Source organism: Elephas maximus, chromosome 11 (assembly GCF_024166365.1).
Source record: "Elephas maximus indicus isolate mEleMax1 chromosome 11, mEleMax1 primary haplotype, whole genome shotgun sequence".
Classification (NCBI taxonomy): domain Eukaryota; kingdom Metazoa; phylum Chordata; class Mammalia; order Proboscidea; family Elephantidae; genus Elephas; species Elephas maximus.
The window spans coordinates 63,340,274-63,463,034 of NC_064829.1; the positions used below are offsets into that span (position 1 = coordinate 63,340,274).

General features: G+C 38.2%; 1 long non-coding RNA gene across 1 annotated transcript; it reads left to right on the top strand.

The window, feature by feature from the left end:
• Nucleotides 1–22,846: 22,846 nt before the first annotated feature.
• Nucleotides 22,847–100,387, top strand: LOC126085166 (uncharacterized). The gene is made up of 3 exons (XR_007519187.1): nucleotides 22,847–22,856; nucleotides 91,325–91,369; nucleotides 100,342–100,387. It is a non-coding gene; the product is annotated as an uncharacterized LOC126085166 (long non-coding RNA).
• Nucleotides 100,388–122,761: the final 22,374 nt, after the last annotated feature.

The window sequence follows — 122,761 nt, forward strand, 5'->3', positions numbered from 1 at the left end:
CTGTCAGAGCAGTCAGTGGTGGTAGCCAGGGACCATCTAGTTGTACTGGACTCAGGCTGGTGGAGGCCGTGGTAGATGTGGTCCATTAGTCCTTTGGGTTAATCTTTCCCTTGTATCTTTTGTTTTCTTCATTATTCCTTGCTCCCGAAGGGGTGAGTATCCTAGATGGCTGCCATCATTATTCTTTATTGTTGCATAGTATACTATTGTGTGTATATACCACAGTTTGTTAATCTGTTCATCTGTTGATGGGCACTTAGTTTGTTTCTATCTTTTTTGCTACTGTGAATAATGCTGCAACAAACACGGACGTGCATGTACCTATTTATGACACAGCTATTGTTTCCTTAGTGTATATACCTAGGAGTAGGATTACTGGGTCATATGGTATTTCTATTTCTAGTTTTTTAAGGAAGCATCATATCATTTTCCATAGTGGTTGTACCATTTTACATTCCAACCAGCAATGTATAAGAGTTTCAATTTCCCCACAACCTCTCCAACATTTGTTGTTTTCTTTTTTTGATTAGTACCAGTAATGTCAGGGTGAGAAGGTATCTGATTGTAGTTTAGATTTGCACCTCTCTCATGGCTAATGATGGGAGAAAGATGTGGCAATCTGCTCCTGTAAAGATTACAGTCTTGGAAGCCCTATGGGCAGTTCTACTGTGTCCTATAAGGTCACTATGAGTCTGAATGGACTCGACAGCAATGGATTTTTTTCTAATGACTAACGATTGAGAACATTTCTTCATGTGTTTGTTAGCCACCTAAATGTCTTCTTTGGTTAATTATCTGTTCATATCCTTTACCTATTTTTAAATTGGATTGTTTGCCTTTTTGTTGTTGAGGTGTTGAAGTTTTCTATAAATTTTAGAAATCAGGCCCTTGCTGGATATGTTGTAGCCAAAAATTTTTTCCCAGTCTGTAGGTTCTCTTTTTACTCATTTGGAGAAGTCTTTTGATAAGTATAAGTATTTAATTTTTAGGGGGCCCTATTTATTTATCTAGTTCATCGTCTGCTGTTTGAGCAATTTAATTATGTTCAGTAATCTATTTATGCCATATATTAGGGTTGCTAGCATTGTCCCTATTTTTTCTTCCATGATCTTTATAGTTTTAGGTTTTATATTTAAGCCTTTGATACATTTTTTGTTAGTTTTTGTGTATGATGTGAGATATAAGTCCTATTTCTTTTCTTTTTTTTTTTTTTTTTGCAAATGGACGTCTGGTTTTGCCAGCACCGTTTGTTAAAGAAGCTGTCTTTTCCCTGTTTAATGGAGTTTAGCTCTTTGCCAAAGACCAACTGTCTATAGGTAGATGGATTTATGTCTGTGTTCTCATTATGTCCCATTGTTCTATGTGCCTGTCATTATACCAGTATCAGGCATTTTGACTACCTCGGCTGTGTAGTAGCTTCTGAGATAAGGTAGTGTGAGGTCTCCTATGTTCTTCTTCAATAATGCTTTGCTTATCCTGGGGCTTTTCCTTTCTGTATAAATTTGGGGATTAGTTTTTCTATCTCAGTAAAGAATGCTGTTGCTTTTTGGATTTTGGATTAGGATTGCATTATATCTGTAGATCGCCTTGGGTAGGACTGACATATTCACAATGTTGAGTCTTCCTATACGTGAGCATGGTATGTGTTTCCATTTACGTAAATCTGGTTCTCATTCTTAGGGGGAATGCTTTCAGTCTTACTCCATTAAGAATAATGTTGACTGTTGGTTTTATAAAAATGCCTGTCATGGATTGAACTGTGTGCCCCAAAAATATGTGTCAGCTTGGCTAGTCTATGATTCCCAATATTATATGATTGTTCACCATTTTGTGATCTGATGTGATTATTCTATGTGTTGTAAATCCTAACTTGTATGATGTTAATGAGGCAGGATTAGAGGCAGTTATGAGACAGGATTCAAACTACAGGATCAGGTTGTATCTTGAATCAATCTCTTCTGAGATATAAAGGAGAGAATCAAGTAGAGAGGAGGGGGACCTCATTACCACCAAGCAGAAGAGCCAGGAGTACTGCATGTCCTTTGGACTCTCAGGAGACCAGGGGAGAATTATGACAAGGGGTTTCCCTCAGAGCTGACAGAGACAGAAAGCCTTCCCCTAGACTGTGAGAGAATAAACCTCTGCTGAAGTCATTCACTTGCGGTATTTCTGTTATAGCAGCACTAGATAACTAAGACAATGCCCTTTATTATGTTGAGAAATTTCCCTCATTTTCTATTTTACTGAGAGCTTTTATCAGGAATGGGTGTTAGACCTTATCAAATGCCTTTTCAGCATTGATTGCAATGATCATGTGATTCATTTCTTTTGTTTTATTTATATGGTTGATTACATTGATTCATTTTCTAATGTTGAACCATCCTTGTATACTCGGTATGAATCCCACTTGGTCGTGATGTATTATTTTTTTGATATACTGTTGAATTCTATTGGCTATAATTTTTTTTGAGAATTTTTGCCTCTGTGTTCATGAGGGATATTGGTCTGTAGTTTTCTTTCTTTTTATTTTGTGGTTTCTTTGCCTGGCTTTGGTTTCAGGGTTAACGCTGGCTTCATAGAATGAATTCAGGAGTATTCCTCTCTTTTCTATACTCTGAAATAATTTGAGTAGTATTAGTGTGAGCTCTTCTTTGAATGTTTGGTAGAATTCTCCAGTGAAGCCATCTAGGCCAGAGCTTTTTTGTTGTTGTTGTTGCTTTTTTGTCAATTACGAAAGGACAAATATTGTATGAGACTGCTATTATAAAAACTCAAGAAAACATTTATACACAGAAAAAACAATCTTTGATGGTTATGAGGTAGGGAGGCGTGGAAAGGGGAAATCACTAACTAGATAGTAGACAAGTGTTAACTTTGATGAAAGGAAAGACAACACACAATAAAGGGAAAGTCAGCATAACTTGACCAAGGCAAAGCCATAAAAGTTTCCTAGACACGTGCAAACACCTTGAGGGACTGAGTTACTGGGGTTGAAGTCTGGGGACCATACTCTTGAGATATATCTAGATCAATTATCACAGTTCATAAAGAGTGTTCCCGGACAGCACAGGAGAAAAATGTAGAATAAAATTCAAATTCACAAAAAAAGGTCTGACAGAGACTGGAGGGACCCCTGAAGTTACGGTCCCCAGACACCCTGCAAACTGAGAACTGAAGTCACTCCCAGAGTCCACCTGTCAGCCAAAGGTTAGACAGTTCTATAAAACAAACAATAACACACATGAGGAATGTGCTTCTCAGTTCAATCAAGTATAGGAGATGTAATGGGCAATACTTGCCCGAAAGCAAAGACGAGAAGGCAAGCAGGGACAGGAAAACTGAATGAACAGACGCAGGGAACCTGGCATGTAAAGGGAAAGGGGATGAGTGCTGACACATTGTGGGAAATGCAACCAATGTCACAAAACAATTTGTGTATAAATTTTTGAATGAGAAACTATGCTTTAAACTTTTACCTAAAACATGATAAAAAAGGAAAATAGAGTTGAAGGGACATGAGTTCATATGGATGAGAGTTTTGTGAGAAGAGAAATCGACCAAAAGGGGAAGTATAGATCACTGTACAAGGAGGATGACTTAGTAGCTAAGCAACATGCTGCAGGATATGAGGCTGTAAATTGTAACTACAATATATTACATCAATTAGCACTTTCCCAGATGAGAGCTCAGAGTATACCCAGGTTAACAACTTGGTCCCAAACCAAGTCGTTCACCTTCAGTTTAGTCATCCGAAAAAGGAAGATGAGGTAAAGACATACTAACAATTATACAGAGAGCATCAACATAGAGCAGATGAAAAATTAATTCAGGATGTGAGCAAGCCTGGTGACTCAATATCAAAATGAAAGAAACAAGAAATGTAGCAGATACAAAAAAAAAAAAATTGCCTCTAATCATCCTCTGGCTTCTAAAAATTCTCTCAAATTGCTTCAGAATTTCACTTCAATGACTTGTAATGATGTGCTTTTTCATTCAGAGAGGGTTACTTTCAAACATCTTTGTCCAATAAAAAGTAATCTCAAGATTTATGAAGTATCATGCAGAGATTTGCTTTAGAAGGTTAAATTATTTTAGATTTGTTTGAAATATAAACCTGCTAAGAGAGAAACATTTATCCTGGAAAAATGAAAGACTCATTTTAAATATAATAACAAATCTTTCCCATTTTAATGCATTTGTGCTATAGCCAAATGAAAAGTACAGAATTTCAGACAAACACAAACTAAGTTAAAATCCTGGCATTGATTGGCTCCATACCTTAGTTCCCTTGCTTATTTCCTTAATTATGAATTGGGTTGAACATCTTTGCATATACTAACTCCATTCCAATAATTAATCATTTGAGGGTGATAGAATACCTCATTCATACATTCAACATTTATTTAACTTATTGCAATTTTAGTATCTGCCCAAATTAGGGATCCTTCCACCCTCTGGATCAGAGAGTACCTTGATGCATCTCATCACAATTGAGAAGGAAATGGAGACAACGAAGATAAATGATCACCGAGGGTATCAGCTACCCCTTAATCTATTTTAAGACTAATGCCCAAACACATTCAAGTATTTCCCTCATTGTTACCTGTCCTTTTTCTGAAGGTGAGAAACTTCTTTCATTTGGATCATCCAGGGCTCCAGAACTGGCATTGATTACTCATAAATGAGGGTGAGAGGGAGAACAAAAGTTGACCCATTTGCCCAAACTAAATCCCTATAGATTCAGATTCCCAGGAGGCCTTGTGATTCATTGTATTAACTTACCCCAGGACCACTACCTACACATGAGTGAAATTCCATTAGACCTGTCTTCTACTTTATTTAGAGAAAAGGAACGAGTCTACAGAAATCTGGTAGAAACATATTTTAAGGGAGTAATTCTGTAGGATTCCTAGTCAATAGCATATCCTGCTAGGGATTTGCATATGATAATCATTCTCCCTCCGTGGAGATATGCAGATGCCTTTCAGGACGAGTCAAAGCTACTTTGTACAGCATACATTCATTTCTCAAAGTTTGCCTGAATGGAGATATCTTCCCTGATTAGCATTTATAAAATTGTACCAATACCTTTTTCTGCTTATGCCCTTACTCTGCTTTATTTTATTTTTTCATACTGTTTGTTATCATCTGATGATATAAATACACATTCATATATATGTATTTATATATATATACATATATATATATATATACACACATAATATATATATACACACACATACATTTTTTTTTTTATATGTATGTGTGTGTATATATATATTATGTGTGTATATATATATATATATAGAAAGAGAGAGAGAGCCCTGGTGACACAGTAGTTAAGAGCTTGGCTGCTAACCAAGAGGTTGGCAGTTCAAATCCACCACCTGCTTCTTGGAAACCCTATGCAGCAGTTTACTCTGTCCTATGGGGTTGCTATGAGTTGGAATTGACTCGACAGCAATGGGTTTTCTATATGATGTATATTAGGTAATATATATTTATTTTCTGGCTCTTCAGAATAGCAAGTGAACTCCATGAGACCACCAAAGCAGGGGCACTTTATTTATTACACAAATTAATGCTTAGTAATATAGTTTCTTCATACTTATTCATTAAGTAATTATATGAAAGGATGAAGGATGAACAGATGGTAAGCAGTATTTGGTAGATCTTGAATACATGGCAAAGCCAATGCATTCAATACATTCATTGGACTTGAGGTTAGCTTTTAAGGATATAGACGGTCAAGAATAATGGATAGCAGAGCATTTGAGAAAGGAAGGAAATTATTTGAATATAGGTGCGAGGTGGGGACACATGTGGACGTGATGCTTGAAGACAAACCTTACAAAGGTCTGTGTGAGGGAATGGTATTAGTATTGGTTAGGAAGGTGGGTTCAAGCCAGTTTTTAAAAGACCTTAGGTGCTAGATGGAGAGATTTTGAATACTGGAGAACTACTGAATATTCATGAACAAAGGGAAATAGTATGGAAAATTGTTTAATTAAGAAGATGAAGTTGAAAATGTATAGGATGGATTAGACTTAGAATAAAGAGGTAGAGCGCAATTAGATGCTACTTCATTAATAAATACTCAAGTGGTAAGTTTCTGATTTAAATGCTGACAATTATGATAAGTATAATAAGGAGAAAAAAATACAAGAAATATATTGTCATTTTTGTTTTTGTTGTGGGCCACCGAGTCAAGTCCAACTCATAGGGACCCTATAGGGCAGCGTAGAACTGCTCCATAGGACTTCCTAGGATGAAATCTTTATGGGAACAGATTGCCAGGTCTTTCTTACCATGAGGCAACCACTGGGTTCAAACCGCCAACCTTTTGGTTAGCAGCCAGGTGCTTAACCATTGCACCATGAGGGCTCCCTGCAAGAAATAGAATACACAGAAAATCAAGTAAATTATCATCATTTCTATCCAAGCCATAAGGAGAATAATGGAAACTATCTTCTTCATTAACACTAAACATATTTATTCTGGTAACATTTTACAATCATCATAATAACTTGAAGTAGCAAAAAGAATTATAAAAAAAGAAACTGACAAGGTCAGAAAGAAATGATTTTGCTAGTTGGCTTCAGTGATTTTTAAGTACTGTTTATATTATTCATATTTTATTCAGCCAAACTAAAAACAGAACCAGATGGTTTTGTCCTCTATAGCTTTATAGGCTTTGAAACTTGTTATATAATCAGAATTTGTTCTTACATTACTTGAATGTTTTCAGAGGATAAATAGGATAAAGCTTTAAAATCCTTTTGAGCCCTAAAAATCTGTGAACCGCTAAACAAAACTATTACTAAGGATTGGAAAGGAAAGACAGCTCAAGAAAAAAACTTTTCTTTCAGTAAAGTTCATCTTTAATCAGATTCTTTTTTGCTAAACTGAGAAAATAAGAAAGAGAAAATTTATACGAAGAGAATACAAAGACAGAGTATTTAAAATAAGATGGAGGATGAGCTTTCCAGTTGGAGCTACCTAATCCAGTAGCCATTTTCAGTTTAATGCTGAAGCCAGTTTGTATCCTTAAAGTCCTTCTCTATTACACAGTCATCAGTGATAAGAATCTCCCTTTAGTTGTCAGGACACTGAATGTTAATCCAAAGATACCCAAAAGTACTATTTTTTCAATTAATTCACTTATTTTCTACATATGCCTGTTTGCTGTAGCCATCAGTTTTATAGTCAAGTGACAATGTATTTCACTTACAAATACTGCAGTAGAATCAGACTTTATGATGTGAATAAAAAAAACCAACCCCCCCCCAAAAAAAATGTGAATAGGACTGATATATCCCCTCCTCGCAAGATCATGTCATAAGAAAATAAGAAAGCATGGACTGTCACTGTGAAATTCTTTTGATGGTTAGTGCTCTACCTTTTGGCATTTTTATATCTTACTAAACTTCGCTAATCTTTTATATTTTGATTGCTTTTCAAAAATTAGGTGATTAAGATAAAAACACCACAGAACATCTTTTTTGACCTTGAGTAAGCAAAGATTTTCTTAATTAGAATGCAAAAGCATTAGCCATTAAAGAAAAAGATAAATAAATTGGATTACATTAAAATAAAATAATTTTTTCATCAAAAGATATCATCAGAAAGTGAAAAAACAAACCTTACAGCGAGAGAAGATACTACACACCTACACACAAATACACACAGAGGCAGTTCCTGGGTTACAAATGAGATCCATTCCTAAGTCTGTCTTTAAGTCAAAACTGTAGGTTAATCAGAATAGGTACATGCGGTTCTTATTTAGCATAATTTAGTCAAATGTTTGCCTTGGTATATAGTATTTATTTTACCTTTCTATGCATATAAACTAGCCCTGGTGGAGCAGTGGTTAAGCATTTGGCTGCTAACCATAAGGTCAGCAGTTTAAATTCAGCAGCTTCTCCTTGGAAACCCTATGGGGCTGTTCTACTCTGTCTTATAGGGTTGCACCTAAGAAACACTTCCAAAATGTGCAACGTTTTCATGAGTATCACCAAGTAGTTCATGTATTTCTTATTACGAGCCATTGTATTTAACTCAAATTTTTAATATAATAGGCTTTATGGTAGTATGTTCTTAAATACAAGTTGTCAGTCAGACGTTTGTAACCCAGGGACTGCTCTTATATATGAATTAAAAAGACAAATAAATGAACAAAACATACAAATAGCCCAACAGAAAAATGGGCAGAAGACTTGAACAGACACTTCACAAAAAAAGAGGATATCTATCTAAATGGCCATTAAACCTATGAAAAAGTGATCAAGTTTATTGTTGTTTTTGTTGTTAGATACCACTGAGTTGATTTTGACTCATAGTGACCCCATGTGACAGAATAGAACTGTCCCATAGGGTTTTCTCGACTATAATCTTCAGGGGAGCACATCACCAGGTCTTTCTCCCACAAAGCCTCTGAGTGCAAGTTTATTAGTCATTAGAAAAAAAGCAAATTTAACCATAATGAGATGCCACTAAATACCTACCAGAATGCTCAAACGAAAAAAGACCAATAATACCAAGTGCTGGCAAACAAAGGTGTGCAATAAACTGAATTTCATAGGTCTATTTAGTTCTGAACTCTCCAAGGTTAGGCTGACTTCCTGCTTTTGCTTAGCCATCCCATATGTCTCTGATTTCAGGGACTTCCCACACTTGCCTGAATGCAGTCATTGGCCAATCCAAGATCCCCCTCAGCCCTGCTTCTCCCATACATCCTTCTTAGACCATTTGAGTCTACTGTCCTCTCCCACTTCTGAATTTCTAGCAGAGACATTTATTTTACATTTAACATATTAGTAAGTTGCATGGTTATAGAAATATAAACAAGAAGAAGTTGTTGTTAGGTTCCACGGAGTTGGTTCCAACTCATAACTACCCTATGTACCACAGAATGAAACATTGCCCAGTTCTGCACCATGTGCACAATCGTTGTTGTGCTTGAGCCCATTGTTGCAGCCACTGTGTCAATCTATCTCATTGAGGGTCTTCCTCTTCTTCGCTGACCCTGTACTTTACCAAGCATGATGTCATTCTGCAGGGACTGTTCCCTCCTGAAAACATGTCCAAAGTATGTAAGACACACTCTCACCACCCTTGCTTCTAAGGAGCATTCTGGCTGTACTTCGTCCAAGAAAGATTTGTTCATTCTTTTGGCAGTCCACGGTATACTCAATATCCTTCACCAACACCACAGTTCAAAGGTGACAATTCTTCTTAAGTCTTCCTTATTCATTGTCCAGCTTTTGCATGCATATGACGCAATTGCAAATGCCTTGGCTTGGGTCAGGTGCACCTTAGCCTTCAAGGTGACATCCTTGCTTTTCAACACTTTAAAGAGATCCTTTGCAGTAGATTTGCCCAATGCAACACGTCTTTTGATTTCTTGATTGCTGCTTCTATGGATATTGCTTGTGGATCCAAGTAAAATGAAATCCTTGACAACTTCAGTCTTTTCTCTGTTTATCATGATGTTGCTCATTGGTCCAGTTGTGAGGATTTTTGTTTTCTTTATGTTAAAGTGTGATCCATACCGAAGGCTGTAGTCTTTGACCTTCACCAGTAAGTGCTTCAAGTCTTCTTAGTTTTCAGCAAGCAAGGTTGTGTCATCTGCGTATCTCAAGTTGTTAATGAGTATTCTTCCAATCCTGGTGCCATGTTTTTCTTCATATAGTCCAGCTTCTCAGATTATTTGCTCAGCATACAGATTGAATAAAAACCCACTGCTGTCAAGTCGATTCCAACTCATAGCAACCCTATAGGACAGAGTAGAACTACCCCATTGAGTTTCCAAGGAGTGCCTGGTGGATTCAAACTGCTGACCTCTTGGTTAGCAGCTGTAGCGCTTAACCACTACACCACAAGAGTTCCCTACAGATTGAATAAGTATGGTGAAAGAATACAACCCCGATGCTCCAGGAATTGACAGAATATCAATTGAGATGTTTCAACAAATAGATGCAGGGTTGGAAGTGCTCACTCATCTATGCCAAGAAATTTGGAAGACAGCTACCTGGCTAAGCAACTGGAAGAGATCCATATTTGTGCCTATTCCCAAGAAAGGTGATCCAACCGAATGCAGAAATTATCAAAAAATATCATTAATATTACACGGAAGCAAAATTTTGCTGAAGATCATTCAAAAGTGGCTGCAGCAGTGTCTTGACAGGGAAATCCCAGAAATTCAGGCTGCATTCAGAAGAGGATGTGGAACTAGGGATATCATTGCTGATGTCGGGTGGATCCTGGCTGAAATCAGAAAATACCAGAAGAATGTTCACCTGTGTTTTATTGACTATGCAAAGCATTCAAGTATGTGGATCATAACAAATTATGGGTAACATTTCGAAGAATGGGAATTCCAGAACACTTAATTGTGCTCATGAGGAACCTGTACAAGAAGAAGTAGCTTTAATAAATCTGTTGTTGTTACAAAGTATTCTGAAATTTTCTCAGAATATCAGGAAATGGGACCTGAAAAGGGGCGCTCCAACTAACAAGGAACCACACAGCCTCCCAGTGCACTTGGCATACCTGCTCCCTAATGCACCCACCATTACTCCATCTTAGTTGATGTTGTTAGGTGCCATTGAGTAGGTTCTGACTGACAGCAACTCTCTGTACAATAGAATGAAACATTACCTGGTCTTGTGTCATCCTCATAATCGTTGTTATACTTGAGTCCACTGTTGCAGCAACTGCGTCAATCCATCTTGTTGAGGGTTTTCCTCTTTTTCCCTGACTCTCTGCTTTACCATGCATGATGTCCTTCTCCAGGGACTGGTCCCTCCTAATAACAAGTCCAAAGTACGTATTAGTTGTAACCTCAGTTAGCAATTTTAAAACCTCTTCTTTAAGGCTATTTTGCTGTCATACCAATACATGTGCCTTTTAGTGGCCAGAGAAGAAGCATTGCTAAAGAAGAGTTTCTTAACATTGTGGCCTAGAAAATTCTTTATGAGGTATGGCTGAATATCAGTCAGAGAAGACGCTTCCACCAGTTCTGAGATTGTCACATCACGTATCTCGGAATATCTGCACTAAATTAACCTGCAGATGTTGTTGTGTGCCATTGAGTTGATTCTGACTCATAGTGACCCTATATGACAGAGTAGAACTGCCCCATAGGGTTTCCTAGGCTATAATCTTTACAGAAGCCGATATGATGGGATAATTCAGACCCTGAAGCTTTTATTAAAGTGACTGGCACTCACTTCAGTCTACTTTTGGGAAAAAAAAAAAAAATCACACATTGTTTTACCAACAGAGATGAATCTAGTGTGAAGGAATGAGTTTATACAACAATGTGGGGAATATGCACAATGAAATTGGGTGATATTTATATATTCTAATTAGATTTGTTATTTTTATTTACATTCATTGTGTGAGTTTGAACTTTACAATTGAACAGATAATTGATCTTATTCTTTCTGACTGGGAGGTGGCATCTTATTGGGGTTCAAATAATGGTTACCTTAATCATGTGATTCAATTGGACATTTGTACCTGAATTACAATCAAGCTTACTAAGTGATGATTTCCTGGTGGATTTTTTGGGCAATAGAGTCAATCAAGTATGCCTTAGGAAGTGCTCTGGGTAACTTTAATCAGCACACTCACTTTGATAAGCACTCAGTGAAACATCTCAGGGAAACATGAAGGCCTCTCACTTGGTAAATCTGAGCTAAAACCCGTTGCCATCGAGTCAATTCTGACCCTATAGAACAGAGCAGAACTGCCTCGCAGGGTTTTCAAGTAGCGCCTGGTGGATTTGAACTGCTGACCTTTGGTTAGCAGCCATAGCACTTAACCACTATGCCACCAGGGTTTAGTGTCATGCTAAAGGTTACTTGTTACTCAGTACTTTCTGAATTAAAAGCATGTAAACTACTCTGTGGGAAAACTGCTAATATCCAGACAGGTCTCTTGTCAGAAGTGGTGAGGTCCAGCAAATGAGTGGTAAAGATCTGTGATTGTAGCTGCACACGTTTGAAAAAGAACTAGTAGCATTTGAGACATTTGGGAAGACATCTTCCATGCTCAAGGAGGCATTTACGTGGTGTAACATTGAAAAATAAATTATTACTTGACTCAGTTTCTTTGGACAATTTTCACTCAGTTCAATCCAGTTCAAGTTCAATTTACATCAATGAGCATGTAAATACTCACAATTTGCCGAGTATTGAATCTAGCAGAGAGTGGCTATTAAGTGTGTGCACCGTATCAATTCTACTCTTCTTTCTACTAACAGAACCCACAATGTACTGGGGGCAGCAGTGATCTGAGCTAGAAGAACTATATTTTCAATCCTTACTTCCAGATCAAAATGACCCAATGTCTATGTTCTCGTCAAAGAGATTTGAGAAGAGGTTGCTGAGTTGGACTTATGGGAAAATACTTTAAAAAGGATGCCTGCATTGACCCACATCCTTTGTGAACATTGGCATTATTCTGAAATGCAGGAGCTCCGGTGGTCATTAAGAACTAAGGATAAAGCTTACACCCTAAGTAGGGGCTGTGACAGTTAGAAAGGGACTTGGTTCCTGATGATATCACAAAGCTTTTGTAACAACTTTCGACTGTCTACCTCCATATTCCTTTTATGTTTGGAAATAGGGTTTTTCTTTTGTTATGTTAATGAGATCATAGCAGTGTAGGGTGGCTCCTGAACCTAATCACAACTGAGTTATAGAAAGACTAGAATGGACACAGAGACGCACACATGGGGAAGAGGGAGGGACAGACGACATGTGAGGACCTGTCTACAAGCAAATAAACACCAAGGATCACCTGTGGACACAGAAACTACGAGAGTGGCTCATAGAAGAAATTGACATGGTCAAGACCCTGATTTGGATTTTTAGCCTCTAGAACTGTGAGGAAATCAATTTCTGTTCTTTAGCCACCCACTTGTGATATTTCTGTTACAGCAGCACTAGGAAACTAAGATGGGAGGGAAAGAAGAGGGCACAGAGAGGGCAGAGAAAAAGCAGAAAGCTGAAGGACCTTGCTGTTGAAGGAAATAGAGGGTCAGAAGAAAAGATCAATTATGTCAAAGGCCCGAGAAAGGTCAAAGCCAAAAACAAGTCATTGAATATTGTGACCAATAGAGTATCAATAACCACTGAGAGAAAATGATCAAAAGTAGTTAGTGAGAATGTATGTGGAGAGAGGCATAGTTATTATTTCCAGAAGTTTGGTTATTAATAGTGGTGGTTATCTACAATCTTTCCAAATTTCTGGAAAATTAAACCACATGCTTCAAAGGCCTAAAACAAGACATACACTTTGATCTAACAATTTCTTTTTTAGAATGGACACAAAGATTTGTGAGCTATGACGCTCATAACAGCAAAAAATTAGAAACAGTCAAAATGTCTAGTAATTAGAAAGTAACCCTTGCCTGTCAGTGGAGGCCTGCATGCTGCTGTGATGCTGAATAGATTTCAGCAGAGCTTCCACACTAAAACAGACTATGAAGAAAGGCCTGGAGATCTACTTCCAAATATCAGCCAATGAAAACCCTGTGGATCACAATGGTCTGATTTGCAACTGACTGATCATAAGGACGGTGCTGCATTCTCAGACTTTTGCTGCTGTATACTTTGTTCCACTGTGCAGGCGGTTGCCATGAGTCAGGGGCCGACTTGACAGCAGCTAACAGCAACAAAAAGTTAATCTCTAATACGTTCTTAAAGTGAAATATTATGCAGCCGTAAAAGTACGTCTCTTCAGAAAGGGCCACATGAACCAGAGACCTACATCATTCTGAGACCAAAAGAACTAGTTGGTGCCCGGCCACAGCCGATGACTGCCCTGAAAGGGAGCACAATAGAGAACCCCTGAGGGAGCAGGAGATCAGTGGGATGCCAACCCCAAATTCTCACAAAAAGACCATACTTAATGGTCTGACTGAGACTAGAGGAATCCCGGCGGTCATGGTCCCCAAACCTTCTGTTGGCCCAGGACGGGAACCATTCCCAAAGACAACTCATCAGACATGAAAGGGACTGGACAATGGGTAGGAGAGAGATGCTGATGAAGAGTGAGCTAATGATATCAGGTGGACACTCGAGACTGTGTTGGCCTTTCCTGTCTGGAGGGGGGATGGGAGGATAGAGAGAGTTGGAAGCTGGCAAGATTATCACGAAAGGAGAGACTGGAAGGGCTGACTCATTAGGGGGAGAGCAAGTGGGAGTGCGGAGTAAGGTGTATATAAACTTATATGTGACAGTTTGACTTGATTTGTAAACTTTCACTTGAAGCTCAATAAAAGTTATTAAAAAAAAAAAAGTACATCTCTTGGCTGACGTGAGCAAACGTTTGCTGCAAAGGGTCAGTAACAAATATTTTAGGCCTTGTGGTCAAGACAGTCTCTTTTACAACTACCTAACTCTGCTGTTGTAGTGAGAAAGCAGCCATAACAATACTTAACCAGTCAGCGTGACTGTTCTGGTAACAATTGTTACCAAAATGGGTGGCAGGATAGATCTGGCTCACAGGCCGTAGTTTGCCAGTTCCCATCTTTGAGGAATATATAATGAATTAGCGATAAGTTCACTACATGAAAAATGACTGGTTTTAAAATTTTCCATACAATACTTCCAATTTTGTGAAATAAATCTTGACATGTATGTGTGCGTACACCAATCTGTAAATAAAATTTGTCTTTGAGTGTTGGTATCATAGTTTTGTTTTCTCCATGTTAGCTGTGTGTATTTTCACATATGCTGTAATAACCATATCTGACTTCTTTTCGTAATCAGGAATAAAAGTGCTATGTTTTATAAAAATAATTTTGTAGTGAGAGAAGTGAAATGAAATTATAAATAGAAATGGTACACTAAATTATAATTTCAAACTAAAAACTTAGCATGTCTTCGTGAAGAATTGGAAAATTCCATTGATACATGAATTCTGAATTAATGGTGCATAACTTGAAATTTTTTAACCTGAAAGGCCTTTCTGCGAGCTATGCCTTTTCGAAATCTGTAGTCACAGCATGACTAATCAGCTCTTGCTAAGAGAAGCAAGGTCAAGTTTGCAAAGATCGTCTTCCTAATAAGGTGAGAATATGTTGACTACTATAGGACTGGTATTGGCACTTCTTACATGCCTAGGTGCTGTGGTCCTCCTCACCCACTACCAACCCCACATACAGGTTCCTCTGTAGCTTCTCTTCTGTTTCCCGTTTGCTCCATGTTATTGCTCAGGCTTGCTGTTGTAATACCCTTGCTATGTTGATTCCTCTTTGTAGAATAGGGTTTTCTTTCTTTTATTTATTTTTTAAGAATATATTATTTGCTACTTATAAAGGATTACAATGAGATACATATGACATAAAAACCATAATAACTTACTGAATGCCCATAAATCCAAAAATTAGATCATTATTAGTAGATTACGTCTTTCTTCACCACCCAACCTCAGTAGTTACTAACCTAACTATGAATCCCTTGTTTTTTTTCTAGTACATAATTTTATCACAATCACATGTATGCTTAAATAACATATTGCTTAATTTTGCTAATTTTGGGTTTCTATAAAACAGTGCCATGTTTATTCTGGGACTTTTTCAGCCCACATTATGTTTCCAAATTGTGGTTGTGTATAGTTTGATTATCCTTTTTATTGCTGAGGTGTATTATTTTTGTGTGCAAATTGAGCACAATTTGTTTATATAGTCTTCTTTTAATGGCTACTAGAATGTTTCAAGGGAGCCCTAGTTGCACAGTGATTAAGTGCTCAGCTGCTAACCAAAAGGTTGGTGGTTTCCATAAAGAGTACAACCTTGGAAATCCTATGGGGGCAGTTCTACTCTGTCCTATAGAGTCGCTATTGACTCAACAGCAATGGGTTTAATGATTCAAGACTTTATTGCTCAAACATGGCTGCCATGAGCATTCTCGCACGTGTGTCTTTGGCATCACCCTATAAGAAAGATATTTGTTTCAATTTCTTTCTTAATTTTAGGGTTTTCTGTTTATTTTGAATCAGTATTGGGAAATCATATTTTTCTGGGAATTTCTCCATTTCCAAATTCTCTAATTGTTTCACTAGGTGTCCAAGCTTTTCTGTGTTCTAACTCTTTAAAGCAAAATGTACCTTCCTAGTTTCAAGAGACCTGGAGCAATGTTTGAATATAGACAGAATAAAAACGCTGCACCCTTTGAAGCTCTCAGCAGCCCAAAGTGAAATTTAAGAATTCTTTTCATAATCGTCTGTAGTTTAGCTTTTCTAATAATGTGAATGCCATGTACACTAGATAGTAGAAATGTGAACTGAGGTCTACCCCCAAATTTTTCAATCCCACTTCTTGTGAGGGCAAGGGAAGACTTCTCTGTAAAGAAGCCATAAGGCATAATCCCTACCCAGCTTCTGGAAAAACCTCTGTCATCATTCCGAAGAAGATAAAACGACCTCAGCAACTTTAGAGTCTAGTGAGGATGAGGAAGTGATTTAGAAAGTAGCTTAGCTAATTATTGCTACGCTATAACCACATTCATTTTTCATCCTGTATTTATAGCAACTAATAATTATTGCTATATATATGCAATGAAATTCCTTACCCTGAACCTTCTGAATCTGATATAATTTGGGGACTTTGTTATCATGTGACTAATAAAACAGCCACTGATGGTAGTTGATCCAATTTTCAGTGGCCATTTATTATCTTCATTTTCATACATTTTGAGCAACATGTTTTCAAGGTATTCTCAAAATGGCCCTCCCTTTGTGGAGTCTGCGTTGCTCACCTTTAGGTATGCAAACAAACTGGGGATAACCCTTCTCAGTCTGATTAGGACTCTGTGTGGTGCTATCCTGTGGGGGTTTATTTCCTGGTTTCTGCTTAGCCTGTTGGCAAGGGATCTCTAAGATATGTGAAGAAGAACGTTTCTATTGGATACCACTGCTTTACTTTCTGTTCTTATATATTGAAATAAAATTACTGATAAGGGCTTTGCTTGTGTCATTATAAATGCTTAATTAGTTTCAGGCAAGGAATGGCACTAAAGTGGTATCCAAACAAAAATATATTATGTTACAAAGGAAGTCTGATGTGGTCAGGACACAGCTTTGGTAATTTAATTTAAAAAAATGCTAGTTAAAACTGCTTCCTTTGCCAGGGGACCAGAAGAACTGGATTCTATAAAAGAATCCTGAGCAAAATGAGTAAATGCAGAACGGAATTTAAATTTCTCAATGGAATACGGGCTCTTTGGAGCTGTTGAGGCTGGATGAGCCCCTGAAACTATTAATAATCTTTAAACTTTAAACCAAAACTATCCCCAAATTATCTTTGAACCAAAAAATAGCTTACCTTAATCAGTAAAGTATGTCTGCTTTGAGCACTGTGCTCTTTTAAAGATTATCTATGTGAGATCTAGTTGACAAGGGTAACTTGAAAGGTTAGATAGGAAGCTTAGGGAGCAGTGAGTTTAAGATGATGATGGTGGGATAATTTGGATAGGGCAGGGAGAATGGTAAGCACAACTTGAACAATGTAATCAATGTCACTAAGTTGTTCATGTAGAAATTGTTGAAACGATGTATCTTTGGCTGTGTATACTTTGACCAAAATTTAAAAAATAATAATTTTTTTTCAAAGAAAAAAAGTAGTTAAATCAGGGGATTCTAAGATATCTTAAATTTTTATCTCAACTTAAAATATTTAAATGTTAATTTATTTGCCAACTTTTTAAAATGATGCCAAGTCTTTCCTTTGAGTATGTATGAGTATCAGTGATTCAGTTCTTTAAAGTGGAGCAAGAAAACAAAGCCCTTGCAAAATTATCTTCTGTATTTTTTATGAAATTTATTTTTAGCCCTCTAGAATTTTCTTGCCCATACCTGATTTGGCAATTTCTTTCAGCAACTCACCTTTATCTAATCTTTACAAAGCATTCAATATATTTTTCTTAAAAATAATGACTCTTTTTTTTGACTCAGATTTCATTGGCATAAATACCATTCAACTGGATTACACAATCACGTTAAGAGTACAACTGGCATAAACAGGTTTGGGAATGTATCCATCTAAATCTTGGTCTGCACATGATTCAAGTAGTGTGAGCAGAGGAACATGTCTGTGCTGAGAATAAATTCTAGCTGTCAACGTGCATGGCTATCACTACGCTTTGCAGAAGGAATGAAGCAAGTTGGTTCAAGTGAAGTGGTGTCAGGATTAAGGAACAATGGAGAGGCAGTCCGTGCTGATTAATTGGAATTTCTTGAAGAGAGCTTTTACTTTATCTAAAAAAAATGATTTCCGGTGTTGACGTGGATAATGGAGTTCTACAATATTAGCAGCTATGTTCTAATTAAGGTGTGTATTATACCGTGCACTTCAAATCTCTACAGAGACCGGTGGAGTGGTAAAAAGTGAAATTTCAATACAGTATTAATTCATGTCATATCTTATTCTTCTAAGTGTCATGGTGATTGATTTTATTGTGCTAACAATTTGATCACCCCAGCCTGTGAAGAGTATGACACACTTGATTATTTCTTTTAAGATAGAAATTTCTCTTACTATATGAATCCCATATGAATCCAGAACACATGTAATCAACATTTATGTGCCTTAAGGAGCATGCTGTTGTTGTGTGCCATCAAGTCGATTCCAACTCATAGCAACCATATAGGACAAAATAGAACTGTCCCATAGGGTTTCCTAGGCTGAAATCTTTATGGGAGCAGATCACTAGGTCTTTTCTGCCATGGAGCCACTTGTAGGTTCCATCTGCCAACCCTTCAGTTAGCAGCTGAGTGCTTACCCAATGTGCCACCAGGGCTCCTTTAAAGAGAGTAGATTTTGCTTTGTTTTAGTAACCACCACAATCTTTTGAACTATTCCTTGAGCCTTGAATACTCATGCTGAACACTCTGCATGAGTTATCTCATCTAATACTTAAAAGCTATACAAACTCTGTTACTGGCGTGTTATGTATGAGGAATCTGAGATTCAGGTTGCAATAGTCTCACAGTGAAGTTCGAAAGGTATTGCTGCGGGTTTCCAGAGTGGCTACCTTTGGCTTTAGTGCTACTAAATATATTAGCTTCCTTTTTTAATTTGAGTTCTTTTTTCATGCGTAGAGTTCCTTGGTAGGCCTTTAATATAGCTCTCCTTGGATCATCACAAGAAGACTGTAAAGTGGTTAGTATTTACTCAATTGTATTGTTGTAAACTACCGTGAAGTCAGCCCCCAACCCATGGTGATCCCATGCACAATGGGATGAAGTCCTGCCAGTCCTGCACCATCTCCATGATCGGACAGGGATTGGACCATTGTGATCCACAGGGTTTTCACTGGATGATTTTTGGAAGGAGATTGCCAGGCCATTTTTCCTAGTCTGTTTTTTTTTTTTATCTTAGTCTGTCCCAGTCTGGAAGCCTCAAGGAAATCTGTTTAGCATCATAACAACACGCAAGTCTCTGCTGACAGATGGCAGGTGGCTGTGCATAAGCTGCATTTGCTGGGAATCAAAAGCAGGTCTTCAGCACGGAAGGTGAGAATTCTATGTAAAGAAGTCAGATTTAGGTCCAGGCCTCTAATCCTAAAAAAAAAAAAAATTTTTTTTTTTTTTTTTTTTAAAGCCAGTGATTATTCCTGACCGCACCAGGGTTCACTAGCATGTGAGTACAAATAAGCCCACATAACATTGATATCCAGCCTCACAGGATCCGAGCCCCTGCCAGCTCATCCAGGAATTCTAGTCCCTTACAATGTTCTTGGAAACCCTGGTGGCGTAGCAGTTAAGTTCTACGGCTGCTAACAAAAAGGTCGGCAGTTCAAATCCACCAGGCACTCCTTGGAAACTCTAGGACGCAGTTCTACTCTGTCCTTTAGGGCCACTATGAGTCGGAATCGACTTGACGGCAACGGGGTTGGGTTTGGGTTTGTGCGTGTGACAATGTTCTTTACCTCAGTCATCCTAAAAAGTAAAAAAATCAGTTCAGGTCACACTTCCCTCATTGTCATCATTAGCTTCTGACAAACTGAGCCCAAGATCCATAATGCCACCACCCACCTTCACCAAATGGCACCATGACATGGCTGCCCCTACATCCCTGGAGCTCTACAGAGCCAGCAGTCCATGGCCAGGTGGAGGTCCTCTGTGTTTTCCCCAGGCACAAAATCTCACGCAGCTGTGGGAGCTAAGTGGCCTGCAAGGCGGGAGGGGAATAGTACCTACCCATTTCAAATTTTCTTGGGCTCAATAGTACTATAGAGTTTACAGAGCACATCAATCTCAGCCACAAAGCTTTCTCTACAACACTACTCCCCTCCAGCCCTCAAGTCCTATTGCAAGTTTCCTCCTGATGTCATGGTGGAGCGTCCCTCAGAAACTCTACTTTTCCTCCCTGTAACTGCCATCATCATCATAAATGACATGTCAGTGTATTTCTGAGGTCAACTGTGAACATTGTACATTATTCCCAGGAAGTTCCCCAACATTCAAAAAAATCAGTGCTTACAAACAGATGTGTGGTGGGGGGCCGCTGTCTCCCTCACATGCCAGCCACAGCAAGCTTTCTGCTACAGCCCAGCCCATGCCTCCAGATGTACTTCAGTGACTCTTGAGGGTGGATTAGCACCTTTTGATGCTGGCCAACTTTTTGTTTTTAACAGAATCTCATTTCAGAAAACATGCTGGATTGGGAATAAGTACAGAGAAACGCAGTGGACAGGCAAATCACAATCTGTGGAATGAACAAAACATTCTTTCTTTGAGGCAAAATTCCTCTGGGCTAACTTGACTCTCCAGCGACCACCCAGGGTCACTGTTCTTGCAGCTCTTCTACAGGCATAGACAAGCTGTTTGGCCTGCCCTTCCCTCTAAGGTCAACCCAGCTGATTAATCTCCAGATTCTTCGATCACAAAATAGCATCGGTCCCCCTTATTGTTGGGTTCAGTCTGACCCTGTGCCTCTTCGTTCTGTACTCTTCCTATGAGCAGGGCCAGATTACCCAATAAGTAAGGTAGGCATGGGCCCAACTGTGCCGTCTCACCAATCTGCAGGGCACAATTTCACCTGTCCCTCACCACATCTGCATATGAAATTGCTCACCACAGAAGCCCTTGCATACCTTGCTCAATGCAAGCCGGTGCATAACATGCTTACTGGTTAATCCGCCCCGCATGGGAAAGCCCTGCCTTCAGTTCTCCATTGTGGGTGTCATGCCTTGATTTTTCCCCACTCTAGGACTCTGAACCCTTGAACCTCTCAGCCCTACAGATGTCACGTATTACAGTTGTGTCGATTTTGACTCATAGCAACCCAATGTGTCAGAGTAAAATTGCCCTATAGGGTTTTCTAGGCTGTAATCTTTATGGGGAGCAGATTGCCAGGTCTTTCTCTCAGGGAGTCACTGGGTGGGTTCAAACTGCTGACCTTTCAGTTAGCAGCCAAATATTTAACCATTGTACCATCACTGCTCCTTTTTGTTCCTTGTTGTTGGCTGCCATACCTCATCAATGCCATCTGATTGCCTCGATTACTAGGTGCTAGCTGCTCCTTCATACTCCCAAAGACAATCACCTTTGGGGAACTTTAGATACTCTACTGCTGACAATATGCCAATACAAGGTTTTGATCCAGTGCCTGCAACTTCTACCTGCCGACACTTCACCTGTGTTAATGTTGCTGCTGTTTAGTTCTGACTCATAGTGACCCTATGTACAGCAGAATGAAACACTGTCTGGTCCTGGACCATCTCAGTCATTGTTATGCTGGAGCTCATTGTTGCACCACTGTGTCAATCCTTCCCGTTGAGGGTCTTCTTGTCTTTCGCTGACCCTTTACCTTACCAAGCTTGATGTCCTTCTCCAGGGACTGGTCTCTCCTGAAAACATGTCCAAAATACGTGAGACGAAGTCTCACCATCCTCACTTCTAAGGAGCATTCTGGCTGTACTTCTTCCAAGATAGATTTGTTTGTTCTTCTGGCAGTCCACGGTATATTCAATATTCTTCAATAACACCACAATTCAAAGGCATCAGTTCTTCTTCAGTCTTCCTTATTCACTGTCCAGCTTTCACATGTATATGATGCTACTGAAAATACCATGGCTTGGGTCATGCTCACCTTAGTCTTCTAAGTGACATCTTTGCTTTTTAACACTTCAAAGTGGCCTTTTGCAGCAGATTTGCCCAATGCAATACATCATTTGATTACTTGACTGCTGTTTCCTGGGCATTGATTGTTTGGATCGAAGTGAAACAAAATTATTCATAAGTTTTATATTTTCTCCCTTTATCATGATGTTGCTTTTTGGTCCAGTTGTGAGGACTTGTGTTTTCTTTATGTTGAGGTGGAGGATATTTGCAGACCTCATTTCTTTGTGATATTTCCCCAGCCCAAACCCCACTGCTCTGGTGCTTGACAAGCTCACAGCTGAAAGTCCTTAGTGGCAATTACTAGAAGAATCACAAGAAATACGAAGGCTCTTAGGAGCTGTCTTTTTGCTAACCTGGAGCAGGCACTAGGACCTCCCAGACGCCAATAGGCAGCCAAGCTTCAGAGCCTGTCAGTGGATTAAGCCGACTTTGCTGTTACACAAGACAGAGCTGGTAAGCAGCAGCAGCAGCAGCTCAGCATCCTTCCTTCCCACTGCTTGCCGATTGGAAGGTATTTTCTTGCTCTTTATCATTCAGGTGTTTTACTCCATCCATGTGCCTTTAGTGTTCACTTAATCTGATGCTCAGAACACTGCCCAGCACTTATTGGGTTACTACCTTATTTGTGTTGATTTCCACAGCTGATGGAAGCAACAGTGCCATAAAGAAATGGGCTAGACATTTCCAGAGGCTGATATCTGGAGGCATTTGGAGGTGTGAGTATACTGGTCACCCATCTCTAATGTGCTGGCTGAAATAGTTGTGTCTCTTGACCTTCTTCCTCCCCACTGACAGAGACAATGTAACATACCATCTGCATTATTTCATTCATAAAGGAAAAGCAACTAGACTGTGACCGAGACCGCTAATGATGGGCCTGAAACTCCACTTTGGAGTGCCTGTGGTTCCCTCTTCCAGCCTGTGGGCTTGCAAGAGGAGAGGCTGGATTTGCAAAAGACTTTTGATGGGAAAGAGATTTTGCTCAGGGCTGCAGACTGCTTGCTTGGTTTCTGCTTTTTATTTTCAGAGCTCAAAGACTGTTCTCTCTAGTCATTGCTGTGGTGCAGTGTAGGAGTATTTTTATGCTTTCTTTATTTCTACAGTCCAAATACTCTTATCATAAATGTGATTAGTTGACTGCCAGAAGGCTGTTAAACCATTCTAAATTTCCCAGTGCAAAAGCAGTGAAGAGAAATCTGGTTTGCCTTCTCTTGAGCCATACTATACTCAATACCACTATTACTAGATTGTACACAGCAACATAAAAATTAATAGCCTAAGATTCTATTTTGCTTTTCAACAGTACATTTGGTTACGTGTATTAAGGAAGTAATTTGCTCTGAGAAAACCCAAATGAATATGGTCTTACAGAGAATATTGGAAATTCTCTTTAAATTTTTGCATATACAAATTAATTGAAGATGCCTTTTCAGGGCCTTGGTGCTAATTTCATGCATGAAAAGCTCCTTGAAAACTTGAAAGTCTTGTTAAATTGTTTTGTATGATTATTACTTTTTTTTTTTACCTTAATAGCAAACAGTTTAAAATTATGTAGCTTATACAAAAATGTAATCAGTTAATGCATTTATAAATGGATAGAATGTTGAATGATATTAATAATCAATTTATGGGAAAATTTGGGGGGATTTTGGTATGATTTGGGTTGGAAAGATAAACAGTGCCATTAAAATGTATTTCAGGAAAGAAAATACCAAACACAGACACAAAGCATGGCATCAATATAGATAACATGACTTTAATGAAAACCATTTGTTAGAGAAGGTCCTAAAAGTCCTTTAACAATTCAAAAATTTAAATATGTATATATATACACACACACATATATTTTGTTATATTTGTTGTTATATTTGATATATTGAAACACTCTAAAGGAGATTTCAAAATGCTTACATATCAAACTTTCGGAAATGTTCTTATATCTCTCCTAAAGCTCTTTAGTTGGTTTAAGAGAAAGGGGGACAGAGGGCACGAAGAAGGAATAGACTAAGTTTTGTTTTATTATTCTGCATTTATATTTTGAACATTCTGAACTGATATTTGCTATATAAATGTACTATATTTGCAAAATGTAACTAAAGTTACAAGTGGCTGTAACCATTCATCTGGAGTATCTTTAAGATGCAAGTGAATGCAAAAAATAACTGGTTATTATTGCTGCCGTTTTACTGTTTCTTATGCACGTAAAACCTTTTTTCAAAGATAATTTTACCTCTAGAGGGTGTTAGGGAGATTTGATTGAGGGCAGTAGAGGAAGTTCAGTGTTTCCTGAAAGCAAAAGTAATTTTTAAATTTTATTTTTGAGTCGCTATAACAAAATACTACAAAACTCTATAAACTTTGTGTTACTAAAGCTTTTCCCTCTCTCTTTTCATAAAACTTCACATTCCACTTTTGGAGAGATGACTCAGTTCTTTAACTGAAACTTAGTTTTGAAAACTCGAACCCAACATATAATTATTTGCAGCCATAAGCTTCAGTTTTATGTCATACTTGTTGTACACGTATTATCACAAATAATTTTAAAATAACCTCACAGCACATTGAGTCAAAAGACTCAATGAATTCAATGATGATAGGAAAAAATTCCTGAGAAGAGAAATATCATTCAGAATTTGATGTTATTTTTAGAACATGAACTTTCTTCCTAAAATTAAGTCTTATTCAAACACTGACTAGACCTACTTGAATGAGGACAATGGAACGATGTTTACTAGAATGCTGGGATTACTGGCAAACAGGTGGAGTTTATGTCAAAGAATAAAATGCAAGGGCTAAGACCAGCCTGTTAATGTGTAAAAGTAGCAGTAATTGTCTGGTGATTTTGAGCCCTGAGGATAATCCACTGAGGCCTTGAAAATTCTCCCCGCCCAAGAGATCCAGGAGAATACCAATATTATCTAGATTCACTGGATAATGGTAAATAGATATTTCTAAGTGATTAATTTTAACAAGCATATTTTTATTTAAAAGAGGTTTAACAAATAGCAAATCTGGTTATGCCATTTTCATTCTCAACAGAGGTTTTTTTGTTGTTGTTAGTTTGTTTTTGTTTTTTCCTACAAGACATATTCTATAATAGGGATTCTCATGTGAACAGGGTACATACTAAGGTATTTAAAAAAGAAAAAAAAAAGCTATTACATTATTACTGATGTTATCAAACAAAATGAGGTTGAAGCAAGCGTAGATTTCCAAACCATCAAGGAGGTCATGTAGGAGGAAAAAAAAAAAAAAAAAGTTTGCAACCAAACTTGTTCCAGTATTGCTTTTTACTTTTATCTTTGTTTTCTGAGCACCTATGCTTTGTGTCAGTAAGAAAAGATGTCTCTTAATGGAAACAATTTTTTTTTTAATGGAAGCAATAAATCAGCTGGGGACTGTTTCTTAACAGCAAGCCTGTTGGAGGTACTCAGTGTTGGTTGAATGGGTAAAGAAAGAAATGTAAAGAAGTGACAAATGGTCCTTTCTGGTTTGTCCTGAAAGGTAGTTACAATTCTAACATGAGTTTTAAAGAACCTGTAGGCCGTGTATATGAGTCACAATAAATAGGTATTGTATGTATCTTGAGATTTTCTTTTCAAATCCAATTATGGTTCTCCCTTTTGTAACAGATATGCTTATATATATATATATATACACACACACATATATATGCATGCATATAAGTGTGTGTGTATATACGTATGTAGTTCTAATATAGTTGTGTGCACCACAGGTTCCCAGGGAACCTGGGACTTGTTACGTATTTTGTTGGAGTTTGGTAAAAGGGAAGGGATTTTTCATATACTTTGGGAAGAAAGTTTTCTTTTATACTATTTAGAATGTGTATTACTTGAAAAGAAATGTTTGTAGCTACAGCAGATAGCTTTTTAATGTATGAGATTCCATCATTGAATATAAAATACAAAATAACGATAGGAAATATATGTTGTGCATTTGTTGATAAGCATGTTTATCCTAAACAGTGTTCTAACTTACCCCTTCTAGTTCACACTACGATAACCGATGTAGACATGGAATGCCTTTAATGTTCTCATTCCCTTCCCTCCACATCTTTTATTTAAGAAAGAAGCAATAAAATCTTGAAGGAAATTTGACAATAAATATTAGTTATGATTCCATAGATGTATAAGTTGTCAACAAGCTTTGCTCTTCCCCAAAAGCTAGCATAATCATTGTAGTTTGCACTTTAGATCAGAGTAAAATTTTATGGACATAGCATTTCCTATATTTGATTCAAAAGGATCTTTGATCCCTCACTGCATGTCAGGTATGAGAGTTAGAGCTCCTGGCTTTCATTGTCTCCATGATTTTGTGGAGAGAAATAGGCAATAAACAAATATTATAAACCAAACACATTATAATTAAAATTATTTTATTATTATAAGTTAAACCAAAATATATCTGATAACCCCTAACTTGAAAATTAAAAGAAAATGCTATGATAAAGATTGACCTTGTGGCACTTTTAGATTGGGTTGTCTGGAAAATTCTCTGAAAAAGTGACATCTTTAGGGATTCATGTTAGAGCAAGCCAGATAATGAGAAGCAGTGTGTTACAATATGAAGAGTGTTGCCTTAGAAGCCAAATCTGCTGCAATTAAACCCATTCTATGTCATTTATAAGCCTTGAAATCTTGCTCAACTTACCCATTGAGTCCCCTTGTTTTGAGAAGAGAAAAGTGAATTGTTGAGTGTCCATGACAATATCATGGGCAACAATATCATGCCACCTACTGAGTTCATGCCTTTGAATGCCTACTCAAGTAAACAAGTGTTTGACTATTTTATCACTCCTGTGGCTCTTTAAATTCCTCCGGTGATTCTGTATCACACAGCTGAGAAAGGAAAGACAAGCATTCTCATAGACAGCAGAAAGAGAAAGTACTGTTTCTAAATTTTCTAAAGATCAAGTCTCAGGAGCTTTGTTAGATGCAGACATGATTGGGTTTGCTCGTCTTCTCAGAAACCACCATCACAGCAGTTGACGGGGATTAATTATGGCGCCCTTCCTCCCGAGGAATGCTGGATTGAGATGAGTACATCCAACATGGTTGGACACATATTCCCTAACAAGGCTATGTTGACTGGGCATTAAATACAAGTTCTTAAGAAGTTTAGCAAGACGAACATGCAGTGCACGGTGCACATCACATGGTTTGGGCTCAGGCTGAAATGATCTAGGAAGCCAGGTCGTAGAAACTTGTAGCAATTCACATCTGAACACCCTTGGGGTTTTGTAATCACATTGGCATGCAGTCGTAAAATACACAGCTGCACACAACCACATGTATTCGCACAATCATTTGGTATATTTTATGCCAAAAAATTCCTATGATTTGACTTTTCAATATACCTCTCCCCTCCCCGTTGTTCTTGACAATAGAGCAAGGTGTAGTGGTAAAATTGCCCAACAATGTTTTTCCTCAGTTGCTTCAAAGGAAAACTTTAATCCTGGGTGCTATTGGTCTGGTGAAGTTGAAGCTACTTTATCAGACAGTATCTAAAGCAGGAAACTAAAATAAAAGCATGAAAGACACTGGCATGATTGAAGGAAGAAGTTTCTGATGGCTACTGGGCTTGATTTAGCCAAGTTCTCTATCTTACAGAACAGGGAATCTTCTGAGCACCAGTCACAGATAAACTGGCAAAATCAGACTAAACTCTTGTGCAATATCAGGAAAGGAGCGATGACTTTTGCCGAGCATGGAGACAGCAGTGGGAAATGGCAGCATCAGGAAGTAAAATTCAAGCTTGTGAGACCTGTCATTGCCACCATTTCAAATCTGCTTGCATCTCTGTGTGTCCTCGGAAATATAACTTGATTTACTTGGGGCCTTAGTTTCTTTATTCCTAAGTATTTGGATGCATTGTTGTTGATAAGTGCCACTGAGTCCGCTCCCACTCGTAGTGACGCTGTGTACAACAGAATGAAATGCTGCCTGGTCCTGCATGATCCTCACAGTCACTGGATGCTAATGTCAGGAAATTAATCATTTTCTTAAGAATATGGTCTATTATGTAATTATTATGTTTGGGATAACTCTGGCATTTATACTTAATTTGAATAACTAGAAAAAAAAAGAAAAACCAGTTGCCATCTAGTTGATTACAACTCATGGTGACCCCATGTGTGTTAGAGTAGAACTGTGCTCCGTAGAGTTTTCAATGACTGGTTTTTTGGAAGTAGATCACCAGGACCATCTTCTGAGGCCCCTCTGGGTACACTTGAACCTTCAACCTTTCACTTGGCAGCCAAACACAATAATCTTTTGACTCCTTACTTTGAACACAGCCCTAGAAATCTAGGAGGAATAATGAGTTCAAGAAGTCTACTACTTTCACACGTAGTGTTTTTGTTGTTGAGTGCAATCCCATCAATTCTGACTCATAGCAAACGTACAGAGCAAAGCTGAACTGCCCCATAGGGTTTTCTTTGCTGTAATCTTTATGGAACCAGATCAGCAGGCTTTTCTCCTGCAGAGTTGCTGGATGGGTTCGAATTGTCAACCTTTTGGTTAGCAGCCGAGCAGTTGACCACTGCACCACCAGTACAATCAGAAAATAGGTTCTAATGTTGATGTAAATAAGCTGAATGATAAAAATCTTAATACTAAGAGGGTACATTTTCCAGAGAACTAAAAAAAATTACATAATCCTTAACTACGTATTAACTTTTAAAGACAAGCTTCCGTAGCATGTATACCCAACAGTTTACATAATTTTGTTTTCTTTTACAATTTAACTCATAGTCAACTGGATGTCCATTTGAAATCCTAAATGATTTGCAATTTTGTTTCAATTATATTAAGTTTCTGGCAATTCTTCTTCTTAGTGTCATGAGCAATTCTGTTTTTTCATTTAGTATTAAATGTCATAAAACTAGAGGCAAAATATAAATATTCATGTAATTGTTCATACAAACATGTCTGTACGAAGATGGTGATGCAGTTACAATCAACTGTTGGCTAGCGTCAGAATCACAACGCAGTGACTAAAATGTTTCATCTTTTCAGATGCATTTATAAAACCCAAACTTTGCTATCAAAATGTGGTTTTAGTGCTGAGAATATGTGAAAATGGGAGAGATCTGGTTAAAGCCAAGAGTTGCATGTCAAAATCAGAATCATATAGGTATAATTGGCTAAGTCTCACAAAATAATACTAATCAAGGAGAGAATTTAAAAACCTTTTTATAGGCTTCGAAAAATTTATCCAGGCTGAGAAAGATATGACTTAGCAACAGCATCTGTGGAAAACACTAAGTAGTTTGAATACACGGAAAACTCATTTGACTGGACAAGGTGATATGGCTTCTGGAAAAGCTAATACAGATTTAGGTTACATTAAAGGGAAGGTCTCTAGAACATAGTAGGTGATAATGCTGTACTGCTCTGTGCGAGTTGCTCTATGACGTACTCAATTTGGAGCACTGTACATTATGAAGGCTATAGAGTCATTAAAAGGAGGCTTGATGGCACAATGGTTAAAGCGCTTGGCTGCCAAACCAAAAGTCAGCAGCTGGAAACCCACCAGCCACTCAGCTGGAGAAAGATGTGGCAGTCTGCTTCTGTAAAGATTTACAGTCTTGGAAACCTGATGGGGTCGCTGAGTGCCACACAATGTGGCCTTCTCTTCCCAGCCAAACCCCTGTGGCTCCTCCCTGCAGCCCCTCTCCTCTCCCATTGGCCAAGGTGGGGACGCTTCTCTCTGTCCATTGGCAGATGCCCTGGCCTGCCCTCCGGCATCCTGACTGGCTGGTGATCTGTGTGTGTGTGGTGAGTTACTGCACTGGGTGACAGGTGACGCCAATCCTAATAATGCCACTGCCTTTGCTGCCCCTCCCCCTATAGTGCTGACCTGCTCACCACTGCCACTACCACCACCACCATTGACCCTGGAATCATTTTGGTGTCACCCTCTCTGATGGTACTGGGGCCTGTACCCCCATACCCACTCAGTGATACCACTGCAGAATATTAGTGGATTTCCCTTACTGGCAAGTACACAGCAGGATAATATCTAAAACTTCATGCTGATTCCTGTTGGCTTCATTGTCACATCAAGAAGTATTTTACCCTGGAGGTCATGGTCCTCAGACCTTCTGTTAGCCCCAGACTGGAACCATTCCCAAAGCCAACTCTTCAGACGGGGATTGGACTGGACTATAAGATAGAAAACGGTACTGGTGAGGAGTGAGCTTCTTGGCTCAATGGCTACAAGAGACTATGTGGGCAGCTTCTGTCTGTAAGGGAGATGAGAAAGCAGAGGGAGACAGAAGCTGGCTGAATGGACACGGGGAATACAGGGTGGAGAGAAGGAGTGTGCTGTCTCATTAGGGGGAGAGCAACTAGGATACATAGCAAGGTGTATATAAATTTTTATATGAGAGACTGACTTGATTTGTAAGCTTTCACTTAAAGCACAATAAAAATAAAAAAGTATTTTATTAAAAAAAACAGATTCTACTAAAAATAACTACATTAGTTAAATAACAATTTTTTGGTTGTATGCCGCCAAGTCAGTTCTGACTCATAGCAACACTACAGTGCAGAGTAGAGCTGTCCCATAGGGTTTCCAAGGCTGGAATCTTTACCAAATAGATCACCATGTTTTTCTTCTGTGGAGCGGGCTGGTGGGTTTCAACTGCAAACCTTTTGATTAGTAGCCAAACACTTAACTACTGTACCACCAGGTCTCCTTAGATTACCAAACCAAAGCATACCCAGTGCCATCGAGTCGATTCTGACTCATAGTGACCATATAGGACAGAGTAGAACTGCCCCACAGAGTTTCCAAGGAGTGCCTGGTGGATTTGAAATGCTGGCCCTTTGGTTAGCAGCCGTAGCACTTAACCACTATGCCACCAGGGTTTGCCTCTGTAGATTAATTATTAGTTAAATAGGATTTATTTACATTTTTATTTATTATTTTTTAAAAAATGGACATGGAACACTGAAGGAGGAGGTGGGAAAGTAAAATTTAAAGTCTCTTAAGAAAGAGACAATGATGGAAAGCTAATTTTGTTTTCAAATTCAATTTCAAAAGTATTTATTTAGGATTTCATTAGTACACGATGAAGGAGAGGTCAGTAAGGCCATTTTCTAACTTTCCAAAGCTTTGGATCTGGTAGAGGGATGGCTGGGAGGCAGATAGTGAATGTAGTCTGCATTAAAACAGATTTTGTGTGACGGATTCATGGGACTTAAGACTATAAATTTTGGTGTGCAAGTGCATAACACCAGATAAAGATATTTGTGTACTGTTGAAAACTAATTCAGATTTGTCCTTTAGATGCAACCAAATTTATTATTGTAAATAATTTTTCCTCTGAATATAATAAGGAAGGAACAACTCAATTAGCAACAGCATGAACTGTATGACCTTTGGATAAAATCAAGTGATTTTATGTTATACGTCCTGTTTTGGCTTCAGTGAGAAAATATGCATTATTTAAAATGCTGGTGCTCCTGTAGTTGGTATAATAATTTATTATTTTATATGTGAGATATTAATATCAGGAAACCCTGGTGGCATAGTGGTTTAGCACTTCAGCTGCTAACCAGAAGGTTGGCAGTTCGAATCCACCAGGCGCTCCGTGGAAACCATATAGGGCAGTTCTACTCTGTCCTATAGGGTCACTATGAGTCAGAATTGACTCAACAGCAACAGGTTTAATGAGTTTAATAGCTAGTTAAGATGGAGTAATCACATTTCACTTTATAGCTTTCTTACTAAAAAAAAAAAAAAAAGCCCTGGACAAAATACATTAGGAAACTATCAAAGGGTTCTGAAAGATAGATCAGAATAAGGACACCAAGTAGAAAACCCATAAATAGAAGAATGACTGAGCAGTGAATTTCCAGGGGGTTTTATTGTCTCTTATATATCTCTAAATGGGCTCTGCAACAGTCTGAACCAAGAGTTGCTGTGAACAGGAACATATAGGCAAAGTTCCAGAGAAGTCCAGTTTCTTTGACCAGAAGACTGGAGATATGGGGGAAGCCCTACAGGATATAGGTTCTTTGACTTTCCTTGACCTCTACAGGCTAGTACAAGCAAAGAAATGGCAACCTCTCACTCGCTATCAATGGGGGCAGCAGTGGTGGTGGTAGCCCCTGTGGCATGGAGCCCTACTTACTCTCCATCCTTTACCCTTCCAACTAGCATGGCAATTGCACACCCTGAGGAATGGAACCCAAGGTATTCTTCCTGCTCTACACCAGGTAAATGTGAAAGACATCAGGGCATCCTCAATTGCTCTATGACCCCTGTGGGATAGAGCCCTTGTGATACTCCTCACTCTGTAAGAGGTGAATACCAACAACGAAGGGGTATCCATTCCCCTTCCCACTTTTGTGAAGCTCTTGCCCTCTCTCTGTCTTTACCAGAGCCCACAAAATGAGGGTAAGGATTTACAGTCTAAACCTAACAGTCTAAACTGCCTGCTGACATAAATAAGAACAACCAAAACCAAAATTATCCAGAAGATATTAACAGTATCCAGATAATGAAAAGGTAATAATCGAAATGTTGATATTAAATCTAAAATTACTAAAAGAACAGAGAGACAGGAGAACTTAAATAAATAGAAAGGTAAGATACAGCAGATGTTGGTATTATCAGACAAAGATGCTAATGCAGGTAGTTTAATTATGCTCCAACAAGTAAGGGCTACATTTCTTAAAAAGAATAGGAAACATAGAAGTTCTCAGCAAAGAAACAGAATCTCTAAAAATGACAAAATGGAAAAATTTGAACTGCAAAATACAGTAGAAATTTTTAAAAATCACTGGAGGGGCTCAAGAGCAGAATGAGAAGGACAGACGAAAGAGTCATTGAACATTAAAAATCAATAAAAATAATTTAATCTGAGCAACAAGAGGAAAAAGATTGAAAAGGGAGTGAACAGAAGCTTACAGACCTTTGGGACAACATCGAAAGGCTAACATCCCTGCCATAGAAGTAAAAAAAAGGCATTGGTATAAGAAAAAATATTAATAAAAAAAAAAAAAGACAAAAACTTCCCAAATATGGCACACATAATTTGGTATATATAATTCAGTATATATATATATATACACATATATATATGTTGATGTTGATAGATGCCATCAAGTCGATTTTGACTCACAGCAACCCTACGTACAACAGAATGAAACACTGCCTGGTCCTGTGCCATCCTCACAATAATTGGTACTTTTGAGCTCATTGTTGCAGCCACTGTGTCAATCCATCTCATTGAGGGTCTTCCTCTTTTTTGCTGACTGTGCTTTACCAAGTATGATGTCCTTCTCCAGGGACTGGTCCTTCCCAATAACATGTCCAAAGTATGTGAGAAGAAGTCTCACCATCCTAGCTTCTAAGAAGCATTCTGGCTGCACTTCTTCCAAGATAGATTTGTTCACTCTTCTGGCAATCCATGGTATATTCAATACTCTTCACCAACACCAAAATTCAAATCCATCAATTCTTCATTAGTCTTCCTTATTCATTGTCCAGCTTTCTCATGCATATGAGGCAATTGAAAACACAATGGCTTAGGTCAGGCACACCTTAGTCTTCCAAGTGACATCTTTGCTTTTTAAAAATTTAAAGAGGTATTTTGCAGCAAATTTGCCCAATGCAATAAGTTATCTGATTTTTTGACTACTGCTTCCATAGACTTTGACTATGGATCCAAGTAAAATGAAATCCTTGACAACTTCAGTCTTTTCTTTGTTTATCACAATGTTGCTTGTGAGGATTTTTGTTTTCTTTATATTAAGAGGTAATCCATACTGAAGGCTGTAGTCTTTGATATTCATCAGTAAGTGCTCAAGTCCTCTTCACTTTCACTGAGCAAGGCTATGGCATCTGCATATCACAGGTTGTTAATGAGTCTTCCTCCAATCCTAATGTTGTATTCTTCTTCTTATAGTCCAGCTTCTTGGATTATCTTTGCTCAGCATACAGATTGAATAAGTATGGTGAAGGGATACAACCCTGACGCACACCTTTCCTGACTTTAAACCATGCAGTATCCTCTTGTCCTTTTTGAACAACTGCCTCTTGATCCATGTACAGATTCCTCATGAGCACAATTAAGTGTTCCGGAATTCCCATTCTCCACAATGTTATCCATAATTTGTTATGATCCACACAGTCAAATGCCTAGCATTGTCAATAAAACACAGGTAAACATCTTTCAGGTATTCTCCACTTTCAACCAAGATCTATCTGATATTAGCAATGATTTCCCTTATTGCATGTCCTCTTCTGAATCCAGCTTGAATTTCTGGCAGTTCCCTGTCCTTGTACTGTTGCAACTGTTTTTAAATGATCTTCAGCAAAATTTTACTTGTGTGTGATATTAATGATACCGTTAAATAATTTCATCATTCTTTTGCATCACCTTTCTTTGGAATGGGCACAAATGTGGATCTCTTCCAGTCAGTTAGCCAAATTTCTTGGTATAGATCAGTGGGCACTTCTAGCATTGCATCCGTTTGTTGAAACATCTCAGTTGGTATTCTGTCAATTCCTAGAACCTTGTTTTTTGCCAATGCCTTTAGTGTAGCTTGGACTTCTTCCTTCAGTACCATCAATTCTTGATCATGTGCAACCTCTCGAAATGGTTGAACATCAATCAAATCTTTTTGGTAGGGTGACTCTATATATTCCTTCCATCTTCTTTTGATGCTTCCTGTGTCGTTCGGTATTTTGCCCATAGAATTCTTCAATATTTCAACTGGAGGCTTGAATTGTTTCTTCTTTTCATTCAGCTTGAGAAATGCTGTATGTGTTCTTCCCTTTTGGTTTCTAACTCCAGGTCTTTGCTTTGTCTTCTCGAGTCACCCTTTGAAATCTTCTGTTCAGCTCTTTGACTTCATCATTTCTTCCAATCACCTTAGTTGCCTCACATTCAAGAGCAAGTTTCAAAGTCTCTTCTGTCATCTATTTTGGTCTTTTCTTTCTTTCCTGTCTTTTTAATGACTTTTGCTTTCTTTATGTATGATGTTCTTGATGCCATCCCACAACTCATCTGATCTTCATTCATTAGTGTTCAATGCATCAAATCTATTCCCAAGATGGTCTCTAAATTCAGGTGGGATAGACTCAAGGTTGTACTTTGGCTCTTGTGGACTTCTTTTCTTTTTCTTCAGCTTCAGCTTGAACTTGCGAATGAGCAATTGATGGTCTGTTCCACAGCTGGGCTTTGGCCTTGTCCTGACTGATGATATTGAAATTCTCCATCATCTCTTTCTACAGATGTAGTCAGCTTGATTCGTGTGTATTCCATCTGGCAATATGCATGTGTGCAGTCATCATTAATGTTATTGAAAAAAAATATTTCCAATTAATAGGTTGTTGATCTTGCAAAATTCTACCATGTGATCCTCAGCATTATTTCTATCACCAGTGCCATACCACTCATCTGTCAGTTTGTTGTACTCTAATGGCTTTTGTGTTGCAATGATACTGGAAGCCATGCCGCTGGGATTTCAAATACCAGCAGGGTCAACCGTTGTGGACCGGATTCAGCAGAGCTTCCAGTCTAAGACAGACTAGAAAGAAGGATCTGGCAATCTACTTCTAAAAAAAAGTGGCAAGTGAAAATAGTATGAATAGCAGTGGAGCATTGTCCGATATAGTGCTGCAAGATGAGCCCCTCAGTTTGGAAGACACTCAAAATACGTCTTGGGAAGAACTGCTTCCTTAAAGTAGAATTGACCTTAATGATGTGGATGGGGCAAAGCTTTCGGGACTTTGCTGATGTGGCATGACTCAAAATGAGAAGAAACAGCTGTAAACATCCATTAATAAGCAGAATGTAGAATGTATGAAGTATGAATCTAGGAAAAGTATGAAAGTTTTCAAAAATGGAATGCTTGAAGATAGATATCTTAGGCATTAGCGAGCTAAAATGGACTGGTATTGGCCATTTGGAATCAGACAGTCATATGGTCTACTATGCTGGGAATGACAGAGGAAGAGGAACGGCTTTACATTCATTGTCAAAAAGAACATTTCAAGATTTGTCCTGAAGTACAATGTTATCAGTAATAGAATAATATCCATACACCTATTTTTTTTTATAAGAAAGACCAGTTCTTATGTGACTATAACTCATGTTTGTACACCAACCACTAATGTCAGAGATGAAGAAGTTGAAGATTTTTACCAACTTCTGCAGTCTGAAGTTGATCAAACATACAATCAAGATGCATTGATAATTACTGGTGATTGAAAATTACTCAGTATATATAGGCATGAACATAATTTTTTTTAACTGACTTAGGAAGCTCAGCAGCCCCCTGAAAGGATAAACCTTTTAAAAAATTTTACACCTGGAAACATTATGAACAAATTGTTGAAAACCAAAGATAAAGAAAAAAGCTCCAAAGCAGTCAGAGAAAAGTGACACATTACATTACAAAGGGGAGCAAGTATTTGAAGGATGGCAGATTTCCCACCATAAACTGTAGAGGCTAAAAGTGGAACAACACTTCTAAAATCCTGAAAGAAAAGAGCTGTCAACCCAGAATCCTCTAAAAAAAAAAATCTCAGAAATGAAAGCAAATTAAAGACATTCACAAACGGAAGCTAAACAAACTTATCAACAGAAAGACCTAACTTTAAAAGAAATGCTAAGGGAACTTCTTCAGGTGGAAGGGGATAAATAAAAAAGGCAAACCTGGTGAGTCAGGAATGAAGGAAAAATCAGTAGAAATTATAAATATCTGAGCAAATAACATAGAATATTTTTTACATGTTAAGTTCATTATAATATATATGAATGCCGAAAGCAAAAATTTTCCCAGTCAACTATATCTGCAGGATAACAGAGCAAGTAACTTACTTACAGAAGTTGTTTCACAAATTGTCTGGGTTATAATAACTCCATGACTCTGATTCCAAATTTACACTGGGCCTATTCTGATAGTATCATGCCAGTGACTTGAGTAAATCCTTATTTTCAAGGTTAGTATTAATGCATAGGAGCCCTGGTGGTGCAGAGGCTAAATACTCAGCTGCTAACCAAAAAGCCTGTGGTTAGAACCCACTAGATGTTCCACAGGAAAAAGATGTGGCAGTCAGCTTCCATAAAAATTACAGCCTTGGGAACCCTATGGGGCATTTCTACTCTGTCCTTTAGGATTGCTATGAGTTGTAGTTGGCTCGATGACAACAGGTTTGTTTTTTGGTATTAACCCGTAATTGGATTTAAGATGGGCTATATTGTGATACCCTGTGTTTTCTAAAAGCAACTAATCTTTCAAAAAAAAAAAATTCAGTCACCTTATAAAATACATACCAACCAAATCCATTAGTGATAGAACCCCTGAATGATTAATCTGACACCATGAATATTTTAAGTTATACTTTTAACTATGTGCTTTTTATTACTGTTTTGCCATTCACTTCTTTTTAAACTATTTTAAGATAATCTTAGAATATAGGACTTTTTATGACCCTTAATGGGCCACTGCAATGTCCTTCTTTGGAGTAGCTTTAGTTATTAGAATTTTCCATTCATCTAAAATTCAAACTAGATCAAAATTTCATTTCAGATCTATGGCACCCTTGCTGTCAGCCTAAATAATGTGGGGAGTCTTACTGTTTGAGCATTGCATATTTCTTTAACAAAGAATGGCCCTATTTTTGCCTTGACAAGAAGCCAACTCTAGGGAAGACATAAACCTGGTATCATTCTATGTGCATGTCAAAAGTTATCCATCTGAAGAACAAATGGCTCAATTAAACAGCAATTGCCCCTGGTGCAGTAATAATTTACATGGTGCATTTCCGTTTTGAATGGATCGCTTTAGTTGTTATTGCAATAAAAGGACTTAACGCATTCCAAGTTTGTTAGAGTTCTCAGAATCTTTAAGTTTCTCTCTTTCAATAATATTCTCCCTCCATTTACGGATAAAAACTTCCAGTTTTAGAATATTTAAATTGAAGTTTGGAAGGGACATTTGAAATCTTGGCCCAACAACCCTAGCTTAGAGATGACAAAACCGAGGTCCCAAGTGGTCCACACAAGGCCTGGTGTCATCACCTTCCAGATCCAGAAGGAGATGGCAGGTCTTGTGACTCTGCTCCTGGTATTACTGTTTCAGTGTAGAGTGGTTTCTAAAGTATATTAGGCTCATTCTTTGTTAGGGAGTATATGCAATGCCTGAAAAGTAAATGCCTGAGTCTCAGGCAAATACAAAATGGACATGTGTAAAAGATTTTCCTTGACTCATTAATTAGTGAAGGTTACCAACAAGATGTAATGACCAGCTCAGAGAACATTTAAGAACTTAGGTAGATATTGGCAATGTAAAAAAGAAATGTTAAGATAAGATTAACTGGTTAATCTTTAGGGTTATCTGTTCTACCAGACAAAAATCATTTGCAGTTCTATCAGACAAATGTCAACTAGTTAACAAGTCACTTCACTAAATTTGGGATTTTTAATCAATAGTAAAGACTGAGATAAACTAAATCTCTTCCCTTAGACAATCCTTGGGTAGCCTTTGTGCCTGTATGATGTTGAAAGTACTTTCTGTCCACCGTTTTGTCTTATTTCCATGGCTTATGATCAGAGGTCAGCTAAGATCTGTGTACCAAATTTAGCTCACTGCCTCTTGTAAATGAAGTCTTATTGGCACATAGGTTTGATCTGATTATTTTCATGGGTACAACCAGAGTGTTAATTAACCATATAGTTCTCCTTAAGTTTGCTCTGCAGATCAAGAGCCTTGCAATATTGAGCAATTACTAAGGCCACAAAATTAACTTCTGTCTGGAATTTTTCATTAGAAATCTTGACTTGGAACTTTTAAGAATTCCTCTCAGTGGCCTTTCTGTCCTAAGGCTAGGAAACCAACCCCAAAACTCTCCCTCCATGGGATTTCACCTGCAGTACCTATACATTTAGGTGCAATCTTCTCTTCTTGAAAAAAAAAAAAAAAAAAAAAAATTTTTTTTTTTTTTTTCTTGAGCCCCTCCAAATTTGCTAGCCTGTCAGGAAGTAATTTATGTGTCAAGCTGGGACTTTGGAAGCAGGTATCAGATTTGTTTCCTAGAAGCTCTTTGCAAGCATCGACTCCACGTATGTTCCTTAACAATGAGCTTGATACACTTGAATAGATAAGGATATTTCTCAAATGTGACACTCCAAGCATAGCCTTGAAGTAGCCCTGTTGGTGCAGTGGCTAAGTTAAAATTAAATAAAACATTTACTACCTCACTCTTACTACCCACTTTTCATGTGCTCAGTGACTACACATAGCTAGGTGCTACTGTGTTAGGCAGACCATTCGCATTATCACAGACAGTTCTTTGGGGGCAGTTCTGGTCCTACTTAGACAATCCTTGGGTGACATTGCCTCTGTATGATATTAATAGGATATACTGCCTATCTTTTTGCCTTATTTCTAAGTTGTGAATATTTTTTCTGACAGTTTCAGTTGTGATAGAATTTATAAATATCTAAGAGTAAAAATCAAATGATGCATTGCATTGGGCAAATCTTCTGCAAATGACCTCTTTAGAGTGTTAAAAAGCAAAGATGTCACCCTGAAGACTAAGGCATGCCTGACCCAAGCCACGGTGTTTTCAATTGCCTCATATGTATGCGAAAACTGGATGATGAATAAAGAGGACCAAAGAAGAATTGATGCCTTTGAATTATGGTGTTGTTGAAGAATATTGAATATACCATGGACTGCTAGAAGAATGAACAAATCTGTCTTGGAAGAAGTATGGCCAGAACGCTCCTTAGAAGCCAGAATGGCAAGACTTCGCCTCATGTACTTTGGACATATTATCAGAAGAGACCAGTCCCTGGAGAAGAGCATCATGCTTGGTAAAGTGGAGGGTCAGCAAAAAAGAGGAAGACCATCAGTGAGATATATTGACACAGTGGCTGTAACAATGGGCTGTAGCATAACAACAATCGGGAGAATGGTGCAAGACTAGGCAGTGTTTCGTTCTGTTATACGTAGGGTCACCATGAGTCAGAATTGACTTGACAGCACCGAACAACAACAAGGGTAAAATGAGACAGTAAATGCTTTTTATCTGAATAGACTTTACATGTACCTTGGTCATGCCAAACTGAATAATTTGATGAGTAAACCAAATGGTACATAGTACATTTCTGTAACTTTTTTTTTTACTTAAAAAGTGACTGCAGAGCGATACATACTTTTAAAAAGTATAATGTTATACAAATATGTATCATTTGGTTTACTCAAGGCAACTCAATCTACTCTCCTACAAAACCATAAAAACTTAATCAAACCAGTTGCTGTTGAGTTGATTCCAACTCTTGGTGACCCTAGGTGTGTTAGAGCAGAACTGGGCTCCATAGGGTTTTCAGTGACTGATTTTTTGGAAGTAGATTGCCAGGCCTTTCTTCCAAGGGACTTCTGGGTGGACTTGAACTGCCGAACATTTCAGTTAGGACTTCTATAAAACCATAGAAGTTGGCATATTTTAAATGGATCTGGCAACTGGAACAGGGTCAAAGAGAGGAGATGTGAGGCAGGGCAACTATAGCATGTAAGGAAATTCATACTGCTTTTTGCTTCACACAGAATTTTAGGTCTCAGAGCTCAATTATGTTAAAATAGAATTACTCAGACTTTTACAAAAGTAACTTCTATGTTAAAATTTTATAGTAACACTCCATAGTGCAGTGAGGAAATACAATATTATCTAGCAGGATGCTGTTTAAAAATTGAGAGAATTAATTTTATAACAGAGTGCTACTTTACCTTGGATTTCTCATTAGCAAAATGAGAGGATTATTTCCCTGAATGGCATTATTGTTTGTAAATTTCTTCATTTATTGAGCAAATATCTATTGAAAGCCTATTGTATAAGCAAGATGGAAACAGCGTCCGCCCATCCGGAAGGTACAGGCTGGTAAGGAAGACGGAAGTTAAATAACTAATTGAGGAAAAAAGCCATGCATATAGTATTTACTTGACTTTCCTCTCTAAGGACCAAAATGGAAGAGGTTGGCTTCTCACCACACCATAATTTAGTGGTTCACTGTTAACTGTTAGTCTGTCTTATGCAAACGAGGCTTCTTTCCTGTGAATAAAAGTCAAATCTTGGAGAGGCTTATTGACTTTAGGAGTAGCTGTGGGTGCCTAAGCAATCAAGCAGAGAAAAAGGATTACTCTCCTTGCCTGGGGAGGTAACCACACTTTAAAGCCCAGATGACTCAACCTTTATTTATAGTAGCAATTACAGACCATCTATGTCTTTTCCCGTACAGTTTCCAAGGAGCGGCTGGTGGATTCCAACCACCAATCTTTTGGTTAGCAGCCAAGCTCTTAACCACTGCACCACCAGGACTCCTCCAGATATATATAAATAATATTAAATGTGATTGTAAAATTTTATATTGGCTTATGAATATATCGACAAAAATTTTATTTTTGAACTTTATCTGATACATTATCTTATCATCATCTCTGTTTCCACACACCCCTTCTGACGTAGTTACCCCACTGCTGTAAATGTTTGTTACCTATTTAACCTCCTTTCTAGAATGTGGGCACCTGATAATCTCTGTACTTTCAGCATTTAAGGTAGTGTCTGGCAAAGAGTAGACATTCAATACATGTTTATTGAGACAACAAACAAGTGAATAAATGAATGGTCCTAGGTTTATGAATGTACAAAGAGAAGGAAAAAATCTTAAATTACGTGGTTGATTCTCTTAATAAGTAAATGAATGCAATTTTTTTTCGAAAGGGAGTGATTATGCCTAAATTATTTGGCTAAATAGTATAGAAGAGGCAAGAAATTTTCAAGTATGAGAATATAAGTATAATCACCAACAATATGTTCAACCTTTATCAAAATACTAGGTACAAATCAGCAATAAAAAAAAAGAGAGAGAGAGCGAGATACCAGGCATGGTCCCTGCCTTCTATGAATCTGTGCTTAAAAATGTAATGACCAATATAGGAAATGTGCTAAATGCCAAAGAGCACAATGAAAAGAGAGATAGCAGAGTGTGAGAAGCAAATAGCAATGGCATTCTAAAACCCAGGACATCTTATAAATCACCAGAGGGAAGAGCTTACATAGGACCAAACCAAAACCAAACCCATTGCCATAGAGTCTAATCCTACTCATAGTGATCCTATAGGACAGGGTAGAACTACCCCATAGTGTTTCCAAGGAGATGCTAGTGAGTTCGAACTGCTGACCTTTTGGTTAGCAGCCAAACAACCACTGTGCCACCAAGGCTCTGTATTATACATATATATGTATATCATATATGCATATATATGCATATACATATATACATACATACATATACACACACACCCCACACACCAAACTGAAGCCATTGTGGTTTGATTCCAATTCACAGGGACTCTACAGGACAGAGTAGAACTGCTTCATAGGCTGCTTCATAGGGTTTCCTAGACAGTAATCTCTAAGGAAGGAGATTGCCAGGTTGTTTTTTTTTTTTTTTTTTCAGAGCATCTGGTGGGATTGAGCCACTGACCTTTTGGTTAGTTGCCAAAAGCGCTTAACCATGGCATCACCAATACACCTTCACACACACTCACACACACACACATGCAAATATATGCCTCATGAGTGAGCGTGTCACCACTGCACAATTCTTTGTCTAATTCCGTCTTTATTTAATGTGCTGTGAAGCAAAAACCCTGCAAGCCCTTTTACTACATAAAAAGTAACCTCCCTCTCTGTCTTGATGGCTTGGTTCTACTTTTGCCTGGAGGCAGAAGGTGCCAGTAGATAAAAACTCAAAGCCCTGTAATTTTAAAAGACATGTTCTGTAGTTTACCTGCTTGTGAAAAGCAGCTCAGGGGATTCTGACATTCTTCCTTCTGGCAAAATCAGTCCTGAGGGGTTGGTTTTAGCCAGAAGGTTTGTGCTTCAAATAAAAGTATGTTTCCACATAAAAATTAACACAGCTTTTCCCTTAAGGGTTTGGTTTTCTGGGTTTTCCCTTAAGAAGTTAACATTTCTACATATAAAGCTTGAAAGGGAAAAGCAGTCATTATTTTCTGATTAAGACAAATGACCTAAAGGAAATCTTTCTAAGGCAATTGTCTGTGAAGGTTACTTAATTATAACCCTGGAAGAAGCTGAGGGGTTCTGGGAACCCTGTCTCCCAAGAAATTTACATGAGAGGCCACTCTGTGAGTCACCGTGGCGATGAGAGCCCTGCATTGAAGTCACTGTCGTAATTTATTTTGCAGCATTTTTTAACCTGGGGATGCAGTTTTGTCTTCTGCGTGTACATGCCTCCTAGCTTATTCTTTAAAAGCCTAAAAGTACATGCATACAATTATTTAAATTTATAAAAATAGAAGACAGTAAAGAGTTGGGATCAGTGATAGAAATATTAGAAAGTATAAGATCACTTAGATCATTCATCACTTATTTAGTAAGAATTAATTCACTCTTTCAGCAATTGATTTACTGCCATTTCTGTTTTGCTTCTGCTAATGATCAAGTTTTTTTGCATTTTCTGAGTGCAAAGCAAGTAATTATAAGAACAGGTGCTCTGAAGCCAGCTGAGTGGTAGGTGTAAGCCAGGCTGGCTCCCACATTTCCTATTTTCTAGATTGTAGGAGAGAGCACAGCAAATCCCTGGAGTCAAGCCACCGGAGGAGGCTGCCAACTTGAAGACGGAAGACGTTCAGTTGTACAACGTTCTGGTTTCCTCTGCAGATGTTGGCCAAACGCCAGGACATTGGTGATAGGCCTCATCTTCTCAAGAGTGTGTGGGACAACCTGGAAATTTTGCATCCATGTCAACTCATACTGTGGGGGTAGCTTCAGACAAGAAGTTCAGACCTATACTGTTTTTGGAAACTTGCAGGAGCTGGCTGTCCTCAAAAGTATGTCTCCCAATTTGGGATGGGATTTTCAATAGCCAAAACAGAAACAGAAAATAACTTTTCTTCTTTATCCCATATAAAATAATTTCAAGCATGCAAGGATACCAAACTTATTATTTATGCCAATTATTGAATATCTCTTCCCTTAATTCTGTATACCATGTTTCAGGTATTGTGCTATTCAGCATTTATATGCTGTAATTTTCCACATTTTATGTCATCTTGTTAATATATTTGCGTTATAAGCCCTTTTAGTGCAGGTATTCAGCTATGGAGTGCCTACTATGTATCAGGTCCTCTTCTAGGAGCTGGTGACAGTCCCTGTTATCATGGAGCTCTGGACAGTACACCAAAAACACACAAATGCATCTGTAACAAGTCAAATGGGGATATGTAACTCTTTCATGAACCAATTATTTTTTGCTTTGAATTTTGTGTTGATACCATGTATTTTCATGAATGGAAGCATGCTGAATCATTAAGTATGTCTGAGTTTTTGGTAAGTAGTACGGATCTTTTTTCTTGCGCCCTCCCGTAAGCTTAACCCAGTACTTAGTGGTCCATATAAAGTACCACTAATTATGACCCACAGTCCCCACCAGGTTCTATTGGTATATGTGTGCAACAAAAATTTTCAAAATTTCTATTTTTCCTACCCAAATTCAGATACCTCTACAATGCCCTGTAAAAAAGGTAATTTGTGGCACATGCCTGTTTCTTCAGTTTGAAGCAGCCATAAATGTCCACCTTCCAGGAGCATGCACTGCCAGACATACAGCAAATTCCCATTGAACCTTCAGAGGCAAAAGAAGTACTTAGTCCCTAGAGGTACCTGTGAGCGTGAAAGGGCTAGAGAAGTACGAGGGCTGAGAGAGTGTGTGCTGATCTCGAGTGAATGGTGAAGAAAGGAAACTGATCAGCTGGTGCATGAGCAGAGACCTGAGTTAAGGCAATGAGCAATACAGACCATGAATGAATGCAGGCGAGAATGCCAGAAGTACACAAAATGGTAAATGCCCAGGTCCTTGCATAGGAGTTTGCCAGCCATGTTCAAGGAAGAGCCAGGAGACAAATATGGCTGAAAAAGAGTGAGAATCAAGAAAGTAATAGGAGATGAGGGCAGATACATACCAGTGAGCCAGTATCCTATACCCTCTCTTAGAACTATGGCCTTTAGGCTGAGTGAGATGGAAAACCATTGGGGGATGTGGAGCAGAGGAGAGACATGAGCTGCCTCACTCTAAGGGCTCTTTAGAGAAATGGCTGCAAGGGAGCAAGGGTAGAAGCAGGGAGACCGGTTGTAAGACTGTCACAATAGTCCAGGCAAGAAATAATAGTGGCTAAAACAAGCGTCTAAAGGAGTGGTTCTGAAATAATGGATATCCAGTAAAGATCTCTTGAGAAAATTTGTGCCCATTCTGCCAGAGTTTGTGTTCTTAATTATTACATTGCCTCTCTCGAAATGAAACAACGAATAAACATTATAAGGAAAAAAAAACAACAGATTGCTTTCATACATTTGAGGGTGTTTGAGTAGTGACTACATGACAGTTCGTACTGAGCCCAGACAGGCAGATTAGCAGATATGGATCTTTAATATTCCTTTTGCTTTTCCTACCCCATTTCAGGACAAGGTTTTTATTGATTGATTTTTATTTCAAAATGAGATCAAGAAAATCTGAGAGAAGATAAAAACCTTTTTTTTTTTTCTTTAAGATTTGGGATCATATTGATAACACTAGGATTGTGTGGTTCAGATCATAGGTGACACTGTATCTCATCATCAAAGATCTAGACCAAATAACTTATTTCTTTTTATAGGAAGATAGGTCAGGGCCAATTCCACGTGAGGAAGAATAATACTTCAAAAAGGCATTAGAAGCATTCATCCATTCAATTTACAAATATTAATTGAGATATGGCACTGAGTCAGCACCATGCTGGCCAAGACAGATACAAAGGGAGTCAAATGCAATCTTTGATTTCATGCAAATTGCAGTCTAGTTGGGGAAATGGCACAGAATCTATAGCTACATAGTAGTGTGATGCCGGCTACAGCAGACAAACATGCAGGCTGCTATGACAGCATCGGGAGGGGAGGTTTCTCACTATATGTGGGAGAGAGAAGCATTAGAAAGAAGACAGTGATATGTGAGATGAAGCTTGAAGGAGATCGCTAGATGGACAAGGAAGTCCACCGACTAGTTTTAGTCCTTGTCTGAGAAGAGTAAAATTATTAAGAGTTCATCCTAAAAGAAGGAGCTGTCTCCAACGAGGGAAATACTTGAAGAAGGGTTGTGGTTGTTGTTATTAGGTGCTGTTGTGTTGGTTCCAGCTCATAGCAGCTTTATGTATCACAGAGCTAAACGTTGCCTGGTTCCGCACCATTTTCATGATCACTGCTATGGTGGAGTCCATTGTTGTGGCTCTTGTGCCAATCCATCTCATTGTCAGTTTCCCTTGTTTTTGCTGACCCTCTGCTTTACCAAATATGATGTCCTTTTCTAGCAACTGTCTTTCCTGATGATGTGTCCAATGTAAGCTAGCTGAAGTCTCACCATCCTCACTTCTAAGGAGCATTCTTATTAGATGGTAAGAATATTCTTTGGTTATTTCCCATATATCAGATAAAAGTACTAATTATCAATAAAATGAGATAAAAACCAGGAGATTGACTTGTATTTTTATATTGCAAGAATATTATGGGATACAGTTGCTCTGTTGTTGTTAGGAGCCATCAAGTCAGTTCCGACTCATAGAGACCCTGTGTACAACAGAACGAAACACTGCCTGGTCCTGCGCCGTCCTCACAATCATTGCTATACTTGAGTCCATCGTTGCAGCCACTGTGTCAACCCATTTCATTGGGAATCTTCCTCTCTTTCGATGACCCTCTACTTTACCAAGCATGATGTCCTTCTCCAGGGATTGATCCTTCCTAACAAGGTGTCCAAAGTATGTGAGACAAAGTCTCGCCATCCTCGCTTCTAAGGAGCATTCTTGCTGTGCTTCTTTCAGGACAGATTTGTTTGTTCTTTTGGAAGCCCACGGTGTATTCAACATTCTTCACCAACACCGTACCTCGCAGTTTATATGGGGAAGGTTGATGTTAGTTAAGGCCTGAGACCTCAGCAATATTAATAATTTTTAAGACCTATTTTGAAATATTTTAAGGCTACCCAAAAAAGTGATGTGGAAAGTAACTGAAGAAATCTTCAACCAGCTCTTAGTACTTAAAAAAATAAAATAACTTAAAAAACGTTGGAAACCGGCGTGACTATTTAGTCTGCTAGCATGTGTTGTTGGCTTCCTATTCTTGAGGCCTTCATAGGAGTAAGGGATTCTCACTGGGACAAGATTTACACAAGAGGTTTTCAACTATTCAAAAGAGAGTGAGGGTAGGCCAGTTGGGGATGAGGAGACCCCAGCCAAAAGATGCTGTGGAGAACAACCCAGGCACCTAAGATTAACAGTCTTCTGGTGATCTATATTAATTCAGCTTTCAGAGGAAATTTAACTAGTCAGAGGAAAGTTATGCTCTGGAAGAACCTTACTTAATTGGCTGAAAACATGAGCCATATTTTATTCTGAGGGAATTTTCTTGAAAATTTGCAAGGATTTTTTTAAAAATAAAATTAACCTTATTTTACACAGACTAGAGGATCTTACACGTATAGGAATCTTACAATTAGTGCTTCTTAACACACTTGGTGTCTGGAAACATTCAAACTTACACTTAAGACTAACCAGAGTCAAATCTTGAGTGCAAACTCCAGCTCCACCCCTACCTGTTGCCCTTGTTAACTTTAATCAGCCACTTGGTGTCTTTGTTTTGACATCTGAAAAGTTGTAAGAATAATGTAAATGAGAATGTAAACTCAGGGAAAATATACTTAGAAATAACCAGGGAGCAATATAGAAAGAATTGGATCAATATTTTATTGTGGTAAAAAAAAAAAAAATACCTGAAATACAGAAAGATATAGGTATATTGAAACCATAGCCTCTGGGATACAGCCTAAGATTATGTATTTTTTAAGTCCCTTTTAAGTGCTTCATCATAAGACCATGGTAAAAATTAAATTATGTGTAAAGCACTTAGCAAAACGGCTGGTATATATTAAGTGCTTAATGCATAATAGTTATTATTACACTCAAGTCCCAATTCACTTTTGTACACATGCCTTTCTATGATGGTGTTACTTCAAAAAGCTTAAATTAAGTATAATAACAGAAGTCAACCTTTATCTAAGAAACCTGGTTTAGAGGATGCAAGGAGAATATGCTTTCTAATAACAAAGAGAAACAGTTCAGATATTTAATATTTACCTGGAAGTAAAATAAAATTAATATCATCTTGAGCTTCTGCCTTCTCAGATCTCCATGTCACTGAGAAACATATCTGTTTCAAATTCTCTTGTACTATCCCACCACGCCAGGCTGAGACAGGATTTTATGTTTGCTTTGCTATCTTCCAGCCTACTCAGTTACCAGCATCGCCTCCCCACAGCCTCAAATCCCCTATGATTTCATGCTACTCCTGAATTGCCCTCATTTTTACTTACTGTATTAATTTCCCAGGGCTGCCATAACAAATTATGACAAACTGGATGGCTTAAAAAAAACAGAAATTTATTCTCTTACAGTTTTGGAGACCAGAAGTCCAAATTCAAGGTGTCAAGAGGGCCATACTTTGTCTGAAGGAACGAGGGAAGAATCTGTCCTGTGCCTTTCTCCCAGCTTTCTGTGTTGCCAGAAATCCTTGACATACCTTTGTTGGTAGACAGTCCAGTTGTAGTGTCTATTGACACATGATCTTCTTCCCCGTATCTCTACATCTGTGTCTCCTCTTTGTATAAGAACACCAACCATATTGGATTAGGGCCAACCCTAATGACCTCATCTTAACTTGATTACACCTGCGAAGACCTTATTTCCAAATAAGATCACATTCACAGGTACCGGAAGTTAGGACTCCAACATATCATTTTGAAGGACATATAACACTTATAAAGTAGGGGATTCCATCCTATAGAACTTGCTGTCTCCCCTCCTGATGATCAAAATATGCCTGCCCTGTGTCTCACTCTCTGTTCATATTAACTTATAAACTAAATCAATACCTATTCATGATTATTAATATCTTTTTTTTTTATGGGTTACTTCTTCTGGGTGAAAGGCTAAAACTAACAATGGCCTTTTAATACAGAAGTCTTTGTTTTAGTCTTAAAGATAGGATTTTTTAATACATAAAATCTGAATTAGGCCAAAGCCATTTTGCCATGGATGTGAATTGAGAATTAAAAAATGATAGTTAGTGGCATTTAACAAGTAACCACAGTGGACCATTCAGTCTAAAGAATGTGAGAGGGTTGTTAAACAAAATCTGAATGATACTTCTTGGCATTTCAGTGTGTGTGTGAGATTGCATTGCATTTATCCTACTTGGGGCTTACTGAGCTGATATCTGTAAATTTGTATCTTTTGCCAAATTGGGGGGAATTTTCAGCTATTGTTTCATCAGTTTTTTTTCCTGCCACATATCTCTCTCCTCTCCTTCTATAACATTATTTATACATATGTTAGACCTTCAGCTTCCGATCGTGGTACGAGTTCATTTGATATCTCCTTTTTCTTTCCACAACTTGTCTACCAAATAATTATGATATTCCAAAATATGGTTGGATTTCTGAGACAATATTAGTAACTAGATTTTGAAAGTAGAATTTCCAGCTTGAGTATTTTATGTTCTTTTGAAAAAAAACTTTCTCAGTGGTTGATCCTATTCTATTTAAAGTTTTAATGTACTCATCCACAAAACCATCTGAGTTCTCATAAGGTTTAATATATTTCCTGTGAGGATCACATCACAAAACATATGCTCTGAAGAATAAGCCTTTGGAATGCTCTGCAGAAAACTCAGAATGATCCCTGTAGGACTCCAAGGAGCTGGGTTCTCCCAGAACCTCAAAGCAGAGCTCACCTTGGTCCTCATCACAATTTGGGATTTGTTGGTGCAGTATGCCTCAAGTAATTTTTTTGTTAATAAAATACGAAGTTTCCAAATGAATTGCCTTTTAAAATTAATCAAGTGGATTTAATTCTCTCCTCAAATGCTGTGGTTCTCCTAAGTGGGAGGGACAGAGGGCAGAGTTCCACACTTTTGTGATGGCTTCACACCACTGTCCTCAAACTACCAGAAAAAAAAAAAAAAAAAAAAAAAAGGCTGGTAAAATGCAGATTCCTGGGCCCTGCCTCCACAGCAGCTGATTTTGTAAGTCTGGGTTGGGGCACAAATGCACATCTTTAACAAGCAACCCAGGTGATTCTGACACACGTGAGTAGAGAACACATTTTCATAAAACAACAGCTCAACTTCACAAAGGCAACCAGTCTCAAAAAGATCTGACTTTCTCTCAGCCTAAGTACCTCACTCTAGCTCCCAGTCTAAGACTTGCCAGAGTATGTTCTCAGCCACAGGAGGTTTGGCTCATGGACTCTAACTTCCTATGACAGGGGCTGACAGTTTCTGATTCCTAACATGAGTCACCCTCCTACTCGACTGTACTTTCAGAAACTGTAGAGGGTTTCTTTGAATTATATTTCACTTCTACCAGAAATAACAGTCAAGAAAACTGAAAAACAATTGATCATTTCTAAAAATAATATATAACATTATATGAAAAAAAGCTAGTAATGCTTAGGAAAAGTGGATCCAAAGAAAGCAAAAATTATGAGAGACTTATCTAATGTGAGGAGAGATGATATGGAAGGAAGAAAAGCACAAAATTTTTCTAAATATTCATAGTATCCCACAGAAACATTACAAACGATATTTTTTGCTCAAATTTATAACTATGTTGGCTGCATTTTAATACCAATTAATACCTCTTATTAATTTTTCTCTTTGCATTGAACTTTTAAAAATCCCTACTATTTTAAAATACCTACTGACAGGCTTTTAAAATATATACTACTTGTGAATACCTAATCATTGATGTTTGAGATTTTGCATCAGTCAGTGTCAGGCTTTCAACAGCATTATGCCTGAGCTAAAAAGATAAATGACTCACACTACATCTGTATATATTTATAAAAAACTACATTTATATATAACTGAAGTTCCATCTTTCCTCATTAGCCATTCTTTCTAGTATGTCCCTGTTCATTCATAGATAGAAAGTGAGCTATTTCATTCAGTTTTCTATCAATGAGTTTGATGATCCCTTTCAGAATCTTATAATGATTCAACTCTGGAATAATATAAGACAAATATTCTATGCACGGTCAGATATTTGAAGATAGTAACTCTCATAAAGCTCTAAAAAACCCATTGCCGTTGAATCACTTTGACTCATAGCGACCCTATAGAACAGAGTAGAGCTACCCTATAGGGTTTCCAAGGCTACGGTCTTTATGTAAGCAGATTGCCACATCTTTCTTCCTCAGAGCAGCTGGTGGGTTTGAACTGCTGACCTTTTAGTTAGCAGCTGAGCAGTTAACCACCGTGCCATTACAACTCCTTTTTGAAAGCTCTAGGGCTCTTTAATTGTTTCAGTTGTTTTGAGTAGAGAAGTGAAAGATAGCATTATACATCTTACTTGAATGCTGAATGTTTAAAGCTTTTAAATTGTTCTGAACCATTATATCTAAATTGGACCTTTCTGTCTTTCTTTCCTCCTTTCTTTAGTTATCACTGATAGAGCACCTATTCATGGTCAGGCAATTTGGTTAACACTGAAGAAACAAAGATGAATAAAGCACAGGCTTGATACCTGTCTTGAGTTAACATAACAGTCTAGTTGGAGAGAGAGAAGGAGTACTCAGTGAATATAATGGAAGGTATAAGAATTATAGAAGATGCATATACCCAGTGCCACGGAGGAATTCATCCAAAATTCAGCAATGTTTCATTGAGTGCCAGAGCCTGTCTATCTGCTGAGGACATAGAGTACAGTACAAAATAAAAAATCTCACATTATAGAGAATGACGAAGATGAATTATAATACAGTGTTGTAAGCGTAACTATAGAGAATTGCACAGGGTGTTATGAAAGCAAAGAAGAACCTGGGGGCCAATGAGAATGAGGTACAGTTTCCTGGGAGGGAATATAACAGAAATGAGTCTTAGGTGATGGGGAGGGGTTAGTCAAACAAAAGGCAGAGGGTCCAAAGACTCAGGTTAGAAGGTAGGTTGAAAGGAAACTATAAACCATTTCATACATCTGGAGAATCGAGTCCTAGACAGAGACTGAAGGGAGTGGTGGGAGGAGAGAGAGACATGTGTCAGTCCACAGGGGACCCTTGGGCTAGCCGAGGAGTAAGGACTTCATCCTGTACGGGGAGACACTGAAAGTTAAAAGGGCAGTGAAATGGTCAGGCTTTTATTCTACACTCTGGCAGTTATACAGCAGATGAATTTGAGGGAGACAATACTAGAAGTTTTGGGAGTTGAAGCAGATGAGACTCTTAATTAGGACGGGGCAGGAGCATTGAAGAGGATGGTAGCAGAGAAACATACTTGTTACTCATTGTCATTGAGTCAATTCTGGCTCTTAATAACCGTATAGGTCAGAGTAGAACTTCTTCATAGGGCCTCCAAGGCTGTATTCTTTCTGGAAGCAGACTGCTACATCTTTCTCCCACAGAGTGGCTGGTGGGTTCAAACCACCGACCTTTTGGTTTGCAGCAGAGTGCTTAACCACTGTACTGCCAGGGCTCCTTGCAGAGAAACAGAGGAGTTTAAACCAGCAGCATTTCCTGATTGGTACGGAAAAGTGAGGAAGAAAGAGAAATCAAGAAGGGCACCCAGATTTTTAACTTCGATGCCCCAGATAGAGAATTGAGGGTGGGGGAGAAATAAGCATTAGAAGGAAGATGGCAGATTTGGTTCTGGACGTGTTGAGTTTGAGGTGCCTGTGTTACCCTCTGCGGAGCCATCACAGGTCACCTGATGCCTGAATGTGAAAGTCAGTATGGGTAGGAGATATAGATTTGGGGGTCATACTGATAGAGGTAATTGAAAATACTGAGTTCAGTTTAAAAAATAAAACCAAGCCCGTTGCTATTGAGTTGATTTTGACTCATAGCAACCCTATATGACAGAGTAGAACTGCCCCATAGGGTTTCCGAGAAACAGATGGTGAATTTGAACTGCTGGCATTTTGGTTAGCAGCCAAGCTCTTTAGCCACTGTGCCAGATAAATTCAAGGAGTCATCAGGGTGTGGTAATTCCAGTCCACAACTCTGAAGGGAAGTTAACTGAGGCATATTTTGAAATCAGCAGCATATATGTAGACTTTATTTCTCTGATTATGCAAAATATCATTGAGGAGGTGGTTAGATCTACTCAGGGGCTGGGGGGAAGCTGTGAAAGATGAAGGGAAATGAAAAAGCAGAGAATAAAAAGATCCACAAAAATTGAGCATCACATCCATTAAACCACAGGCTGTGAGAAATCAGTTGGGGAAGTGACATAGTAATTAAGAGAAAATGCTGAGCTGGTAAAACAGTTTCTGAAATTAATACTTTCTGCTGTCACTTTCCTAGGGTGGCAACATAACAGTTCACACTAGTTGGGGGTTCTTAGTTCTCAGTGGCCTGATCTGGCTTATATCCTAGGGCCCAAATTGTGAGGTTAGGACAAGGAAGCAGTTCTTCCAAAGATGTTATTGCTGCTTGCAACAATTCAGTTTAGCACTTAATAAAGTATCATCTTCTATTTTGCTCTAGCTGTGTTACATGTAATCTGAGGCAGGGAAAGGCAGTGGGTTGTCAGTCCACTTCTAACCCTAATCTGTGACATTAAGTTATAAGCCTCAGTTCACTCAGGCTTAATGGCGACTCTCAACTCTGGTTACCAACCGGAATCACCTCAGGAACATTTATAAAATACAAATGCATGGACTCACCTTCAGAGAACAGGATTTAACTGCTGGGGGATATGGTTTAAAAAGCTCCCCCCCCACCCCACGTGATACTGACGTGTAGACAAGTTGAGAATAACTGTTATAAATTAGAAAAAGTGCTCGGCAGCTAACCAAATATAATGAACAACAACAACAGCCGCTACAAGGGAGAAAGATGTGGCAGTCTGCTTCCATAAAGATTACAGCCTTGGGAACCCTATGGGGCAATTCTACTCTGTCCTATAGGGTTGCTGTGAGTCAGAATGGACTCGAAGGCTATGGGTATTTGGTTTGGTTTTTGCCAAATCTGAGTAGCTATGAAGAAATCATATAAGATAAAAATATATTACGCAATGACATTGTCAGAGGACATTGAAGAATGAAATAGCAAAGTCCTAACAAAGCAGCGAGAAAGATGTTTTAGTTTTTGTTTTGTATGTTGTTTTCAACCAGGGCATTGAACAAGTTTTTCCCTGTTCAGCCATGGCCAAGGAAGTGACACTAGAACAGAACCAAATTTTTAAACTTTGGGTGAACCAGAACTATAATTGGAATGGGAAAAATCATGGGTTACGCGTCAAAGCCCTGCTAGAAACTCAATCTCCCTCTTAGAAAACAAGGTCAGTGGACGCATTGCATAGCAACAAAATTTCTCGCTCTGGAAATTTGAGTAGAGTTGGAAACAGCTGTGCCCCCACTCAAAGATGGCGGCCGGCCATGCTGCTTTGAACGCGTGTCACTTTCCTCAATCCTGGCAATAATCCAATCCCATGCATCAAGCTCCTGAAAGGATTCACTATGTCTCTTCTGAGTCCCCTGTTCCTGGGCTTCGACCTGTAATTTTTCCTGTTCCGGTTATGGTTCTGGATCACCCAAATTTTTTAATTCAGGTTTGTTTCATCAGCCATGAATAAATCAGTTCAAACCAGTCCGAAGCCCCATTGTCAACCTTTAACTGAACCTACAAGTCTCCACGCTCCCTCAAGCTGCCAGAAGGCCTATGCAAGTCCTCCACAGAGTAGAGAGGCATGTCTCCTTGGGCACAGCCCCGGGCAGTATATTCCAAGACTCACTTTTCTACCTTGTAGGCCTGGCTACTTAATAACAATTTGGCCTTGGGCAAGTTATTTGAACCCTCTTAGCCTTGATTTCTTCACCTGTATACAAGGCTGCCTGTAATTTAGGTAATTCATCTAAAGTGTAAGGCACAGTGTTAGACAGAGTGTAGGCACCTGAAAAATGGTGATTTTTTTTTTTTTTTTTTAAATAGCAGCCATGACTGGGCAGCCAGCCCTGGGAAGCTCCACGGAACTGCAGTTCTATACATTGTAATTTGTTTTATTGTTTCTTTGTTTATCCTCCTCTCCACCCAGATTTTTCCCTAAAATCAAAAACATGCCTATAGGTTTTTCAAAGTGCATTTAATATAATGAACAACAACAAAAACTAGAAAGAAAGACAATATATTTATATAAGTTAATTGGTAATTTGTACGTAACTTATTTCATTTCATAATTTATTCATATGCAGTAGTTCTGTTTTAGAGAGTACTAAATATCTCCAAACCTCCCCCACCCTCATACACATCCACACACTTAGTATTTAGAAGAAATATTTACACCAGCAGACCCAACCATTTCATAGATCCTGCATTGTCACTTAGAGAGCTTAGACCAAGCAAGTATTGCCCCACTTGTAGAATGACGGCTGAATGGCACTATTCTCTTTGGGTGTGCACCCTCATCACGAAACGGCTTTGTAAACTGCATTAGCTATATGAACATAAAAACAAACAAACAAAAAACAACTAAACCCATTGCCGTCAAGTCAATTTGGACTCATAGTGACTCTATAGGGCAGAGTAGAACTGCCCCAAAGGGTTTCTAAGCAGCAGCTGGTGGATTTGAACTGCTGACCTTTTGGTTAGCAGCTGTAGTTCTTAACCACTACGTCACCACGGTTTCCGTATGAACATAGGGTATCATAAATATTTTTATAATGAAGGATTGACTCTCCTTTGAGTGAGAAGGGTTGGAAATGGGACATTTTCTGTACAGGGCATATTGCTCTGTTTGCATTTTGGAAATGCTTGTTGTTAATTGCATTAAAAACACCACTTAAAACTTTCACCTAAAGGAAGGTTTTTGGATCCAGAATAGTTTCTTTACAGGATTAGGTTATGGTTGGTTTATGAGCCTGTATGGTTCTTCCCCTACGCAGTAATGTAATCTCTACGGTAAAAAAACCAAAGACCACATTAAATGACAAGTGAGTGGATTCCCTTTCTAGGAACTTTGACTTTTAACCCTCTTCAGAGATTTAAAAAAAAAAAAACTCATTGTCGTCCAGTTGATTCTGATTTATAGCAACCCTATAGGAGAGTAGAACTTACCCACAGGGCTTCCAAGGAACAACTGGTGGATTCAAATTGCTGACCTTCTGGTTAGTAGCCAAGCTCGTAACCACCACACCACAAGGGCACCTCCAGAGATAAGAGCCCAAATAAAACAGGCAAGCAGTATTGACTGTACTGGATCATCACTCAGGGGTAGTTTTATTGTGCAAAAAAGCCTGGTCTGCCCCAGGATCACCACCTTAATTAGCATTAAGTTTGAATTCCTGGGAGGAAGAGTCAATAGTACCAAATGCCCCTGTTCCAGCAGAGCCATCAGGGTTCCATCAGCCAAATAAATCCGTAGGAAAGCAATCTAGATGTCAGTGGATAATGACCATGTTAAAATATTGCACCGGGGATGCCGAATATTATGTGAAAAGCAAAGAACAGTGTCACCGCAGTCTGTTCTGTGTCAGAGCCCTGTATGAAATAAAAAACAATCAGTGAAGACCTTGGTCTGTCAATAGTGACTGTTTTGCTTGGTCACTTCAAGAGGGAGCTGGGTAGTACTGTTTATTTGTGTCTCCATACAAAAATGGAAACATTTAATAGTAGTGAAGAATGAACTGAGAAGTACAGTCTGTCTAATGAAAAAGGGTAAGATGATCATTGATCCGTCAGCTAGGTGGTTCTGTTACACATGGCCTCCACTATAGAAAAATAAACAGGAAAGATCAAGGAATTACAAAAAAAAAAAAAAAAAACACAAAACCTGCCTCTCCTCTCCCAGTGATATTTTCCTTAAGTAACAGAAGCACGCTATGAAAGCACCATTTTACATTGCCTCAAAATCATTGCCACCATTTCTGTCTTTTCGTGATATCCACAATCTGCTCCTCTTTCAGCTGGAAATCCTTCTTTCTGTTCCACATTGTACCTAACTCATGAGGTCCCCCAGATTGTTTTATGTGACTGCACATTGATATATTTATTCAGAACTCTGAATCCTGGTTCTACTTTTCAAGACCCTAAAATACTACTCTTCTAGCATTTGTTTTGTGCCTGCCTCCTGCTCTAGCCCTGGGAACCAATTACACTGTATTTCAGGACTGGTTCAGTCTGGGGAGTAAGGGAATACTATGGCGGTTCACTCCAGAACTGGTGTTGAGCAGAGACCAGCTCTGCTCCATTCCGTATTGGATGTACATATGAACCTGGACAAGATTAGTCCCAGGCCAAACTCTTGTGTCAATTTGCCTTGGTTTGCCTCAGCATGTGGCCAGGTACTCATGTTAAGCAAATGGATGAATGGATAGCAAATGAAGTGATAGAAAAATAAATTAAATGGTAACACAACATGAAGAATGTAATCAATGTCATTTAATTGTACATGTAGAAATTGTTGAAATGGTGTATCTTTGGCTGTGTATATTTTCAGCAAAATAAAATAAATTACTAAGGTAATTGGAAAATCCTCATTTTGCTTAAAATAGAATGAATTTCCTGTATCTATCACCTTAACTTCCAGCAGGTTCTTCCTTTATATCTAACTAAAGTTTCATAATCCATACGTAAAAATTTCTAGGGGGACTCTAATTGAGAAGAGTCAACCAGACTAATTCCCTACGGCCGTTAAGAGGTATGGGCTTCCAACAGTATTGCTTCAACAGTGGTCACTAGAGGGCAGCATAGAGCCAGGAACCATAAGGCCAGTGGGCCATTAGACTCCAGAGGGCAGGCAGAGAAAAGATGCCCCAGCAGTTTCCCCTTTCAGAACAGGAGTCAGCAAAGCCTGGAGTCCTACACTAATATCAACGCAGAAAGCATGGACAGAATAGAAAAGCGAACAGGCCACAGGCATTAATAGGAAACCAAAGTCAGAACAGAACTAATGGATACCCAAGCAAGTGTCAGGGAAGGAGGAACCAAAATTTGGAAATCAAATTGGAACACTTGCGGGGACGAGAAAGAAGCTCTTGCTCTAACACCATATGAGCCAGCTCTCACCACTGCTAAAAGTCTGCTGAATTAAAAGATTATTTCCTTAGGACATTTGTAATTAGTCATAGACATTGATCCTAAGCTTTTCATCCTAATTTGAGAGACAATGATGGCATCGTAGTCAAAAAGATAGTATGACATTGATTTGACTGTTTTCTGAGAAAGCTTTTGATTATCTAGTTTTATCATTTACAATATTTTTTGTTGTATAAAAAGCGAATCATATGTGTCCACTGAAAACTGAATATGAGCAAATTGGTATAAATTGTTTGCAGGGACAATTTATCTCTAAGCAATAGTGTTTTGACAGAATAGAGACTGAACAGGGTGACACTGACTTTTCTTTGTAAATACCTAAGAACAAGATGGTTCTGATTTAAATATCCTAGTAAAAGAGGATAATTGGTTTTATGGGCCCTAAAGCTTATATAATTTCAGGGAACCCCTTTCATTTGATTATAAGTATATTATGAATATAAGATTAGCTACAGAATTGAATCATTGTTTGGCATGACAAAAAAAAAAACCCAAGATATAACAATCTACTAAAGAACTGACAAATATAAGAAATATTACAATCCAAAAATATTTTTATTAATAAGTTGCCTGACGCACCTCTACAATACTTCGTTTTTGTTTATTTTTGGTTACGTTTTCTTAATATGATAAAGATTTTAAGATCATTTTTAATCAAAATAATAGAAAGATAATTTACTTTTTTTGCTAGCATATGTGGCATGTGTGTTTTACTTATTGATTATTTACAGAAGATTTTTTTCAAATTCGTACCTTTTTATGGGTAGCAACATATAAATTTATAGGACTATGGGAAAACTAATTTGGGTAAGCCTGTATCAGATTTTTTTGATATATGAGCTGTAAGTTTATAAAACATTTCAGGTTTTCTTGTGCAGTCTATAATCTTAAGTATTGTTTAAATTAAGGACACTCACCAGTTTGTCATCAATGTCCCTGTTGTAGTGACATGTTTTGAGTTTTGTGTTATCCTTGTTGTTAATATTTTGTGTGAAATAATGGAGAAATTTAAATCTTTTTCCAATATTCCTAGTTTTCTCCTTTTCATTAATCCAATTATCACCATATTATACTAAGGAAGAAAGAGCCACAGTAATTTGGACAATGAATCAGAAAGGATGTACCATTTCTCTGTAGGTTGCATCCTTGGCAAATAGCTATCTGGATTATACCTTAAACAAAGTAGATCCTCAATGAAAAATTGCTGATTTTAACTGAGCTAGTGCTTTATTTTAAGTCCCTGGGCGGTACAAATAGTTAACAACGCTTAGCTGCTAAGTGAAAGGTTGGAGGTTTGAGTTCACCCAGAGGCATCTCAGAAGAAAGGCCTAGTGATCTACTTCTGAAAGATCCGTTCTTGAAAGCCCTGTGGAGCATACTGCCACCCTGACACACGTAGGTTGCCATGAGTTGGAGTCGATTCCGCAGCAACTTGTTTTCCTTAGTACTTCATTCAGGCGCTGACCGCCATCTATTTTTAAATCCAGCTAGTGTGTCACTGTTTAGGAATCTGACTCTTGGGTCTCGATCTGCCTGAAGCTATGTGCATAAGTGAATTCTCTTGACCCCCAACAACAGGCCCGAAGGTACTCTGGCTTTATTCTTTCTTCATATCTCCCAACTGAACAGCATTATTTTAAGTTATGTGAAATCAATATAGATGGTTATTAATGGCACTGTAAAACACAAAGCACATTTGAGCCAGGGATTGATTCTTTCTCATCAGATTTAGTAGATTAAAAACTGTTAAATATTTGAATCAACTTCTTATTATATCTGCTAGAAATAAAGTTAGGTTTCGTGTTAACTCAAAATGTTCCCCTGAATTTCTACATGTCACTCACTTGCTTGAATGATTTGATTTTGAATAAAATTTAGTTTATAAAAGCCCCAGTTGTTATTTTAAAGAGTCAAATAATGAATGCCCCTTTCAAATTTTCTTTTTACACTTTGGATTTAAATCCTTCCGTAACTCATGGAGTAGGTTTTGTCAAATGCTGTCTTCAAAGTGTTCATTTGTAGTGTTTCCCAATTCCCCAACCCCATTCCTCCCACAAAAAGTAACAACTCCCTCCTTCAGAAACATGAGCAGGCTGTGGTGAGGTAGGAAGCCTGATAAGAGATCAAGATTATACTTTTCTGTCACTTAACTCATCATTCCTTTGGAACAGGGAGAAATCCCTTTGTGAAACCAGTTGTCACTTGGTGACTTTACTATCTTTCTCTGAGGAATTAGAAGGATTTTTGGTTAGAACAAAAGAACTATGTCTGAAGGGTTTGGTGAATGTCGGTGTAAAATCAGTGCCATGCCTTGTAGTCTAGGGTTTTTTTCCCTGTATTTTCCAGACAATTGTTTGCCCTCTGTTAGAGAATAACCAAGTGGTCTTAAATCCAACTTCTAGTTAGAGGCATAATGATTCAGATTGCTGTCAATGTTCTAAGGAGCCCTGGTAGCACAGTGGTTAAAGAGCTCGGCTGCTAAGTGAAAGGTCGGCAGTTTGAACCCACCAGCCACTCCACAGGAGAAAGATGTGGTGTCTGCTCCCATAAAGATTACAGCCTTGGAAACCCTATGAGGCAGTTCTCCTCTGTCCTATAGGGTTGCTATGAATTGGAATTGACTCAGTGGCAATGGGTTTGGTTTTGGGTCATTTGTTTCAGAAATTGCTTTGAATGCAATTTATAGAACAGATACAACATGCAGGAATATCTCATTAATTCCATTCAATTTACCTAATCCTTATTTATTTATTTATTTATTTATTTATTATGATTGCCATTATATTTTCAGCATTGTGTTAGTAACCATGGATGATACAAAGATAGGCCAGACAAAGGCTGTGCCTTCAAGGAGTTGACAACTCAATTAAGAAGATTAAATAAATGTCCAGATAAAAATGTACAAAATTCAACAAAAGAAATGCCCAAAATATGCTATAACAAAAGAGACAAAAAAGACCAAAAAACATGTCAAGTTTGGGGAGAACCAGGGAAGGCTTTGTGCATGAAGGATGATCTGAGTCTCCAGGTCTCCAGGTTGGAGGACCACAGACAGTGGTGCCTCACTCTAGCTTCTAAGTGACCAAAAACCAAACAAAAAAACAGGAAAATCAGATACCCTGCTGGATTCTAATCCCAACGTTGGCCGTGAGTTCACTTATGACACTCTGGACAAACAAATTACTCTCATTCATATCTTCCCCAAAATGAAGGAGTTGGAGTGATGATTCTAATGTACTCCATAATGAGCTGAGGTGGAAAGAAATGCCAGGGTAGTAAAGAGGTTGGGTGTCTTGGCCCTGAGTGGCCACTAATTAGCTCTGGGTTATTTAGCCTGCTTAGTGTGCCACATGTGAAGAAAAGGTTGAAGAAGATTTCAGAGCTCTGTTTATAGCTCGGAAAGTATGTGACTAAACACAAACACAGCACTGATTTCTATTATCATATTCTTACCAGAGGTAAAGGTATGTTTCCTTGCATTATTTAAATTTTAATTCTACCAATGAGTAGCACTGACCCTTTACACACAGGTGGTCAGAACGCGCATGTTGATTCACACCACAAATGTCAAGAAATATGGCCTGCCAAGTACAAGTCGCTAACTGGCACTGAGGTATTAAGACGGTCAGACACAGTTCTTTGCAAGATGCTGTGTATTCAAGGAGATGTAAATAACAAGATAGCTAGGAGTGCTGGGTCATACACATACAACACAAACCAACACAAACCACTTAAGACCAGTTGCCATCAAGTCAATTCTGACTCAAGGCGACTCCACATGCATCAGAGTAGAACTCTGCTCTGTAAGGTTTTCAATGGCTGGTTTTTCAGAAGCAGATTGCCAAGTATTTCTTCCAAGGCATCTCTGGGTGGCTTCAAACCTTTTCAATTAGTAGCCAAGCTTATTAATCATTTGCACCCCCTACAGACTCCAAGATAGTACTAGAGTAAGTAAGTATTATTCGTTCCTAAAACAAACATTTAATTAGCTACTTAGTGCAGGGTGGTCTCTTAGGCACTTGTGGTCAGTCTTGACCAGCACAAATATGATCTGTTATCTGCATAAAACTAATAGTCTGGTGGGAGACAGGTAGTCATTATATAATCATTCAAGCACATATAGCAGATTATCATAAGTGTTATGAAAAAATGTAATAAAGTGCTATCAGCACGAAAACTCCAGGTACCCAGTCTAGTCTGATGGGTTAGAGAGGAGTTTTTGAGGATGTGATGTATGAGGTGTGATCTAAAGGTTGCAGAGAATAAAAGTGGGAAAGAAAAATATTATTTAAGGCCAGAGGAGCTACGTGGGAGCATATGCACAGAGGAGCAAGCCAAGAGCAAAGGGTTGTGTTGTAGGTAGAAATGGGGCCGGAACTCATAAAGAGAACTGGGGATTTTACTCTGAGTGAGATGGAAAGCCACTGGAGGACTTTGTCAGGGAATAACATAATTTAACATAGGTTTTGAAAATATCATTTTCGCTAAGTGGAGAATAGACTGTAGGGCTCAAGGATGGACGTGGGAAGACCAGTTGGGAGGCTACTGCATTAGTCTAGGCAAGAGATGATGAAGACTTGGTCTTGGGCATGACAGGACTAGAAACATTTTAGTAAAAGGAGACATCTTTGGTGTGGTGAATTGATGTCACAAGGTAAGGCTTCACAGAGTTGGAGAGACTCAAACAGGATTGTGAAGACCAGAAGAACTTTGCATGGGAGAGATGGTGATCCTCCTCGGGCAAGGCAAGTACAGTTTGAGAAGCAACAATGAGGATGTCATGTTTGAAGGGAAACTGAGTGTCTTTGTTTAACTGGAGCCCAGGGCTCTTTTCTAGAAGGAAGAGAAAGCAAGGATAACTAGATGAGAGGCCTTTGAATGCCAATCTTAGGAATTGAGAGTATATAACAACAGGCCATTGTTTGATGAATGGAATGGTGAATGGAATCTGTGGTGAGGCGGGGTTTCCATGAGGGGCATTGTTGTTCTTTATTTTATATTGAGTACCAAGACATTTGCTTGGGAATCTGGCATCACGATTGGGATAATTTATAGTATTTCATTTCCTTCATTCTCCCCACGTGTCCTGTCTCCCTGAGGTTATAACTTGGGAAGTAAATCAAGATTGCAGCTAAGACTGTTTCCCAAGCACTCGGAAGCTCATATTGAACCTCCCTTATATTTTTGAGGGTGAGCTGCACTCCTCGGGCTCTTTAAGATGCTTATCTTTGCTTTCGTGTTAGATGGATGAGATTGGTTCCTTCCCTCAAGAGAAATATTTCCACTCAAATAGATAAAGTGAATCAGAATAGAGTTGTTTTGGTCCTAGGGTTTGCATGAGAAATTCAACACATTTATCCATCCTTGTCATGTGAAAACAGTTCCTATCCTCAGAACAACTTATTTATCTCCTAAAATTTTGCTCTCCATCGGTTGCAACAAAGTACAGTGACCCATAGATCTACTGAATGAGAATTATCAAATAATAAAACTGAAAAAGGGCCTCTGTCCCCCACCCCGCTACAGACAATGTTCTTTATAGACTGTCATGTGGGCTTGTCCTCTATTCACAGCAGACCCAGGCAGGCAATAACAACTACTAGGGTTCCACATGACCTTTTCTTTGCCAAAAGCCAATACTTCTCTTATTTCTAAAGGGGAAGAGGGGGAGAAAAACCCAATAGCACAATAATCCAATGTGTCAATAAGTCTCACTGGCTATATTTCAAAATATATTTGGAATAGAGCCACTTCTCACCACCTCCACTCTTATCCCCAACCCAAGCCACATGGTTGCACAGTGAATTATTGCAACCGCCTCTTAAATGCTCTTGCTCCCTTACAGTCTAATCTTATTTCCTTCTATTCTCCCCTGCTTAATCACTCTGCTTCAGCCACATTGGCCTCTTTGCCTTCCTTAAACACTCAAAACACACACCAGTCTCCAGGGAATATTCCTCCCTCAGATATCCTCGAGGCTGGCTCAGTAACTTCCTTAGTGTTTCACTCAAAGATTACTTTCTCCTAGAAGTCTTCTCTTTTCATCTTATTTAAAATTATACATCTTTTTCCCCTCCCATCCCACCCCACACACTCCTTATTCATCTTTCCTGCTTTGTTTTTCTCCCTAGCATTTATCAGTCTCTGACAAATATTTTACTCCTTTTTTGCATATTGTACATCTCCTTTCTCTAGAATCTGAGCTGTGTGGGTAAGAATTTTTGCTGTTTTGCTCACAACTATATCCCCAACACCTAGAACAACACAGGGTACACAAGCGTAAGTGAATAAATGTTTAAGGAGGTTTACTTTACTTCAGCCCCACACATCTGTCAGTTTGTCATACTGTGGTGGCTTGCGTGTTGCTGTGATGCTGGAAGCTATGCCACCAGTATTTCGAATACCAGCAGGGTGACCCATGGTGGACAGGTTTCAGCAGAGCTTCCAGACAAGACAGACTAGGAAGAAGGACCTGGTGGTCTACTTCTGAAAAAAAAATTAGCCAATGAAAACCTTATGAATAGCAGCAGAACATTGTCTGATATAGTGCTGGAAGATGAGCCCCCCAGTTTGGAAGGTACTCAAAATGCATAGTGACTGCAGCAATGAGCTCCAACATAGCAACAATTGTATGTAGTGTCTCTATGAGTCAAAATCGACTCAACACCACCTAACATTTTAATTCCAGTTGATTTTTCTAATTAATTTACTTATCCATTCATCAAATATTTATTAAGTCACCAAACTCAATACTTTGATGAATATTGTGATGTATAAAACATGGTCCTTGCCTTCAGGGAACTTAGAGCTTAAAAGGTAGGCGATAAATACAAAAAATAGTAAGGGAGGAGAGCAGAAAGGCTTTGGAAAGAGAGTCCATGGCTCACATACTCTGCCATTATTTTGGTAATTTTGAAAGTATTTTAATTTATTTTATACATGATTTTTTGGAAAGTCACAATACAGACCAGTTAGCAACAGGTTTCTTTCTTTCCCAGATACCAACTGCTACAGAGTCCAGGAAGAGAAAGACCGTGTCAGCCAAGGTATTCAGGGGAAAAAAAAAAAAAATTTTTTTTTATTCAGGGAAGCCTTCCTGGCGGAGGTGATCTTTGAGCATCGCTCTGCAAAGTATGTATGATCTTGGTGGGAACACACTCCAAGGATGACAAATAATCCCACAGATCTAGAAGATATGCAGTGTGCCCAGCCTTAGTGGGAGAGAAGCCTGGAAAGGCAGGTGGTGGTAGTTCAACTGTGAAATATCCTGCTGACGGTATTATTTCTAGTCAATTCCTCTAGTTCTGTGTGTGAGAGAGAGAGACTGCTCCGTCTTCTGTGTTTTCTTTATTTAGTTGCTTTCCAGGCTTATTTATTCTTCTCTTAAAATGCATATCAAATTCTTCCACTCCAGGGCAGATATGTGGCTGACTGCTGTCTGCTGTCTGTGGTTTTTCACAAACCCCATCCACCTGAAGCATCACCACATTTGTGTTCCAAAAAGACTCTTTGAATCATGTTACTTTCCAAACAGAAAGATTCCAGTTATTCCCCAGTGCACTTCTTTGATCCATGCGCATCCATGTGCTCTTCAATTTTTCCAATTATCTAACACTTTTTTAATGCCTATTTCATGCTCAGGCTGTGTGTGAAGTGTTAAATCACCTAAAACTTCAGGAAGACCCTGAAAATCACAACAGAATAAATAAATATATATATATTACACATTTAATTCCGCCTGTATCCTGCCTCTCCAATCTTCATTTCCTTTCCCCTCCAGCACAATTCCAGCCCCCAACCCCAATGCACACATTCTAGAGTCTTCGCTCCTCTGTGAATAATAGATTGCATTGAATTTGACTCAAGATACTGTTGATACTGTTCCCCAGCCCCGAATGGCCTTCAAACAAACACGTATCGATCTCCCTGGTCTCAGTGCTGTTCTTTCTTCATTTCTAAATCCTATCCACCCTCCAGGGTCTAGTTCAAAAGTGTTTTGTCCCAATTGAGCTCAAGACTGGAATGCTAAAGCCTTCATCTGTATCTCATAGGGATACTGGAAGCTGAATTATTCACTGCCTTATGGTTTTGCTAGCTTGCTATGTCTCATCTTTGCACAATGAGATTATAAACTCGGGAAGTCTAGAATTGTTGTTAACTTCTTATAGCTCCTTTTCCCTCCACTCTCCCTAAGCCCACACCCACGCACTATGAGCTGCCTGAAGGAAACAGTTTGCAGATACTCATTAATACAATGAAGTATCAAAGGAAGAGACACTGGCCCACACCCCATTGCTCACTGAGATAAAGCGAACTTACTAATGTTTGTTCTGCAGAAGATTCTTTCTGCTTAGAAATTGCAGCTAGACAGACACTTAAAGAGCTCTATACGTACTCAAACGTTGTTGTTGTTAGGTATCATTGAGTGGGTTCACTCATAGCAACCCCATGCACAACAGAACCAAACACTGCCCAGTCCTGTGCCATCCTCACAATATTCAAATACATCCTCATACATTCAAATCCATTTGGGAAGGAATGAGTTCAATAAAGTTAAACCAGTTTACTTACAGCACAACTTCTCAGGTTCTTTAACACGCTACTAAACGTTGTGATTCTTCTAGAGGATACTATACCAGCTGCTGTAGAGCCCGTCCTGACTCACAGTGACTCTGTAGGACAGAGTAGAACTGCCTCAGAGGGTTTCCAAAGCTCTAATCTTTATAGAAGCAGGCTGCTACACCTTGCTCCTGTGGAGCAGCTAGTAGGTTTGAACCGCCAACCTTTCAGTTAGCTGCCAAGTGCTTAGCCAATGTGCCATCAGGGCTCCTCAGATGGAACTATAATTTCCCAAAATTATTTGAATACAAAACACAAAAGTTGTGTTGTGGCTTAACAATCATGCCTCCAGAATTGCCAGCTTTCTACCTCAGTAAACCTAAGAATTCCTGGAGTTCAGGTATGGATTTGTAATAGCTGTATGGAGTAACATCCGACTTTTTTTCCATCTCACTGCCTTGTCATCTTCATAGTAGACCTTTTGGGGATTATCAAAAACAGCAAGTAGTAGAAACAAATATAAAGCAAAGCTAAGTGACCATGGGACGTTATAAAGGAGTCTTAATGAGTACACACCCACCATCTGTTAGTCACTCTGTGGAGGCTTGCAGGTTGTTATGATGCTGGAAGCTATGTCACTGGTATTTCTAATAGCAGCAGGGCCACCCATGGTGGACAGGCTTCAGTGGGGCTTCCAGACAGAGACTAGGAAGAAAAACCTGGCAATCTACTTTCAAAAATTAACCAATGAAAACCCTATGGATTACAACAACAGAGTATTGTCTGGTACAGTACTGGAAGATGAGCCTTCTAGGTTGGAAGGCACTAGATAATAGCTGCAACAATGGACTCAAACAGACCAATCGTCATGAAGACAGTGGGGGACCAGGTAACGTCTCCTTCTGTCGTGTATGAGGTTGCCATGAGTCAGAGCCAACTTGACAGCAACTGTCATGGATTGATTGTGCCACCCCCAAAATGCGTGTTTACTTGGTCAGGCCACGACTTATAGTATTGTGTGGTTGTCATCCATTTTGTGATCTGATGTAATGGCCCTATGGTGTTGTAAATCCTACGGGGTCACTATGAGTCAAAATTGACTCCAAGGCAATAGGTTTGTTTTTGTTTTGTTTTGTTTTGTTGTAAAACCTAATCTCTAAAAAATAAAAAAAAAACTCTCTACCTGTGGTTAATAAGGCAAGATGAGGTTATGTTAAAGAGCATTAGGACGGGCCGTAACACCCTTACTCAAGTCATAGCCCTGATCCTATTTAAGGGGCTTTTTCCTGGAGTGTAGCCTGGATCACCTTTTATCTTACAAGAGATAAAAGGAGAGAGAAGTAAGCAGAGGAATAGAGACCTCATTGCCACCAAGCAAGAAGAGCCAGAGTAGAGCATGTCCTTTGGACCGGGAGTCCCTGGTGCTGAGAAGCTCCTACAATGGGGGAATATTGATGACAAGGACCTTCCCTCAGAGCCAACAGAGAGAATGCCTTCTCCTGGAGTTGGCACACTGATTTTGGACTTCTAGCCTCCTAAACTGTGAGAAAATAAGTTTCTGTTTGTTAAAGCCATCCACTTGTGGTATTTCTGTTATAGTAGCAGTAGATTCCTAAGACAACAACTGAGAAAAATAACAACAAATTAATGAGTACAAAAGCCTATGATGACCCTATACATTTAGCCAAGGAGCCTTGGTAGCACAATGGTTAAGCACCCAGCTTCTAACCTAAAAGTTGATGGTTCAAACTCACCTAGTGGCTCCCCATGAGAAAGACCTGGCAATCAGCTCCCATAAAGGTTACAGCCTAGAAAATATTATGGGGCAGTTCTACTCTGTCACATGGGGTGGCTATGAGTTGAAATCGACTCAGCTTCACACAATAACAACATATATTTAATCTATAGCAGTTGCTTAGCAGGTTGAGTAGAAGCAGACAGGAATATACAAAAAGCACCAGTAAGGGAGTTAGGAGACCTGGATTCCATTCTTGAATTTGTCCTCAATTGCCCTATGCTTTGAGCAGGTAAATTAAGGTCTCCAGGCCCTGTTTGTTTTTTGTTTTTAAATAAATTACGAGGTTAGATTAATTAGGTCCTCAGATACCCCCCAAGTGTAAGTTCCTGTGTTTCTGTAATGCAGATTCTTTACATTTTGGTTGTGTCTTTGCTTTGCATACCAGTCCATGAAATATGCCTAAAGCCGTGTGTGAAATATGAGAAATCTATGACAAGACATGTGGAAGTGATTAAGTTACGTTTCATATCCCCTCCAGTCATTTATGTATTGGCTGTCCTAAGATAATAAACTCAGCTCGTTAGTTTTGAAACATCATTTCACTTACTCATTCTGCATTGAAAAAGCAGTGACTGCCTAGGGAATTTTTAATGCAAAGCAGGGCGTTAAATTATCATTAATGGATCGTAATATGATTTTTCTAATGGCTCCTTTCAAAGGGTGTTACCAGTTCACTTTTGGCTCTTCCTTTAATTGTGCCAAGTGGCAAGAATGCAGGTCACAGCTGACAAGGAGCATTTGAAGACCATCCAATTCATTCCATTTGTGAATGGATACAAATTTGAACTCTAGACTCAAACAGAGAAAGGTAGAAAAACTAGTCTTCTACAAAGGCTTTTCCCACCTTGGAAACAAAAGATTTCCTTTCTTTTTTTAATCCTGTAATTCTGATATGTTGCCTAAAGGAAATGAAACACTGAACTATTTTCTCTATTTCCTCTCTGAAATATTTGCTTTAATACTCCCCAAGCAGGTTTGCACTTGTGTAAATAACTTGGCTGGGTAAATAACTCCACACGTAACCAAGGTTTACATAGTGGCTCACCCCGATGTATGGTGGACAGTATTGATTTTTCAGGAGTTGCCCAGCTGTTCTAACTAAAATGGTTAGAGGCCAAAATATAGTTTCCTTATAAGGATAATGGCTGCAAGGGCATTTAATTGGTGTAGTTATCTAGCTTCCTCTATTTTTGAGAGACTGATTAATGGCCCTTTTAAAACTCAGATATAATTAAAAATAACATAAGTAAGAACTCTTTGTACCAGGTGTTCACATACAGAATTGGGCAATCACTTTTCACTGTCGTGTTTTAGGTGATGACTCTGAGGACTAGAGAGTCAATGAATGTCTTTTCAAGTTTTATTTAATTTTCTTCCATCTAATCTCCCCTCGACTAGTTGAAGTTAGACCTCGGTTCTTTTGCCTGTTTCCCACAGTTAACTCAAGAACACACAAAATAACCACAAAGGACCCCCTTCTGCCCATGGAATAGTAGTACTATTGTTGGACTGAGCTTTGGCCATTTTGTGGATACAACATGATCAGGCTCATCTCCAAGAAGATAATCAGATTGTAACGGGACATTTTGTTCCATAAAAAAACTTGGAAGCTTTTCAGGGATTGCCTATGTTAAGGAAGCTAGTGAAAGATCAATGGGGCTATCATGATGAATAAGGTAGGCTCCCATCTTCCAAGAATCTCAGTCTAATAGAGACTTGGAGAAGAAAGACAAGCAATGAGCAAACACAGTGCTGTCAGGCAGGAGCTATAGCACAGTAACGACAAGAAGGAAGCTGGGGACTAAAGAATGGATACCTGGAGGAGGTAGTGCTTGAGCTCGCACTTGAGGGATGAGTAGAAATTCATCATGGTTAAAGAGGAAATCATTGCGACCATAACAGCAAATCCAAAGAAAAGATAGATTTAGGGAATGGGGTGTAACATGGGAATGGAAAAATGGAATGCAGCATAAAGGTGTTTATAAAAATGTAGAAAGATGAGTCTGGAATAATAGGAAATGGCCACATGGTGAAGGGATCTGAGTGGCAAACTATTTTAAAAATTTTATCCTAAAGGCAATTCAAGGCTTTTAAATTTGTCTTTCCTACACTTAGTAACATAAACAATTTTTCTATAAGCTAAAAGGGATCATATACAGACTTTTCATATTTAGTTCCAACTTCACCTCTTATCTCCTTTATTCTCATCACCAAACTACTACTTTGAGGTAGTTGATGCTAAAAAAAATAATCTAACCTTCCGATTTTATTCATATATTCACATAAAAAAATAAATAAAACCATTGCCATCAAGTCGATTCCTACTCATAGCAACTCTATAGGACAGAGTAGAACTCCTCCGTAGGGTTTCCAAGGAGCTCCTGATGGATTCGAACTGCCGATCTTTTGGTTAGCAGCCATAGCTCTTAACCACCACACCACTGGGGTTTCCATATAATCACATACAAACATGCAAATACACAGACATATATAAATGGGATTGTTATTGTTTCATACAAATTTGCTCGTTATTTTACACACTTTTCTGAATCTTGCTTTCTTCACTTGATTCCTCTTTGAAATTCCTTCAAATCAATGTTTTTTTATTGTCTTCATAAAATGTGAATGTATCATATTTTCCATATTTTCTTTAATCATGTCATCGATTGTTTTTGATGACAAACAAAAATCTGTCTATTGATTTTGATAATAGTGTATTTTGCCACAAAAAAGATTTAACTTTTATATGTATCTTTTCCTTTATAGGATGGAGTTTCTGGTTTTGGTTAAAAAGGTCTTCCCTTCTATACTGCACATGTTTTTACTTAGATTTTCTTGTGGTATTTTGTGGTGCTGTATATTACAATTAAGTCTCTAATCCACGTCATATTTATTTTTGTATATAATTTCATTACATACAATTTCATTTCCTTCTTGTTGAATAGCCCATTGTGGTAGCATTATTTATTAAATAAGCTTCTTCTTCACCCCCACCCCCACCCCTACTGCATTGAAATGCAATCTTTATCATACAGTAAATTCTCTTGTATTTTGGGATCTAGTTCTGGATTCTCAGTTACTTTCCACTGGGCTATTTTTCTGTTCCTATGCCAATGGCATGTTGTTTAAACAGAATCCTTATAGTACTTTCTACCCTCCGGTAAGGCTTATCTATAACTGAACACTCTTTTTCAAAAATTTTTTGGATACTCTCCAGCACTTAAAAAAAATAACAGCTACCATTTATTAAGCACAGTTTGTATGCAAGGAATTTTTTAATTGTTGTTCCTGCAAGTGACAGAAACACTTTTCAGTCTAGGTTGAAACTTTAACATCATTGGATTAAATTTAAAAAAATTTGTTGGAGTTCTAATTAGAATGATGTTAAATTCATATATTAATATTGGGGTCAAAGACACTATAGATTTCCTCATTTAGATTCTGTCTCTTGTTAAACTGAAGGATCTTAAGCAGTGAATAAGGAGCTGCGCCCTAGTGACACAATGTTTAAACTCTTAGCTGCTAACGGAAAGTTGGTAGTTCGAACCCACCAGTGGATCCATGGGAAAAAAGACTTGGTAATCTGCTCCCGTAAAGATTACAGTTTAGGAAACCCTGTGAGGCAGTTCTACTCTGTTCTATAGGTTTGCTACAATTGGGAACCTACTCGATGGCACACAACCAGAAGCAGTGGATAGGCATAAGCAGGTGTGTATTCTGAGTGTTCAGTGCAGCATCCGAGTGGTGGCTGGATTAAAACACAGTAAGACTGGATGAGGAAAGACCATTGTGTGTTTACTGCCACAATCCAGAGGATGTTGAGTCTAGGCTAAGGTGCTGGCAAACAGGTTGGCGATGAAGGGACTGAAAAGAGAGTTCTTTTGAAGATAAAATCAAAATTACCTGGAGATAGAACCAATTTGGAAATTGAAGGAGATATAGGATTATCTAATGACTCATGATCCAGGATCTTGGCTAGATCATGACTGGGTTCATGTTTGTACAAATCCATAAAGAGAAGCCAGAGTAAGGTAAAAGTTTCTTGAAATATAGAGACAATGAGCTCAACATTGGGCATGTTAGATTATGAAGTGCTTAGTAATAGATATGAATTTGGAGCTCAGGTGGGAGATCTGGGTTGCAAGTATAAAGGGGGTGTCATAATGGTAGAGCTGAGAGTTGAGGGTATGTGTGTGTGTTTGGCTGGGATTGCCCCAAAACACCTCGTAAAACGAGAAGATAGCAGTTCATTCACCAAAGGAACTCTTTCACTCTTAAAATATCACATTTGACTTCATGCTTGGTATAGTGACAAAGGATACTCCTATTTGTAAAGAAGCTGGGAGAAGAAGAAATTTTTGCTTTTTTTTTTTTTTTTTTTAAGTAGTTACAAGGAAGGGCTGAAACATATGCAGTCTTGGATACTATGATATGAAGAATGCTGGCAAGAATAAATATTTGCTTTATTTATGGTGTTGGGGAAGCCTAGTAACTACTTTAGGCAGTTAAGATAAAAAAAAAAAAAAAAAACTATGTTGCTTGATGGAATAAAGACAGTATCGCCTTTCCCATATGCACACATTCACTCACACACGCGAACACACACACACACAATGGGTTATTTACAAGATCCTCTTCGATTTCTTCATGCTGCTTTTGCTTTTTGATGAGCTGCCATGTTTATTTCTAATGACGAGTTTCTTTAGGGAATGTGTCTCTTCACCCCCAGTGATAATATTATCAGTATAGTCACATAGAGGTCCTGGATGGGGACTGTTTTGCTAAATGACATTTGGCAACTGGCTGGTGTGGTTTAGCCAATTGCATTGCCATGCCAGATATTTAGTAGCATAATGTATCATGGGTTGGATGCCAATGGTTCTTGGACCATTTCCTCTCTGTGCTTATGTGCTATGGACCCAGGGGGTGACTAAAAAAGTGGCACACTTTATTCATCTGTGAATAACAGCATGTGCAAATGAAGGCTGGGAGTTAGAGCTCTCTCCTTCCTCTGCTGGAGAAAAAAGAGAATGCGTGGTGGCTCATCCTTAATTCTGCATCGGCCTCTAGGCTTCTCCATACTGATGGTTCCCACATTTCCATAGAACAATTTGAATCAAAATGTGAGATCTTTCGTTTTAATGGCCATATGCATCCAAACTTCAAATAGACATCCCATGTGAGACTGAGAGATGTTTTGCATTGAGCTAATCACATTGAATTAAGGTAGTTAAAAGTCCTTGCTTCAAACGCTTTATTAATTATTGCAAAATAATACTTAAGACATTATATTTTATATTCAGTCTGTTGCATATTCAATTACATGAGACATGCTTCTCATTCATTCACCTATTTAACAAGCCTTTATTCAGTACGGACTATGTACTATTACCAGACTAGGTATACTTCATGACATTTTCTCCTTTGTTGTAGTTGTTGCTGCACGCCATCAGGTTGATTCTGACTCATAGCAACCCTATATGATACAGTAGAACTGCCCCATAGGGTTTCCTAGACTGTAATCTTTACAAGAGGAGCCCTGGTGGCACAGTGGTTGAAGCACTCAGCTGCTTACCAAAAAGTTTGCAGTTCAGACCCACCAGCCACTCCGCAGGAGAAAGATGAGGCAGTCTGCTTCTGTAAAAATTACAACCTTGGGAACCCTATGGGGCAATTCTACTCTGTCCTATAGAGTCACTGTGAGTTGGAATCGACTTGGTGACAACATCTCTCAGTCTCACAGGGGATGTCTATTTGAAGTTTGGATGCATATGGCCATTAAAAAAAAAAAGATCTCACATTTTGATTCAAATTGTTCTATGGAAATGTGGGAACCATCAGTGTGGAGAAGCCTAGAGGCCGATGCAGAATTAAGGATGAGCATTCTCTGTTTTCTCCAGCAGAGGAAGGAGAGAGCTGTAATTCCCAGCCTCTCATTTGAGTTTTAGTCTTTACAGAAGCAAATCGCCAGGTCTTTTCTCCTGCAGAGCAGCTGCTGGGTTCGAACCACAGACCTTTGATTTAGCAGCTGAACCCCTTACCACTTTCATTTGTTTGCTCCTTAGCTGTCCAGAAGAAGAATACCAGTTTCCTTCAGAATTGAATTTAGGGCTCTGTTCATGCATTTTGTACTTGATTACCTATATTTACGTGCAATTTCAAATCCAATGTATTTTCAGAATTAAAAACAAAACAAAACCTGTCGACTAATTGTCATGCCCGTATTTCCTTCTTTATCTTCACCAACCACTTTATGGTTCATTTGGCAAAGGCCATCTCATGTTTCTGTCCTGAATTTAATTGAATTGAGCAAACATTGTCTTAGAAATTTTATTTTCTAAAACACTAAAGAAAATGAATGTTTTTACTAGTGAAATAAATAGGTAGAGGGATCAATATTTTCCTGTTACCAAGGCCATGATTCAATATAGCCATGTCTGTGCCCTGCAGGGATGCTCTTGAATGTGCCCTCTAAACTGAAGCTCAGCAACGACGGCATGCCCGATTGGTGGAGGAGTTGTAGAGGTATAGGAAGTGAGTGCACTAAAAGAGGAGATGAGTTTGCTGACTCTCCCAAAAGGAAGCAGCCCATGAAGGCTTGTACAAAGGAAAGTGAAGAAGACATTTCCACGGTGGTGAGCCCAGCTTGGTTCTATACAAGCAAGACGTAGGATGGTGACGTCTGCTGTATATCTGTGACGGTTGGTGTATGTACGCATTCCCACTGAGGCTACTCAGGTATTATCTCGGATAGGCCCTATATTAAGAAATAGAAACAAACCAAACCCATTGCTGTCAAGTCGATTCCAACTCATAGCGACCCTATATGCATGAATAACGAAGAGCCCCTCACCATGAGACCTGACGCCCTAGCGGAGGACACAGACACATAAAGCAGGATACATGCTACTTCTCTGTGTGGACAACTCTTTCACTAAGGCCAGAAGTTAGTAACTTTGAAATAGTAAAAAAATAGACCTTCCATCTTTTCTAACATATCATTGCCTTCATATAATAATGAGAGGTATCTTTTAGAAACTATACCTGAATGAATAGCTAAAATATACACATGATATTTCTGCCAATTTGTACTCTCAGCCAACACTCTATCCTCCAAAAACAACAGCAACAACAGCAATAGACACTACAAGAAAAAAAGTTATGTATTACTATCCGGAAACAATGATAACCCTAAGAAGGTGGTATTTTTATACTGGAAAAAACTTTCCTAAAAAGATTAACATATTACATTAATTGGTTCCAACACACCTGGAGCAAAGGAGGATGAAGAACACCAAAGACATAAGGAAAATATTAGCCCAAGTGACAGATCGTTAGGGCCACATAAACCAGAGACACCATCAGCCTGAGACCAGAACTAGATGGTGCCTGGCTACCACCAATGACCGCCCTGACAGGGAACACAGCAGAGAGTCCCTGACGGAGCAGGAGAAAAGTGGGATGTGGAACTCAAATTCTAGTAAAAAGACCAGACTCAATGGTCTGACTGAGACAGGAGGGACCCTGGAAGAATGGCCCCCGGACTGTCTGTTAGCCTGGAACTGAAACCATTCCGGAAGCCAACTCTTCAGACAAAGATTAGACTGGATTATAAGACGTAAAGTGATACTTGTGAAGAGTGTGCTTCTTAGTTCAAGTAGATACACGAGACTAAATGGGCAGCTCCTGTCCAGAAGCAAGAGGAGAAGGTAGAAAGGGATAGGAGCTGGTTGAATAAAAAAAAAAAATTGAATGGACATGGGAAATCTCCGGTAAAAAGGAAGAGTGTGCTGTCACCTTACAGGGATAGCAACTAGAGTCACATAACAATGTGTGTATAAATTTTTGTATGAGAAACTAACTTGAACTGTAAACTTTTGCTTAAAGCACAATAAAAAAGATTAATATATTAATAAAAAAATAATAGTTAGCATTTTTTTTTTTATATATTAAGCATCTCTGTTGAGCTAAGAAGTTTATATGTATTATCTCATTAATCCTTCCAAAAAATTAACAAGGAAGCTACTATTATTTTTATTCCCATTTTACAGGTAAGAAAGCAGAGGCCTAGAGCGGTAAAGTAACTTATGGTTTCATGGGTTTTAGGGGTCGGAACCAGAACTTGAACACAGGGAGTATGAGAGACTTTGAAGCTAGTTTTCTCAACTACTCTCAAGAGATTTTAACTAGTCTAATGTTGTGACCCTTATTAAAAACTGACGGTAATAATGTAAAAAAAAAAAAAAACAAACTGATTATTGACTGACTACTGTTGTGGATTGAAGTATGTCCCCCAGAAATGTGTATTATAAATCCTAACCTCTATGCCTGTGGTTATAATCCCACTTGGAAATAAATTTTCTTTATTGTGTTAATGAGACAGGATTAGTGTAGGGCTTGTCTTGAGTCTATCTCTTCTGAGATATAAAAGAGACTAAACGAGCAAGTGAAAGAAGCGGAGATGGGGGAAGAGAGATTCTAAACCACATGAAGACTGCCCAGGAGCAGAAGCTCAGAATAGGCAAGGACAATCCTCCAGGGCTGACAGAGAGAGAAAGCCTTCTCTTAGAGCTGGTACTCTGAATTTGAACTTCTAGACTACTAAACTGTGAGAAAATAAATTTTTGTTTGTTAAAGCCACCTACTTGAGGTATTTCTGTTATGGCAGCACTACATAACTAAGACAACTACCTACTATATTCCAGAGAGATGGCTAAGTCCTCTATAACCACACTGCATTTAATTCTTGTTATAACGCAGAGAGGTTGGGACTATTCATTTCTATTTTCGTTTCAGTTTTCCAATAAATAAACATTGTCCAATAATTGTTCAAAGCCATACAATAGCATCCTCTTTATACAGTCATTCTCTATCACCTTATCCTGCTTTATTTTTCTTCTTAGAATGTACCTCCTTCTGACATCGTTTGCGTTTATTTGTATATTGTCAGTTTCTCCTCATTTGATCAAAGGCTCCTGGTGTTTTGTTCACAGCTGTATCCCCAGAGCCTAGAACTGTGCCTTGGAAATGGTAGGCCCAAAATAAACATCTATTCAGTGCCTGAGTGAATACATACAAAAGAGGCTCTTTTGCTTTCCAGGATTGTCATTCAGCTGCTCTTGTACCCTGGGAGGCACTTGGCCTCCTGTCCTTCACACTATGTCTTCAGACGGCCTGCCTGGGGAGAAGGCAGCTCAGCTTGTCACCCAGGCATGACGTGGGAGTGCCTGCCATTCTCCTTTTGCATAGCCCCTGCCTAGAGGAGGCAATGATCACAGTGTCAACATAAAGCAGCTCTGAAATCATGTAAGCCCCAGATACAATGCCTGGAAAATCCTCTAATTCCCATTAGCTAAATGATAGAACAAAGCATTTGCATTTAGGTCTTTTTTTCTTTTGGAATTGGGAATTGATGCCAAATTACCCCTTACTCTATCATTTACTCTTCCAGAGAAAAGGTTGTCCTTCTTAATCTAATTTGTGTCCTTTTAGCATCATGCTTCCACGGGAAGAGGATCCAGGGATTTGTCTCCAAAAGCTAGCTGCCCCAGGCAACAATGTGGTTCTTTTAACATCCAGAAACTCTTCCTGTTTCTTTCAATGGATACATTTTTGCATCTTGTCTTTCGAGATGCCCTTAAAGTATTGTATACCACATAGATTCTGATTCTAGAATCAATATTTGTTGGATTCAGTTGAATCAGACATACAACGTCCTCTGCAATCTATTCTTGTTAGTTGTTAGGTGCCGTTGAATCAGTTCTTACTCGCAGTGACCCTGTGTATAACAGGACAAACCACTGCCCTATCCTGGGCCATCCTCACAACTGTTGCCATATTTAAGCCCATTGTTGCAGCCACTGCGTCAATCCACCTCACTGAGGGTCTTCCTTTTTTTCGTTGACCTTCTACTTCACCAAGCACGAGGTCCTTCTCCAGGGACTACTCCCTCCTAATAACATGTCCAAAGCACTTGAGATGAAGACTCATCATCCTTTCTTCTAAGGAGCATCCCAGCTCTACTTCTTCCAAGACAGATTTGTTTGTTCTTCTGGCAGTCCATGCTATATTCAATATTCTTCATCAACACCATAATTCAGACATATCAAGTCTTCTTTGGTCTTCCTTATTCATTGCCCAGCTTTCGCATGCATATGAGGCAATTGAAAATACCATGGTTTGGGTCAGGCACACCTTAGTCCTCAAAGTGACATCTTTGCTTTTTAACACTTTAAAGAGGTCTTTTGCAGCAGATTTGCCCAATGCAATAGGTCATATGATTCCTTTACTGCTGCTTTCATGGGCATTGATTATGGATCCAAGTAAAACGAAAACCTGGCAATGTGAATATTTTCTCCATTTATCGCGATATTTCTTATTGGTACATTTGTGAGGATTTTTGTTTTCTTTATATTAAGTTGTAATCCATACTGAACACTGTAGTCTTTGATCAGTAAGTGCTTCAAGTCCTCTACAATTTCAGCAAGCAAGATTGCATTATCTTTGTATGGCAGGTTGTTAAGGAGTCTTCTTCCAATTCTGATGCCACATTCTTCTTCATATAGTCTGGCTTCTCAGATTATTTGCTCAGCATACAGACTGAATAAATATGATGAAAGGATACAACCCTGACACACACCTTTCCAGATTTTAAACTACTCTGTGTCCCATTGTTCTGTTGGAATGACAGCCTCTTGGTCTGTGTACAGGTTCTGCATGAACACAATTAAGGGTTATGGCATTCCTATTCTTCTAAATTTATCCATAATTTGTTATGATCCACACAGATGAATTCATTTGCATAGTCAGTAAAACAGAGGTAAACATCTTTCAGGTATTTGCTGCTTTCAGCCAAGATCCATTTAACATCAGCAGTGATATCCCTTATTGCATGTCCTCTTCGGAATCCAACTTGAATTTCTGGCAGTTCCCTGTCAATGAACTGCTGCAATAGTTTTTTAATTATTTTTGGCAAAATTTCACATGTGTGTGATATTAATGATTTTGTTCAATAATTTCCTCATTCAGTTGTATCATCTTTCATTGGAATAGGCATAAATATGGTTTTTTATGGTTGGTCAAGTAGTTGTCTTCCGAATTTCTTGACATAAATGAGTGAGCACTTCCAGGGTTGCATCCATTTGTTGAAACATCTCAGTTGGTATTCCATCAATTCCTGGAGCCTTGTTTTTTGTCAATGTCTTCAATGCAGCTTGGACTTCTTTCACTCTTATCAGTTCTTTGTCATATGCTAGCTTCTGAAATGATTGAATGTCCACCAATTCTTTTTGGTACAGTGTCTCCGTGTGTTTCTTCCATCTTCTTTTGATGCTCCCAGCATCATTCAATATTTTGCCTATAGAACCTTCCAATATTGCAACTGAAAGCTTGAGAAATGCCAAGCTTGTTCTTCCTTTTTGGTTTTCCATCTTCTTTGCGCATTTCACTTTAATATTTCACTTTGTCTTCTTGAGCTGCTCTTTCAAATTTTTTGTTTAACTCTCTTATGTGATCTTTTCTTCCATTCGCTTTAGCTGCTCTATTTTCAAGAGCAAGTGTTAGAGAATCTTTTGATATCCATTTTGGTCTTTTCTTTCTTTTCTGTATTTTAAATGACCATTTACTTTCTTCATGTATGACGGTCTTGATGCCATCCCACAACTCATCTCATCTTTGGTCATTAGTGCTCAATGCATCAAATCTATTCTTGAGATGGTCTGTAAATGGGATATACTCAAGGTCATACTTTGGCTCTGGTGGCCTTGTTTTAATTTTCTTCAGCTTCAAGTTGAACTTGGATATGGGCAATTGATGGTCTGTTTGCAGTCAGGTCTTGGCCTTGTTCTGATTGATGATATTAAGCTTCTCCATCATCTCCATCCACAGATGTAGTCTATTTCATTCCTGAGTATTCCGTCTACTGAGGTCAATATGTAGAATCATCGTTTACATTGTTGTAAAAGTATTTGCAATGAATAAATCACTGGTTTTGCAAAATTCTATCACGCAATCTTCGGCAGCATTTCTATCACTATCTTAGTTTTGTTGCCAGAAATACCACAAGTGGATGGCTTTAATAAAGCAAAATTTTTTCTCTTACAGTCTGGGTGGCTAGAAGTCCAAATACTGGGTGCCAGCTCCGTGGTAAGGCTTTCTCACTCTGTCGACTCTGGGGAAAGTCCTTACCATCAATCTTCCCCTGGTCTAGGAGCTTCTCAGCACAGGGATCCCAGGTCCAAAGGACATGCTCCCCTCCTGGTTCTTCATTCTTGATGGTGCATGGTCACCTTTCCTCTCTGTTTAATTCTCTCTTTTAAATCTCAGAAGAGAATGATTCAAGATACAACCTAATCCTGTAGATTGATTCCTGCCTCATTAACATAACTACCTCTAATCCTGACTCATTAACATCATAGAGGTTAGGATTTACAACACACAGGATAATCACATCAGATCACAAAATGGTGGACAACCACACAATACTGGGAAGCATGGCCTAGGAAAGTTGACATACATTTTTCGGGGACACAATTCAATCCATAATAATCAACAAAATTATATTTTCCAACTACTTATCCTTCTTCTTTGTTTCCAACTTTCACATTCTAATCACCAGTAATAATCAATGCATCTTGATTGCATGTTTGATTGATTTCAGACTTCAGAAGTTGGTAAAAACTTCAATGTCTTCATCTTTGGCATTAGTGGTTGGTGTGTAAATTTGAATAATAGTTGTATTAACTGTTAGTCTTCCTTGGAGGCATATGGATATTATCCTATCACTGAGAGCACTGTATTTCAGGATAGATCTTGAAATATGTTCTTTTTGACAAAAAATGTGACCCTGTTCCTCTTCAATTTGTCATTCCCACCATAATAGACCAAATGGCTATCTGATTCAAAATGGCCAATACAGACAATTTCTGCTCACTAATGCCCATGATATTGATGTTTATGTGTTCCATTTCATTTTTAACAACTTCCAATTTTTCTAGATTTATACTTGGTATGTTCCTTGTTCTGATTATTAATGGATGTTTGCAGCAGTTTCTTCTCATTTTGAGTCATGGCCCATCAACAGTTGAAGGTGTCAAAAGCTTGAATCAATTCAGGTCATTAAGGTTCACTCTGCATTGAGGATGCAGCTTTTCCCCAGTCGTATTCTGAGTGCCTTCCTACCAGAGGGGTCATCTTCTGGAGCTATATCAGACAATGTTCCTCTGCTATTCATAAAGTTTTCACTGGCCAATTTTTTCATAACTAGATCTCCAGGTCTTTCTTCCTAGTCTGTCTTAGTCCCTAAGCTCTGTTGAAGCCTTTCCACCATGGGTGACCCTGCTGGTATTTGAAATACCAGTGGCATAGCTTCCAGCATCACAGCAACGCAAGAGCCAACACAGTATGACAAACTGACAGACAAGTGGTGGATCTATCCCTTGTCTATTTCTCCTCTCATCTCTCTCCATTCCCCAGATGGAACTACTTATAATTTCCCCCATATCTACTGTGCTGCCTCCACCATGGTGTTCCCTCTTCCTAGAATGGTCCCCCTTTGTCACCTAGCCAATTTCGTCTCCCGAGTCTTCCCTGATGCCCCCCGCCACCCACATGTATGCATGATCTGCCTCAGTAGAGTCATTCAACATCATGTGCCTGTTGAATGTAGTGGGTGCCCTGCAGTACGCCAGACACTGAGGAGTGTAGTGATGCTATAAGGTAATAGGGGGAAATTCTAAGTCCCTCTAGCATCTCCACAAATGACTGCTCATGAAAAAAAGAAAAAAATGGGTGTAATATACAGTGATTGCAGCTCTTAAGCAAGTTACCTCAAGATTTATGGCTGATTCTGCTTAATCAGAAAATAGACCATATGTGGCCACAAATTGTAAAACATGTAGTATCTGCAGATTCCTCAGTATAAACCCTATTTTTTAAGATATTGGACTTGTTTTTCTCCAGTCTTTTTAAAGAAAAGAAGGAAAATGGCTCTTCAGTGACTCCGATGAGTAAAGAGAACCAAAAAACCAAACCAAACCCACTGCTGTCGAGTGGATTCTCACTCATAGTGACCCTATAGGACAGAGTAGAACTCCCCCCATAAAGTTTCCAAGGAGCGCCTGGTGGATTAGAGCTGCCAACCTTTTGGTTAGCAGCTGTAGCACTTAACCACTATGCCACAAGGATTTCCTGAGGAAAGAGTTGCCCCGTAATTTCCACCATGAATAAAAAAAGCTGTTAGAGCCCTGCCCTTCCTTGGAATGCTCTCCTGGTCAGATAGGCAAGGCCTGACTCAAGCAGCAGGCTACCTTCAGCCCCTTCCACTACATACACTTCTCTATTCCACCCCAAAGACCAAGTGAACTGATCCTGCTCTGAGGCCTCAAATCATCCATAAGACCAAGCCCCTCACCTTCAGACAGAGCAAGAGCAGCCTGGGTCATACATGGATATCGCTGTAGGCAATAGGGGCGAGTGAAGGCCAGTTAGGCAACCTCTATCTCTTGGTTTCCTGAAGCTGCCATCATAGTTAGGACAACCCAAAAATGATGTGACATAGCTCATTTTGGTAGATCACAAAACCAGCAGTGAACAAAACAGACGAGTTCCTTGCCCTCATGGAGGATAGATTCTAGTGGGCGTTGCCTCACTACCCTGTACAGATTTCTATGTGTCTTCCTTCTACATTGTTCTGCAATCCTTAGCTTATCTGCATGTCTCTTGTCTTGTGAACACTTTCGAGTCTCACTCGGCTTTGTGTCCTCAGCACCTATAATAACTCTAGGAACATACCATGAATGTTGGGTGAAAGAATGAATATGATCACAATAATGTAGATTATAAGTGAACTAACAGAGTCCTGGAAGTATCCTTTGTTCTTATTTAAAGGAATCTATTTTGGGAAAAGTGAGAGAATTTCTCAAATTCATAATGAGTTTTATAAGGAGAATTAAATATGATAGCATTGAGAAATGTTTTCTTGTTCAGGTGAAGGGGGTCAAGAAAGGTAAACTCTGAATGGTGAGAAAGGAGAAGAGAGACCTTGCTCAAGGCACAGAGCCTGAAGTCTTCATAGACCACTTGGATATGCAGATGGGGCAGATGGTGAATCAGAGAATGTTCCAGTAGAAATGCGTCAACATGATAACTGATACCTGCAGCGTTGGAAAGAGGGCAGTATTTCTGTAGGCCTGCATGTCTGCATATTCCGATTATGCTAGAACTGCCCTAAATTCAATGAAAAGTTTTCAAAACAAATTAAAAAAAAAAACAACTGGAAGGATTTCCAAGAGATTTATTAAGCATCATGGGAAAAATTTACTTTTTGTTTGAAGTAATTAGAAAAAATAAATACATATGTCATTTGTGTACTCAGCTGTATATCTCTGGATTTTTGGCTGCAGTTCTTTAGGGTGGCCATACTTAACATTAGGTAATACTTTAGTTTGTTTGCTATTTGTCTTAATTTCCCCCTTTACCTCCTTAAACACAGATTTAAATTGCAAACTGTATTTCCTTATTTCCTTCATGATATAATAAAAAACAAGGTTCTTCACAAATTTAATTAAGAATTGACTGTTTGGTTTTTAAGTATTCCTCTGGACATAATAGAGTGGTATTCTCTCTTGCTTCTCTATTGCTTTTCCTCTCTTTCCTCTGTCTCTCTCTCCCTCCTTCTTTGCTCTTAGTCTTATTTTCATTCATTGACTCTGATAAAAGTATAAAATAGTAAGACTGTGTCAGATAAGAAAAACTTTTAAAAAGTCAACTCACCACAGAACTTAATGTACAAATAAGGAAGTTCCCACCCATCACCCCCTAGATTTGCTGTAAGTTTATACAATTTGAGAGTTATAAATTTATGCATAGTTTTTCTCTCAAGAATCTTCAGGTGAATGTTGACAGGTCTGGCAGTTTCCTTCTGGCCAATAATTCATATGACCTTTCTCCACATACTTAATAAATGCCAGAGTTGTCATTTCTTTCTCTCAGGTGTTTCCAGGGATTTGCATTTGAGCATCCTGCATTCACCTCCAACCTAGCACCCCTAAAGCCATACTCATCATCTCCTCTCCAGAATGGCTACTTTGCTTGACATCCTCCCCGCCATTTCCCCAGCTCAAAATCCTCCACTGTTTCCCCCTTTCCTGCAACATAAATATCTAACACCTTAGCCTAGAGAGCATGACGTAGATGAATGTGACTGGACTTTTTGAGTCACACAGTTCTGGATTCAAATCTGCCCCTGACACTTGGGCAAGATAATTAACCTCTGTGGAACTCTAAAAGAAAACAACAGTGCCTGTTATACATGAAGTAATTGCTGTAAGCCAATTAAGTAGCATACATCTTTGCATTCCTTCATTTGGGCTATTTTTGTTGAGTATCACCTTTATACCAGGCAATGTGCTTGGTTCTAGGGACAGAAGACCATTTTTCTTTGAGTTTATAGTGTATCATTTGATAAATGCTCAATAAATTGAGGTTATTAGCCATCAGTAATTATTATCTTCTCTTCAAGGCTATCCCAGCCTGGTTTAACCCAGCTTTCTGGCCTCATCACCCCCTCTCCACTCTGCTCCCAATAAGCTGCTCTGTGTATGGCCCCTACATGTACCCTGTGCTTTCTTGTCTCTATACTTTATTCATCTTGACTTCTACTAACCTAGACAGTCTTTCTCTATACTTTCCATCCATTTAAATCCTATTTGTCCTTCAAGGACCAGCTGGCCCCTTTGAAGTCATTCTAGATCATTTTACATAGCAATTCTTTCCTTCTCCTGTGAAATTTGTAGCAGTGGTTCTCACTATTGAGAAAGATAAAAATTACCAAGGGATCTTGTTGACCATACAGTCCCTAGGCCCTCTTCCCTCACACTAAGTTATACTTCAGACCACACAGAGCTGAGATCAAAAGTACTGGCTTTGAAAGCATGCAAAGTAATATCCATGGCAGAAATTACTTCTAATCTCCTACTGAAAATTCCAGGTCTAGGGATTTGAGGGGAGTTTGGTTATATCTACTGGGATTGCTCAGAGGGGCACAACTCAGACAGAATTCTAAAGCCTCACCTTTTTTTTTTTTTTTTTTTTAGTAGGATAGAGTCAAAATCAAGTACAGCTCAGCCAGGAAGGAAACTACATATAAAAATGCCAGGGCCCACATCTAAGAAGCCATTCCATCAGCTTGAAGGACTAAATCAATGGTTGTCAAAGTGAGGTTCCTCAGACCAGTGGTATTAGCATTGCTGGGAACTTGTTAGATGTCCTTTCCAGACCTACTGAACCAGCAACTTTGGGAGTGGGTCCAGCAATTTGTAGTTTATTAAGCTCTCCAGATGATTCTGTTGCACACTAAAGTTTGAGAACCACTAGATTAACCACATGCGAGGTTGGATAATTCTGAGCTAGGTATTGGGAATAGTATGTTGGTCAATGACTTGTGAATAGAGTTCTACGTAGCCTTATATTCATACTCATGGTCATATGATATGATAACCTGATGGGCTGGGAGAAAGTGTCCAAATCATCAGGGCTATGCTGGGCACCTGTGATATGAGTTTCTTTCTTCCATAGAGTGAGGCTAGCAAATTTAATTAAGAATTGACTGTTTGGTTTTTAAGTATTCCTTTGGTCATAATTACAGCCACTTATCATTATCTCTGACCTCCAAGGTCCAATAAGAGTCCAACTGGCCAGGTATCTGTGGCTCCTCCTTATTCACAAGCAGGAAGTAGAAGCAGTCCATGACTACTGCTTGGGTGAATCATAATGCAGGCTTTGTATTTGACATGGATGCAAAGGTCAAACTATCTACCTACCTGCTAGCCTTTCTGCTTGGGTTCTCAGTGTCAGTTTTCTCTGACAGCTGGAAGAGGACAAAGGGCAGTGGGAGGGAAGAGCGGAGGCTAAATGCTCCTGACCTTAGTCCTTGGCTTGGCACAGCCTTCTTTGTTGTCATCACCCTGAATTTGGCCATCTTTTTTTTTGTCCCCAGAACTCCATAATTGAAGGTCTAGGTATTTTGTCTAACATTATAAACCCTTCCTTCTCAGAAGGCTTCATGTGGCACCCAGCCTTGCCCCTCCATCTGAGCCTCCAACTATTTGATGCTACTCAGACTGGACTTGAATGTGTTTCTTAAACCTTAAACTTGTGATGCTGGTTTTGGACTGTTAACCTTTTGCAATTTTCATCCATTTGAGTTTTAGCTCCATCCAGCTTACTGTTCTCTGCAGGGGTTCCCAGTATGCTGCCCATAGGGCACCATGCTATTTATAGCATCTCACATATTACATCACATCAAACCAAACCAAACCAAACCTATTGCCCTCAAGTCAATTTCAACTCATAGAAACCCTACAGGACAGAGTAGAATTGCCCCATAAGATTTTCAAGGCTGTAATCCTTATGGAAGCAAACTGCCAAATCTTTCTTCTGTGGAGCAGGTGCGGGGGGCGGGTGGAGGGTGTGGGTTCGAACTGTCAACCTTTCAGTTAGCAGCCGAACACTTAATCACTGCATTACCAGGGCTCCACATAGTACATGGTAGCTGATAAATTTCTATTTCTATTCCTCCAAGCAGTAGGTATATAACCAATAGGAAAATATTAAAATCAGGTTACTGGGACATCCATTTGTTTTGAGGAACAAAAAAGAGGTTACTGTTAGGGCTATTCGGAAATATTACATCTTTCCCAGGGAATTTATTTTTTAGAACACACACAAAAAAATAAGTTAGAGAGCTGTTACACTCATGGAAACTGAACAGATGCTAATATTTTAGAATATTATGACCACTAAGAATTTAAATCAAATTTTAATGATTTCAAAAGTTAAGAGGCTTTTAATGCATTATGGTTTTATTTTATTCTGAAGTAGAAAAATAAGATATTAGAAAGATTATTTTTTTCTAGATTATCATAGCCCACAATAGTTAACATTCCATTGTGCTCAGTGTAAAGATGTAAACTAATTATTATTGAAACTCAGTATTCTAGAGAATGTCATGCACAGTGTATGGTTGTTATTCTGACATCCACAGCATTTATAAGAAAATAACAACCTGACAGGCCATTTTTGAATTTTGTTTTAACAAAATGTATTGAAATATTTTACTTCAGCAAGGTAATGAATGTGCTATGAAAAATGCAAACAGTCTGTGCTCTGACAATTTACTAATAAAGCCAAATTGTATGGTTGTAAAATGTCACGGAAAGGGAACTAGTTAGTCTCTGAAAGAAATTTGAATGAGGAGACATTTTACTATATCCTAAAAGCAATTTAGTGACTGTGCCATTATGAAAAAGAAGATGCTCTTTTTCCAAAAACAACTTAAACCAGTTACTGTCGAGTCAATTTTGATGCATGGCGACCCCACCTGTGTGTCAGAGTAGAACTATGCTAGGGGTTTCGGTGGCTGATTTTTCAAAAGTAGATTGCCAAGAATTTCTCCTAAAGTGCCTCTGAGTGGACTTGAACCTCCAATCTTCTGGCTAGCAGCCCAGTGCGTTTACTATTTTCACCACACAGGGATTCCAATAAATCTTTGTTGTTGTTGTAAGGTGCTGCTGTCGAGTCAGTTCCAACTCATAGTGACTGCATGTACAATAGAACAAAACGCTGCCTGGTCCTGTACCATCCTCATAATCTTTCCTGTACCATCCTCACAATCATTCCTCTGTTTGAGCCCAATGTGTCAATCCATCTCATTGAGGGTCTTCCTCTTTTTTTGCTAACCGTCTACTTGATCAAGCATGATGTCCTTTTCCAGAAACTAGGTCCTCCTGAAAACGTTTCCAAAGTAAGCGAAATGAAGTCTCATCATTGGAGCATTGTGGCTGTACTTCTTCCAAGACAGATTTGTTCATTCTTCTGGCAGTCCGTGGTATATTCAATAGAGTTAGCTAACACCGTAATTCAAAGGCATCAGCTCTTCTTCGGCCTTTCTTATTCATTGTCCAGCTTTTGCATGCATATAAGGCAATTGAAAAATACCCTGGCTTGGGTCTGGCACACCTTAGTCCTCAAAGTGACATTTTGCTTTTTAACACTTTAAAGAGGTCTTTTGCAGCAGATTTGCCCAATATGATACATCGTTTAATTTCTTAACCGTTACTTTTCCGGACGTTGGTGTGGATCCAAGTAAAATGAAATCCTTGACAATTTCAATATTTTCTCCATTTATCGTGATGTTACTTAATGGTCCAGTTGTAAGGATTTTTGTTTTCTGTATGTTGAGGTGTAATCCACACTGAAGGGTGATCCAATGGAATGTGGAAATCATCTGATAAAACCTTAGAGTGTTTTATGTACTCCAAGAACTCTCTCTTCCTTCCCTTGTCCCTTCCTATTTCTCAATTTCTATAAAACTATGCTAAGGCACAACCCTACGGCCATTCTGATAAATTTTGTTATTGGATTGCCATGTAGATATAATAAAAATTCCAGGAAGACTTCTACAGTGATTTTTCAAAATTTTTATTAAAACTGAAGTTATTCTATAATTTGATTGTAAACACAGACTGCTCATACATGCTCTGTTTTCTGAGTAGGCATAATGTTGACTCTTGTGCAACTTCAAAAAACCATAGTAACAAATCGGTAAATAATATTTTTTAAAACTGGAATTATGTCATGTTGTATTTAGCTGGTTCCATTAATGAAGTAAATATAATATATCAGAATCCTGCATGAAAAACAGAACCATGCAACTGACACAATGACAGGGTCATTATGGCTTTTTTATGACACTGTTATCAAGGTTTTCCTGATACCTTTAATATGCTTTTGCAAACACCCCGAGTTGATGCACTCTTATCTCAATTCTTTCAGAGGTTGAAGAACATGTTTTACCACCTCATGCTGTGAATTTTGCAACTCTGATGTACATTTCTAAAGGGCATTTCGAATCTGGTGGCTGATTGCAAAAATATTTTGCTGTCAGCTTTTAATCAAGGAGCCTGAAGATAAATATATATAAAAATATATATATATGTATATAACTCTAGTTCATAGTAAGTAAGCAAAAAGGTGATTTATTGAGGATACAAAGGTGTCTAAAACAGAGTGTAGAAATGGCCTGGGAACAAGTATGTGTTCTCTCTCCCTCTCTCATCTTTGCTTCCCTCTGGGCACTGGTGTCATTCTTTCCTTTCTTTCCAGACCATATTCTTCCACTTCCATCTCCGTGGTGGAAAATGGACACGAATCACAACTCCCAAGATTATACCTCCTCTTCTAGAGAATGGCCTGACTCTGGACTCCCACAATCACCAATACCCTTGGGAATGAGGCCACTAAACCAGCTTGAATCATGTGTCTGTCCCTGGATAAATCAGTTATGGCCAGGGGCAGGGTCACATTGTCCAAATATGTTTGCTCCCATATCAAAAGGTGAGAAAGAAGGAGGGAGAGAGACAATTCCCAGATAACAGTGTACTGGGAGAGTAATACATACTGGGAGAGTTGTACATAAAGAGTCCACTAAAAAAAAAAAAAAAAAATTTATAGTGTGCTAATTTGATCACATTCCAGAAAAACATTCAGAAGCTATGGCTGGAGAACTACATGATTAATGGAGACAACCAAGGCAGAAATTGGAATGATAGTGACTGAAGGAGAGACTGCCTCACTGTGTCAGCTCTATAGTCTATGCAGTAATTTCAATCTCAAATTTTCATCACAATTGGCTCTCATTGCATCCTACTTTCAACTTGACAGAGTTTTCCCCTTAAAATACATGTCAGATCATGTAACTCACCTACTTAAAGCCCTTGAATAGCATCCACTCTTACTCAGAGTGAAAGCCTGCCATGATTTTGCCCCTACTTCCTCTCAAGAAAAGGAGCCCTGGTGGTGCAATGGTTACGCTCTCAGAAGCTAACTGAAAGATTGGCAGTTCGAACCCACCCAGCAGCTGTGGAAGAAAGTCCCGGTAATCCACTGCCATAAAGATCACAGCCAACAAACCCTATGGGCCGTTCTACTTTACCACATGGGGTCGCTGTGAGTCAAAAACCAACTTGAAGGAACCCAACAGCAACAGCCTCTCTAGAAGCACCCCTTACCTTCTGTCCTTTGCTTTTCCCTCCAAGCACAATGGCCTTCCCAGTTTATCAGCCAGGCACATTTCTGCCTTAGGGCCTTTGTACTTGCTTTTCCATCTGGCTGGAATAGTGTTTGCCTCCCTCAGGTCCTTTCTCAAAATTCCACTTTATTAGTGAGGACTTGCCTAATCACCTGTTTGAAAATGTGACACCCTTATATATTTCCCCCTCTCACATCTTCTTACACATCAATCTCTATATATTCTATTTATTTTCTTTATGGATATCTTCACGCACTAGTATCATAGCCCCAGGAGAGCTTTGGACTTCACTGCCGTATGCTGAGTGCCTAGAGCAGTGCTAGACACACAGAAGATATGCAGTGAATATTTGTTGTATGAATGTATATTTTGTAGACTTCACCTAATGATAAGGAAAAAAAAAATGGAATGCATATTTATGAACAGTATGGCCCAGCTAATATAGTAAAAAAAAAAAAAAAATTTAGTAGATGCTTCAAATTTTTTTTTTTTCAAATTGCTTTATTTATCAGAAATCTAAGATAAAACCAATGAACAAGAGATTTCCCTCTCTTATAGTTGGAATTGTGGAAGCCCAAAAAGTGAAGTCGCTTATCCAAGCAGGTAAGTATTGGAAATGGCATGTGAACCTATACCAGTTTGAGTGACACTTTCCAAAAACACATGCCCTTTCCACAATTTTTGTGGCTAATTCTTCTTCTCCTTCCCCTCTTGACCTACTTTTGCTTCTTCCTCCTCTTCCTTTATAATTTTCATCTTATGCAAACTACTTCACGCTTCCTCAGAATATGTTTTCTCTAACTTTGCACAAAGTAATTCTGAGTCTTTTCAGAATTACTTTAACCAACTCAAAGTTTTTGAAGAAAAGCAACATCAGCAATAACATGCCTTCGATAACATTCCCTGCCTTTCCAGCCCTGCTCTCCTTTTCTATGTAAGTCTTAGTCCAGTTGGAATGGAAGTCCATTGAAGAACAAGGAATGAAGACCCAAGCTTCATTTCTGTCAACTTCCTTGGTTACACTGTAACACACTACTTTGTTTAATATACAAATCAGTAATAAGACAGAAGTCTATAGAGTGTACCATCTGAAACCCCATTGGTAACACCGGGTTAGGTTAGATAGTGTCTTTCAGTAATACTTAACTAGTGTTTAACTCTGTCATTGTTGTGTACCTTCGAGTTCATTCTGACTCATAGTGACTCTATAGGACAGAGTAAAACTGCCCCCATAGAATTCCGTAGGCTGTAATTTTTATGGGAGCAGATAGCCAGGTCTTTTCTCCCATAGAACCGCTGGGTAGGATCAAATTGCCAACTGTTTGGTGGGCAATGGAGCACTTAGCCATTGCATCACTAGGGCTCCTTGCCTTTAACTCTAGACACACATTTTGTATCTGTTAAATATGCAGTGAAAGCATATGCGCATGGTCTTTAAGTTATTCTAAAGATTGATCCCAGTTGAAAGGTTAAGACAGGAAAAGTTAGAGGAAAGTGAAAGAAAAATCAATTATTTTTCTTTTAAAAATAATTTTTAAAATAACATTAGTTTTTTGAAGAATAATTATTATTTTTCATCATCCCTGAAAGAACTATATTTATCCAGAAATGAGGCATTTGATGTTTTTATACTGTAACTGGAAGTGTTCATGAGTAAATTAAATTAAATTAAATAAGCTATTCATCTATGATACAGTGACTTTATGATTTATTGCCAGTGTTGTTCAGGTCTTTGTATCCTGAACAACAGCAAACACATCTCCCTGGAGCAACAGAGATTAATGAAGTTCTACTGTGCTCAGACACATCAACTCATAAGTAATTGACTCAAGTTTACTTGCTTTACTTAATTCATTGTGCCCAAGGCAATTTAGTATTTGAAGAAATGATGGACATGCTAAATAGTAAAGCCCCAAATTTGCTCCTAATATTGAGTAGAGATATGAAAAATAAATATTTACTACAAGCGAGTGAGCAGAAAAGAGTTAAAATCTTTTCTCTGGTCCTTTGTGTTAGAATAGCTCAGAAAATTTTTTCCCTTTAATTTTTCATTTTGAAGGTGAAACACAAGTTACCTTCTTTAGATGGCATCAAATGTCCATCAGCAGATAAATGGATAAGCAAAAGGTGGTACACCACCCCCAGAGGTCATCTTTGAGCCAAATAATGTTGTCGTTGTTGTTGTTGTTAGGTGCCTTCAAGTTGGTTCCGGCTCAGAGCGACCCTATGAACAATAGAATGAAATGCTGCCCAGTCCTGCGCCATCATCACAATCTTTGTTATGCTTGAGCCCATTGTTGCAGCCACTGTGCCAATCCATCTTGTTGAGGGTCTTCCTCTTTTTCTCTGACCCACCACTTTACCAAGCATGATGTCCTTCTCCAGGGACTGTTCTCTCCTGATAACGTCCAAAGTACATGACAGGAAGTCTCGAAATCCTTGCTTCTAAGGAGCATTCTGGTCGTACGTCTTCCAAGACAGATTTAAAGCCAAATAATAGATTGGCTTATAAAATAAACAATATCACCCATGAGTAATATGCTCCTTTAAACAATCAGCTGTTTGAGACCAAACAATCAACATTTACCCAAAAGCAAAGATGAGAAGGCAAGAAGGGGCAAGAAAGCTAGATCAGTGGAAACAGAACAAACAGAATGAAATAATGAGAATACTGACACACTGAGAAGACTGTAACCAATGTCACGGAACAATTTGTACAGAAGTTGTTAAATGGGAATCTAATTTGCTATGTAAACTTTCACATAAAACACACTAAAATATATATGTTTTAATGTTGCTTTGAAAACTTAGTCTTTCTCACAAAAGCTGAAGGCCCGAAAGTTGTAAAATCAGAGCTAGCTACACATAGGGTTGGATTCCCTGTCTGAAACTGTCCTTAGGGCTCTGTCTCCCCCATATCCTGGATCAGTTCTCCTAGGTTGCCCTCATGGATAGGAGCAAGATGGCTGTCAGCCATTCTAGGCTTATCTCCTAACTCAAAAATGTTCTAGAATTATGTCTCATTACCTTTGAGTTTCTTGGCTTGGTCATGTGCCCAATCCAGACTCTGGGGAAAGTTCTTTAGGCAAGGAGAGAGTCCGTGAGTAAAGCTGGCACATTGTTATTTTCAAAAGGGGAAGGAGTTCTAAGCAAATGCAAACAAGAGGAACCCATCTGATTGCCTCCATCAGTGCTTATAAGTAACTATTTGACAGGAAGAGATGGAAAAGATGACATTGCTCCCTGTTTGGACAGGAGGTCTTATCTCTTGCTTCAAAAAAAACAAACCAAACCCATTGCCATCAAGTCAATTCTGACTCACAGCTACCCTATAAGAGAGAGTAGAATTGCCCTATAGAGTTTCCGAGGAGTGCCTGGTGGATTCGAACTGCCAAGCTTTTGGTTAGCAGCCATAGCTCTTAACCACTACATCACTAGGGTTTCCATCTCTTGCTTAGCAGACAGGAATTTTGAGTTCTCAGCATATGTGCACACACACACACACACACACAGAGGCAGAAGTAAAATTTAAGCAATAGCAGTAGCAGCAGCAAACTTCAGGTAACATTATAAAATGCAGAGCTAATCAGTAAAGATAAGTGTAAGATTTTAGAAGAAAACATTAACTGGCTAAAGTACATATTTATTACATTACACTGCATTTATTACATCTTTTAATCTGTGTATATGTGTCCAGGTGGAAATTCTGGTGGCGTAGTGGTGGTGAAGGGCTATGGCTGGTAACCAAAAGGTCAGCAGTTCGAATCCACCAGGCACTCCTTGGAAACTCTATGGGGCAGTTCTACTCTGTCCTATAGGGTCACTATGAGTGAGAATCGACTCGATGGCAGTGGGTTTGGTTTTTTGGATGCCTAGGTTAAGAGTTTCTTAACTCACTCCATATAACTTATTCACATTGATTCTTTTAAAATTAACTTACTCTAAAGTTCCAGTAAAAGATTCCATTCAAGCAATTTTGAACTAAAAATATCTGGCTCTACACGGACCCCGGTTGTCAACCAGAAGTCACTATTCTGGAATGGAGGAAGATACCAGGCTTGACTGCATTGCTACCACAATTCATGCGCATCTATATTTTCTGTGGGCTCTGTAGGCGACAGGAATGGTTAAAGCACTCAGATGCTAACCAAAAGGCTGGCAGCTTGAGTCCACCCAGAAGTGCCTTGAAAGAAAGGCCAGGCTATCTACTTCCAAAAAATCAACCACTGAAAACCCTATGAAGCACAGTTCTACTCAGACATGCGTGGGGTTGCCATGAGTCAGCGTCCACTCAACGACAACTGGTAACAATAATAAATATTTTCTGTGTGTCTCCTTCTATGCTCCTCCTTGTTTTATTTCCTCAGCGAGGCCAGAAAAATAATAAGGTAGAAGAAAGAATTAGCTCAAATTGGATTAACAAGGTTAAACCAGACAACCTTGAACTAGAGAGATTTAATTGAAAGAGGCACAGGTTTAAAGACTTATAAATTCTCCAAGTATTTTAATTTTGTTGGTGCCATTGCTGATTGCACACTCTGGTGGAGTATGGTGATTCAGTGGATTTTTAAGAGCACTGAGACTACAACCAGAAACCCTGGTAGCATAGTGGTTAAGAGCTACAGCTGCTAACTAAAAGGTCGGCAGTTCAAATTCACCAGGTGCTTCTTGGAAACCATATGGGGCGGTTCTACTCTGTCCTTTAGGGTCGCTAGGAGTAAGAATTGACTCAACAGAGATGAGTTTTGTTTTGTTTTGTTTTTGGTTGAGACTACAACAATGGCCCCAGGCAATTTGCTAATTTTACCTTTATTATTACCCTTCAAGGAGCCCTAGTGGTTGGCGGTAGTTCAGTGGTTAAGCACTTGGCTGCTAACCAAAAGGTCAGCAGTTAAACCCACCAGCTACTCCATGGGAGAAAGATGTGGCAGTCAGCTTCTGTAAAAATTTACAGCCTTGGAAACCCTATGGGGTAGTTCTACTCTGTCCTATAGGGTTGCTACGAGTTGGAATCAACTTGACAAGCAACAGGTTTGTTTTTTATTGTTCATTTCCTTTCAACTTTACAATAAAATTAGAAAAAAAAGAAGAAAAAAAACCTAATTTTTATTTTTGACCTTTTACCCTGACTCTCAGATGTTTAGTCTACTCTGGAAAAAAAAAAAAACTTTCTCCAATTCTGACCTTTTTCTTCCTTATTGATCAAATCAGAATTCTTTTCCCAACTAGCTTTACATTTCCTTAGAATTTATGTTAAACAGGAACTAAACAAAAGGAATAACTTTCAAAAGGGAATTTTCATTTAAGACTTCAGTAACTCAGTGACATCTTCGTAAATCGCAGGATTTAGGAAGAAGCTATTTTTGAGTAGGCACTTTTATTCCCAAATCTGTAGAATTGGCCCACAATCTTTAGTAGCCAGCATTTTGCCCTGCTGAACTCAGTAACAGAGAAATGGTTCCTTGGAGAAAGAATGTGTCTTGATTTTTCACAGTGCATAAGAAAGATCATTGAAATTATACATAAAAATCCATTAATTCTGTTTAAATCATGGTTCTAAGTAACTGTGACATTTACCTTAATAATATTTATTCCAGGTATTGGATCTGATTATCCTGGCAAAAACACAGAGTTTATAGCCACTTGGCTGAAAACGTTAACTTTTATTCTGACGTTGCAGTTGAAGAAATGTAGACCACCTGGGCCAGGACTATAAGAAATTTTTCAATTCTCATTTATAGTGATATCCATGGTGGCGTAGTGGTTAAGAGCTATGGCTGCTAACCAAAAGGTCAGCAGTTCAAATGCATCAGCTCCTCCTCAGAAACCCTATGGAGCAGTTCTACTCTATCCTATAACAACGTTTCCCATTGCTGTCAAGTGGGATAGAGTAGAACTGCCCCATGGGGTTTCTGAGGTCCCACTGGTGGATTGGTACTGCTGACCTTTTGGTTAACGGCCATAGCTCTTAACCACTATACCACCAGGGCTCCAAACACAGCACTCTTAAAATTCTATTATGAACTGAAAGGGCACATCAGTGTTGAAACATTTTATTTTTATATTCATATAAATGTTTTAATTCATATTGTGCTAATTTTTAAAAGTATCTAAGCAATAAATGTAGGCCTGCTGCAGTTTGCTTTCAGTCAAACTGATTAGTACTTTTCTAAACAGGTGTTATATGGAATCCTGCTTAAATAGCAGTTATTTATTTTAAAATCATAGGTTAACAAAATATTGGGAAGTGTTTACATATTATTGTCCCAACAATTTATAAGTGATAGATATTCAAAAAGAAATTTAAAAATTCCATCCTGCTACATAAATATGTATACCTACATACACACACAGTTGAATATATTGCCCAAACACAGGGTCTTCAGATGTCCTGTCTTCATATTCTTTTTCCTGTTTCCACCTCATAATAATTTTACATTTGAACTTATTCAGATGCTGCAAATGACTAAAAAAAACTGGTAGAAAAAAATGTATGTACTAAGAATGGCCTTTTGTATCTTTCGCAGAGATCTTTAGATCAAAACAGTCTCTGCAATGTAATTAGCATATCAGAAGAACAGTGGTGTTCAAACGCAAATCACCTTCTGCTTGTTTCCTATTTCATTAGCAGAACTGAAATTAACTGCAATGAAACAATCTGTTACCAGGACTTTTTCATGTTAACACTCTAATCCCACCCTCGTCTGTTCTAGATTTACTGAAGTTGTTTTTTACCTGTAGGAGTCCTGGTGGTGCAGTGGTTAAGTGCTCAGCTGCTAACTGAAAGAAAGGTTGGTGGTTTGAATCCACTAGCTGCTCCATAGAGGGAAGATGCGGCAGTCTGCTTTCGTAAAGATTACACTCTTGGAAATCATAGGAGGCAGTTCTACTCTGTCCTATAGGATCACTACAAGTCAGCATCGACTCAGCAATGGGTTTGGTTTTGGGTTTTGTCTATACCAATGAGCGGTAGACTATTTTGATTCAATTTGCTGGATCAATGACTGTAAATTGTTTTTTGGCCAAATTGGTCAATTGTTCTAACTGATCCATCCATTCATTCAAAGCGCTGGATTTCATAGCTCTATTTAGACACAGCTTAACATGAGATAAACTTTTCACTGAAGAAAAATAAATGAAATGAAGCAATGAATCACTGATACCCTATCATTCTGTGTTTGTTAGAAAAAGAAAGATAGCATTTAAACGTATTCACACTTTGATAATAGACACACTGCACTAATAAAGGGGAAGATGGGCAAACCCCACCTTTAGTGCATGAATCAAAATTCCACCTGCAAGTGGACTCAGTCCTCAGCTTCCCATGTCTCCATTATCATCCTTGCCAGCCACGCATGTGGCATTTTCTCATCCCTGGCCACCCTGAGCTAGGTCAAAACACATAAGTTGGAAGGACTCTGTCCTTCTGACTGCCGAATAGGCAGGCGCCAGCCCCTACTGGCTCATTGCCGTTGTGGGTTCATTAATTCTCTAGAATGGCTCACAGAATTCATGGAGATTATCACCATACTACAGTTGCCCATTTATTATAAGTAGAAAGATACAAAGTGACCCATCAGGCAAGGTTCAGTAGGGTTCGCAGCACAAGACTCCATTGTCCCCAGGGATGTGCCACTTTCTCTGTGCATGCACCATTTCATCAGTTTAGGAAGCTCATCCAACTTCCATGGTCAGGGCTTTTATGGGCATGATTGCATAGTCATAACTGGGGTCTCATTCCTGATTGATCAATTCACTGAATGTACATGACTGAATTATGCCCCCTTCCCTTCCTGAGGTTAGTAGTCAGGTGTGGTCTGTGTAGCCCCCCACTCATTTGGACACGTTTAAGTGTTGCCTGGCTATTTTAGAAAACAAAGTCACTTTGATTTCTGGAGCTATTTCAAGGGTTACCTTTTAAAAAACCAAAGACAAAGGCCAAATTGAAGTCTTCGTCTCTCTCTCTCACACATAGACACACACACAGAGTCACACACACACACACATGCACACAGAATTTGTTGATATTACAAAGTATTTTCTAAACATATATCAAACCAGGAATGAAGTATGACATATTTAAAAAGGAAAAAAGACTGGTAAGTATATAAAGCAGACGGTTGTAAAAGTAGAACTTAGCTACAGTGTTTAAAGACAATATCCAAGAGACATTTGAAACATTTTCCAAGAAGAATGAGTACATTTGTCAAAAATTATTCCTTCCCAATTACCCTGAAACATCTTTTCTGTCCACTGCCGTAACTATGGCTTGATTTATTTTGGGGGCTGATTATATAAAGATCATCAGTGATTTAATCTTGCCTGATGCCTGAAGACAAGCATATTCAGACTGCTTCTGCATGTTAAAATATGTAGTTCCAAAAATTGAAGAATCCAGTAAACAGATACTTTCGAACAGTCGGGTACTTGGTATATATTCTTAACAGACACAATTTTCAACAAAGAACAAATTTTAATTTTTCTTAAGAGATGCTTTTATGTCAGGTGCCCACATTCTTAAAATGCCATCTGCAACATTTGATACAGCACATCAGCTTTCAGTAGTATTTTTCTTAAGGAAGTATATAAGAATTCAGAAATCTGAGTGAGCGCTTTCTCTAAAAAAATTGTCACCCTATAAAGTTATGCCTTTTATAATGATGCCTAAATTGCTGTAAAATATTTTAACACTTGTAGAATTATCTTCAAGGTTTTTTTTTTTTTTTTGAGTCACACAGAGATTGGCATGACCCAACTTCTTTAACTCTTCTATGTATTTCACTTGATTCACAATAATTTTTGGCTCTTTCTAAATACCATATTCAGCATCAATGTACCAAAATTTTCTATTGCTAAGTCTATTTCAAAGAAACTTAAGGCAGTTCTGGAGCCCGGGTGGTACAGTGGCTAAGAGCCACGGCTGCTAACCAAAAGGTCAGCAATTGGAATCTACCAGCTGCTCCTTGGAAACACGATGGGGCAGGTCTACTCTATCCTATGGGGTTGCTATGAGTCAGAATCAACTCAACAGCAATGGGTTTGGTTTCTTTTTTTTTTTTTTTAAACGTAATTTTAAAAGCATAATTTGAAAAAAAAATCTTGAGCAAGAAGTTTACAATAAGAATGTGAGCCCAGGTGACTAATTTAAGAAGCTACCATATGTCATTTGGGTTTTAGAATCCTTTACCAGTTTTTTGCTTAAACCCCTTCCAGTCCTTTATAGCCTCATCTCAAAATAAAGGTTGATCTAAAGCATTAAAATAAATAAATAAATAAAAGGCATCTCAACTCTATATGGATCAAGAGCTTCAGACTCACAAACTAACTTTGGTTGCAATCCCCACAAATTGGTCTCTCTACATGGCCCTTACCAGGTCACAGAAGCAAATATGAGGCCAAATAAATAATAGTCCAACCCCCTTATTCGATTGCACAAACTGAGGGAAGGCGAGGAGTAGGTAATTAGATAAGCCCTTGTGTTAATGAGTAAAAAGAAATGTATGCATGCATGTAAAAAGGCGATAAATTATATAGACCCTCGTTTTTTAAGTAATCCTTTCATTTACTTCCTCTAGTTACTGTCTAACCTTCAGAAAGGAAAGAACACCATTTGTTTGACTGGTAAGTAGGTGTCATTCATGTTCAAAGCGTTTTTCTTCAGTGCTCTATTGCACAGCACGCGTTCTTGTGTTAGAGAAAGAAGGAAGCCCTCCTCTGGATTACTGCCAGAAGAAAATTTGCTCTACAAATTTCCAACAAAAAGTAGATATTTAAAAGTTTTGATAATAGTCACCAGGAGGAAAATATTTGGACAGAAGTGGTTTGTAAAATTGTCACCAGTGTCAATAGCATAATAGTTGTCTTTTTTATTGATGGCAACATAATGGCTAACTTCTGATATTTTTATGTCAAAATTTAGAATATTTTAGTTCCTGGTATAAATGTAGTAGATACTCAGTAAATTAATGGAATTTGAAATACCTTTCAGCCTTTGAACAGAAAGTTGGCAGAAAAAATTGAAGCAGACTCTTGTGGATTTAAAATATTTTGATTTCACTACGAACTGACTAGCATCCTGACTATTTTCCTCCTCTGAGAGTTCTCTTCTGTCAGGAAAGGGCATTTTCTTTCTTGTCATTTGTAGCATAAAGAGAGAAAATAGGTGAGAGGTAAAGGAAAAGGATTCTCATGTGTATCAACTCAATCTTGGTGGCCAACAGAGAAACAGATGCCATACCTACATACTTGGTTTTCCCAACTTTTCGATTAAGGAGAATTTGGGCCAGATGGTCTCTATAGTATGTCACTTCCAATGCTTGTATTTTCAGGATTCTGTGAAATATTTGAAATGACAATAGCAAATGAACAAACCAAGAATTTCCATGAAGAAACAAATTCTTCCTTGCATTGTATTTTGGGCTCTAAACACAACGAGTGATTCATAATGGATTTAAAAGATGGCGTACTGTAAAAGCTCAATCAAGTTAAAGAAAGTTACAGATTCGTGCTGTATACTACATCACAAGAAAGCATACAGCCTGAGATTGCTGTTCACATAAAGATACATAATTGTTTGGATATTTGTTAACCTTTTAATTTGAAAGGCAGATTAGCAGAGGGATTGAGATTGAGTTCTGTCAAATCCTAGCTCTACCACTTACTAGCTGTGTGAGAAGTTAAATACTTACATCTCTGTGCCTCCGTTTCTCTATATGTATGGAGATAATAAAAATAGTACCTAGTCAGGTGATTGTTATGAGAAGTAAATTAACTAATATATAATCGTACCTGGAACCCAGAAAACACTTCATAAGTATTAGTCAGAATTCCCACTCTAGCATTTACCATCTTAAAACTCTGTATAAACTTTGAGTGTTGGATGAATACATTTGCATATTTTTCTGAGTGCCATTATCAATGACATTTAAGTAGGACTGAATTTTCATCAAATAAAAAGTTGGAAATAATCAAAATGAACTCCGGTAGCTGTATTAAAAGACATGCCTTTTGCACATAGTTAAGCAAGAACGGTGAAATGTCACCCAAATTTGGCAGCAGCTCTTGTCTTTAGATTTTTATAAGAAATTAGTTTGGAGCCTTACATGAAGGGTAATTCTCAGTCTGAAGATATTAAAATGTTGTATGAACAGAGGTCACATGACAATGTGTTAGGCTGATCCATCCAATGTTAGAAAATTTGTTGGAATAGCTGTTAGTATTGTTTAATGGGAGTTCACATAGAAATCTTGATTTTCAACTTCTTTTGGAAGAAGGGAAGACCTAGAAGTGTGTCCCATGGCAGCAATCAGCTGGAGATGAACAGAGATGGCCCATTTTACAATGGAGAGGCAGTCCCCAGAATGTCATACTCCTCACCATTTTGCAGATGATGAAACAGAAGCATGGATGTGTTAAATACTTGCTAGGCGCCAAAGAGAAAGAAGTCTCTGGGTGGCATTAACTGGAAGGTTGGTGGTTTGAATCTGCCCAGAGACACCTAGGAAGAAAGGCTTGATGAACTGCTTCTTAAAGATCACAGCCACTGAAAACCTTATGGAGTGCAGTTCTACTCTGAAACACATGGGCCTGCATGAATCAGTATCGACTCAATGGCAATTGGTTGCTTTGGGGGTCAAAGAACTTGTGATGGTAGAGTCCAGGTGAGAACCAAGTTCACAGATGCACAGGGGTACTGTAGCTCCACTACTTTCTGATGCTTCCCCTTTTGTAGGAGAGAGCATGAGTTCCTTCATAGATGCCCAAGCAGAGAAAAGCCACTTCATTCTAAGTCAACCTATGCTTGCAGAGTTTCTCTGTGTTAGGTCCTCAAAGAACATGTGGATAGTACTATCAGCAGGGGCAATATTTCAAAGTACTACTTACTATGAATGGGGTAAACCTATGGTCCAAACTTAAAATCAAAGTGTTACTAGTTGTTTGACTATTAAACAATATTGTTTATTTATAGCTCTGCTGTTTTCATTCGTAGTATTAGGTATTAATGGAGTGTATCCCCAAGTCTGGCAAATTAAAAAAAAAAAAAAGAGTTTCCATTTCTTGAGTCCGTTATTGACATAAAAACACTGAAACCACCAAGAGGAGAAGGAATAAAGGCAAAGATCAAATTGTATATTTTTTTCAGAGCTGCATATAATCACAGTAGAATCACTTATGTAAGAAAACAACCCATTTCTCTGCCAATTTTCATTTAAAAGTAAAAAAGAAAATGCTGCTGCTCTTTGTTTTCTACCTAGAAACAATTTCTTATTTTGGGCAATGTTTAGTGCCAGCTAACAAAATGAAGCTTTTCAGTAGCATTAAGTGAGTACTTTTTTTTTTTTTTTTAATTTAAATTGTGACTCAGTCACTTCCATGTTGATGTTGACAATGCCAGAAATTTGGGAGAAAATAAGCTCATACATTTAGTTTTGTTTTTTGTCGTGCTGTTTGGACCATTTAATTCACCACTAAGGACAGAAAATGCCTTCTTTTCTAATTTAGTGTTTGTTTTTTTTCTAATTTGGTTGTTTTTCTTTGTTTTGCTGCCTCACTATGCTTTTTCTCAGGCTAACAAACACAAAAAGAGAGAGACAAATAAATCGATTAAAATTTTCTTGATTCTCAAGAGACCAGGTAGTGTCTGGTGTTAATGGTTTTTAAATAATAAAATACAATTTTTCTTTTTTAATTGTGCTTTAGGTGAAAGTTTACAGCTCAAGTTAGTTTCTCATATAAAAATTTATACACACATTGTTATGTGACCCTAGTTGCTATCCCTATAATATGACAGTACACTCCTCCTTTCCATTCTTATTTCCCCTGTCCATTCAACCACTTCCTATCCCTTTCTGCCTTCTCTTCTCACCTCTGGACAGAAGCTGCCCATTTAGTGTCGTGTAGCTACGTGAACTAAGAAGCACGCTCTTCACGAGTATCGTTTTATGTCTTACAGTCCGGTCTATTCTTTATCTGAAGAATTGGCTTCAGGAATGGTTTCAGTTCTGGGTTAATAGAGAGTCTGAGGGCCATGTCTTCTGGGGATCCTCCAGTCTCAGTTAGACCACTAAGTCTGGTCTTTTTACTATAGTTTGAGTTCTGCACCCCGCTTTTCTCCTGCTCCGTCAGGGCCTCTCTGTTGTGCTCCCTGTCAGGGCGGTCATTGGTGGTAGCTGGACGCCATCTAGTTCTTCTGGTCTCAGGCTGTTGGAGTATCTGGTTTATGTGGCCCCTTTTGTTTCTTGGACTAATATTTTTCTTGTGTCTTTGGTGTTCTTCATTCTCCTTTGCTCCAGGTGGGTTGGGACCAATTGATGCATCTTAGATGACTGCTGGCTAGCTTTTAAGACCCCAGATGCCACTCACCAAAGTGAGATGCAGAACATTTTCTTAATAAACTTTGTTATGTCAGTTGATCTAGAAGTCCCCTGAAACCACGGCCCCTAGGTCCCTGCCCCTGCTACACTGTCCCTCAAACTATTTGGTTGTGTTCAGGAAACCTCTTTGCTTTTGGTTTAGTCCAGTGGTGCTGACTTCCTCTGTATTGTGTGTTGTCCTTCCTTTCACCTAAGATAATTCTTTTCTACTATCTAGTCAGTGAATTTCCCTCTCCCGTCCTCCCCACACTCCTGATAACAAAGAACGTTTTCTTCTGTGTTTAAACCTTTTCTTGAGTTCTTATAACAGTGGTCTCATACAATATTTGTCTTTTCAAGACTAATTTCACTCAGCATAATGCCTTCCAGATTCATCCATGTCATGAAATGTTTTGTGGATTCATTGTTGTTCTTTATTGTTGCATAGTATTCCAATTTGTTTATCCATTCGTCCATTGATAGGCACCTAGGTTGTTTCCATCTTTTTGCTATTGGGAATGGGGCTGCAATGAACATGGATGTGCATATATCTATTCGTGTGAGGGCTCTTATTCCTCTAGGATATATTCCAAGGAGTGGGATTGCTGGATCATATGGTAGTTCTATTTCTAGCTTTTTAAGGAAGTGCCAAATCAATTTCCAAAGTGGTTGTAGCTTTTTACATTCCCACCAGCAGTGTATAAGTATTCCAATCTCTCCACATCCTCTCTAACATTTTTTATTTTCTGTTTTTTGGATTAATGCTAGCCTTGTTGGGGTGAGATAGTATCTCATGGTAGTTTTGGTTTGCATTTCTCTAATGGCTAATGATCATAAGCATTTCCTCATGTATCTGTTAGCTGCCTGAATGTCTTCTTTGGTGAAGTGCGTGTTCATACCTTTTGCCCATTTTTTAATTGGGTTGTTGGTCTTTTTGTGGTTCAAATTTTGCAGTATCTTGTAAATTTTAGAGATCAGACCCTGATTGGATATGTCATAGCCAAAATTTTTTTCGCAGTCTGTAGGTTGTCTTTTTACTTTTTTGATGAAGTCTTTTGAGGAGCATAAGTGTTTTATTTTTAGGCACAATCAGTTACCTAGTTTCTCTTCTGGTGCTTGTGGATTGTTAGTTACATTTTGTATACTGTTTATGCCATGCATTAGGGCTCCTAGCCTTGTCCCTATTTTTTTTTTCCATGATCTTTATTGTTTTAGATTTTTTTATTTAGATCTTTGATCCATTTTGAGTTAGTTTTAGTGCATGGTGTGAGGTATGGGTCTTGTTTCATTTTTTTGCAGATGGATATCCGGTTACGCCAGCATCATTTGTTAGAGAGACTGCCTTTTCCCCATTTAACGGACTTCGGGCCTTTGTCAAATATCAGCTACTTGTACGTGGCTGAATTTATGTCTGGATTCTCAATTCTGGCCCTTGGTCTATGTATCTGTTGTACCAGTACCAGGCTGTTTTGACTACTGTGGAGGTATAATAAGTTCTAAAATCAGGTACAGTGAGGCCTTCCACATTGTTCTTTTAAGTAATACTTTTCTTATCCAGGGCCTCTTCCTTTTTCACATGAAGTTGGTGATTATTTTCTCCATCTTATTGAAAAATATCATTGGAATTTGGATGGGGATTGTATTGTACCTGTAGATCACTTTGGGTAGAATTGACATTTTCACAATGTTAGTCTTCGTATCTGTGAGCAAAGTCTGTTTTTCCATTATGTAGGTCTCTTTTAGTTTCTTGCAGTAGTGTCTTATAGTTTTCTTTGTATAGGTCTTTTATGTCTCTGGTTAGGTTTATTCCTAATTATTTTATCTTCTTAGGGGCTATTGTAAATGGTATTGATTTGGTGATTTCTTCTTTGAAGTTCTCTTTGTTGATGTCAAGGAATCTAACTGATTTTTTTGTGTTTATCTTATATCCTGATACTTTGCTGAAGTCTTCTATTAGTTTCAGTAGTTTTCTTGTGGATTCTTTGGGGTTTTCCGTGGATGAGATCATACCCAGTAACCCAAAGCATCTGCAAATCGTTATACCTTTACTTCTTCCTTACCAATTTGGATGCCCTTTATTTCCTTTTCTAGACTAATTGCTCTGGCTAGGACCTCCAGCACAATATTGAAAAAGTGGTGATAACGGGCTTCCTTGTCTGGTTCCCATTCTCAAAGGGAATGCTATCAGACTCTGTCCATTTAGGATGATGCTGGCTATTGACTGTTGGCTTTGTATAAATGCCATTTATTATGCTGAGGAATTTTCCTTCCATTTCTATGTTGCTGAGAATTTTTATCATGAATGGGTGTTGGACTTTGTCAAATGCCTTTTCTGCATCAATTGATGAGATCATGTGGTTGTTGTCTTTTGTTTTATTTATGTGATAGATTTAAAATACAATTTTACATTTAAAAAAATACTATACTAAGTTTTTCCCTAGGGTATAATGTTCTCTATCTGTGAATATATGTTATGTTTCCAATTGACTTTTACATGAAAGCAATAATACGTTTTATTTTAAAATAAACTTTTATTGCTGTTTTCTTCTTACAAAAAGCAAGGTATACTTGCAATACATGCAGGAAAAAGAAAAATAGAAAATATAGACCACTAATTTTTTTAAAGCAGAAAAAATAACTGTAATACTATCACCTAGGAACAACAGGTTGGAACGTCAACCCATGGGAAAATGAACTAGTGAGAACACCTAAAACCTTTTTTTATTCACTTTCTCTTGTGGCCTGTAGTCTGTTTTATATATCTCGAATATCTAAAATTTTTATTTTACTTAAAAAAAGATCATGATCTTTCCTCTGTATATTTAAAGCCTGTTTGGCAGCTGCATAATGCTCCACTGTGTGGTTCTTAATATAATTTATTTAAACAATCCTTACAAATGGACATTTGGGTTATTTCCAGTTGTTTGCTAATATAAACCATGTTAAAAATGAACAGAATTGTATACATACCTGTATCCACCTGCTAAATTATTCTGTTAAGATAATTTCCTTGATGTGGACTTGTGCATGAAACAATGTGCACATTTTAAATTTGATACAAATTCTAAATTGCAAAGAACGTTTATATTAGCCAAGAGTGCATTAGCGTACCAGTTGTCACTCCCTCCCTCTCTCTCTTTCTCAACTTCAGCACCACTGGGCATTACTGCTTTTTTAATCTCATTGCTAAAGAATGGTTCATTTTAATTTGTATCTCACTGATTATCATTGCTACTGAACATCTTATGTAAATGTTTCCCATCCTTCTTTTGAGAATTTTTCAAAAGCAAAACCTCTTTGTGTTCTTTGGTTCATTCTTCCATTGGGGTATTCTTTGCATTATCTATTTGAAAGAGTGCTATAAAGACTTTTTGTATTAAGACTTTGACCCCTGCTTATCTCCTTGGTGTCATCATCTCTAATCTCACCAAGAATATATTTTATTTGAGTTAAGCTGTCGTTTATCTTAACTTTTTTTTTAGTGGTAGGCATTCTCTCTGGTCATTGCTCAGATGGAACCCACTTTTAAGCAGCCGTCTGTCCTCCTAGGTGGTCAGACTGACATTTAGAAGGGAAAAGAGACACTAAGCAAGAAAGCAAATAGATAAATAACATAGTTTACAGTATGACAATGCTTCTGAAGAAAAGAAAGAAAGAAAACTGTGTCTCCCAAAAAGATATGTTGAAGTACTGTCCCTTGCTACCTGTGAATGTGACCTTGTTTGGAAATGGGGTCTTTGAAGATGTTACCAGGTAACATGAGATCATGAAGAAGCAGGGTGGGTCCTAATCCCAACTGAGTGGTGTCTTGTAAAAAAGGAAAACAGAAACGGAAACAGACAGAGGAAGGAATGGCCATGTGTGGATGCAGGCTGATGGAGCTGTAAGCCAAAGAATGCCAAGGATTGCCAGGAGCCACCAGAAGCTAGGAGAGAGACATGGTACAGTTTCTCAGAGCTTTCAGAAAGAATCAACATGACTGATAGCCTGATTTGGACTTCTAGCCTCTAGAACTTTGAGACAGTAAATGATCCTGGATTGGAGTTGGATCCTTTTGCTCTAAAACGTTCTTGGGACAGCTGGAGAAACTTGAATGGAGTCTCTAAATGAAGGGTATAAGAGAATTTCTTCCTGTTGAAGCCAACTTTTTTATATGTTTGAACTCATTTTTTAAAAAATATCTCTTTTTTAAAGTCACCCATTTTATGGTATTTTGTTAAGGCAGCTTTAAAAAAGTAAGACATCATCTAGTCCTATTGGGTCGTAATGTGCATTTTTATAAGATTATATGCATATCAAGTTGGACTGTTAGGAAGGAGTAATTGAATCTAATCATGAGGAAACATCACACAAACTCAAACTGATGGGCATGCCACAAAATAGCTGGCCTGAAATCTTCAAAAACATCAGGGTCATGGCTGAGGGTCAAAGGAGGGCTGTGGTATTGTTCTAGGTTAAAGAAAAAGAAAGATAACTAAGTACAATACATGATTCTGGTATGGACTTGCATCCTTTTGCTCTAGCAGATATTCTCAGGACAGGTGGTGAACTTGAATGGGGTGTTTGGATGAAGGGTATATGGGAGCTTCTTTCTGTTGTGGCCATTTTTTCATATGGTCGAAGTCCTTAAAAAAAAAAAAAATGACTGCTATAGAGGTTAAGAGCAATGGCTGCTAACCAAAAAATCAGCAGTTCAAATCCACCAGACACTCCTGGAAACAATATAGGGCAGTTCTACTGTGTCTGCAGGGTTCCTATGAGTCAAAATGGACTCAAGGGCAACAGGTCTTTTTTTTTTTTTTTCTCCTTTCTTTCTGTTTTTGGATGGGCCATTTGCATGCAACGTTGAGACATATGTGGCTGAGCAAAGGGAAGGATTTTTAGAGGAGTTTCACTTCAATCCAAGGGACACTAAGCACTGCAGACCCTCTTTACAACTTCAGCTAGTGAGCAAAAAAGCCTTCCCAGGAGCACCAGCTGCTCTGCCTGCATCCCTTACATTCTGCCTTTGATGGTATCCCAGACAGGGAAGTGGGAGTCTTACCAAGTATCAAGGCCTTAGCAAGAGAAAAACTCAAGCAAGCTAGGGAGTCCCTGTGCATTCATTCCCAGAAAAAAAAAGCATTATAAGAAAACACCATAGAAATATGTTTACACCACAGAAACATCTAGGTTCCTTTTCCTTCTGGTTCATTTTTTTTTTTTTTTTCCCATGAATACTATGCTATATAATGTTCCAAAAAAAAAAAACCCAGAACTTTTTACCTGACTTTTTCTGTATTTGTGGAAATTTATGCCTTTCTTTTTAAAATTATCAGAGCACTATCTGAGGTATATTTCCAAAGAACGATTGTCTATAACTATAAATGGCATGATTTGCTCAATACACTTGAAGAATCCATGAGCAAGTTTGTCCTTCACCAAATGTAAGTGAAGATCTTATTCTCTAAAAAGACTGTAACCCAGCAGTGCTGACTTGAAAATCCGAGCATAGGTAACAGGGATCATGTTGTATCATGCCTGGAAAATGAAGGATAGATACTTCTTAGAAATCATTAACAGAATTGAAGCCATCTCAAGGTTAACTCACCATTCACCAAGTTACAGTTGTATGAAACTCAAGTTCCTACACTAAAGACCACATTCCAAGAGATTGTATCTCAAGTGAGTAATAAAAAGGCTTCCAAAAAGCATTCATTCTTTATTCTATTGGAGAATATAATTTCAGTGCCCAAACGCATGGATTGAAGAAATAAATACTGCTCCATCAAAATCATGCATCTATTACTTTTTTTAGTTGAGACAATCCCAGTACATACAAATGGCTGGGCTCATTTTTCCAAGTGGTTTTACTGTAGAGCACCTAATTTAGCTGCTTCATCATGACCCATTGTGATAAAAGCGAATGATGTATTCAGTCCACTTGATTTGCTTGCAAGCTGTGGGATTTCCTTCACAGATATGAAAGAAACACTTAGCTGCTGCTCGGTTTTGTTCTTTATGCCCACATCCTGTGCCCCAGGGAGAGTCACATTTTTTTGAAATATGTTGACAGCTCAGATAAGCAATGTATGCTCAGCCTTAGGTCAAGGGCTGGAAACAGTGTGTCTGGTATCTGAATCATCTGCTTAACTCAGAGCCTGTCTTTTCTTAGGGAGACAAAGCCTGGTGGAACATGGAGACTATTGTGTGTTGCCTTGTGGGGGGCTCGTGAGACTTTGATTACAGGAGCGGTATCTCCTTTAATCCCCCGCTCTCGAGATTCATTTTGATTTCAAGTGTATACAAGCGTTGAATATCCAAATGAAAAATAAAGAAACATAAGATCCCTAGCACTTCTGAACACTGTTATTTCTTTCCCATTCATATTTTTTAAGAGCTGAAATCTGTGCCTGATTTAAAAGTTATAATTATAGGAATTATCACAATAATGATTCTTCAGTTCAAGCTTTTTATTATTAGGCCTACATAACATGAGTGTTAAAGAGTATACTTTTCATCAGTCGGTTGAAATGTTTCTCCAATGTTTCTTCAATGTCACTTGCACACATACAATGTGTTAGGTATAAGGCTGCATTCACCAGTATGGGCCTGAAGAAAAATAAATGCATTTCAAAGTCTTCTATCAAAGAAAGGGAGAAATTATGAGAGAATGAAGTAGTGGCTTATAGGGCATATTTTTATCACTACCAAGGTTTGTTATTGGTGTTAGTTGCTGTCAAGTTGACTCTGACTCGTAGTGACCCCTTAAAGAGCAGAATAAAGCATTGCCCGGTCCTGTACCATCTTCAGAAGCCCTGGTGGCATAGTGGTTAAGTGCTACGGCTGCTAACCAAGAGGTCGGCAGTTCAAATCCGCCAGGTGCTCCATGGAAACTCTATCAGGCAGTTCTGCTCTGTCCTACAGGGTCGCTATGAGTTGGATTCGACTCGACGGCAGTGGTTTTGGTTTTCGGTTTGGGTACCATCTTCATGACTGTTGGCAAACTAGAGTCCACTGCTGCGGCCACTGTGTGTTTTGAGCTCCTTCCAACCTAGTGCTATATCAAACAATGTTCTGCTGTAATCCATAGGGTTTTTTTGGTTAATTTTTGGAAGTAGATTGCCAGGCCTTTCTTCCTAGTCTGTCTTAGTCTGGAAGCTCTGCTGAAACCTGTCTACCATGCGTGACCCCGCTGGTATTTGAAATACTAGTGGGATAGCTTCCAGCATCAAAGTGACAAGAAAGCCACCACAGTAAGTCAAACTGACAGATGAGTGGTGAACTACCAAGGCAGTCCCTGCTTATTCAATATCTTTTGAAAGCATTTGGAAAGATATTTTATGTTTGTTTACTCTTGATGTTTCTAAAGCTGCTTACTTAACTGAATAGTTATTCACAGCCACTGGTGATCTCCATATTTGGAAAATAAGCTTTTTATTGAAATAATGACTCTACAAGTATTATTTATTTTAAGACTCTGTGGCTTTATTAATTTATTCATACAATCCCTAATACTATTGCAAGGTATCTGCAGACTGAGATTCTTAGAATAAAAAATGTGTGAATCTCACCAGCCCTGTCCATGTGCTTCATTTGGGATACTCTTAGTCCCTGTGAAGCAAATAGGAGCTTCCTTGGAGCCTCTGGGAGCCATTGCCAACTAATACTAAACTGATTTTTCTTGGGTTACCTAATTCAGGCCATTGCATCTCACAGATTTCAAAGGAAATTTCAAGTTCAATTATTTACAAAACTTACTTCAAAAGATAGTATTCATTTATCTTTTAGCAAAAGATAGTAGCTTTTTTAGAGTCATCTGCTCCTCAATTAGGAACTTAGCATTTTCCCTCTATTTGCTAAATCTAGGGGCAAGAAGAAGTCACCAGGTGTTGTTCATGCAATCAATGAATCAGTGAGCAGTGGCAATCCCACTTTCCATCCGCTGCCCGGAGCTATACTGTTTAAACATACTATCTACAGAAAAACTAGCATTCTCATTCTGTACATTCATTGTGGAAATGGTATGTTTCACTTTTCCAGAATACAAGTAGATTAAGTTTGCCAAGCCATTTAAGACAAGTTCCTTCCATCTAATACCTCTTTATAGGAATTCCTGAAGATGTTCTCTTTCAGACCTTACAATCTGGTAGGGGAGCAAACACAAATGAACCTGAAATCATTGAGATGTTACATGATAGATTCAACATAGAGTTTGTTATTGACTATTTTTTTGAAAAAAAAAAAAAAACTATTAGAGAAGGCAGGGCCTGATCTGAGGCTACATTCAGAACATGTAGGATTTGAACTATTCAAGGTGGTTGGTTTGGGATTCCAGAAGGGATAAGCAACCTGAAGAAAGGTATCAAAATCGTGAATTTGTTCTAATCAGTCTTTGAGGAAATTCATCTGCTTGGTGTGCAGAATTTATATTAGAGATTACTGGATAAGAAACATCAGATTGGGAAAGTGAGGCAGAAATGTATATTTAATGTAGAAATTAAGAAACAAAATTTTGAGAAATGGGACAAGATAAACACACACACGCACTTATACCTTAAGCTAACTAAAGGAAACCATACTAAAAAGTTTACATAATGTATGATTCAATTTATACGGCATCCTTGTCAACACAAAAGCATAGAGACAGAAAAGAGATCAGTGGTTGCCTGAGGCTGGAGTAGAGAGCACAGAGGAATTTTGGGGTGTGATAGAACTGTTCTATATCTTGACTACGGTGGTGATCCAATGACTGTATAGATTTACCAAAACTTGCAGAATTGTACACTAAAAAAGGTGAATTTTACTGCATGTAAAGTATACTTTTAAAATACAAAAGATCCTATTTATGAGGCTATTTGAAGTGAAAATTGAAATAATGACAGGAGCAAATAGAAGGAAGAATTGTCAAAATTTAATGCCTCAATATACGAATCTCAGACAATTTGAAATTTTCAAACCTATGAAGAAAGAGAATATAAATAAAATATAAATACATGTATCAGGAATATACACATCCTTTTATGTCAGAGTAACTTTCAGCCTCAAAATAGTACAGTTAGATTAGCTGTAAAATGACACATGATGCTTTGTTAGTTACTATTAGAATGAGATGGTTAAGCAGAAACATGAGTAATTAACATCATATTTAAAATGTTAACTTCTAGTAAAAATAACATTCCCAAAATTAAAGACTATAGGCATACCCCAGATTAGGAGCCAGGTCTTTGCTTAATTGAATACGTACATAAGTCAGAACAGTTAGGTACAGTTTGTATCTAACATCAATGAGTCACATGTTTATCTTAGTATATAGTACATAGTGTACTTCTTTATGAATAAAAAATTAAACACATCCAGGTACACTAAAACATCTTTAATATAATAATACAGTAATAATAATGTTTTGATGTGCGTTGCAAAGTAGCGACCGTTTGTTATTACAAACCGTTGTATGTACCTCAAATTTTTAATATAATAGGCTTTATGGGGTTGGTTCATAACTACAGATTGTACATAAGTCAGGAGTTTGTAACCCAGTGACTACCTGTACATCAATGCTAACCTGCTTCGTATCAGAAATTAAACATTCAAAATTGATTAAAAGCAAAAATGAGTAAGTTTGAGCAAATACAACTGCCTAGATATTAAGCCCATTCTGAAATGTCAGAGCACATTTTGAGATTTAGTAAAATTAACTGGCATTTAATTTATGCTTTAAATCATATGCTGTGTCAATATTCGGAGGGAAAAATGTCTCTGAACATTTTTATGTGCTCTGACTTTGAGGACCAGCTTTTTCTCAAGGGTGAAACTTTTCTTTCAGGATTGGGCAACTGGCAGAAGGGTTAGGTGAGCTGTATATAAGTCCTTATCTTTTTGCCCTGGCAACATAAGCTGCTCAGGAACTTGGGGCTTTCCAGGAGCGACCACAATAAAGTGACTCATAGCATTAAACCCCAGTTATCGAAAAAAGATCTGCGAATTTAAGTTTGTCAACATGCATATTATTTGACAGTCAACTACGGGAAAAGCCCAGCTTATAATAGTGATTGTACATTAGCAATGATACCTTTGCCGAGTTTAATTATCACTGTCATATCTTGTTAGTAATGTTTTAGTAGTTTTGTTCATGAATAGTCATGGAGGATTGATTAAGTTCACCAGGCACTTGATCTGCACTTTCACTTCCAGGTACCTCTGAATAATATAACACATTTTGCTGGCAGAGGGCAAACTGTGAAAACCACCCATTTCTGAGCTAGAGGTAAAGAGAGCTCAGAAAAAAAAAGAGACATAAAAAATTGCCTTATTACTTTATCACCTTGAGAGCGATCATCTATCTCTGAACATAGGAACACATAGGAGTTGGTCTTAATCTTTTAGATTTTTTCTTGTCCCCAATGTGTTTGTGGTTTTTCAAAACAAAAGTTAATTTGCATTCATTAAGTACTATAGCTTGATGAAAAATAAAGCCAGAGGAGTTTTCCTAATAATAAAAGTAAGATAGTCTATTAGAGCAAAAAAAATTAGTTATACATTCTTTATTCAATTATAAATATTTAAATTTTGTTACCTATTTCCTAGTAATGCTCTATAGACTTTTGTATTCATCTAGGTAGGCTCCATAACGCTGTGGAAATGAACAATCCCTACATCTGAGCATTTACCTTCTTACTCACTTATAAGCCAGGTCACCCTCCAGGGCAGCTGTTCCCAGGTGTTGGCCCAACATTCCCCGTGATCTCGAGGCATCTCCACTTCAACCCAGGCTTCCATGATCACTGAGTCAGAGTGGAGCATTGTGTACCCACTTGTAAATGTTTTCTCCTGGAAGTGATATACATCGCCCCTGTTCATATTTCATTGGCCTAAACTGATCACATCCCATTGCTGTAGAGTTGATTCCAACTCATAGCGACCCTATAGGACAGAGTAGAACTGCCCATAAGGTTTCCAAGGCTATAAATCTTTATGGAAGCAGACTGCCACATCTTTCTCCTGCAGAGCAGCTTGTGGGTTTGAACCGCTGACCTTTCAGCTAGCAGCCGAGCACTTTACCACTGCACCACCAGAACTTTTACAGATCAGATAGCCAATACAAATTTCAAAGGGTAAGAAATTATAAAAAATTATTTATGCAGAAGTAGAGAATAACTGGATGTTGGGGAACATGATAAATCTCTACTACAGTCAGCCACAGGTCAAGGTGCTACATATCTTAAGCTGTTCAAAGCCAATAAACTAGGGAATTTTTTTTTTTAAAGGATTTGTTTATAACTGATCACGCAGCTTTTTTCTGACAAAACTAAGTCAATTTATTCTTCCGAATCTATACTCAAAAGAGTAAAATTATTGTCATATGTACACATAAATACACATACACTACAAAACTTCCAGTTTTAAGATGGTATACTAGAAACCAAGATGATGAATACACAGTTAAATCCCTCACCTCACTAAAATCATGAAAATAATAGAAAAAATTAGAAAGTAATAAATGTCTAGCTATGCTCAAAAATGAGAAGAAGGGATTTTAGTAAGCCAGAAACTATGAAGAGTTGCTAAGAGTAAGAAAGCCAAAAGAAAGCTAAGATGCTAAGGCCACAGTGGAAAAGATACAACCCAGGGTCACTAGAAAAACTTATCCTAAAAAACAGATGGTCGATACAGCATTTAGTACATAATAGAATCTACTGAGTGAAACCTTCCTGATGATAGGCTTTCAAATTAGCTTTCAGTGTATCTGTATTTTCTTTTGTGCTTTTCCCAATTTCTAGTAGACAGTTGTAATAGATTATTTTATTATTTCGGAATTATGTATTCCCTCCCACCTGGACTCCATGGGAGGACTGTATTTCCTGGACCACTGTTGTTGGGCTGGGCCACATGACTTGCTTTGGCCAATGACACTTGGGTGCAAGTAACATTCGTTTCAAGTGTAGGCCTTATGAGACATTGTTGAGTTTGTCCATATGGTTGCTTCTGATATCCACCATCAGAGTAAACTCTACAGAGCTGCCACCCCTTTAGCATGGTCCCCGGAATGATACCTATGGAGCAGGCCACATGCCTCAGGAACCCCGGAGCATGAGAGACTAGTGGAATCGAACTTAACCTGGAGCCTGGAGCCCAGAACTTGGAGCCCTGTTGACACCAGCTAAGTTGCATCCAACCCACAGACCAGTGAGCAAGAGAATAAATACGTGTTCAAGCCAATGAGTTCTGGAGTAATTAATTATAGTGTGTTATTGCAGTAAAAGGTTATCTAATGCAAAAGTCAAAACTAAGAGTTTGGTAGACAAAATATCTGGGGCTGAAAATGCTTGAGTTAAGTGTGAATCAATTCTAAAATAATTACATACAATTGCCCATTTATTGAGCATTTACCTACATGCTAGAGGGTGTCTGACACTATTTAAAAATATTACTAAATACATCCTACATGAAGTTCCTGGGAAATTGAGCTATCTTTCTATAACTGGTATCTAGAGTACATCCCCAGCCATGCACAGATAATGATATTTCTGATTATGCTGATTTTTGAACAGCTTAGAAAATTTAGGTCTTAGTATTAAGAATTTATATAATCATGATTTTATTTCATTTTTCTAACTCTTCAGAGTTTATATAAATTGAAGTTTCGAGAACAATCCATCTGCAAATATTATTGAATACATACCATGTAAAAGTAGGTAAATATCTTCACAATACAAATAGAACAAGTGCCCACCATGCACCCACGCTGAGTGAGTTGGAGTCAGAGAGGAAGGAGGTAAATAAACAAGAGGATGCTGTCCTTCTTCTAAGGGGTTCATATTTAAGCCTAATTCTATGTTTCTCCTTTTTGTTTAGACAGCTTCGTTGAGGTATAACTGACATAAAATATACTGTACATAATAAAGGTGTATAATTTGATAAGTTTTAACATATTAATGTACCTGTGAAGCCATCATCATAATTGAAATAGTGAACCTATTCATCAGCCCGCAAATTTCCTTCTGCCCATTTGTAGTCCCTCCCATATTCCACATACACTTTTCACAAAATTAAGCGTTTCTGTATATCAACTACATTGTGAGGCCTGTTGTTTATTTAGAGGGCTCTCAATAAATTGGGCTGAAAACAAAAGTGAATATTAGGGAATACAATATTCATATATATATTCACATTCATAATCATATTTATTTAAAAAAACCAAACTGTCCAAGTATGTTTTAGGCATACAACCCAATGAAGTAGTTATTATTATTCCTTTTATTTATAAGTGCACACAGGAGGTAACGGAGGTTATGGAACTTGTCTAAGCTAATGCAGTTCTGGAATGAAAGTTAGAACCTCATAATGTTTGTAGGTGCTCGTTAAACACCCATTGAATTAATGGCTGAAAAAAAATCTGAAAAACTTTCTGAGTTCCCCCACTACTACAAATGTAAACTCCTTGAGATTGGAAATCATGTATTTTATATGAATTTTGCAGTTAAATGATCTTTTTATCCCCAGTATCTAGTTCATTACTTTTACATATTTGCTGTTTAATAAATGTTAGCTGAAACTAATGGATTTCCTATTAAGAAAATTAATACCCATTGGAACCTAGACTTACTACTTTTCAATTGGTCTTCCCTGATCTTCCTCATCCACTTAAGAAACTCCCCTAGAAATAGTCATTCTCTAAACTTTCTGGCTGGGGGAGGAGGTACATTCATGGAGATGTTCACTCAATCCCTATATTTCAACTCAATATCCACCCTGATTTTTTTTGTAGTTTCTGGTATCTCTGGACACTGGGCCTCTCCAGGGGGTTTGTGGGTGAATCAGCTCACTCTCCTTGGTGCCCCCAGTGCAGGGGCTTCCTGTCAGTTTCCTCCATTCTGCTCAGGCAGTTAGCACTCTTCCATCTGTTTGCTAAAGGCAAAATATCTCTCATATTTTTTGCTTCTTTGCTTCCTATTGTCTTCATAAGGAGCCCTGATGATGCAGTGGTCAAGCATTTGGCTGCTAACCAAAAGGTCAGCAGTTTGAACCCACCAGGAACTCTGTGGAAGAAAGATATGGCAATGTGCTTCCGTAAAGATGACAGACTTGGAAATCCTTTGGGACAGTTCTACTCTCTCCTATAGGGTCACTTTGAGTTAGAATCAACTCAACGGCACCTTTATGAGTTAATGCCCTTCTAATTTCTTCCTTTTCATATGTTGGACTTTTGGGATGGAGAGGAAATAAACATGCCATGTTCAATGGGACTTCAAAATCTAGGTAACATTCGGACGATTGGTTGGCAAATAGAAATGAATAGAGGATATGAGTTGTCGTGTTTGGCACACAGAAATGTAGTAAGGACATGAGTTGCCATGTTGGCTGTTTTGTCATACACAATTACTTTTCTTCATCCATAGAATAAATGAAGTTACAGATGTTCTGAGAACAATAATTTGAGGAGATGTTAAGCAAGAGTATTATGAGTAAAGAAATTTTATTTTCAAATTACTTTGGATGAGACAGACTAAATAAGGGCAAAGTGGTTTCATTATTACAGAGATTTTAATGTGTTAAATGCTAATTGTGGATTTTCAGAGGTAGTAGCAGAAGCAGCATTTGGCAAAGTAGTCTGACCATGGAGCCCTTTTCACACACATACAAAATTATAAATGCCTCTCAGATGTAGGGTTCCTTGAAGAAGAGTTTGGGAAACTAACCTAGATTGCTCCCTTGCAAATTTTGAGTTTCTCTGACTCCAAATTACATAACAACGACATTTAAGGAATCAATTTTGATAAAAACTTTCTTATTTCTGCTGGTTTAATAGATTAAATGAAGAAGGTATTAACTTTTGATATAGGAAAAGAAATATACACATATATACACAGATATCAACATATACACACAATGAATATTTTATTTCAAAGTTTATAAGAGAAGTTTTTAGAATGGATAATAGTTTTATCTTTATAGTGATAGTCTCAAGCAGGAAAAGCTAAGGAATCTTAAAAACACTGGCAGTTTAGTAAAAGAAAGAAAATTTCAAATTGTGATGGCCAGTGTTATAAGATCTTAAAGGCACAGTCATTAAACCCAAGTTTGGATCACTTTTTTTCTGATTGTTACAAATTCAGTTTTGCCACTAATGAGTTGAGGAAAGACATCCTACTCTGCTACAAATACTTCATTTATCATAAATCTCCTGGGCCATAAAGTACAAGAAGCACAAGTGCTTTTTTGAAACCTGGAGCAGTTGGAGACCCTGGTAGATAACTCAGTAATTGACTTAGAGCCACCTATTCAAATATACCAAGTATTAGGGTCTGTATCTATTGGATTAACTGAAGTTATCATCTGATTAAGCTCATAGGTATTCACTATCATGCTTGCAGAGCCATCCATCTTCTACACTGGTCAAGGAAATCAGTCTATGGAGATGTGGCGGGAATCACCACCCTTGTGTGATTCAAGCTCTTAATGGTGGCGCTAATCTATGCAGTTCTTTCAGATATGGACCATTCTGTTGGATATATGTTTTTTTAGTTAGCAGGCATAGCTTCAGGTTCTCCAACTTCACCTTTCTATCACATTATCCCTTAATCTATGTTGTTGTTGTTAGGTGCCATCAAGTTGGTTCTGACAACCCTATGTACAACAGAATGAAACACTGCCCAGTCCTGTGCCATTCACAAAATCATTGTTATGTTTGAGCCCATTGTGGCAGCCACTGTGTCAGTCCATCTCATTGAGGGCCTTCCTCTTGCACTGATCCTCTACTTTACTAAGCGTGATGTCCTTTTCCAGGGACTGGTTCCTCCTGATAATATGTCTAAAGTATGTGACATGAAGTCTCGCCACCCTTGCTTCTACTGAGTGTTCTGGCTATACTTCTTCCAAGACATTTTTTCGTTTCTTCTAGCAGTTCATGGTACATTCAATATTCTTTGCCAATAGCGTAATTTAAAGGCATCAATTCTTCTTTAGTTTTCCTTATTAATTTTGTTTTTCTTATTCAGTGTAGTTTTAAAAACTAATCCTGTAGAGTGAAAAATACTTCACTCTACAGGATTATTTTTTAAAACTACATTTTAAGTTCTGAGAAATAGTAGGAGTGTCTTGATATTCGGAGTATCTTAATAAGTAAGCTTACATTATAATTATATGAAACATGGTATATATTCTTTTTTTCTCACCAGTGTGGTATAGGTTCATAAGCCCATAATGAATTTCTAATAAATATGTTTAAGTGTTCTATTTCCAAAATGACATGAAAATCCAAAACATTGTTCTCATGTTTACTTTGCCATTTTTTTTTATACCTTAATGTCTAAAAACCCACCACTGCCATTGAGTTGATTCTGACTCATTGCGACCCTATATCTATAGGTCACGGAAAAAAAATGGCAAAGTAAAATTGAGAATAATGTTTTGAATTTCCTTGTCAGTTTGAAAATAGAATACTTAAACATATTTATTAGAAATGCAATAGAAATTCATTATGGGCTTATGAACATTTACTGTATAATGACAAAAATAGAATATACCATGTTTCACATATAAGCTTACTTAGACACTCCTGCTATTTCTTAGAAATATAGTTTTGAAAGTAATCATGTAGTATGAAACTGTTTGCTATGACTAAACCTTCATTTCCTGGCTGTTATTTTTGTGACTTATCTTTAATATCATATATGATCAAGTATAATGCAAGAGCATTTCCCAAAATGACAACTCAAAAAAGAAATACTTTTCTTATATTGGAATCCTTCCAAGATCTCTCATATAATGGGACATTCACATAGCACTTTATTTTGAACAAAAGAGTATTTAGTGGGGAAAGACATACTTGCCTGAAATTACTTCACTGTTAGTTTGGATGCCTGGAAAAATTAGCTGATAATTGGTTGAAAGGCTGGCAATTTGAGAAAGACTTAATAATTACCTCTGAGTCTGTGACATCACTATTTGAAGTGTTGGTTATTTTTCAGTTAAAAAGCAGCAAAGGTTGTCAACAAAGAATACAGTTTTTTGGTAACATCTTTTGAGATAATGAAGGAATCACCATGTACTAATGTTTTGTTTATATGGTAGGCACATATGATATTTCATTTTGTATCTATCTCACTGTAAAGGCAGTAAAAAACAAATATAATTACATATTTCACATGTGCTTATATATGACTATATTTATATTCACACATGCCATTATATATATTGATACATGACTGTATGTGTGTATATGAATGTGTTTGTATGTATGTACACATATGCCATAATGACTTTACTATGCATTTAGTTTTGTTATTAATATGGATTTTCATCTCTTGATCAATTTGAGAAATTTAACAATTTTATAATTGTAACTTTGTCTGTAATCATACTTAGAGAATTTTTTTTTCTTATAAAGAGGTCTAATGCCATTCATAGGCAGAATCATGGCATACTCTCACTATGTTACTGTGGCTTCTTGTTAAAGCAGGGTTTGCATAAAGGCCATAGGCAAACATTACTCATGGGAGCATTTGTGCTTTTCCTGGAAGAAAAAATTGGACTAAGTTACAACACTCTCTGTGTAAGGCCCCCGTTTATCTTCATTTCATATTCTAAGAAACTGAAGCAAAAAGGTTAGAAGTGAGAAGGTTAAGACCTCACCATAGAGTGGAGAGATGCTCTAGATATAATTGAATGAACACGTCCAGTTTAATAAATTAATACCTAAAACAGGTCTTGACGTGTTACGTATTTGAAGCAATTTCCTTAGTAGAAAGTCACGTAAACATATATACTTCTTAAAGTCACATCTTTGAAAGTGGCTAAGAAAACTAGCATGACCTGGGAGTTTAGTCTTGTGACATATTAGTCAGACTGTGGGGTTTCCTCAAACTGGGGAGGGGTTGATTTCCATTTGTGATTAGACAGACTCCTCGTGAACTGAAGTAAGTGGAGGCACACCCATGTAAGACTTCCTGCAAACCCTTCCCTGCAATCCCAGGAGAAGACCTAGTTAGGAAACCTCTGATCTCATTAGCGTGGGATTCAAGTCAAGAGAGAAGACAGTAATTTTTAAGATTTGAGTATGGAAGGCATTATTTTGACCCAAATATAAATTCAAAGGCTCATACCACTGAGGAAACAGAAAAGAAACCAAACATAGTTGTTTAAAGCTTAAAAATATTCATTTTTCTCTTGGAATATCTTGTATCCTTGTGTCATGTTCCCTGCTGTATCCCCAGTGACTAACAGATTTCAAGGCACAAGTTGTTTCATAAATGTTTGTTGAATGAATAAATGATTGTGCAAACTCCTTACATCTATCTACATTCTCCACCCCAAATTCACTTTCTCCACTATTTATAGAGTATTATATTAAAATGTGGAAACCCTGGTGGCATAGTGGTTAAGCGCTATGGCTGCTAACCAAAAGTTCAGCAGTTCAAATCCCACCAGGCACTCCTCGGAAACCCTACGGGACAGTTCTACCCTGTTCTATACAGTCTCTATGAGTCAGAATCAACCAAATGGCAATGGGTTTGGTTTGGTTCATATTAAAATATACAAGTGTGTGAGAAACGCTGGTGGCATAGTGGTTAAGAGCTACAGCTGCTAGCCAAAAGGTCAGCCATTTGAATCCACCAGGTGCTCCTTGGAAACTCTATAGGCCGGTTCTACTCTGTTCTATAGG